This window comes from Podarcis pityusensis, assembly GCF_964106645.2.
Source record: "Podarcis pityusensis genome assembly, chromosome: 8".
NCBI classification, from domain to species: Eukaryota; Metazoa; Chordata; class Lepidosauria; order Squamata; family Lacertidae; genus Podarcis; species Podarcis pityusensis.
The window spans coordinates 81,356,383-81,480,143 of record NC_138033.1 but is presented as its reverse complement, the minus strand read 5'-3'; the positions used below and the strand labels follow the sequence as shown (position 1 = coordinate 81,480,143).

The 123,761-nt window shown below is 48.1% G+C and overlaps 3 protein-coding genes across 7 annotated transcripts; 2 read left to right on the top strand and 1 right to left on the bottom strand.

Annotated features, from left to right (window-relative positions):
- Positions 1-7,026: 7,026 nt before the first annotated feature.
- On the top strand, positions 7,027-27,832 carry LOC308483565 (uncharacterized protein). 2 transcript variants are annotated; one of them, XM_081017646.1, is made up of 8 exons: positions 7,027-7,194; positions 9,418-9,614; positions 12,713-12,780; positions 12,928-13,096; positions 13,451-13,592; positions 13,670-13,816; positions 13,906-14,075; positions 14,853-16,090. In XM_081017646.1, the coding sequence occupies exons 2-5, from the start codon at positions 9,591-9,593 to the stop codon at positions 13,502-13,504; spliced, it is 315 nt and encodes a 104-aa protein (XP_080873772.1). In that variant the 5' UTR covers positions 7,027-7,194; positions 9,418-9,590; the 3' UTR covers positions 13,505-13,592; positions 13,670-13,816; positions 13,906-14,075; positions 14,853-16,090. The 2 variants fall into 2 exon arrangements, 1 of the variants encoding a protein (XP_080873772.1); XR_013989672.1 differs by lacking the exons at positions 7,027-7,194; positions 9,418-9,614 and adding an exon at positions 27,182-27,832 and having other exon boundaries at positions 12,575-12,780; positions 14,853-16,286.
- Positions 27,833-63,021: 35,189 nt separating this feature from the next.
- On the top strand, positions 63,022-70,650 carry FICD (FIC domain protein adenylyltransferase). Of its 3 annotated transcripts, none has more exons than XM_081017446.1 (3): positions 63,022-63,122; positions 66,532-66,888; positions 68,402-70,650. In XM_081017446.1, the coding sequence occupies exons 2-3, from the start codon at positions 66,582-66,584 to the stop codon at positions 69,481-69,483; spliced, it is 1,389 nt and encodes a 462-aa protein (XP_080873572.1). In that variant the 5' UTR covers positions 63,022-63,122; positions 66,532-66,581; the 3' UTR covers positions 69,484-70,650. The 3 variants fall into 3 exon arrangements, with proteins under 3 accessions (XP_080873572.1, XP_080873574.1, XP_080873573.1); XM_081017448.1 differs by lacking the exon at positions 63,022-63,122 and adding an exon at positions 63,416-63,461; XM_081017447.1 differs by lacking the exon at positions 63,022-63,122 and having other exon boundaries at positions 66,328-66,888.
- Positions 70,651-74,698: 4,048 nt separating this feature from the next.
- On the bottom strand, positions 74,699-120,146 carry ATP13A2 (ATPase cation transporting 13A2). 2 transcript variants are annotated; one of them, XM_081017306.1, is made up of 29 exons: positions 120,011-120,146; positions 112,233-112,306; positions 110,623-110,790; positions 105,985-106,043; positions 103,931-104,033; positions 100,966-101,045; positions 100,135-100,212; positions 98,827-98,896; positions 97,664-97,798; positions 97,064-97,130; positions 95,532-95,663; positions 95,257-95,424; positions 93,424-93,534; positions 91,945-91,991; positions 90,289-90,477; positions 89,991-90,197; positions 88,926-89,039; positions 88,101-88,257; positions 86,995-87,115; positions 86,773-86,897; positions 86,137-86,294; positions 85,561-85,674; positions 83,650-83,729; positions 83,104-83,256; positions 81,601-81,697; positions 80,717-80,940; positions 80,358-80,509; positions 78,119-78,291; positions 74,699-76,168 (listed from the first exon to the last, which is right to left on the bottom strand). In XM_081017306.1, exons 1-29 carry the CDS (start codon positions 120,018-120,020, stop codon positions 75,989-75,991), a joined length of 3,546 nt encoding a protein of 1,181 aa, XP_080873432.1. In that variant the 5' UTR covers positions 120,021-120,146; the 3' UTR covers positions 74,699-75,988. The 2 variants fall into 2 exon arrangements, with proteins under 2 accessions (XP_080873432.1, XP_080873433.1); XM_081017307.1 differs by having other exon boundaries at positions 100,966-101,042.
- Between the last annotated feature and the right edge of the window lie 3,615 nt (positions 120,147-123,761).

Here is a 123,761-nt window from a genome sequence, read left to right as displayed (position 1 = left end):
ACAGCATATCCTGCTCGTCTGGCACCTTCATGCAGGTAACTGCTACCATCAGTATAATATACAACATCTGGATTTTTCAATGGTTCATCTTTCAGATCGGGTCTCCTGGAATAAACTTCATCCATTATTTGGAGACAATCATGTGATTCTTCATCATCTACCTCTGGTAGGGGCAGCAAAGTTGCTGGATTGAGCATATTCACTACTCGTAGATGAATCCTGGGATTTTCACACAATAGGCCTTGGTATCTAGCCATCCTTGGGTTCGTTAGCCAATAACTACCCTTATATTCCATGAGTGTCAGAACAGCATGAGGTACATTCACATACATCGTCTGGCCGAAGGTAAATTTATCAGCTTCTTTGACAAGGCTTGCAGTGGCCGCTACTGCCCTTAGGCATGGAGGCCATCCTTTTGCTACTGAGTCCAATTGTTTTGACAAATAAGCTACTGGACGATTCCAACTTCCTAATCTCTGGGTCAGGACTGCTGCTGCAATCCCATTCTGTTCATGTACATACAGCTGAAAGGGTTTTTCCGAATTAGGCAGTCCAAGGGCTGGGGCCTCCATAAGTCGTTGTTTGATAACTAAAAAGGCTTGTTGCTGCTCAGGTCCCCATACGAATGGGTCCTTTTCTGCACCTCGAGTGCTTTCATGTAAGGGCTTGGCCAGACTGCTGAAATCAGGTATCCATAGTCTACAAAACCCTGCTGTTCCCAGGAATCCTCTGAGTTGTTTCCTTGTGGTAGGTTCCTTGATAAGGCAAATAGCTTCTTTCCTCTCTGGTCTCAATGCTCGTTGTTGGTGTGAGATGTCAAAGCCCAAATATTTGACCTTTTCTAAACATAACTGTGCCTTTTTCTGGGAAACTCGGTAGCCAGCTTCCCAGAGCAAGTGGAGCAGTTCCTCTGTCCCTTCTTTACAAGTATCAAAATCCTTTGCTGCTAATATAAGGTCATCTACATATTGCAGAACCACCTTTTCTCCAGGTATTGAGGGGTAACTTGTTAGATCCTTCGCCAAGGCAGTGCCAAATAAAGTTGGGGAATTTTTGAATCCCTGGGGCAATCTCGTCCAGGTTAGCTGGCCTTTTGTTCCTGTTAAAGGGTCTTCCCACTGGAAGGCAAATATAGGTTGGCTCTGTGGTGCCAGCCGGCAACAGAAGAATGCATCTTTCAAGTCCAATACAGTAAAAAATGTTGCTTCTGGTGGGATCAAACTCAGCAGGGTATATGGGTTTGGTACATTTGGGTGCAAGGTCTCGATAGCCTGGTTTACGAGCCTCAAGTCCTGTACTGGCCTGTATTCATCTGTCCCAGGTTTCCGAACAGGCAAAAGGGGTGTGTTCCATTCTGATTGGCAGGGCTTAAGCAGACCATATTTTAATAGGCGGTCCAAATGTTTCTGGATGCCCTCTGCTGCTCGCCGGGGTAAAGGATATTGCTTTACAGATACAGGGGTAGCCATAGGTTTTAAGGTTACTACAATTGGAGCTATATTCTTAGCCATTCCTGGTGGGCTATTTTCGGCCCATACTCCTGGTGGCACCCGTAGGGTTCGGAGGAGCTTGTTTAACTCTGTATCCAATGTGGGTTGGACTTGCAGGGCTGACATTAGGCGCCATGATTGTTCCTTAGGTACTGAGAGGGAAATTATTCCTGCTGCCTTTGATGGCAGTTTCATTTCTGGACCTCGAGGAGTGAAGGTGATTTGGGCCTGCAATTTGGACAGCATATCTCTACCTAAGAGAGGTATTGGACACTCAGGTATATACAAAAACTGATGGGTTAAACGATGTCCCCCAATCTGGCATTCCAAAGGTTGGAGGAAAGACCTCTTAGCTGACTGACCAGTGGCACTTTTAATGACTACACTTTTGGATGCCTTTTTCTGCAATAGTTCTGGGAGTACTGAGTATTCAGCCCCAGTATCAATCATAAAGTCTATTAAATGGCTCCCTAATTGAATCGTGACCGTGGGCTCCTGGAAGCCTAACTTTATGGAGTCCGGTCGTTCCTAGTCTTGGGTAAAATCCTCCTCTGCCAGTCCAATGAAATTGTCCCTACTCCGTCCTTGTCCAGGTCTCTGATATCTTCCATCTCGGATCATTCCCCGTCCCCGTCCCTGGTTTCTTGGGCCGGAGCCTGGGCCTGGGCCTGGGCCTGGGCGTACTTCTTCCAACCTCAGGGGTTCAGGACACTCCCGCTTCCAATGACCCTCCTTCTTGCAATTTGCACATTGATTCCTTCCCAGTGGTGGATTCCTTCCCCGCCCTCTCCCTCCATTTAAGGGGTGGTAGTCTTGCTTCACTGCTGTGGCTAACATCACCATCTTTTCCTTCTGCCACTTCTTCTTCTCTTGCTTCTCAGCCTCATCCCTATTCCGATAAACTCGGCGTGCAATGGCCATAATTTGGCTCATCAGCATCCCTTCCCATCCTTCTGATTTCTGAATTTTCTTACGAATGTCAGAAGCGCACTGGGCCACAAAAGTAGCAGTAATCATTCTGCTGTTTTCAGGGGCTTCAGGGTCAAAAGGAGTCCATATACGATAGGCTTCCTGCAGCCTCTCTAAAAAGTCTCCTGGACTCTCATTTGGTTTCTGTTCTACTTCTGAGACTTTAGACATATTAGTGGGCTTCTGGCATGCCCTGCGGATACCTTGCACAAGCGTTTGGCGGTAGGTGGTAAGCCTGGCCAGGTGAATTACATTGTTTGGATCCCAATTAGGATCTTCCAAGGGAAAGTTGTCCCGGAGATGACGGTCAACATTTAAAATATTTCCCACTCTGGCCTGTTCACGCAAATATATCTGTGCCTTTTCAATTATGTCTCTCCTTTCCTCAGTGGTGAACAGAGTATTCAGGAGCTGGCGGCAATCTGTCCAAGTAGGACTATGAGTATTTATTATTGAAGTCACCAAGTCCATCATAGCCTGAGGTTTTTCTGCAAAAGATGGGGTGTGTGTTTTCCAATTCATCAGATCCGTAGTTGTGAATGGAATGTACTGGAGGGTTGAAGTTCGAGGTGGCCGTGGTCCGAGTTGCCCGTTAACCAGCACAGGCTCCTCAAGAGCATCAAATACTCTTCTGAGAGGGGCTACTACGTGATCTTTCTCTTCGCTTTGCTCTAGGGGCCTCAAATCATAGGGGATTGTATCTGTCCCAAGGCGTTCTTTTAGCAGCTTTATACGCCTGGCTGTATTGCTTGCTGACCGATTAAGGTCTCCCTGTAACTTCTGTAATAATTCTCTAGGACTTGGATGTACAGGGGTTTGGGGTAGGCAATCAGTTGCTCCACTAAAAGAGACTGTAGATGGAGTTCTACTGGGACTCACAGGTGGAATAACCACTTCTGCTTGGGCTTTATTATAGGCCTCCAATGCCTCCTGAAGATATTTATCATAATCTATCAAGGAATCAAGTTCTGTGACTCCAGCCCCATTATTCATTCCACTTTCTTGCCTTGGGGTTACAACTGGTGGAGTGTTTGGATTAGGCTCCCTTCGATGTGGAGCATAGGGTGGAGGTGGAAGCACCTCTTCCTCTGGTCCCTCAAAAATGGGTTTGAGTTTATTTGGCAATATTCCTTTCCTAGCTTCGGCTTTTACAGCCAATAATTTGCATCGTTTGACTTTGCATTCCCTTATCCATGGAGGATTTTTATTTAATGTGCTCAGCCAAGAATCTATATATGAAAATTGTTCTGGGCACCCTCCAGTTTCTTTGGCGATATTAGACCAAAGTTTGCTTACTAAATTTATATCAAAGGTTCCCTGAGATGGCCATTCAGTATTTTGTTTCGGCCACTCTAATTCACATAACGTTCTCAAGCGCTCTGGCGTCATTTTGACTCCATATGCCCCTGAGAAGGCTTTCTTAAAATTATTTAACATACATTCAAGAGGTGTATTTTCCCCCTTTGAACCCCCAACTCCCATTGTATGGCCCTGTGAAGTATCCACTCAGTCACTCACACACACGCTTCGTGAGATTCCTTGCCCGGGTGAAGTCGCCTTACCGGGAACCGAAGTACTACCCACTCCACACTCAGGTCAGCTACAAATTGTACTTTCTCACACATACAATGCGCTGGATACTTCACCATACTCTACCTCCCAACCTTTCCCTTTCCCTACACCAGATCACCATCTGATGTACCCAACCACCTAGCGTACTCAGTTCCCCTTTACTGAGACGCAGAAGTTTGATCAAGACTTCTCTTCCTCCCAATTAATTGGAGGGCCAAAAACCCCTTAGTGCACTTACCCTTAGTTGGTTGCCTGTTTATTTCTCTGGTTCCCCCCGGTCCGTCGCCGTCGGTGGGCAGGGTATCAGACAGACGAGACTTCTGCGTTCCCCTGGAAAAAAACTTTCCAGTGCGCGCTGGGTAAGCAGTGAGTGGTCCTCTCTCTTGTACCCTGCCCAGTAAGGCGAAGGGGCTGCGTTCCAGCAGACCACTTATCCGAGTCACAGGCACCATAAAATGTAGCACCCTGCTTGTGGTTAACGCTTAGCTGGAATGAAATATTCAACGCAGCAATAGAGAAATTAAAATAATAATTTATTTGTCAGACAAATAAATGAGAGGCACAGTGGTATATGGTTACCAAGCTCTGGCCTGGTCTCCTGCCATTATGGCCAGCACTTATATTCCCTCAGCCCAGCCCCCTTGCTCCTCCTTTGGCTGCCTCTGTCCAATCAGCCTGGTTGAATTTCCTATTGGCTGATTGCTAGAACCAATCATATAAGATACTCCCATTTCCTATTACCTTTTATGGGAGACAAAGAGCTATATTTCCTTCTATTTATAATTGGCAAACAAGTAGCCATTAACCTCTACAAGGCACCTTAATTAACGATCACCTTTGCCCCCTTACCATTAACCTCTACAAGGCACCTTAATTACCAGATAACCCTTTGCCCTAGACAAGGCGCCTTAACTAACATTTCACCTTTTGCCCTATTGCCCTATTCACTCCAGAACAGATGGTGGCTAATGGTTCTATTTTTATCTGAACAGAGATCTTGGGTTCACCAGCTATGAAAGATCGCCTTCTTTGGAGCCATATGTCAGGAGTGCTCTGATGGTTTCCTGCCTGGCAGGGGGCTGGGCTCAATGGCCCTTGTGGTCTATTCCAACTCTAGGATTCTATGATTCTATGAAATAAGAATCTAACATAAGAATCTAAATTTCTAAATCCTTTGCATAATTACATTTAAGCCAATATATTTAATACATAACATATATAGTTTTTTTATAAGCAAAGACGTTCACAATAAGAAAAAACTTAAAAACACTTTCTTCAGAGAGAAGCCCCCCTTTCCCTAGCCAGCTGCTGTTTCCATTAGCTCTTGCCGTTTGTCCTATTTGTGGCACAATATTCTTACTATTTACCAGCTTACCATTGTGTTTTTGCAACTTGATTATTTGTAAGGTCAGTGACCTCGCTTCCCAGCCTTTTTATGACCGCAATAAACCAATAAACCGAAGGGGCCCTCTGCCTAAGAGGATGAACATCTGCCAAAATCTTAGCCAGCCTAGTTCCTGCCTGGCATGAAACATTTGTGAATTTAAGCTCATTTTTAGAATTATAGGAACCTGATCAAAATATAAGCCTTGATTATAATGCAGGCTCAGATGCCTCACCACCACCACCTGCTATTCCCTGGGCATTAAAGCACCATAACCATAGCTGTCAACTTTCAGATTTGAAAATAAGGGATCAGCAGCCTCAAAAATAAGGGATCAGCAGCCTCACCTATCCTGGGGGCAGTCTACGGGATATCTAACAATCCGGGATAGCAGCGGGAAGCAGCAGGAAACGGCGCTGGAATAAGGGAATTTCCTGCCAAAAAAAGGGAAGGTTGACAGCTGCGACCATAACCTTCTTATATTGGAGCTCTCAGGGGGGTGAGATTTATGCCCCTTAGGATGTTGGAGGCAAAGCTCCATGAGGAAGAGAAGCAGAATTTCTTGTTATCTCTTCCCACTTACTTACTTACTTACTTACTTACTTACTTACTTACCGTATTTTTTGCTCTATAAGACTCACTTTTTCCCTCCTAAAAAGTAAGGGGAAATGTGTGTGCGTCTTACGGAGCGAGTGCAGGCTGCGCAGCTATCCCAGAAGCCAGAACAGCAAGAGGGATTGCTGCTTTCACTGCATAGTGATCCCTCTTGCTGTTCTGGCTTCTGAGAGTCAGAATATTATTTTTTTTCTTGTTTTCCTCCTCTAAAAACTAGGTGCATCTTGTGGTCTGGTGCGTCTTATAGAGCGAAAAATACGGTACTTACTTCCTTCCTTCCATTTTGGACTGGTTTCTAAATTTACTATCCTTCTGCCAGACAGAAATTCAGCAGGTGGGGAGCATTTTCTTTCAATCTTCTTTTTGGAATGTTTGCACTTACAGATCACTTCTATTTCATCATTGTAATGAAGTGCTTTGAAGCCATTTCTACACTGGGTAAAGTAATTTTTAGTCGTCCCCCCCCCCCATTCCCCCACACCCCCACCAATATAAGGGCCTTATATTGCCTAACCACAGAATACCCTCCAACATTTCTCCGATAAAAAGAGAGATGTCCCATTGCATAATGATGATTTTACTATTTAAACTCCAAACATCTTACTGGGTTTCCCCAGACACTCTAGGCAGCTTCCAACATATATAAAATCATAATAAAACACTGAACATATTCAGTATTATTTCTATTTCCTATCAGGGAGGCCCTTGACTGGGCCAGTCCAGCCGCCTTCCGACCTTGGCCCTTGTCTGTGGGGCAACGCAGAGGCCTTGCAGTCGGTTGCTCCCAGGAAAGGGGGTGTGCCAGGGGTTCTGTCTGCTCCTTGGGGTCTCCTGCTCTCAGCTGAGTCCGCATCACAAGGCAGGACAGGCCTCTGAAGCCTGCATTGGGATTGGCCGCCTAGTTTCAAAGCGGCCAATCGCGCCCTAGGTGGGTGTCGCCAGGGGGCGGGCGGAAGTGTATATAAGCCCTGTTTCGCCAGTCTGCTCTGGACGCCTCTACGAAGCCTGGAGGCTGGATGGCTGCCTTGGGTCTTGCTGAAACCCAGCTCTCTTCCCTTTGTGAGGGCGAGGGGCCCTTGGAGCCAGGCTACCAATTCTCCATAAACACCCACCCACCCCATCCTGGAACCTGTAGGATAAGGTGGTTGCATATGAGCCCCTCAAGTGAGCCTGTGTGTTTGCATAATTTCTTGTTATCTCTTCCCTTCCTTCCTTCCTTCCTTCCTTCCTTCCTTCCTTCCTTCTTTCTATTTTGGACTGGTTTCCACATTTATGATTATTCCGGCAGGCAGAAATTCAGCAGGTGGGGGCCATTTGCCAGGCACTGCCTGCTGCCTGTGGGGCCCATGTAAGCCCCCCAGGGGAATCTGTGTGACTGCAGTATAATGTTTATTGCTTTCATTTTATCGATCAGTGGTCTCATTAGATAGTAAAATTCATGTGAAATTGCTGTTTTAGGGGTTGTTTTTAAAAGTCTAGAACGGATTAATCCGTTTTGCATTACTTTCTATGGGAAAGCGCACCTTGGTTTGGAAACGCTTAGGTTTTGGAACGGACTTCCAGAACGGATTAAGTCTGAGAACCAAGGTACAGTGGTACCTCGAGTTAAGTACTTAATCCGTTCCAGAAGTCCGTTCTTAACCTGAAACTGTTCTTAACCTGAAGCACCACTTTAGCTAATGGGGCCTCCTGCTGCCGCCGCGCCACTGGAGCACGATTTCTGTTCTTATCCTGAAGCAAAGTTCTTAACCTGAAGCACTATTTCTGGGTTAGCGGAGTCTGTAACCTGAAGCGTCTGTAACCTGAAGTGCATGTAACCTGAGGTTCCACTGTACCATTATGACTACCAATGCTCCATAAACACCCACCCAGCCCATCCTGGAACCTAGTATAGGGCAAGGCAGTTGCAACTGAGCCCCGCAAGTGAGCCTGTGCATTTGCCAGGCACTGTCTGCTGCCGCCTTTGGGGCCAGATAAGCTCCCCAGGGAGCTGTACAGGTTAAAGTTATTGATAGATTAAGATTAAAGATTAGGATTAAAGATGTTTAAGGAAATGGAAATTTGGTACTTAAGAGGTAAAAATTTAATGTTATATTACATTAAGATTAAAGATTAGGATTAAAGAAGTCTAAGTGTTACATATTATATTAAGATTAAAGATTGGGATTAAAAAAGTGGAAAAGAAATTGCTGGACAAACCATTTGGATTGGAATACAAAAGAGGGAGGTACGAGGAAGTCCAGAAAATAAGTAAATTCAAATACGGAAATGGAAAAGAGATATTGTTTTTAATTGTTATGTTTCTTTTTTTATTGTTGATTCTTGCTTTCCGTGTTTTGTTTTTTTTCCTGGGATTTGCATTGTGTATTTGTGTATCTTTTTAATGTTTTTTTCTGTTTAATTTTTGATTGAAACCTTAATAAAAATTATTCAAAAAAAAAAAAAAAGATAAGCTCCCCAGGGGAATCGGAGAGGGGCTTGAGCCCCACAGCCCCCTTGGAGTTGGGCATGAAGGCCTACAAGGTCAGCAACTGCATCTCTGTCCAAGAAGAGCTGGGGGTGGGGAAGGGCAGCTTGGCCCCAGCAGGACAGGACTTGCCTGGGGACATCTCAGGCCTCTCCTTGGGCCTCTGCCTTGTTCCTCCACATCCCTTCCATTCGATTTCTTGTCTTTGGACTTTCCAAACCTGAGGACAGGACTTGTCTCACCTTCTTTTAAATCCATGTTAGCTGCTTTAGGAGACAGCAAGAGTCTGCAAAGCAGGATAAAAATAAGAGATAAAAGATTAAACTGTACATTTCCAAGAATATATACATTTCAGCCTTGAGTTGCATGGCATTAACATTGTGACCAGGGAGAAGAGTCGGTGGAGGAAGATTGGAAGAAATTCAAAGATTATCTACAGAAACACTGCAAAATTAAAGAATGTTAGAGTGATGTTGGATTGAATATAAGTGGTTTCCAGCTGTACAGGATTTAAAGTTATAGATAGACTAAGATTAAGGATTAGGATTAAAGAAGTTTAAGGAAATGGAAATTTGGTACTTAAGAGGTAAAATTTTAATGCTATATTACATTAAGATTAAAGATTGGGATTAAAAAAGTGGAAAAGAAATTGCTGGACAAACAATTTGGACTGGAATACAAAAGAGGGAGGTATGAGGAGGTCCAGAAAATAAGTAAATTTAAAAACGGAAATGAAAAGGTGATATTGTTTTTAATTGTTCTGTTTCTTTTTTTGTTTGTTTTCTGTTCTCTGTGGGTTTTTTTTTCTTTTTTGGATTATGTACTGTGTATTTGTGTATTTCTTTTTTATGTTTTTCTGTTTAACTTTTTACTGAAACCTTAATAAAAATCATTTTTAAAAAAATTGTTCTAACCACTAGGCCACACAGACTCTCCTAGAACCTTGGCACTGAGGCTGGGAATTCCATGTTCTCCAGGGCCGTTGCCTACAATGGAACTTGTGACCGTTTGAACTGAGATTCCAGTATCCTCAGCATCTCGAGGTTTGCAGAGGTGGCCTGCAGTGACCTTCGCTCAGTCACTGCATTAGAAGATGGCGTCCCAAAGACTCCTGGAGGTAAGTGGAGGTTGCCATGGCCAGGGGACTTAACTCTGGAACCTAGATTAATTGTATCACCAAGTTTGGCAAAGAGCTATCCAAAGTCAAAGAAAGGGTTGAGCTTTGCCCAGGTTTTTGGAAGGGGAGAAGGAATGCCGAAAAGGAAATTTTAGTGTTCTATGTTGCAGTCGATTGAATATTATTTTAAACAGAGCATTCCTTCTGATTTATGTACATGTGAATCTGGGAGAGGCTTCATTTCTATTTCTACATGCTGGATGTTATCTTTGTACTATAGTTTGGAAGGGAAAGGGGAAAACAGAAGGAGGAAAGAGAATGTGAGCAGCTGGCCCAGTGGAGGGGAAGGGGTGTCGGATGGTTCTGGTTTTTCTGCAGAGCTGAGGCAGGGAGCCCTGCTGCCCACCTGTCCACAGAGTCCATCACAGGAAAGCGCTGCTCCCAGGTGCAGGCGAGGGAGAGACAGGAGCTCTGGCGGAGCTCTGCTCCTGGAGGAAGGACGGATGAGAAACAGCGCCATGGGCTCTGCTGAGACAGGCCAGCTCCCTCAGGCTTCCTCTCCCCCAGCTGGCATCTGGCGGCAGCCATTTCATCAGGCTGCCTCAGTGGGAGAGATGAGAACAGCATTCTAGACCCTGGGGCCTGAGCTTGTGAGTTGTCTTTTCCTCTGCCCTCCTTGTCCCCTTTCCTTGTGTGTTCTGTTGGTCAGATTGTTTCTTACAACAGAAGTCTGTGGCTAGGGAGTTTCTTGCATTTGATTTCATGGAAGGCTCTCTTGGAGCCTTTTTGGCTTAAGAGAGGGGTACAAATGCTCTAAAGGAATGAATGGATGAATAAGATCTCTCTTTTTTTTATAAAAAAAAAAATTATTACTTTTCCAACAATTTAAACACACACACACACACAAAATAAAAAGAAAAAAGAACAATACAATACATTACAAAAACACTACATAACACCTTAAACTAACAAAACAAAACAAAAACAATTTAAAAGACATCAAACAATCTCAATATCTTATCTTTCATTCACTTATTTCAGTGACCTCCTCACACCTCCCTTTTTGTATTCCACTTCTGTTAATTGTTTCAGCAATTCCTTTCCATCTTCCTCTGCTTTCTATCCTTTAATTATCTAAACAGATTCTAACCTTATTTTTCCCTTTAATACTCTATTGATCTATTTATACTTAATTCCTTATAACATTTCTACTAAAGCCATATAACTTCATTCCAACATTTTTCTAACATTCATTAATTTTACAATATTTCTGTAAATAGTCTTTAAACTTTTTCCAATCTTCTTCCACCGAGTCTTCTCCCTGGTCTCGGATTCTGCCAGTCATTTCCGCCAATTCCATGTAGTCCATCAACTTCATCTGCCATTCTTCCCGGGTGGGTAAATCTTGTGTCTTCCAATACTTCGCGATGAGTATTCTTGCTGCTGTTGTAGCATACATAAAGAAAGTTCTATCCTTCTTTGGCACCAATTGGCCGACCATGCCCAGGAGAAAGGCCTCTGGTTTCTTCAGGAAGGTATATTTGAATACCTTTTTCATTTCATTATAAATCATCTCCCAGAATGTCTTAATCCTTGGGCATGTCCACCAAAGGTGAAAGAATGTACTTTCAGTCTCATTACATTTCCAACATTTATTTTCAGGCAAATGGTAAATTTTTGCAAGCTTGACTGGTGTCATGTACCACCTATAAATCATTTTCATTAAATTTTATCTTAAGGCATTACATGCCGTAAATTTCATACCTGTGGTCCATAACTGTTCCCAGTCAGCCATCATTATGTTATGTCCAACATCTTGTGCCCATTTAATCATAGCTGATTTCACCATTTCATCCTGAGTGTTCCATTTCAACAGCAAGTTATACATTCTCGACAAATTCTTGATTTTTGGATCTAGCAGTTCTGTTTCCAATTTTGATTTTTCCACCTGGAAACCAACTTTTTTGTCCAAATTGTATGCCTCCATTATTTGGTAATAATGGAGCCAATCTCATACTCTGTTTTTCAATTTTTCAAAGCTCTGCAATTTTAATCTGTCTCCATCTTGTTCCAGAATTTCCCAATATTTTGGCCATTTGGCCTCCATATTGAGTTATTTCTGTGCCTTCGCTTCCATTGGTGACAACCATCTTGGGTTTTTTTCCCCTAACAAATCCTTATATCTTATCCAGACATTAAACAATGCTTTTCTAACAATATGATTTTTAAACGCTTTATGTACTTTTACTTTATCATACCACAAGTATGCATGCCAACCGAATACATTATTAAAACCTTCTAGATCCAACACGTCAGTATTTTCAAGAAGCAGCCATTCTCTCAGCCAGCAAAAAGCAGCTGATTCATAATAAAGTTTAAGGTCTGGCAGGGCAAATCCACCTCTTTCTTTAGCATCAGTTAGTATCTTATATTTTATTCGAGGCTTCTTGCCCTGCCAAACAAATCTAGAAATATATTTCTGCCACTTCTTGAAACAGTCCATCTTATCCAAAATTTGCAATGTTTGAAACAAAAACAACATCCTTGGCAGCACATTCATTTTTATCACAGCAATTCGGCCTAACAATGATAACTTCAAATTTGTCCATATTTCTAGATCCTTTTTCACTTCAATCCAACATTTTTCATAATTATCCTTGAATAAATTCACATTTTTAGCAGTCATGTTAACCCCTAAATATTTCACTTTCTTAACCAATGTTAGTCCTGTCTCCTCCTGAAACTTCTCTTTCTCATTCACAGTTAAGTTTTTCTCTAACACCTTAGTTTTCATCTTGTTCGGTTTAAAACCTGCTACCTGTCCAAATTCTTGAATCAGTTCCAATACCCTTTTAGTACTAGATTCTGGCTCCTGTAAAGTCAATACTAAGTCATCAGCAAATGCTTTCAGTTTGTACTGTTTAGCTCCCACCTGTATACCTTGGATGAATAAGATCTCTAAGGAAATGGAGGACAGAGATTTTCAGTTTGTTTCCCAACCTATCTTGCCTACGTTTTCCTGATCAATACAAAAACATGAATGGGTCTGATCCACTCCTCACATTTGGACGTTCCTGTTTCTCTTTTCTCACGGACAGGGAATTGATTTCGACGAGGATCAAATATCGGAAATCAGCCTGGAAGATGGAGAGGATCTTCCTCCAAGGTAATCCTGTGCTAACTCCCCCTCCCCCATAATCAATTGCTTTCAAAAGCCCCCCGGTCCATTTCTACGGTGGTGGTGCTTGGGGTCTTTGAAGGATGGGAGGCAATAAACCCTTTTTACAAAAGTGCTACTCCTCTCTCCCCTCAGCATCCCATCCACAGCTTCTCTGGATACGGCTGATCTTCCTCCTGAAAGCGACAGCAGGGACCAGCTGAAGGACAGACTTACGGATGTCGTTGCAACGATGAAGAGTGGGAAGATCCGAAGGAAGGCGCTCCGAGATCTTTCCGCCTTCCTGCAGAAGATCCAGGAATCTGTGAGTTTCTGAAGGGAAGAATTGCAGTCATGCAGGGCTGTCAAGGCCTTCAGGCTGCTGCTTCTAGGCCCACCCTGCAAGGTGCCCAAGGGACAATCAGGCATCCCAGCACTTACCCAATTTGGAGAACAGAGCTGGGCCATAGCAGAATGAATCCCAGTGAGTAAAACAGCTGAGAAAAGAAGTAAAAAGTGAACATCAGGAAAAGAGGGGTGGGAAGCCAAAAAGAAATGGTTTTTTTCTGCATAGGATGCTAAATGTTTTGGAATGTTTGGAAGATTTAATAAAAATGTTATAGGAAAAATGGTGATGGGTTGCTTCGCTTATCAGTCCCTTCTCTGGGTTTCTTCTCAGCCATCGGTAGCGCTTTCTGCATCCTCCCTTGGCCAACTGGTGGCGATTTCCTGACTTTGTGCATTGGATCCGGACCCAGAGAGCAGGCAGTGGGCAGCAGAGGCCCTCTGCCATCTTTTGCCCATCCTGCAGCGCAACGAAGGTAAGACTGGAAGAATGCATCCCAGCATGAGGTGGGGTGGGCAAGACCGAAACTAACCTTTTGGCTTTCCTTTGCAGAGAAGCTGGCACGAACGTCAAGGTCACGAACCAAACACTCATCATCAGAGCTCAGAAGGTCCTCAATTTCACCGGAGCTGGTGAGGAGGCTGCTCCGCTGTGTTCACAGGGAACCTTACCCACAGGACTTCCTGAGCTGCATGCCAGGTGAGTGAGGCATCTGGTGGGCTATTGGGACATCTGGTGGGCTGTTTGGAGGTGACGTTTCTCAAGGAGCCCCTTTCTCCTCCTGACAGAACATCTGCAGTAGCGCCAGGCCAAGGCAACGTGGACACCAGAGTTGTGCTGCAGAGATATCATCTTCTGCTCTCTGTGGGATCCAGTCTGCACCAGCGCCAGGAACATCAACGCCATCAGGATGGACCAAGAGGAGTGGTGCTGCCCTCACGACCCTCCGTATACAGCAGTAGGAAACCTTTTTGTTGTTGTTGTTGTGTTTCTTGTTGATGTTGTTTTTGATTGTTGATTCGATTGATTGATTTTGAATCTCAGGGTGGTTCACAACACCAAGTTACAGTATACGAAGCACAAAATACATGATAAAAATAATCACTGCACAAAATTCGTAATAAAAATATCAGAACATAATATAAATTAAAATAAAAAACATATGCACACGAATAAACAATACAAAAGCCCCAAAACAACACTCCAGCCCACAAACACACAATCTCAATCAACATATCACATTTAGCAACCATTTGAAACAACCCCACCCTGCAAATCAAACAGCACCCACCCAAGATAAAACCCCATCCTTGTTAAAATAGTCATGTTAACACATGGGGGCTGGCCCACAATCTGGTCCCACCCCCTACGTGCCGTCCCCAGAGGGACAATCTTACCTTTGTTGTTTCCCCTTTCTTGGGGGTCCCGCCCCCAGGACACGCAGGCTTTATGGAGCTCCCCCAGTGGCTGGTGTCCGCCCAGGGTCCGGTTCCTTGCAGGACTCTCTGCCGTTCTCTTGGGTGGAGGGGGGGGCAAACAACCCCCCCAGCAGCAACTTTCGTCCTTTTCTTTATTAGAAAACACCTCCTTCTTTTTTAATTCTTTATTCACCAACAGCAGGGATTATTTTGGGGGCAACTAGAGGGTCTAACATTCATGAGATTTAGTACCCTTTCTAACAGAATCTCTTTTCTCTCTTTCCTGCATGGAACAAAACCACGATGGGAAACGGCAGCCTATCAGCTGGAGCCTGGGAGGAGACGTCCAGAGAAAAGAAGACCCCCGCAAGAATGTCATCAGCTGGGAAAGGAGCCCCCCTGAAGATGACACCTGCAACATCAACCCTCCACCTGGCAGTGTATTTGAGGATTGAACACTTTTTTTTTGACTCTTTCGGGACTTAAAACAGCAAGCAGGACTTTTTTTAGTAAGATAGATAGGTTAAAATGGATGTCTCGAATAGTATAGGCAAAATATTTAGCATTCAAGGGTAGATAACACTATACTAGATAGCATTTTGTATATTATTTTTTCCCCTTCTTTTTTATAAGCATCTTTGTTCTTTCCCCCCTCCCTTCCCCCCTTCCCATCACTTTATTTCTTTATAGTTGTAATTCTTTTATTAAAAATAATTTTTCAAGGGTAAATATGTAAACCATGGAAGGGGAGGACAGGTAATCAATGTATAAAGTAACTTACAGTTTATGTTAAAATTTGTAAAGGGCTTTTTTGTGTGAAATCAATAAATACATGTTTTTTAAACAATAAAAATAGTTGCTTGGCTTCTGTCTTCTTTGGGCCTAGGCTGTTGATGGGGCCTAGCAGTTATTTTGCAGCCTGTTTTGATCCATAAAACGTGGGTGGTGTCGCGTTTCAGGGTGGAGCCCCTTTGTGGAGGTAAATAGGACCTTTGTGGCAGGCTTTGCATTTTCAATCAAAACACACACCATCTTAGAACTTGCAGTTTAACACTGTTGCAGCCAAGCCTCCTACAAACGCACACTCTATTCCCCCTTGTGCATTCCCGTCTCTTCTGGCAAGTGGCTGAGGCAATAATTTTAGGTAATTTAATTAAGTTTTCTTCTGCTTTATGTCCCGTGACATAAAGATGTAATGAAATTTTAAAATGCAGTAATTTTACTCCCAAAGATTATTAATACTGCAACAGGGCTGCTAGCAACAGAATGTCAAATTACCTGGTTTGCAGACGCATTGAGGTTCCCCCACCCCCCCCCGTCCTATTTTTCCTTTCTCTTTCCAGACGTTTGTTATGTAGGATTTACACTCTCCTGCAGAGGGTTGCTATTATCATCATTAATAGGGGCTTGAGCGATGATTTCTCTTTGGCAGGAAAGCTGCCAAAGCTTTGTGGCTCCTGGTCGACTTCTGCATGCATCAGATTCCAAAAAACCCCCAGGCAAAGTCCATATTGGTGTGAGGCCACATCAACAAGCCTCTCAGGGCAAGGGGGATACAGAGAGACCAGGCACATTGAAATATACCGTACTTTTTGCACCATAACACTCACTTTTTTCCTCCTAGAAAGTAAGGAGAAATGTCTGTGCGTGTTATGGAGGAAATGCCTACGGGTGGCATGCCTACGGATTGTCCTCCTCTAAAAACTATGTGCGTGTTATGGTTGGGTGCGTGTTATAGAGGGAAAAATACGGTAAGCTTAATGGGGCAACGACATCCAAGTTCAGATCCCCAATCAGTCACAAAGCTCCCTAGGTCTGTAAATGTCTTGTAGCCTGAGGTACGTTGCACGATTGTTGTGAGGGTGAAAAATGGGAGAGGCAGGACCATCACACCAACATTTCTCTGATGAAAATAGGACATCCTATTCCATAATAAAAGGGACGCGGGTGGCGCTGTAGGTTAAACCACAGAGCCTAGGACTTGTCGATCAGAAGGTCAGTGGTTCGAATCCTGCCAACCTAGCAGTTCAAAAGCATGTCAAAGTGCAAGTAGATAAATAGGTACCGCTCTGGCGGGAAGGTAAACGGCGTTTCCATGCGCTGCTCTGGTTCGCCAGAAGCGGTTTAGTCATGCTGGCCACATGACCCAGAAGCTGTACGCCGGCTCCCTCGGCCAATAAAGCAAGATGAGCGCCACAACCCCAGAGTCGGCCACGACTGGACCTAATGGTCAGGGGTCCCTTTACCTTTATTCCATAATAATAAAAATAAACATAATTTTATTATTTATACTCCGCCCATCTGACTGGGTTGCCCCAGCCAATCTGTTTCCAACATACAGTGGTACCTCAGGTTAAGAACTTAATTCATTCTGTACTTAACCTGAAACTGTTCTTAACCTGAAGCACCACTTTAGCAAATGGGGCCTCCTGCTGCCGCTGCACGATTTCTGTTCTCATCCTGAAGCAAAGTTCTTAACCTGAAGCACTATTTTTGGGTTAGCGGAGTCTGTAACCTGAAGCGTATGTAACCCGAGGTACCACTGTATAAACATAAAAGCATAATAAAACATTAAGCGTTGCAGGGTTGCCTTCAGATGTTTTCTAAAGGTTGCATAGTTACTTAACTCCTTGGCTCAGGGGGGTCACATAACTCCTTGGCCTCCAATACTTCTAAGGCAGTGGTCCCCCCTGGTTGGTTTAATCCATCCCCTGTGGCGTTTTAAATCCTAAAAAAGCTCAACAACTTTGGTCGGCCCTAACGGCCCTTCACTTTATCAAATCTGGCCCTCTTTGAAAAAAGTTTGGACATCACTGCCCTAAGGAAAAGCGGGACATTCCGAGATCAAATGGGAAGCTGGGCTGGCTTCTATAAATCCAGGACTATCTCTGGAAAATAAGGACACTTGGAGAGTCTGGACCATGTGAGTTCTGTGGTTTTTTTTAAAAAAAGGCAGGACAGAAATGAAATTGATTGATTGGGTTGTTTCTTTTCCCCATGACACTAAATTCTGCACCACCCAAAATGCTAGACTATTAAAGGTGCAAAGGGATAAATGCTTAGCATTTATCTCATACTGTCATTTCAAAAATAGATTTTTACCCCTTAACGTAATTTTTTAAAAACTCACGATAGTAGTTTATGAAATTATGCATGGCGTAGTGTTGAGAAACGTTTTTCTCCCCCTCTCCTAACACTGGAACTCGTGGACACGCAAGGAGGCTGAATGTGGGAAGATTCAGGACAAAAAGAAAAGAAGGGCTTTTTCACAGAGCACATGGTTATACGGTGGAACTCCCTCCCACAGTGGCCCTCACTGCCTTGGATGGCTTTAAAAGAGGGTTAGCCAAATTCACGGAGCGGGAGGTACCGTATTTTCCGGCGTATAAGACGACTGGGCATATAAGACGACCCCCCAACTTTTCCAGTTAAAATATAGAGTTTGGGATATACTCACCGTATAAGACTACCCCTCTTCCAATGAACCCCAAATAATAATAATAATAATAATAATAATAATAATAATAATAAACAGTCTCCAGTCTGGCTCAGAAATCTGCTCCACTTCCCAATGGCCGGGGGCTTCTGGGGCCAATTTTCAAGCGTCATCTAGAGAGCTTGGTGTCCTCTGATTTAATTTGCTGTTGTTTTATCCTTTGGTGGGGAGTTGCTACAGAAGCTGCTGCTGAAGCCGGCGTATAAGACGACCCCCGACTTTTGAGAAGATTTTCTTGGGTTAAAAAGTAGTCTTATACGCCAGAAAATACAGTAGTTTTGCAAAAGAAAAAATAAAACTTGGATGAAAGGGAGCTGTTGGAACAAATCTGGCCTCAGAAATGTTTGGCATTCTAAGGCTGTAGCGCTGGGCTCCTGGAAGTTAAGCTAGAAGCAAGCAGTGAGCTGAATCAGCATCAATTATTTTCTTTTTTTTTTCACAGTAGAAGCCACGAGAAGCAGAAAATCCTGATGAGGCAGCAGAAAGGCAGGGCCTTTTCCTAAAAGAGTTAAAGGAACTATTAGCGGCCAAGGTAGAAACAGGCCGTATATTCTTTCACGAGGGGCAGGGGAGCGCTGGGGTTTTGTGAAACGGCATTCTTTCATTCCAAAAAAGTCACTGGCCTTTTGGATATAAAGAATGTGGGAAGAGCCTGCGGGATGAGGCCAATGGCCCGTTGAGTCCAGCATCCTGTTCTCACAGTGGCCAACCGGATGCCGGTGGGAAACCAGTGCAGGATGTAATCCATGGAGAGCAGTCAAGTACAACATTCCTTGTTTTGCTAGAGTGGACATGCAAGGGAATGTTTGGTGCAGCCAGTCGAAACTTCCTGTTCCTTCTAGCCTGGAGCATCCTTCCTTGCATGTGACTAATGCATAGCTGTCAACTTACAGATTTGAAAATAAGGGACCAGCAGCCAAAATAAGGGATTTTAGTCAACCAGTTAAAAGGGACCAGATAATTTTGGAGAGCAGCGCTGGTTTTTAGCCCTTCGTTTCCAGAGGTTGCTGCTCAAGACACCAGCCGATGAAATAACTACAAGCAGCAACCACTTTTCGCGCAAAACGAAGTCCAAGCTACGAAGATGCTGCTGCAGTTCTGTATCTTTTCTCTCGTGCTCCATCTGCAGCTCTCAGTTCCATCAGGCGGGGTGGGAGGAAGGGGGGGGAAATAGCGCCCAAAGTAAACCCGCAGATCAGACCATCTATGCTAGTCTACCACTACAAATCTATGGGAGAAGCGCTTGCGGTCCTTCCCTTGTAGCCCTTGGAACACCTGCCCGCGCCTCCGCCTCCTCCTCTTCCTCCTCTCTCTGAACTGCTTTCTCTATGGTTGCCCTCGCTCTCCTCTCAAGGCTCCTCATCAATTCATAGACCATGCCAGGCTGCCCATCTCATCTGGGTCCTTCGGCGGCACAGCCGCAGTATGGCCTAGTGGGAGCAGCGGCGACGGGCAGAGGGGAAGCCCCAGGCAGAGACGCTCGGTTCGGTGGCCGCGAGGAGGATGGCGGCAGAAGGACCCGAGGCTCCCACCAGTCCCGGCAGGGAGGGGCTCCCGGGGGCCGAGGCTGGTGAGAGGAGGCCGGAGGGGGGCGGGCCGGGCAGCCAAGCAACACAGTTGGAGCCTCCCTCCTCCCTAGCCGGCAGGGAGGGAGGGAGAGGAGCTGCTTCCTTTGAAACCCGGGAAATTTAAGGGACATCCATCAATAAGGGACAGCAGCGCGACATGGCGCTGGGATAAGGGACTGTCCCTCCAAATAAGGGATGCTTAACAGCTAGGGACTAATGGGTAGGCGTGACCTTTCCAGACCTGGTAAAAGGACAAGGCATGTTTGCACTCTTTTTCTTTTCCATCTTCTTTTCGTCCTGCGAACTTCCTGGAATGAACTGCTGCCTGCCAGGTAAGCAATCCGCCAGGTCATCTACCTTATGGGATAAACCTGTTAGTATAAGTTGGTAACATTAAGCCTAAAGCCTGCCTTCAGGGAACACACTGTGCTCTGCCTGATTGTGAGTAAACTTTCTTTCTATTGCTTATGAATAAGACTGTGGTGCCTTTATTCTTTTAGATTTAAAAGGGGATCTTACCAGGAACATACAATTCAGTCTGAGGGAGATTAAATTGCATAATAGTAAGAGGTTCTAACGAGCCTGCAACCAGATTTCTGCTGTGTGAGAGAAGGGGAATGTAAACTCTGCTAAGTAAAGGAACTTGCTAGCGCAAGTTAGGAAGGATATTAATAAATATAGAGACCTCACCTTGCCAACAAAGGTCCGTATAGTTAAAGCTATGGTTTTCCCAGTAGTGATGTATGGAAGTGAGAGCTGGACCATCAAGAAGGCTGATCGCCGAAGAATTGATGCTTTTGAATTCTGGTGCTGGAGGAGACTCTTGAGAGTCCCATGGACTGCAAGAAGATCAAACCTATCCATTCTTAAGGAAATCAGCCCTGAGTGCTCACTGGAAGGACAGATCCTGAAGCTGAGGCTCCAAGACTTTGGCCACCTCATGAGAAGAGAAGACTCCCTGGAAAAGACCCTGGTGTTGGGAAAGATGGAGGGCACAAGGAGAAGGGGACGACAGAGGACGAGATGGCTGGACAGTGTTCTTGAAGCTACCAGCATGAGCTTGACCGAACTGCAGGAGGCAGTGGAAGACAGGAGTGCCTGGCGTGCTCTGGTCCATGGGGTCACGAAGAGTCGGACATGACTAAACAACAACAACAAACAACAACATATCCTCTCCTGCCTGTTGGGATGCGCCCGGGGAGACGGGGGCACTTGGCCGGCCCCCAGCTGGCTCCAGCCACCGGCCGGCAGCCGGGCGATCTCTGGTTCTTGGAACAGCATCAATCAGTGACTCTAGCCTCAGAAGCCTTGAGAGACTGAGCACGCTCCTATCAGCAGAGTGAATAAATCTTCACAACGGAAGTGGCGGACAGAGACATGTGTAAGTATTATTTACAGGCGTTTATTCAGCATCAGGAACAAAGGAAAAACATGTCTGCTTCCCTTTGTGTCCAAGCAAACAGCGGCACAGCAAAAGCAATATACAGTCGTACCTCGGGTTAAGTACTTAATTCGTTCCGGACGTCTGTTCTTAACCTGAAACTGTTCTTAACCTGAAGCACCACTTTAGCTAATGGGGCCTCCTGCTGCCTCCGCGCCGCTGGAGCCCGATTCCTGTTCTTATCCTGAAGCCAAGTTCTTAACCCGAGGTACTATTTCTGGGTTAGCAGAGTCTGTAACCTGAAGTGTATGTAACCCGTATGTACAACAGAAGTTCCCAGCAGACTGTGCTGGAAGTAAACAGACATGTGACATACAACAACTCCACCTGCCTGTTCTAAAGGTGGAACGGAACTGTATCCTAACACTGCCACCCTGAACATTCCCACAACCAGCAAGCAGGATTTGAACTCAAGAGCTCTCTCTCTCTTCCTGTGCTTTCCAGCAGCTGGTATTCAGAAGCATTGCTGCCTGCAGCCGTGGAGACAGAGCATGACCCTCATACTGGGGCGTCTTACCCATAGAGGATAGTGGCGCGGGGTGCCAGGGCGCCACGTTCTGGAGGGCGCCAGGGAAGAGGCGGAGGCTGGATGAGGCGCCTCCCGGCATCAGCTCCCCGCCTTCGTCCGCCATGCCGCACCGAAGCAGCGCCGCGCCCGGAGCCTCCGTCTGCTGTGGCCACCATGGCATGAAGCAGCCAGCTGAGCCGGGAGGCACCACGTCCAGCCTCCGCCTCTTCCCCGCCCTCCAGCTGCCCTCCAGCCGCTGCCCGCTTCCTCCAGCCCCGCTGGCAGTGGCATCCTCCCTAAAAAGCTCTGGGAAACGGGGGGGGGGGCTGAGGGAGCTTTGCCCCACGGCACCGTATATGCTTAAGATGGTCTGCCCTCATAGGTAGATCGATAGCCTTCTTCAAAGCCATCCACATTGGAAGGCTCACAACGGCCTCATCTGGGTGAGATCTACTGGGAAGGGTTGCTGGTGAGGAGATTTCACCCCTCCCATATCCAAGAATCTGCTGATGTGCTCTGCTGATTCTCCAGAGAGGAGGGGGCGGTTTCTGCTCTCTACTTATTCCACTCCAGCCTCACATCAAAGTGTCGGAGGGAGAGAGACTGAGTGTTAGAGAGAGATCGTGTGTATAGATAAGGTTGCTGCTAAGAGCAGCTGCAGACACTCAGTGCAGTTCAGCATTTTCAGTTTAGACCTCATTTAGCTCTGTATATAGTTGTGTATTATAGTTGTAGATAGAATAAAGAAGATATTCTACAGAGCTGCTCTCCGAGTCGTTTATGCTCTGCTATACTCTGCTGTGCGACGACTATCTTCTTGTGGAAGTGAATCCGGTGCTCACACTCTAAGCTGTGAGTCCACAGCACTTTGACCTGTTCCTGTGCAGAAGGTGGTCTCTGGAAGTGCTACCCAGCTCGCCTAGCCCAGTCGGGGCTGAAGTATATGAGTCCAGTTAGTGGCACTGGCTCAAGGGTGATGCTGACAGCTGGGATCGCTAGGCTTGGCCTCCTGAGTGGTTTTCTTGCTTTGAATAAAGAGTTAACTTTGCGGACACCTTGTGAGTTAATACTGACTTGCTCCTGAGATACCTGCCCTGACACCTGGAGATGCCACAGAGGATTGAACCTGCGACTTTCTGCGTTCAAGGCAGATGCTCTTACCACTGAGCTATGGTCCCCTCAGGGCCAGGTTAAGACCTTTAGAGGCCCTAAACACTTAAAAGATGTTGGTGCCCCCATATATATCTAATTCAAGATAGAAACAATAATAAACCGTAAAATATTTTTTTTGAAACAAATGGAAAATAATGTATATTTTTATATACAGTGGTACCTTGGTTCTCAAACTTAATCCGTTCCGGAAGACCGTTCCAAAATCAAAGCGTTCCAAAACCAAGGTGCGCTTTCCCATAGAAAGTAATGCAAAAAGGATTAATCCGTTCCAGACTTTTAAAAACAAGCCCTAAAACAGCAATTTAGCATGAATTTTACTAATGAGACCATTGATCCATAAAATGAAAGCAATAATCAATGTACTGTACTATAAAATATATAACACAGTATTGTAGATGATAAAAATTAACATTAATTGTTTTTCATACCTGCACTGATGACAGTCATTGTTTGGATGGGCGGCTTTTATCCATTTCCGCAGTCACACAATCAATCAATCAATCAGTAACTGAAGTGAGTTCCACACAGTCACAAAAATAAACAAACCGAAAAAGCCTCAAAAACAAAAACGCAAAATAAATAGCAAAAACAAAAGCGTCAAACTTAATCCATTCTGGAAGTCCATTTGACTTCTGAAATGTTTAAAAACCAAGCTTCTGGTTGGTGCAGGCACCCAGGAAACAACAGCCAACAGCCACATTGGACGTCCAGTTTCTGAAAAATGTTCGAAAACCAGAACACTTACTTCCAGGTTTTCGGCGTTTGGGAACCTAGGCATTTGAATACCAAGGCATTTGAGAACCAAGGTACCACTGTACTTCTACTTTATTTATATTTGGGGGGGGGGCAAGTCCTGCTTTTTCCAATTGCAAAGTCTTTGATCAGTTCCTCCAAACTAATCTTATGTAACACAACTGCTTCTAAGCAGAGATCAAGGCATCCAGCTTGCCTTGTTGCATAGGTGTTCTTTAATATACTTCAACTGAGAAAATGAACACATGGCTGATCAATTTGTGACCATTGATGCTAAAAATCCGGCCATGGGAAATATCTGTCCTCAGCATGTGCTTATTTCACTTAATGGTTCGCCCACCCCTGGGCCCCCTCCTCGTACCTTGACAACTCCTGACTCTCATGTCGGCAGCAGCTGGCAATGTGATCTAGAATTGCAGCCCTGCGAGGCATCCTAAATCACGGAAGATCTCAAGGCACGGTTTCTCTTTCCAGTCTGCGGTGGTGTTTGCTTATTTATTTATTTTCCTGCTCAGAAATCATCCAAGCCGTACTTGCAAAACAAAAGGGAGAAGGAGAGGGAGAGAAAGGCAGAGAGAAGTCAATACAAGACCCCAAATTGCCTTCCTGTGAATTTAAAATTGCTCCATAAATTATTTTCATGGCAGTAACTGTATTCCCTCTCCCTCTTCCCACTGATCTTTCTCTCTCACACAAACACCCTGTTCCTCCCCCTGCCCTCATCTCCTTTCTTTATATCTGGTCCTTCCCGCTAATGAGTTTAAGGTTTCCTTTTTAATAAACCTTGCATAGGCATTCCTCACTATCTGGGGCCTTCATCAATCTAAGGATGCCTTCTTCACCTGAGCGAGACCCTTCCTGAAGTCTGCAGGAGTCCATAAAGCATGAGGCTCACGTACGACGACTCCACCAACTGCCAACGCCAAGGAGAATTCAGTAATGAAAAGGCTTTATAAATCAATAGAGCTGAATTGAAGAGCCCAGGCAGAACCCAGCGTCAGTTCAGCTAGGGTGGGGCTACGGGCTGCTTTTAGCGGCAGCGGGAGCTCGGGAAGAGGACAAAAGGGGACTTGAACCTTCCTGAATAGTTCACGAGTCCAGAAAATTGTAAGGGATTTGCAATCCTTGACTTCTCCCTGTGGGGCTGGGAATGTTCCCTACCTGAAATCATGGACAGCTGTTTCTAGCCATTGGAATGCTGAGCTAGAAAGGTCCATCATCTGACTCAGTATAAAACTGCTTCCTTAATTCTAAAGTTCGGAATAATAATAATAATAATAATAATAATAATAATAATTTATTATTTGTATCCCACCCATCTGGCTGGATTTCCCCAGCCACTCTGGGCAGCTTCCAACAAAGATTAAAAATACATTAAAATGTCACACATTAAAAACTTCCCTGAACAGGGCTGCCTTCAGATGTCTTCTAAATGTCAGGTAGCTGTTTATCTCTTTGACATCTGGTGGGAGGGCGTTCCACAGGGCGGGTGCCACTACCTAGAAGGTCCTCTCTCTGGTTCCCTGTAGCTTTGCTTCTTGCAGTGAGGGAACCGCCAGAAGGCCCTCGGCGCTGGACCTCAGTGTCCAGGCTGAATGATGGGAGTGGAAACGCTCCTTCAGGTATACAGGACCGAGGCCGTTTAGGGCTTTAAAGGTCAACACCAACACTTTGAATTGTGCTCTATTTTATTTTTGTCCTACACTTATTTAACACTGAACCACAACTTTTGTTGAATGCAACAGCAAAGGTGGGTCTGTTTTCAAGGAGACATTCATCACCAACAAAAACAATAATAATAATTAAAATTTATATCCTACCCTTCCTCTCAAAGGAGTCCAGGGTGGCATACGTCAACATGTTAAAACAAGGCAATTTAAAACAAAACAGAACCACAGTCTCCACTGACTTTCATTCCAAGGAAACTGAACCCTGGGAAAACACAAGACTCCCCAGAGTCTCTTGCCCTTGGAGATTCGGATGACAGCAGAGACAGTGAGAGCCTCCAGAGGTTCCAGTTGTTTACTTAGGTTCAGTTTCCTTGGAGTGAAAGTTGGCAGAGGGCTCTCAGCCTTAACACCCCAACAGATCTTGGTTCTCCATTAGCCACAACTTTGGATCCAGCACAGTGCAGTGGAGACTCTGTGTCTCCAGCTTCCAGCCTGCTCCCAGCTCAGTTCACACATACCCCAGTGGCTCTTGTTCTCCTACTAGGCGTGGGGGTAGAGGAAAGGCCCACTCCTTAGCCTGCAGGGTCCCATCTGTGGCGATCACACAGGGTCCCTGGACGTTTCACCGTCTCTTGATCCCTGTGCCACCACTTTATTTCTCGCTGCTTCCACCACCCAGGCCCTACCTGGGACAATGCTGAGTCCAGTCAGGGTTAACTTGGAACATAAACTTCTATTTATTTATTGCAGTTTAACAAGCGTGTGGTTTCATAAACGGTATCGGTCAATTACAATCATGGGGTGCCTATCCAGACCTATAACTTCCGCTACCTGCTCTCACTCACTAAACCACCTCTCAAATATTTACTTGTCTTCCTAACTCCTAACTGTTCCTGACTCAGCTTATTTCGCTACACTAACTCAACCTACCCACAGACTCTATCCCAATTCACTCCCACTCCAACCAACCTCCCAACGAACTCCTCCCTTCGCCCCTCCCAGAGCTGGTTTTATAGTCCCTCTGACTCCACCCCCCTGGGTTCTGATTGGGTAACCTGTTTAACTATTTCACCTCATATGTTAACGTCACACCATCTCTTAGTTTATGCTCTTGCAACCTGGCTCATTCTTTGGGGATGCTGATGAGGACACATAAGTGGCCAGCTAGGTTGCTAGGTTCCGTTGTCTCACAAAGAAACCTAGCAACCTCCTCCCTTAGATTCCAACCCTCCTTGGGCACAGGACCCCAAGATCTGGAAGGGACTCGGGACAACATCCAGACTGATGGCTCTCTAATACCTGCTGATAGATTTGTGTGCCATGATTTTCTTTAACCCTTTATGCTGCAGGAGACCAAAGGTCCCTCTGGAACCTGTGGGACTTGTTCCCCGCTGGAGCTGGGATGCGAGCGAAATAATTTAAGACACATCCCCACAGCGTCAACTGGGCGCCGGGATTAAAAGTGTCATTTTCTCTGCACAGTGCCCTTACCCAGGAAGGATGCTGAGCAAAGACAGCGTAAAGCCAGATCGAGATGGACTTATCAGCCAACAGCTGTTTGCCTGGTTTCAATTACACTGAGCCACACTAATCTCCTACTTAGAGGTCTGTGCTTTCTCAATCAACTCTCAAATTATAGAATGAGACCCAGGAGGCCAGAGGAGAGACACCCTTACACCCCCACCAAAGGTCACTGAATCCTTCCCAGCAACAGAATCAGCCGTACTGTAAGATTCCTAAGATGTTACTAATCCAGAGATCAGAAGGTTCTGTTATAAGAATTTTAAGGTCCCAAATATAAAATAAATGTTCATAAATGTACACGACAAACACATAAATAAGGATATAAACTACATGTCTGAAATAGTACAGGAGAGCAATCCTAAAGCCATTTTGACTCTCCCAAATTGACCTCAAATATTTCTCTGCAAGGAGGAAGGAAATGGGAAAGCCTCTCCATTGACTTTTGTTTACCTGTCTTAAGGGTGTATTTGTGTATGAATAGGGCGAGCCTGTGACCTGGATTCAGGAATTAAGGTATTTACCATCACAAAAGAATGGCCAGGATGCCCAGATAAAGCAGTCAGTGATCATTAACAGTTATCCTGGCCAACAGGATTTCTGTTGTAGATCACCTCCTGTGATGAATTTCTGCTATGGACCCGTCCCCTTCTGTGATGTATGTATGATTTTTTGAGGGGTGGTCTTGAGCTACAGGGTGGGCAATTTCAAATGTCTATATAAGGGCTTGCACACCATTGTTCTGGGTTCCTCCTCCCTCCTGCATGTGGTAAGTGAGGACCCTGTTGCAACAGTTGAATAAAGATCAGGCTTACTATCTGCTTTGCTTCTCAATAGTCTCTGGCTGGCCTCTGTTATTTTCTCCTACTGACAGGGAACCACTTAAGGACTCTATACGGGCCCTTGGGTACCCCATAAGGGAAAAGGAGCAGGTTTTTCTTATAACAGTTGCAGGTGAGGATTAGCCTCTTGAAGGATCCATTACATTTCGTCTAGAAGCAGGTCAAGGTGATTGTGGGTTTACGGCACAGCAGTCAACACACACAAGCCCTGTGGTGTGCTTTATCTAGCAACTCACAGAGGCCTGCTTATTGGGAGATTGCTTTGAACTTAATTCTTCAGTAGTTGATGAATAGGAGCTATAAAGTGTAGTGTAGTGGTTAAGAACGGTAGACTCGTAATCTGGGGAACCGGGTTCGCGTCCCCGCTCCTCCACATGCAGCTGCTGGGTGACCTTAGGCCAGTCACACTTCTCTGAAGTCTCTCAGCCCCACTCACCTCACAGAGTGTTTGTTGTGGGGGAGGAAGGGAAAAGGAGATTGCTAGCCGCTTTGAGACTCCTTAAAGGGAGTGAAAGGCAGGATATCAAATCCAAACTCTTCTTCTTCTTCTTAAAGTCACCCAAGGTGAAGGGGTGTTGCTAGGGGGTGGCTTCAGCCCTCCTTCCCCCTGATACCAGGTTTGTGTACTGCAATATCCGAAAAACTCACTCATTCTCTCAGAGTTTCCAGGGGTGAAGCAACACCTATGGACTCTGTGAAACGACAAATGTATGGCTGGCAGATATCTGCAAAGCATGGATTTGATTGTATTCCAGGACTTCTTATTGACCGCTCCATTGTGCTTCCGTGGAATCATGATCTTATTATTCATAGCATTGTTTTTAATCTCTCTGCAATAATCATTACTCCACTCTGCATTCTTTTTTTTCTTAAGTTATGGACCCAATGTCAAACAGGAAAACCATGGTTCGTTTCTGTATCTCTCAGACATTTGTGTTGTATTGTTATGTAACAAAATAAAATAATTTTTAAAAACCCACAATTACAGTGGTACCTCGGGTTACATACGCTTCAGGTTACATACGCTTCGGGTTACACACTCCACTAACCCAGAAATAGTGCTTCAGGTTAAGAACTTTGCTTCAGGATGAGAACAGAAATTGGGCTCCGGCGGCGCGGCAGCAGCAGGAGACCCCATTAGCTAAAGTGGTGCTTCAGGTTAAGAACAGTTCCAGGTTAAGAACGGACCTCCGGAACGAATTAAGTACTTAACCTGAGGTACCACTGTATTTGATTTAGATAGATTAGATAGATAGATAGATAGATAGATAGATAGATAGATAGATAGTGTTATGTATTAAGATTAGATGCAGTTCTCACTCAGGGCCACCAGTATGTAAATGAAGGATTGAAAACTGTCGCTCCTGATTGGTTAGCTAGTTGTGAGTTGTTACTGTTTCAAGTTACTTAGTATTATATAAAGCAGCCAGTTAGGCTGCAGTCAGTCTGATTCCAGGAGCAGTTCTAACTGCTTTAATAAAGAGCTGTGAATCCAACAGAGCTGTGTCCTTCATCCATCTTTTCCACTATTCAACAGATAGATAAGATAGACAGATAGACAGAACCACGGGTCCCCTTCCAGCAACTGGTATTCAGACGCTTTGCTGCCTCCAACTGTAGAGACAGTTTGGCCATCATGGCTAGTAGCCATCTCTCCTCTGAGAACTTATCCAATCCTCTTCTGAAGCCACTCAAGTTGGGGTGGCCATTCCTACCACCTGTGGCCAATGAGCTCCATAGTTTAACTTGCATGAAGAAGTAAGGTAAAGGTAAAGGGACCCCTGACCATTAGGTCCAGTTGTGGCCGGCTCTGGGGTTGCGGCGCTCATCTTGCTTTATTGGCCAAGGGAGCCGGTGTACAGCTTCCGGGTCATGTGGCCAGCATGACTGAGCCGCTTCTGGCGAACCAGAGCAGCGCACGGAAACGCCGTTTACCTTCCCGCTGGAGCGGTACCTATTTATCTACTTGCACTTGACGTGCTTTCGAACTGCTAGGTTGGCAGGAGCAGGGAACGAGCAACGGGAGCTCACCCTGTCGCAGGGATTCGAACTGCCGACCTTCTGATCGGCAAGTCCTAGGTTCTGTGGTTTAACCCACAGCGCCACCTGCATCCCGCATGAAGAAGTACTTCCTTTTATTTTATTTTGTGCCGTAAGCAAAACACCTAAGTTCCTGCTTAGGCCGAGATCAGAAATACAGGGAACTTTTGTTGATGCTCTCTTTATTGTAACCTTAAAAACTCACAGGGTTTCCTCACCCCCACCCCCACCCCAGCAGCAAATGTCTGTGTCTCGATTTAATGGCTACAGGATGTAAGCGAGCAAAACGCTTGGCTGGCTCCTTGAGCGAACCTCAGCAGTTGCTGACCAGGGCTGTGAAGCAAAATCAATTTTTGCTAGTGAATGAATTAGTTCTAGCTGAGCTTCAGGGGCCAAGGGGAGGGAAAAGCCCAGTTAGCGGATTGTGTGAGGTCAAGTACCACACAGCACAGACTGACCTCTCTGCACAATTCCAGAAATTTATCCTGGCAATGTTGGATGCCATCTGGCAGCCTGGATAAACGCCGTTTCTGGATCAGCCAGGTGCCAGCCATTCAGAAAGCTCCGAGTCCATATAGACCAGGGGTGCACAACCTTTTGATTTTGAGGGCCACATTCCCTTGGGAGAAAGAGGTTGGGAACCTTGTACTGCTGGTGATAGGTAGATACAAAGCAAAGCTTGGTGGGACACCCAAGGAAGTGCCACATTCACACCATACAAGTGATTTGTTGTTGTTGTTTAGTCGTTTAGTTGTGTCCGACTCTTCGTGACCCCATGGACCAGAGCACGCCAGGCACTTCTGTCTTTCACTGCCTCCCGCAGTTTGGTCAGACTCATGTTGGTAGCTTCAAGAACACTGTCCCACCATCTCGCCCTCTGTTGTCCCCTTCTCCTTGTGCCCTCCATCTTTCCCAACATCAGGGTCTTTTCCAGGGAGTCTTCTCTTCTCATGAGGTGGCCAAAGTATTGGAGCCTCAGCTTCAGGATCTGTCCTTCCAGTGAGCACTCAGGGCTGATTTCCTTCAGAATGGTCTCCTCCAGCACCATAATTCAAAAGCATCAATTCTTCGGCGATCAGCATTCTTTATGGTCCAGCTCTCACTTCCATACACCTCAAGGACTGCCTCTTTCCATATGAACCTACTCAGACCCTGAGATCATCTTCTGAGGCCCTCCTTTGTGTGCGGCCTCCTCAAGAGGTCCAGAGGGTGGCAACACGAGAACGGGGCCTTCTCTACAGTGGCTCCCCATCTGTGTAATGCTCTCCCCAGGGACCTTCATTATACACCTTTAGGTGCCAGGCAAAAACATTACTTTTTAACCAGGCCTTTGGTTGATTTGATTTACACCCTATGCCCTTTCAAACTCTGGGGTTTTTTGCGGGGGGGGAGCTATTGAGTTGTTGTTTTTATTTTTATTATGTAGTTTTATATCTTGATTTTATTCTGTGAACCGCCCTGAGACCCTCGGGTATAGGGCTGTATAATAATAATAATAATAATAATAATAATAATAATAATAATAGACATGGCTTCCCCCAGAGAACCTTGGCTGCTGCAATTTGTAAAGGGCGCTGAAGATTGTTAGCAGGCCCCTGTTCCCCTCACAGCGCTACAGTTCCCAGAGTTCCATGTGAAAAGAGATTGACGGTTACCGTATTTTTCGTTCTATAGGGCGGACCGGCCCATAGGACGCACCTCGTTTTTTTGGGGGGGGGGAAATGAATAAAAAAAATTATTCCCCCCCCCGCCACGGCTGCCGCCCCAAGCCTTGTGCACACCTGCAAGAAGCACGGGGCACCCTCCGGAGGGCTCCCCGTGCTTTGGGCGACAGGCTGCCGCCCCAAGCCTTGCGCGCTCGGCGGGACCTCCTGCCGGGCACGCAAGGCTTGCAGACACTCGCCCGAAGCACGGGGAGCCCTCCGGAGGGCTCCCCGTGCTTCAGGCGACAAGCTGCCGCCCCAAGCCTCGCGCGCTGGGCGGGACCTCCTGCCGGGCGCGCAAGGCTTGCGGACACTCGCCGGGGCTGCAGGCTGCTGCCTGCAAGCCTTGTGAGCCCGCGAGAACTCCCACCGGGCTTGCAAGGCTTGCGGATAGCTTCCTGAAGCCTGGAGAGCGAGAGGAGTCGGTGCGCACCGATGCCTCTCGCTCTCCAGGCTTCAGCGAAAGCCTGCATTCGCCCCATAGGACGCACACACATTTCCCCTTCATTTTTGGAGGGGAAAAAGTGCGTCGTATGGAGCGAAAAATACGGTAAATGAGATCCTGGTTTGAGCAGGAAGGAAATAGCCGCGATCTATTTCCTGCCCTGCTAGGTAAACTTCTGTTGCGCAAGGATGCTTCATAGTAATTCAAAATGATGGAAAACTCAATGTAGTGTTATGATTTTGGGGGAGGGGGGTATCGATCTGAATTATACCCTGGATCCTTTGCAGGCCTCCTTAGGATCTTGAAGAGGCTGCTGAACCAGTCAAGCCAGTTCCTTTGTTAAGGTAATGGCTCTCACTGGCCAGTTAAGTACTGCTGTTTACTATATCCAAAGAGGTTGCTTTGTTGCTATAGAAACAAATGGGTGGGCCTTTTCCCACCTCACCTGGCTGGATGCCACATCACCCAAGGAGAGAGAACCGAGAAAAGGGGGCTGTGTAAGAGAGTGAGTTTTGGCTGATTCTGGATCATGGGTACTCAAACTAAGGCCCGGGGGCCGGATCCGGCCCAATCGCCTTCTAAATCTGGCCTGCGGACGGTCCGGGAATCAGCATGTTTTTACATGAGTAGAATGTGACCTTTTATTTAAAATGTATCTTTGGGTTATTTGTGGGGCCTGCCTGGTGTTTTTACATGAGTAGAATGTGTGCTTTTATTTAAAAGGCATCTCTGGGTTATTTGTGGGGCATAGGAATTCGTTCATTCCCCCCCCCTCAAAAAAAAAATATAGTCCGGCCCCCCACAAGGTCTGTGGGACAGTGGACTGGCCCCCTGCTGAAAAAGTTTGCTGACCCCTGTTCTGGATGCTGCGGAAACAGAGGCATGTACAGTGGTACCTTGGGTTACATACGCTTCAGGTTACATACGCTTCAGGTTACAGACTCCGCTAACCCAGAAATAGTACCTCGGGTTAAGAACTTTGCTTCAGGATGAGAACAGAAATTGTGCGGGGGCAGCAGCAGGAGGCCCCATTAGCTAAAGTGGTGCTTCAGGTTAAGAACAGTTTCAGGTTAAGTACGGACCTCCAGGACGAATTAAGTTCTTAACCTGAGGTACCACTGTATTTCTGTGTGCTGGACTCAATGAGGCAAGATCTGCTGGGGAACCAGGGTATTAATGCCGTTAGCCTCTCCATCCTCTGCTCAGCTTGTATAGTTGCATAAATAAAACCATTTATCCTCAAGACACCACAGTCTCTCCACAGACCTTCATCCCAAGGAAACCCAGCCCTGCGAAAGCGCAGGCAGCCTTGCCACTTGGAGATCGGGGTACACGCAACAATAAGGTACCTAGTGCTCTCCTACATAAAAAGCAAAGCAATTAATGCGTGTTGAGAATGGGTGGGGAGGGGGGAATAATCCCCTTAAAATGCAGGTGTTATTTCCTTCTCATTTAGCAAAATAAACAGCACCGGCAGTTGCTGCTTCTTTCTATCCAGCCTGTTCGTCATCTTTGCCGAGTGCAACGCAGCTTCCCTGAACGCTCCCCTGGCTTGTTCATCAATGGATAAAAATGAGTTTCTGCCTGGCAGTTCCTCATCAGTGGCCGTCAGGAGTCAGGGCATGAATTTGGGAGTCTGATTATTGTGACAGATGAGGCTGGCAGGAGCTGGGATGGATGGATGCGGCTGGGCTGGCGTTCCAAAGGTTCCTGAAAGCAGATTCTTGCACAGGGGTCTTAGGAAGGCATGAAAGGAGTCCCCAAAAGCTGCTGGGAATTTGCACATGGAAAGGCTCTGCACTGACTCAGCCAGTTTGCGCAAAAGATTGCTCAAAGATTGAGTTTGGTGCACATTTTTAAGTGGCAGTCTTCTATAACGGTTACACTTTTGGACTAGGAGAGACCAGGGTTCAAATCCCCAGACAACCATACAGCTCACTGAGTGACCTTGAACTCTGGGAGACGTAGTTTGCTAAAGGTGCTGCGAGTTGTTCAGAGGCCTCCCCCACCCCCACAAGCTACAATCCCCAGAGTTCTCTTGGGAAAGAGATTGGCTGTTAAAACACGCCGGGAATTATAGCTCTGAGATCAGAAGATGGGATTTCCTAACAGCTCTCAGCAGCACCCTTAGCAAACTACAGTTCCCATAATAATTTTGGAAAATGCATGGCTGCTTAAAATGGTATCATAGTACAGTGGTACCTCGGGTTACAGACGCTTTAGGTTACAGACGCTTCAGGTTACAGACTCCGCTAACCCAGAAATAGTACCTCGGGTTAAGAATTTTGCTTCAGGGTGAGAACAGAAATCGTGCTCCGGCGGCGCAGCAGCAGCAGCAGCGGGAGGCCCCGTTAGCTTAAGTGGTGCTTCAGGTTAAGAACAGTTTCAGGTTAAGAACAGACCTCCAGAACGATTTTAGTTCTTAACCCGAGGTACCACTCTACTTCAAATATATGCTGTGAATTTAGCTTTAGCGAAAAGGTTGCTCAGATTCAGTAGGTGACTTACCAAATTTTTCGCTCCATAAGGCGCACTGGACCATAAGGCGCAGCTAGTTTTTAGAGGGGGAAATCAAGAAAAAAAATCTTATTCCCCCCCCCCCAGCCCCAAAGAGCAAAGAAGCCAAGACTGTCTTGGCTTCCTCTTTAGCTGCGCGCAACCTCTCCGGCCGGGAGAGGCTGCGCGCGGCTATGGCAATACCCCCACCTCCCGCAAAAGCCCACAGGAGCCGTGCACCCTTTAAGGAGCGCACAGCTCCTGCAGGCTTTTCTACGAGGAGGGAGACGGGACTGACTGGCCAGTCAGTCCCTTCTCCCTCCTAGGGAGAAGCTTGCAAGAGCCACGCGGAGCTTGTGTGCGGCTCTTGGGGGCTTTTCCTGCCTGCCTCCCCCCTGCATTTGCTCCATAAGATGCACACACATTTCCCCTTACTTTTTAGGAGGGGAAAAGTGCGTCTTATGGAGCGAAAAATACGGTAGTTGTGTGGGTTTTTGTAATGTCCAATGTGTCACTATTGACCTGTGGAGTCAGCTGACCATTCAGGCTGGAATTGCAGCCCGGATGTTTGCGTCTGTCCTTAATCCATACAGCCTAATCTATGGATCAAGCGCATCCCAGTGAAACAGACTATGTTTCGTTGTGATTCCTGCATTACAGGGGGTTAGACTAGATGACCCTTGGGATCCCTTCAAACTCTACAATTCTGTGGTTCTATTATTAATCTGTCTGGTTTGTGGAGGGAGTAAGAGGCTGAAAACTGGCTGGTGGAGGCTCCAATCTGAGACCCACATATCTCGTGGCTTGCGATTGGCAAGAGAACTAGAAACTTGATTTACTCTGTGTGTGTGTGTGACCTAAAAAAAGAGCATCTAAGATTCTCAGGGTGCCTGGGGCCACATCCTGCATTCTGGAAGCATTAATAATAAAATTTTATTTATATCCCGCCCTCCCCAGCCAAAGCCAGGCTCAGAATGGCTAACAGCAATAAAAGTAACACAGCATTCTAAAATCAGTATTCTAAAATCAATTCTATATTAAGCAATACTATATTCAAATGACAGGCAAGCAATACTGCCCTGCCTTGCAAATCCCACCTCTGTGAATTTGCATAAGAACCACCATTTCCGAGGGAATATGAAAAATAAAGAAATTCCTTGCGCAGAGAAGGTAACTGATTCACTAGCATCCAGGAGGTAGGTGGAGGGAATTCACAAAACCAAACCTGCCCCCAGCCTTTGAGGTTTGAGCTCAGAAGCAAAATTTGGAAATGGCACCCAATGCAAGATCACCGCTCTCCTGAAGATACTTCTTCTCTCCCCCACAGATGCCTCCTTAAGTGACAGAGCATCACTTCAGTTGCCATGGAAACAAGGACCTTTTTTATTTTAAAAATGTGTGGGATTTGCTCAATTTATTCATTCCTTCTCATACGGGTGAACTTTTTTTTTTGCGGTGTCAGTCTACAGGAAAAAGGAAGATTTCATAGAATCATAAGGACTGTAGAGTTGGAAGAGACCTACAAGGGTCATCTAGTCTAACCCCCTGCAATCATAGGTTAAAAAAAATAATCTCTGGCAGACAGCCATCCGATCACTGTTTCAAACCCTTCAGTGAAGGAGAGTCCACCACCTTCTAAAGGAATCCATTTCACTGTTGAACAGCAGCTCTTACAGTCAGAAACCTCTTCCTAATGTTTAGTCAGACTCTCCTTTCTTGAAAACATGCAAAATTCAGTGCTAAGCCCCCTCCCACTCAGTTTCCCAATTTTCCACAAGAAGAGGTTTCCTCCTTGCCACACGATGGTCACTGGCTCAGGTGGTTCTAATAAGGGATGGATGAAAGACGCCAGCTATTGGAGACAATAGCTATGACAATATCCCTCTGGGTACCAGTTGCTAGGGGCAACAGCAGGAGAGGGCCCTGCTTGTGGGCTTCTGATTGGCCCATGCGGATGCTGATCGAGATGGAGCCTCTGTCCAACCCAACACGGCTCTTATTATTACTTTTATTTTGTTATTACCATCTCAAGGCTGTTTACACGTAAGATAATTGAAAACACAAATGCACGGCAAGACTAAATTGCCATGCCTAACCTTAATTACATACCACTTGAAAAAAACAAAAAACCTTCAAAGCAGTCTACAAAAAGAATAAAACAATGATATAATCAACAAAAGCAGTTTTAGAAAACTATTTGAAACACAGAAAATAATTAGGATCCACAAGAAGCCCCGAACAGATTAAAACACACACCAACATCCCACATATCTGGACAGGCTTGTCTAAAAAAGAATGTTTTTAGGAGGGCCAAAAAGAGTACAGCGATGGCAACAGGCAGGGAGTTCCAAAGTGTGGGTGCTGTCAGACTAGAAGGCTGATTTCTTACAAAGGTAGTATTATGTGGCAGCTGTTAAGACTGCCAGTTCCACAGACTGAAGTGGCCGAGTGGGCATTTATGGGGTGAGGTCACCAGTGGTGTAGCGTGGGTTGTCAGCACCCGGGGCAAGGCAAGTAATTTGCGCCCCCTAACATGTGGATTTGCGCCCCCTAACCCGTGGATTTGCGCCCCCTAACCCTAACCCCCCAATGTTGCGCCCGGTGCGGCCGGCCCCCCCTGCACCCCCCACTCTACGCCACTGGAGGTCACAGCTAAACTGGTCCCAAGTTGTTAAGGGCCTTATATACTAGTGTTGCCATATTTCAAAAGGTGACAATCCGGACACAAAAGATGTTGTTTTTTTACTTTTCCCAAAAGTTGATCTGTTTATCAGCTACCTTTAAGGAAATTTGCCAAAATCAACATTACTGACATGGATTGCCGTACGTCCAGATTTTCCAGGACATTTCTGCGATTTCTGCCTGGACACAGTTTCGGATGGTCGGCTATGTCCGGATGTATGGAAGCCTTATAATATACAAACCGTAACACCTTGGGCTTGTCCCAGCAGCAAATCCGTAATCAGTGCAAATCTCTGAACACAGGTGTTATATGCGCAAGTGGTCTCACTCGTGTCAGCAATCAGGCCGCAGCATTCTGTACTAACGGCGGCTTCTGGATCAAGTGCAAGAGAAGCCCCACAGAATAATCTACTAAAACTCATGGCACCGAAGTGATGAAATTTTTTTTAACCAGGTTGCAGCCCTAGTAAGAACTTCAAGGTACTCGGGGTTCCAAAATACCCTCTGCCTGGGACACCCTGAGGGCAACCTCTCTCTCCCCCTGTCTGTCCTCCCGCCCCCATCCCAGTTCAACTTACAAGAACATAAGAAGAACCTACTGGATCAGGCCAGTGACACAACTCCTTTCTCCGCTGGGCTTCACCATTCAGTCTGCGGAGCAGCATAAAACAGAATCTGGGGAGATCGCGGCCCTCCCTGCCTCCCCGAGACCTGCCTGCAAGGCTAAATTGCATTCTGTATTCTCCATCTCCTGATACAGTGCTGGCACTAATGAGATTCCCCCGGCCCCCAGATAACACATTTTAGCAGCCAGCACTCTGAAAACTCATATTCTCATCTGGCACTGACTTAATACTCTCCAGGAAGAGAATGTGGGGGCAGAACCCCAGAGGATTCTGCTCCAGATTTCCCCTATCGCTGGTGCAGGGGAGGAGACAGGACCGGGAGATGTCCCTGATGCTTGCTGTGGATGCACCAGTCAATTCTGTTGTGCAAAAATGATAGTGGAGATGGGGACAGAGCCACAAGCCAAAGAACAACAGATGGCTCCCAAATGGGGAAGGAACAGGCCATTCCCCACCTCAATAAACTTTGTAGCTGTGAAGTTGCTTTTAATCCCACTGGAAGGACATCCTCAAGAGAGGAGCAACTAGGCAGGGTCTTGGTGGGTGGTTTTGATCAATACCCCAGAGAGAGAGAGCTCTTCTGTGAAAGAGCACAGTGCAGCAACAATAATTTGTGGGCATCAAATGAGGCTGAATGTTGGAAGATTTGGGACGGATAAAAGGAAGTGCTTCTTCATGCAGTACCTAGTTAATCTATGGAACTCTCTGCCACAGGAGGCAGTGATGGTCACCAGCTTGGATGGTTAAAAGAGGATTCATGGAGGGCAAGACTACTAGTGGCTATGCTGTGTCTCCATGGTTGGAGGAACCAATACTTCTGAATACCAGTTGCTGGAAACCACAGAAGGGGAGAGGGCTCCTGAAGGGATGGACACTAGCCCACATTTCAAGGTTGTTGTGAGGAGAAAATACCACTGAGAGGTCATATGAGAGACATCTTCAAACATCAAAAGTGCTGTCCCATGGAAGGTGAAGTGAGCTTCTTTTCTGCTGCTCCAAAGGCCAGAACTTATAACCCATGGATGTAAATTCCAAGAAATCAGATTCCAACACGGACTTTCTGACGGTAATAATAATAATAATAATAATAATAAATTTTATTTATATCCCGCCCTCCCCAGCCGAAGCCGGGCTCAGGGCGGCTAACAACAATCAAATAATCAAAAAATCAAATAATCACACAATCTAAAAATATTTCATTATAAAAATTAATTAAATCAAATTAATGGCAACCAATTAAGCAAAGTTCTGTGCAGGTTGCCAGAGGAGGGAGTCAGGCTGCGCCCTGATCAAAGGCCTGGCGGAACAACTATGTCCTGCAGGCCCTGCGGAAAGATGTCAAGTCCCGCAGGGCCCTAGTCTCTTGTGACAGAGCATTCCACCAGATTGGAGCCGCAGCCGAGAAGGCCCTGGCTCTAGTTGAGGCCAGCCTAACCTCTCTGAGGCCTGGGACCTTGAGGATGTTATTATTTGCAGACCGTAGGTTTCTCTGTGGGACATACCAGGAGAGGCGGTCCCGTAGGTACGAGGGTCCTAGGCCGTATAGGGCTTTAAAGGTTAAAACCAGCACCTTAAACCTGATCCTGTACTCCACCGGGAGCCAGTGCAGCTGGTATAGTACCGGATGAATGTGATCTCGCAGCGAAGACCCCATAAGGAGTCTCGCCGCGGCATTCTGCACCCGCTGGAGTTTCTGGGTCAGTCTCAAGGGCAGCCCCACGTAGAGCGAGTTACAATAATCCAGTCTGGAGGTGACCGTCGCATGGATCACAGTGGCTAGGTCAGGGCGAGAGAGATAAGGGGCCAACTGCTTAGCTTGGCGGAGATGAAAAAATGCCGCCTTTGTTATAGCTGTAATCTGCGCCTCCATAGAAAGGGAGGTATCGAAGATTACACCCAAACTCTTAACGGACGGTGCTGGCACTAATTGCACCCCCGCAAGAGATGGGAGTTGCCCCCTCAATCCCATATCGTCCCGCCCCAGCCAGAGGACCTCTGTCTTCGAAGGATTTAACTTCAACCGGCTCCCACGTAACCATCCAGCCACAGCTTCCAGACATCTGGTCAGTGTGTCTGGGGCCGAGTCAGGATGGCCATCCATCAACAGATAGAGTTGGGTGTCATCAGCATACTGATGGCAACCCAGCCCAAAACTCCGGACAAGCTGGGCGAGGGGGCGCATAAAGATGTTAAAAAGCATCGGGGAGAGAATCGCACCCTGAGGCACTCCACACACCAAGGAGTGGCGCGATGACAATTCCCCCCCAAGCGCCACCCTCTGTCCCCGACCAGAGAGGAACAAGCGCAGCCATTGAAGGACTGTGCCCTGGATCCCCACGTCGGCAAGGCGGTGGTCCAGGAGTTCGTGATCGACCATGTCAAAGGCTGCTGACAGATCTAGAAGAATCAGCAGCCCCGACCCGCCTCGATCCAGCTGCCTGCGGAGATCATCTGTTAGGGCGACCAGAGCCGTCTCGGTCCCATGACCAGCGCGGAAGCCGGACTGGAATGGATCCAAAGCAGATGTTTCATCCAGAAACCTACTGTGATGGCCTGGGATTCCGATTCGGAGGATGAAACAGAGGAATCCCAGCCTGCACAGGAGTCCCCGCCTCCAGGGCCGGCTGAACTGGGGCAAGGCCTAGATGCTGAAGAGCCTGCACCTGTGGCAGTGCATCAGGAGCTGGCCCCAGGTGAAGCCCTTCTGGCCCCAGAGAGGCTTGACGACTCAGTGGCCACAGGTGAGCCTCCTCCAGGGCCCAGTAACCCTTCGGCCTCTCCTGATCTGCAGAGGCTTAGAGCAGAGAGGCGAAGGGAACTGGTTGCCCCCAGGAGGAGTGCTCGCCTTAAGGCCAGAGGAGGCGGGGCTCCTGGGGGCCGGGACCGCCCCTGGCCTTAGAAGAGGATAAAAGCCCAGTCAGCCCGGCCCCAGGTTGCGGGAGCAACGTCGTTGTTGGCTTCGGACCTTCCTGTGTTCCTGATCCCTGCTCGGCCTCCTGTTCCTGACTATCCGGTACTCCTGTTCCCTGCTCGGCCTCCTGTTCCCGACCATCCGGTGTTCCTGTTCCCTGCACAGCCTCCTGTTCCAGCGTTCCTGTTCCCCGCCCGGCTCTCTGCCTCGGACCTTGCCCCTCTTCGTGTGGACTCTGCTACACCCAAGGTACCTTACCCCCGGGACCAGCACAGTTTGCTCCCGCCACACCCGCACTTCCCCTTCGTAGGGGTGCGTTCGGGAAGAGCCAGAGGCCATGGCTGAACAGGCGGCTGCACTGGTGGCTTTGGCCCAGGAGAACCAGGCCTTGACTCACACCGTGCAGCAGCTCAGCGACGCGGTTGTGGCACTTCAGCAACGCTTGGAAGCCCTACCGGCTCCTGGGGCCGACGCCCCGGCTCCGGGCAAGTACCCAGTGGCTTTGCCTGAGAAATTTGATGGAGCCCCGGCCAGCTTTCCCATGTTCCTGGCCCAGGCCAAGCTGTATATTCAGGGGCGAGCCCGGAACTTTCCTGACGACCGCACCAAGGTGCACTTTTTGATTAGTTTGTTAAAGGACCAGGCGGCCAAGTGGGCGTTGCCGCTACTCAGGCAAGACTCCCCCTTGCTGGCAGACTATACGGGGTTTTGCAATCGTTTGGAGGCCGCGTTCGGCAACCCCCAGAAAGAGAGTCAAGCCAACCGGGCGATTCGGCGTTTGAAACAGGGCAAGTCCACGGTGGCCACATATACCACGGAGTTTCGGCTGTTGGCACAGGACTTGACCTGGAATGACTCGGCACTGCGGGACCAGTATCTCGAAGGGCTTTCGGACGAGGTACTGGACCAGTTGGCCACAATGGAACGCCCCACCACACTGGACACTCTCATTCAACGGAGTCTACAAATAGACGACCGGTTGGAGGATCGTCGTCAGGCCCGGGGTCGCCGACACTTCCAGTTCACGGCACCAGCTTTTTCCGGCAGCCCCACGGTCACAACTGATTTAACGGAGGAGCCTATGCAGCTCGGGGCAGTGCGGCCACGCCTTTCCCCCGCAGAGAAGGCGCGGCGTCGGGAGGGAAATCTCTGTCTTTACTGTGGCGGAAGTGGACACTTCGCTCTGTCCTGCCCTGAGAAACGCCAGCCGCAGGGAAACCGCCAACCCCAGTAGCTGATGGCCCTAGCTACCGGGGGTCCCAAACCGTACAGAATGGGCCCGCACCAATGGACTTGCAACATCTTATGGTTTCGGTACGTTTATACCCTCCAGGTGGGCCCTGGATCCTCACCCATGCTTTGGTAGATTCAGGGGCAACCCGCTCCTATATGGACGCTGCTTTTGCCGCCCATCATCAGGTGCCACTTCGGAACAAGCCAGTACCGGTCCAGGTGGAAGCGATTGACGGACGACTTCTGCGTTCAGGTGCCGTTACTCAGGAGACCCAGCCCCTGGTCCTGTGTCTCCAGCAGCACCGAGAGTTGCGAACTTTGGACATTGCCTCTATGCCCCGCTTCCCCCTGGTGCTCGGGATGGACTGGCTGGAAGCCCACAACGTTCAGATTGACTGGGTCAAACGGACCGTGCACTTCCCAGACCCATGTTCCCATGCTCAATCCGGAACGCTGGCGGCCGCGCCCTCAGAGGAGGCAGCACCCACGCTCCCAGCCGTGTACCAGGACTACCAGGACGTGTTCGAGGAACGGGGGGCAGACCAGCTGCCGCCGCATCGGCCTTTTGACTGCGGCATAGACCTCCAACCCGGAGCGCCTTTACCAGTGAGTCGCTTATATTCCCTAACAGAGCCAGAGCGCGAGGCTTTGCAGGACTTCTTGCGCAAGAACCTGGAGCGTGGGTTCATTAGGCCTTCCACCTCGCCTACCGCGGCACCAGTGCTTTTCGTTAAGAAGAAATGTGGGGAACTCCGCCCTTGCCATGATTACCGAGCCCTGAACAAAATTACCGTCCCAGACCGGTACCCCTTGCCCCTTATCTCGGAGCTGCTGGAGCGGGTGCAAGGGGCACAGGTGTTCACCAAGCTGGACCTCCGGGGGGCCTACAACTTGATTCGGATCCGAGCCGGGGATGAGTGGAAGACAGCGTTTGGGACCCGGTACGGGCAGTTCGAATATTTGGTTATGCCTTTCGGTTTGTGCAACGCGCCTGCTGTGTTTCAACGCTACATCAACCACGTGTTTCAGGACTTGTTAGACAAGTACGTGGTGGTGTATTTGGATGACATACTGATTTACTCCCGTGACCCGGCTTGCCATGAGGGACATGTCCGGACCGTGCTGCAGCGCTTGCGTGAGCACCGTTTGTACGCAAAGCTCAGCAAGTGCGAGTTCCATCAGCGGACTGTGGACTTCCTTGGTCACCGGCTCTCTCCAGATGGGGTGCAAATGGACCCGGGGAAGGTGACAGCGGTTCAAGAATGGGCGGCACCCCGGAACCGCAAGGACCTGCAGCGTTTCCTGGGGTTCGCCAATTACTACCGGACCTTCATCGCTGATTATGCTCATCGCATCACCCCGTTGACCCGGCTACTGCGCCCAAAGACGCCGTTTTCCTGGGACAAGGAGGCAGAGGAGGCGTTTCAGGGGTTGAAGGCCTGTTTCCAGAGGGCACCAATCTTACAACATCCTGACCCCTCTCGACCCTTTGTGGTGGAGACCGACGCTTCCAGTACGGCTCTCGGTGCCGTCTTGTCTCAACAGATTGGTCCTGAAGCGCCACTCTTACCCTGTGCCTTCTATTCTCGCCAGCTCCTACCAGCGGAGCGTAACTATACTGTGTGGGAGCGGGAACTACTGGCCATCAAGGTAGCCTTTGAGGTCTGGCGCCACCATCTTGAGGGGGCACGACATCCGGTGGAGGTGAGAACCGACCACCGGAACCTGGAGTACCTCCAGACCACCCGCAAGCTGAACCAAAGACAGATCCGGTGGGCGTTGTTCTTTTCCCGGTTCCAGTTCCAGATCCGCTACATCCCTAGCTCTCAGAATCAGAAGGCGGATGCCCTGTCCCGGAAACCTGAAGACAACACAGACACGGTACAGCAAGCAGAACCCACCACGATCCTACCTCCGGCTGCATTCCTGGCCACCCAGGAGGCGCAGCCACTGCAGGTTCGGGTGCGGGAACAGCAGCGGGTCGACGCTTGGGCCCAGGAACGACGCCGGGAGCTGGCTGAAGGGTCCAGCCCACAGTATCCGGGGCTGGTCCTGCATCAGGGCCTTCTGCTGCACCACGGTCGTCTGTACATCCCGCCAGGGCCACTACGGCTGGAGGTTCTCCGGATGGCCCATGATGCCCCAGCAGCGGGGCACTTTGGACGGTATCGGACCACCCATCTGGTCAGTCGAGAGTTTTGGTGGCCCCGCCTGAAGGCTGACGTGGCTCGCTACGTTGCTGGTTGTGATGTCTGCCGGCGCGCCAAGGGACCTACCGGGCGACCCCCCGGCCTACTTCAGCCATTGCCAGTTCCACCGCGCCCTTGGCACACGGTTTCGTTGGACTTTGTAGTGGACTTACCCTCGTCTCGTGGCTGTACCTGCCTTCTGGTTTTCTCCGACCATTTCACCAAGATGGTGCACTGCGCTCCCTGTCCATCTGTACCCACAGCCAAGGAAACTGCTCAGCTGTACCTTCAGCATGTCTTCCGCCTGCATGGCCTACCTGAGCGCGTGGTGTCCGACCGGGGCGTTCAGTTCACATCCCGGTTCTGGCGAGCACTACACCAGACCCTCGGGACGGAGGTCTGCCTCTCGTCAGCCTACCACCCACAGACCGATGGCCAGACGGAACGGGCGAACGCGGTGCTGGAGCAGTACCTCCGGTGTTACTGCAGCTACCAGCAGGATGACTGGGTCGACCACCTGGCATTGGCGGAGTTCGCCTACAATAACGCGGTGAATGCGTCCACCCAGCAGACCCCGTTCCAGGCCAGTTATGGTTATCATCCACGGCTGTTTCCAGAGGTGCTGCCGACATCCACGGTCCTGGCGGTGACGGAGTGGCTTCAAGAGCTCCAGTCCCAGCAACAGCTTTTGGTGGAGCAACTGCACCAGGCCAAGGAAGCGTACAAGGCCCAGGCCGACCGCCACCGCCAGGTGGGGCCGGAACTTCGCGTTGGTGACCTGGTTTGGCTCTCCACTCGCCACCTCCACCCCTCTCGACCTTCGCGGAAGTTGGACGCCCGCTTCACCGGCCCGTTCCCTATCGTAGACCAAGTCTCTCCTGTGGCATTTCGTCTCCGGTTACCCGCAACCCTGAAGGTTCACCCGGTCTTCCACAGGTCCCTTTTGAGTCCGGTGGCCCCACCCGACGAGTTCCATCCGAACCGTCCCCGACCGCAGCCAGTGTTGGTTCGGGGAGAGCCTGAGTACGAGGTGGAACGCATCCTGGACTCCCGATACCGCAGGGGAAAGCTGCAGTATCTCATTGACTGGAAGGGGTACGGACCGGAGGACCGTTCCTGGGAACCAGCGGCCAACGTCCACGCACCTGCCTGCCTCCGAGAGTTCCATGCGACGTACCCCGGCAAGCCGGGTCCGGACCCTCGGTTGAGGGGGGGGCCTGGGAGGGGGGATGGTGTGATGGCCTGGGATTCCGATTCGGAGGATGAAACAGAGGAATCCCAGCCTGCACAGGAGTCCCCGCCTCCAGGGCCGGCTGAACTGGGGCAAGGCCTAGATGCTGAAGAGCCTGCACCTGTGGCAGTGCATCAGGAGCTGGCCCCAGGTGAAGCCCTTCTGGCCCCAGAGAGGCTTGACGACTCAGTGGCCACAGGTGAGCCTCCTCCAGGGCCCAGTAACCCTTCGGCCTCTCCTGATCTGCAGAGGCTTAGAGCAGAGAGGCGAAGGGAACTGGTTGCCCCCAGGAGGAGTGCTCGCCTTAAGGCCAGAGGAGGCGGGGCTCCTGGGGGCCGGGACCGCCCCTGGCCTTAGAAGAGGATAAAAGCCCAGTCAGCCCGGCCCCAGGTTGCGGGAGCAACGTCGTTGTTGGCTTCGGACCTTCCTGTGTTCCTGATCCCTGCTCGGCCTCCTGTTCCTGACTATCCGGTACTCCTGTTCCCTGCTCGGCCTCCTGTTCCCGACCATCCGGTGTTCCTGTTCCCTGCACAGCCTCCTGTTCCAGCGTTCCTGTTCCCCGCCCGGCTCTCTGCCTCGGACCTTGCCCCTCTTCGTGTGGACTCTGCTACACCCAAGGTACCTTACCCCCGGGACCAGCACACCTACCAAGCTGTTCAGCAACCGCTCTCTCAATCACCTTACCCAGGAATGGAAGATTCGAGACCGGGCGGTAATTGGATAGATCTGAGGGATCTAATGATGTTTTCTTTAAGAGCGGACGCACCACTGCGTCCTTCAGTTCCCCTGGGAATATCCCGGTGCCAAGGGACAAATTGATAATATCCCCCAGGGGGGCCCGCACCTCGTCTGGACACGCTCTAATCAGCCATGACGGGCACGGGTCAAGAGGACAGGTGGTGGGCTTTCCAGCTTGGAGGAATCTGTCCACATCGGCTGGAGATATCCGGTCAAAGTGGTCCAATACTGGACCCGAGGACAGTAAGAGCTGTTCAACAGTAGAATGGTTTCCCTTGGGAGGTTGTGGACTTTCCTTCCTTGGAGATTTTTAAGCAGAGGTTAGATGGATGCTTCAGTTGAGATTCCTTAATTGTAGGGGGTTGGATGAGATGATCATTGGGATCCCTTCAATGTACCGTATTTTTCGCCCTATAGGGTGCACTGGCCCATAGGACGCACCTCACATTTTTGGGGGGGAAATGAATAAAAAATATATATTTCCCCCCCCCAGCCCCTAGAACAGGCTGCCGCCCGCAAGCCTTGCGAGCCCGGCGGCAACTCCCGCCAGGCGCGCAAGGCTTGCAGACACCTGCGCGAAGCACGGGGCGTCCTCCGGAGGGCGCCCGTGCTCCGCGCTGCAGGCTGCCGCCCGCAAGCCTTGCGCGCCCGGGGGAACTCCCGCCGGGCATGCAAGGCTTGTGGATAGCTTCCTGAAGCCTGGAGAGCGAGAGGGGTCGGTGCACACCGACACCTCTCGCTCTCCAGGCTTCAGCGAAAGCCTGTATTTGCCCCATGGGACGCACACACATTTCCCCTTCATTTTTGGAGGGGGAAAAGTGCGTCCTATAGAGCGAAAAATACGGTAACAAAAGAATTTCAAAGGCTCCAGGGTTGGTCAGCAACTTTAAAAACTGCTTGCAGAAATTTGAGGCCTGGGTTCAGGTTTCCCTGGCTGCAGCTAACAGAGTCTCCACACAACAGCTGTCACACTTGAGACGGTCATAGATGCGGGCTACAAACACCTTGACCTGGTTCCAATAACCGGGATGCTGAGAACTTGCACTCAGTACCCTTTAGAAATCTATATCAATACACCTGCCTGAGATTCTCATATATCTATGGCAGTGACCCCCTGCAGATTTTAAAAAGACTGCAGGCATCGCCCATGGCTACAGACCTCCATAAACAACAGCCATCTCTACAAAGGTTTCTGCAGTAAGTATGGAACAGCATCCATAGGCAGGGCAGAAAATCTACCATCCGAAGAGAACTGTCACTTCTGATATTCACCTTCTCTGCTGAGGGTATCTTGTTTTCCTTGAGATCTGGGGGCTTCGCAGCCTGCTGCTTCATAATTCATCTGCAGGCTAATTTGATCTCCTGCTTTATTTGATCAGAACTGCACGAACCAAATCAATCCCACGCCTTGAGGATGCTCAGGAAGGAGTGATTGGATAATGTCTTGGCAGAAGCCTGTTGCTTCATTTCATTTCAGCTTTCCAAATACAAGGTGTGCGAAGGAGGGAGAGGGAATATAGCATCCACCAGGAAGATTTCTCAGTACAGTGGTACCTCGGGTTACAGACGCTTCAGGTTACAGACTCCGCTAACCCAGAAATAGTACCTCGGCTTAAGAACTTTGCTTCAGGAAGAGAACAGAAATTGTGGGGCAGTGGCGCGGTGGCAGCGGGAGGCCCCATTAGCTAAAGTGGTACCTCAGGTTAAGAATAGTTTCAGGTTAAGAACGGACCTCCAGAACGAATTAAGTTCTTAACCCAAGGTACCACTGTGTTTTACAACATTAACCCATTAGCTGTGATTCCTGTATTGCAGGGGGTTGGACTAGATGTCCCGTGGTCTCCCTTCTGATTCGATGGTTCTAGGTGCCTTGGTGGTCTTTCTGCTCCCCACCTCTAAAGGTAAAGGTAAAGGGACCCCTGATTGCTAGTTCCAGTCACGGACCACTCTGGGGTTGCGGCGCTCATCTCGCTTTATTGTCCGAGGGAGCTGGCGTACAGCTTCTGGGTCATGTGGCCAGCATGACTAAGCCGCTTCTGGCGAAACCAGAGGAGTGCACAGAAACGCTGTTTACCTTCCCACCGGAGCGGTACCTATTTATCTACTTGCACTTTGACGTGCTTTCGAACTGCTAGGTTGGCAGGAGCAGGGACCGAGGAACGGGAGCTCACCCCGTTGTGGGGATTCAAACCGCCGACCTTCTGATCGGCAAGCCCTAGGCTCAGTGGTTTAGACCACAGCGCCACCCGTGTCCCATGCTCCCCACCTCTAGTACCTACCAATTCAATCATGCCCTATGCACACATTCCTTTTGCATGACCCAGTTTCTTTGCTCTGACGGTTAAATGAGTTGGGGATGTTTAGTCTGGAGAAAGAGAAGACTGAGACGTGTTGTGATAGCTATCTTCAGATATCTGAAAGTGGTGTGTGTGTATGCATCCATTCAAGGAGCGATGGCACGTCCCCATCCAAGACAATAGTGCAGAGGACCCTTATCCGAGAGATGCTGTTTACAGATGACGCAGCCTTGTCAGCCCACTTCCAAGGAAGCTCTACAGAGACTCATCAACTGCACGTTGAGCACGCTGCTTTATGGAATCGAGTCGTGGGTGACTTACACCTGCCACGGGCGGCCCCTCAACACCTAAGCTTCGTCAGAAGGATTTGGGGCATCACACAGCAGAACAGAAATTCAAAGAAAGATGTGCTCTCCCAAGTCCACATTCCCAGCATGTTTGCACTCTGTCTCAGCGACATTTACACTGACTTGGTCACATCCACAGAATGGAAGATGGCAGGATCCCCAAAGACATGCTCTATGGCAGGGGTCAGCAAACATTTTCAGCAGGAGGCCGGTTCACTGTCCCTCAGTGTTGGGTTGAAATAACGACAGACGAGTAGCAAGTGTCATGTGAGAGGCATCTCTCGAGCAAGTCCCGAGGAGACTCTTTTATTGAATATTACAACATTGCCACAGGTGCGCTTGTTGCTGATTGGTTGACACAAGTACAAAGCAAAGGTTACATATAGGCATTAATCACCAATAGATTAAAGGTTGGGAAAGGGAGCACAGAACTAGACAGGCATGAAACCTCCTAATTAAATTATAACTAGTGATTGATTATCATGACTTGAAAGAACATAACAATCGCAGTCCGTAGATGTGGTCAACAATGCGTTAAGAACAGGTCAAGGTACACTGTTTCATGAACTCAATGGGAACTGATCAGAACATTCTCAGACTCATGTGCAGAGGCAAAAACTTCCCAGCTCCTCAGACCTTGTGGGGGGCCGGACTATATTTTTTGGGGGGGAAATGAACGAATTCCTATGGCCCACAAATAACCCAGAGATGCATTTTAAATAAAAGCACACATTCTACTCATGTAAAAACACGCTGATTCCTGGACCGTCCACGGGCCGGATTGAGAAGGCGATTGGGCCAGATCTGGTCCCCGGGCCTTAGTTTGCCTACCCATGCTGTATGAGGAGCCGGCTTCTAGCACCGGGCCAATTGGCAGACTAACTGGGTTACAAAAATGTATGTAAATGTGACATGGAGACTGTACTATGCATATAATGGGTGGTCTTTTTTGACACCTGGCTCACTACCCATATTATAGTATAGGCACATTTTAAAAGTGGGGGGGGGGGTTGGGGGTGTGTGATTTTTTTTAAAGTCAAGGCTTTCAAAATTCTTTACTGATCTCCTTTCAGTGCCTGAGAGGAGAAGGAGGTGGAGGAACAACAAATGTTTTCTGATTAAATGTCCAGCGCTTGGAGGTCATAAATACCAAAAGGCAATCAGCTCCCAGCTCTCCAAATCAACAGCTACACCGTTTTCCACATGGCAATAAATCAGGGATGGACAGTGAGGTTTAAGGGACCATCGGGACTGCAACAAAATGTTGCAGCATGCCATCTGCCCTCCCCAAGAGTGCTTCTGTTTAGGGCTCCAGGCACCCATTAGGCTACTCTAGTCCCCCTACTTTCCCAGTTGATAGACAACATTCCATTAACTGAGCATGCTCAGTCTTCTGACAGATGTTTCAGGGAGTTTACTGCCGGGATGTTTCCATTTATTCTATTTTTGTACTTCTACAAACCTTGGGTTCCCCACCAACACCACCCAAAAAAACCCCACCAGTGCACTCATTTTGGCTGCAGTCTCAGTGCCTGGAGACAGGCAGTCAAGTCGTGTATCCACAGCAGTGTCCAGAGGAGAAATGACGGCTGGGAGGAGCACAAAGAGAAGAAATTCCACTCCTCCATTGTCTCCTGAGACAGACGGATGCCAACCGATTATTTATTTATTAAATTTGCATACCACCCTCACCTGAAGATCTCAGGGCAGTTCACGACAAAAAAATGGACCCTCGTTGTGTTTTTTTTCCAAATAAAAGTTTTGTTCTTTTAAAGCAGTGTTGAGTTCTTGGTAAAGGTAAAGGGACCCCTGACCATTAGGTCCAGCCGTGACCGACTCTGGGGTTGCATCGCTCATCTCGCTTTATTGGCTGAGGAAGCTGGCGTACAGCTTCCGGGTTATGTTGCCAGCATGACTAAGCCACTTCTGGCGAACCAGAGCAGCACACGGAAATGCCATTTACCTTCCCGCTGGAGTAGTACCTATTTATCTACTTGCACTTTGACGTGCTTTCGAACTGCTAGGTTGGCAGGAGCAGGGACCGAGCAACGGGAGCTCACCCCGTCGTGGGGATTCAAACCACGGATCTTCCGATCGGCAAGCCCAAGCAGCGCAGTGGTTTAACCCACAGCGCCACCCGCGTCCCTTGAGTTCTTGGTAGGGAAGTCCAATTTCTAAGTCCAGTGCCCAGACTGTTGGCTGGGGTATAAGTTCTCTTTGTTCTGTGCTGGTTACCAGGAGGGTCTTTAATTTACTTAGACACCCTCCTTCCTGAGGTCGCTAGTGACAGGCAGGCTCTGTGTGTTGGTAGGCAAATCATGCCCCCCTGTTTTTTTTACTGAGTTAGATGGACCACAGTATGGCAGATTCCAGTTTTCCTAAGAGCACAAGAGGATTAAAATGAAGCATTCTTGGTGTTTTACTTTAAAAACTGGTACCTTTTGAAGTGAAGACTTTTAAAGTTATAGACTAAGGGAGGAGGCAGGGGTGTAGTTGAGAGGCTATTGCATTTCTCTAATTCTTATATGGCTGCCACCATGTGGGTAGGGGAATGTGTCTGTGTGTTTTACAGGCAGAATGGGGAAAAGCCAAGGACCAGAAGCCACATTTACTATCTCGAACAGGCATCTGGAGCAAAGCCACCAGCTGGGTTGGGAGGGGCCAGCAGAACAATTACCTTTGCTTTATATCTAACAGCACCTGCAGCCAAAACGTAATTTATGACAACGCATCAAATTTTACCAGGCATAAAGTCCTACACAACTCCGTCAAGGAATTGCCTGCTCCTTCCATAAATTGTGCTGTTTTAAGGCTTCCATTGTAACAGGATCCCAGAAGTGGTAGCGTGGGAGGTTTTAGAAGAAAGGTTACTTAAAAATGCAATCCTCACCATGGCAAAGGAATTTGAGTGGCTTCGGTTCTTCCTACAAGGCTTCCATCTTCCATTGGCCATGGTCACTATCCAAGGTGCTGAAACTCTTTGCACCAGTTCTCAGGCCTGAGAAGATTCAGCATAGCTTTTCTTATATAGCCTGTGGATAACTCCCAACAGGAGGGCTGCTTAACTGGTTAAGCAATTTAACAATGCCTTAGCTGGCTAAAAAGAAGCCCCTAATTAATTGGATGCTAGATTTTATGTCTATTTTTAAGCCAAGCACGCAAACATTAAGAGAAGCTGAAGAAAGCACAAGAAGAAATGGTTTGCTTTAAGACTTCAATAGCTCTGTTTTATTAGTCACTGCCATAAAGGTATGGTTTAGTGTTTAACTGCATCCTTCCAGGATGTCCAAAGCGCTGTTAATGCTTTAAAAAGAGAGATAATCTTAGACAAAGACCGAGAGCAAAACATAGATATAAAAATGGACAGCTCTGGTGGAAACTGGAGGCTTCTTCCAAAAACTGTTTTAGAAGCTGGGAAAGAATAATTAAGTTCAGCAGGCAGCCCAGGAAGCAGCAATGAAGATCTGAAATGTCACCAACAGTTAAGCCATGGGTGGCAAACCCTCAAGCCGTGACCCAGATCATTCTTGCAGAGCCATTTGAAGTGGGTCCCCAAGCCCCAATCTCCCCATCAAAGCTCTGGACTGGGAGAAGAGATTTCTTGCAAAAGGTTAGCCACCCTGGGTCTAAGTCAAACATTGAAAAGGATGGAGAATCACTGAAATAAATGAGAACAATGCTCTCACGTTTCAGGGTGGATCATGCCGCAAGCTGCTTTTGCTCTTCTCCAGATCTGAGCATCTAACACTATCCATACAAAAGAGGAAAATGTATTCATTGCTTTATTTTCTTCCATTATGAAACCCCAGGGGGCATCTTCCAGGCAGAACTTCTTCCAGGCAGTGACAAGACCCCCACCCCCTTTAGCAAGTTGGGCACCTCCTGTGCCTTCAAAGTCACTTGGGCTTCTCACATTCTGCTTGAACTGATCCCATTACACTGTGGGTCTGATCTTGAATCGATTAGTTCTCCAGGGATATCTAAGGGGAGAAGAGGGCTCCAAATATATACATTTGGCCACACTGACATCCAAAAACAGTTGTTGTCTTTTCATCTGACAAGTCAGCACCGTGATGCAAATGAAGCAAGTGAGAAGCGGGCAAGAGAATCCCATTTCAGTTTTTGAATTTCTCAGGCCTCAGAAGCACCCAAAACAATTATTTTCTACACGCCTCAGCCAAGCGGATCTATAATTCTTGAGTGACAAGGGACTAGTGCTCAGGAAATGAGCCGCTGGCCCTGATGGATGGATGGGTCAATGAAGAGTGCAATGATCAATTGGCTCAGAAAATTTCCAGCACCTGACAAACATTAAATCAGAGGCTGGCAGGAGCCGACCTCCCAAGCTGCTATCTGGGATGGCTCTGATATCGGGCAGCTTGGCGGTCAAGGGACCTGGCTGCCTTTCCCTTGGCGAGTAAGATTCAGGGAGGGGTTGTGTGCCAAGGCAGAGAGGCTCACTTCTGTATTTTCACACACAATTAAACATTCAAACCGGACACTTTCAGAAATTGCACAGCCACCGTGTAGCCAAACTAACTCTCGGTTACCTCTTATGAAACTGTGCTCCATCTAGGAACATAGGGATCTGTCTTAGGCCCAGTCAGCCCATCAGCGCATCAAGCCCTGCATTGTTTACACCAAACTTCCCCAAGCTGGTTGACTCCCTATCCCATCATCCTTGACCACTGGGCACCAGGTGATGAAAGGCAGCTTTACACTGACTGCTGGCAGTCATGGCCCTGCTCTGACCATGGTAGCAAGCAGTAAGCATAGATGGAAAGCTCTTACCAACTTGCTCCAACCAAGTCCAGGCATGTTACCTGTAGAGGGCAATGGACCGTCGGGGTATGTAAGCTTTCAGACTATGAACTCTGGAGGCAGGGGTGAAACTAGGCTTTCTTCCACCTGGGTCAACAACTCAGTATGGCATACACACACCCGTGTTTACATACATGTGTGTTTACATACACATGCATGTGTGTGTGCGAAAACACACACATACCTCAGCACATTTGTTCTTAAGTAAAGGTAAAGATAAAGGGGCCCCTGACCAATAGGTCCAGTCGAGACCGACTCTGGGGTTGCGGCGTTCATCTCGCTTTATTGGCCGAGGGAGCCGGCGTACAGCTTCCGGGTCATGTGGCCAGCATGACTAAGCCGCTTCTGGCGAACCAGAGCAGCGCATGGAAACGGCGTTTACCGTCCCACCGGAGCGGTACCTATTTATCTACTTGCACTTGATGTGCTTTCGAACTGCTAGGCTGGCAGGAGCAGGGACCAAGCAACGGAAGCTCACCCCGTTGAGGGATTCGAACCACCAACCTTCTGATCAGCAAGTCCTAGGCTCTGTGGTTTAACCCACAGCGCCACTCGCGCTGTGTTCTTAAAGGGCATTAAGAAACCCAAAATAACTTAGAATCCTAGAATTGTAGAGTTGCAAAGGACCCCAAGGGTCATCTAGTCCAATTCCCTGGAATGCACAAATCTCTTTTTTAAAAAAATATAATTTTTATTAACAGGCCAATCAAATCACATTAAGTCCAAATCACATTAGTTCCAAATTATACAGCCAGATTTTTAAAATTTTTGTTGGGGGTACCCATACTTCAAGCTCCGAAAGGGATCCAAACTTCACTCTTGCTGCTGCTGCTTTAATTAAACAGTTCTATCCAGTTCTGTCCAGATAGTCTCTTCGTTATTTTCCTCATCTTCTTGTTGTTATCATATATTCCTTTCTTTGTGATCTCTGATAATCTTCACAAGCGGGTTGAAAACAAACATATTCTGTGTGGGTTTTACACTCTCCAAGAGTCATATCATATAAAGGACAGACGCCATTTCCACACCTCCGTAAAGAACATTCCCACAGTCTGTCCGTTGATTTCCACAGGCTTGCCAATCTATATCTCAGGGGGGCCCTGCCAGGTCAAGATCACATTCCGATAACCATACATTCACATTCCGATGACCCTGGTCCTCCTCCCCCTCGTCCTCCTATGGGCAAGCCTGTCTTAACGAAAGTCCATTTGTAACTGCGTCATAAAACTTTCTTTCCATTCCCCGATGTTTCCACCAGTCCTCTCTTTGATCAGTAATTCATTTCCACACAGTTCTTAACTCCTGCTTGTGATTAGTAATTAGCAACGATTCTTCTCTCTGGAGGGGAGGGTTATTGGTACTCACATAAGACAAAATAAGAAAAGTTTTTTCCTCCCCCCCCTTTCCATTTCACTCCAACATACCAATCTTTTAATGATGATTCTTCACTTGATTTATTTGTCCAGCCCGTCACTCCGCTCACAGACATCCCATTAATCAGCAGTCTTTACTCCCGATCTTCACTTGATGTATGTGCATTAGCTTCTTTCCAATTATATATTTCCAATTATATATTTCGAGCTAATGCGAACCAGTGCGCGATTAGAGACAGCGTCAGGGAGAGCCGACCTCACCCGAGGGTTTCGTGCCAAGTGTCCTCACCCCCTTCTTTCAAATCCGGGGGTGAATTATGGACACAGCTGGCAAGGCAGTCCTCCCCATTCCCTTGGGGGGGCAAGGGAGGCTGCATACTCCCATATCAGCCTCTTAATTACCTTGTGTGGGTCGGAGAGATGTTATTGTCGGCCATCTTCCAATGCGCCCCCTGGTGGCCCCCCTGCAATGCACAAATCTCAACTAGATCATACACGACAGGTGGCCATCCAACCTCTCCTGAACAATCTCCAAGGAAGGAGAGTCCACAACCTCCCATGGGAGTCTGTTCCATGGCCAAACAGCTCTTACTGTCAGAAAGTTCCTCCTGATGTTTAGTCGGAATCTCCTTTCTCTTAACTTGAAGCCATTGGTTCGAGTCCTACCCTCCAGACCAGGAGAAAACAAGCTTGCTCCATCTTCCATGAGACAGCCCTTAAGATATTTGAAGATGGCTCTCCTATCTCCTCTCAGTCTCCTCTTTTCCATGCTAAACATACACAACTCTCTCATCCATTCCTCCTAAGGCTTGGATTCCAAACCCAATGATCATCTTGGTCACCCTCCTCTGCACACGTTCCAGCTTGTCAACAGCCTTCTTAAATTGTGGTGCCCAAAACTGGACACAGTATTCCAGGTGTGTTCTAACCAAGACAGAATAGAGTGGTACTATGACCTTCCTTGATCTGGACACTAGACTTCTGTTGATGCAGCTGCTGCATCACACGGTTGACTCATGTTAAGCTTGTGGCCCCAAGATGCTTTTCACATGTACTGTTTACTTGCTGCTACTGTTTTCTTGGTTTTATGTGGCTTTATGTTTGCCTGTATTTTATTTTTGTTTTTAAACTGAGCTGCCCTGAGAGCACTCATGTGCTAAAGTTGGAGGAAATACATAAAACAGGCTAATAATAATAATAATAATGGTAATTGAGCCCCCGCCCCAGCATCTGATACTCAGAGATAGACTGCACCTGCACATTCTGGCTCCATTTTACTATCATGACTAAAGCATCATGACTAATTCAGAAGGAGGGATTTGTCGCAATAAATACATCTGACAATAAATTCAAATTAGATTTAATTGTCCCTGAGATTACCCAGAGCAGCTGACTTGGAGGTCCCTTCCAGCTCTGATCGTGTACAGAAGGCACCTCTCTCTCAGAGTTCATTCTTCATTATTACTACAATGTCAGAATGCATAACTGACAAAGTCAAGAATAGATTTTTATGAACTAATTCAACATGAAACAAAATCACTTGCTGCCCTCTATTGGCAGGAGAAAGAAACAAATTTCCACATCGTGAGTTGAGTTTTTAATTTTCTTTGAATTTTCTTTGCTCTTTTAAGCATATTATTATTATTATTATTATTATTATTATTATTTCCAGAATCTCCATGCTTACTCTTTGGGATTACTCTTTGTGTCTGATCCAGCAAGACTCTCCTGGTGTTCTTACTTTGGAGTAGACCTGTACAGGATTGCACCGTCAGACCTCCGTCTCACCTTAGCTCATGGCACCAGCTTACTGAATTACTGTGGTTAATTGAATAGGTCACATAACAGAGATAGGTAGCCAGGGACCCTTATCTGCAGCACACCCAGGTGCCAACTCTGCCTCCGTGTCTGCCACAGCAACATCAATAAAGGACCTAACACAGTCATTTACAATATCAGGATGTTGTATTCACCTACTCACCCTCCAATGTTATAAGGTGCCAACATCTGCCAGCAATGCCCTTCTGCATTCTACGCAGGTCAAACATGATACCTGTTGTGCAAAAAAATCAAATGGCTATAAGTCTGACATCACATCAGAAATGGCAATACCCTGAAAATGGTGCCACAGGGTTCTGTCTTGGGCCCGGTCTTATTCAACATCTTTATCAACGACTTGGATGATGGACTCAAGGGCATCCTGATCAAATTTGCAGATGACACCAAACTGGGAGGGGTAGCTAACACCCCAGAGGACAAGATCACACTTCAAAACGACCTTGACAGATTAGAGAACTGGGCAAAAACAAACAAGATGAATTTTAACAGGGAGAAATGTAAAGTATTGCACTTGGGCAAAAAAAATGAGAGGCACAAATACAAGATGGGTGACACCTGGCTTGAGAGCAGTACATGTGAAAAGGATCTAGGAGTCTTGGTTGACCACAAACTTGACATGAGCCAACAGTGTGACGCGGCAGCTAAAAAAGCCAATGCAATTCTGGGCTGCATCAATAGGAGTATAGCATCTAGATCAAGGGAAGTAATAGTGCCACTGTATTCTGCTCTGGTCAGACCTCACCTGGAGTACTGTGTCCAGTTCTGGGCACCACAGTTCAAGAAGGACACTGACAAACTGGAACGTGTCCAGAGGAGGGCAACCAAAATGGTCAAAGGCCTGGAAACGATGCCTTATGAGGAACGGCTAAGGGAGCTGGGCATGTTTAGCCTGGAGAAGAGGAGGTTAAGGGGTGATATGATAGCCATGTTCAAATATATAAAAGGATGTCACATAGAGGAGGGAGAAAGGTTGTTCTCTGCTGCTCCAGAGAAGCGGACACGGAGCAATGGATCCAAACTACAAGAAAGAAGATTCCACCTAAACATTAGGAAGCACTTCCTGACAGTAAGAGCTGTTCGACAGTGGGATTTGCTGCCAAGGAGTGTGGTGGAGTCTCCTTCGTTGGAGGTCTTTAAGCAGAGGCTTGACAACCATATGTCAGGAGTGCTCTGATGGTGTTTCCTGCTTGGCAGGGGGTTGGACTCAATGGCCCTTGTGGTTTCTTCCAACTCTATGATTCTATGATTCAGGACAACACTTTTAATTTCCCAGACTACACCATAACTCTCCTTAGATATGACCATCCTGCAACAGAGATTGCACTATGAAACCAATGAATTACAGTTCCTCCAATGGTTCAATGCTATCATGTGTGGACTGAAGCAGGACAATGGGCTTTTAAATCACACTACATGTACTACGTAATTGGCATACTAGAAGTCTACATTATCAATAATTTTTTCTTTTTCTAAATGGCCAGTGTTCATAAACCTAATGATGGCCACCTGTAATTTCTGGCATTTCAATTCCTCGGACCTCACTGTTGACAACTCCCCCACCCCAGCCCCACAGATTAACATTCTACGCATCAAAGGAGGTATGCGGCAGTCTGGAAAATTAAGACCGCCATACATTTGCTAGGCTGCTTCCAGGCAAGAACTAAATACAGTGGTATCTCGGGTTAAGTACTTAATTCATTCCGGAGGTCTGTACTTAACCTGAAACTGTTCTTAACCTGAAGCACCACTTTAGCTAATGGGGCCTCCTGCTGCTGCCGCGCCGCCAGAGCACGATTTCTGTTCTCATCCTGAAGCAAAATTCTTAACCTGAAGCACTATTTCTGGGTTAGTGGAGTCTGTAACCTGAAGCGTATGTAACCTGAAGCGTGTGTAACCCGAGGTACCACTGTACTGAAAACTAGTCATGGAAATATCACAAATGGGCCATTGGTAAGTTTAAAAAACAAACAAAGATTTCCCCCAGAAAATATGGATTAAAGCACAGAGGTGGGGTAGGAGATAGGTTGTTATTTTGATGCCAATGACATGAATGGGCACTTTTTAAAATGTACCTGCTCAAGGGCACCAGTCCCAACACCTCTCTGGGTGCACCCTTGGACTCTTAAGGTCCCACAATACTGTTGCTTGTGCTACAACTTGACTAGCACAATGAGAGCAAAGGAAGCTGCCTTTTTACCATGTCAGACCATTTATCACCTAGCTCAGTAATGTCTACACTGACTGGCAGCAGCTCTCCGTGACTTCAGAAAGAGAGTCTCTCCCAGTCCTACCTAGTGAAATAAAAAAAATAAGGTTCATAAGCAAACACGTACATAAATATATAAACCACATGTCTGAAGCAGCACAGGGAAACAGCCATGAAGCCATTTTGACTTCCAAACTGACCAAATGTTTTCTCTGCATAGTCAAAGGAAAATGGAAAAGCCTCACCATTGCCTTTTCCTTCACAAATCCTGTCTTAAGGGAATGTCTGCGCATGAATAGGGTGGGCCTGTGACTTGGCTCAGGAACTAAGTATTTATCATTACAAAAGACTGGCCAGGCTCCCCAGGGTATCCAATCAAGTAAGCATTAACAGGTAACCTGCCAGACAGGAGATAAACAACAACAGGAAACAAAGCACTCAGATTACTAGACCGCCGTTTCTGTGATGTGGGTATGATGTGTCTGGGGGTGGTCTTGGACTCCAGGGCGGGCAATTTAAAATGTCTATATAAGGGCAGGCACACCTTTGTTCGGTGTCCTCCTCCTTTCCTGCATGTGAGGGGAGCACCCTGTTGCAACAGTTCAATAAAGATCAGGCTTACTAGCTGCTTTGCTTCTCAGTATTCTCTGGTTGGCCTCTGTTATTTTCTCCGACCAATGGAGAACCTACAAAGGACTCTATAATGGCTCTTGTGTCCCCCATAAGGGAATAAGGGCAGATTTTCGTTTATTACAATAGAGATGCTACTGGGGACTGAAAGTGGGACCTTCTGCAATCAAGGCAGATGCTCTGCCACTGAGTTATGCCCTGTCTCAAACTGTTCTTGTCATCTGTTTGTCTCAAGAGACAATGCACGTCCAGGGATTAAGTCAAACTGACGTGACCTCCCCCAGGGCACAAGCCTGAGCAGTGTGTATGGGGGTCCCAGGCTGCCCAGGCAACAACACCCTGCTCATGGCCTTGCTTGTGGTTGTTGTTTAGTCGTTTAGTCGTGTCCGACTCTTCGTGACCCCCTGGACCAGAGCACACAAGGCACTCCTGTCTTCCACTGCCTCCTGCAGTTTGGTCAGACTCATGTTTGTAGCTTCGAGAACACTGTCCAACCATCTCGCCCTCTGCCGTCCCCTTCTCCTTGTGCCCTCCAACTTTCCCAACATCAGGGTCTTTTCCAGGGAATCTTCTCTTCTCATGAGGTGGCCAAACTATTGGCCTTGCTAATAGTGGTCTAAAGGAAAGCAGAGCAATACATTTGGCACCAGCTTGGCTGCAGGAGTTGCTGGAAGGAGGCATACAGTGGTACCTCGGGGGGTTACATACGCTTCAGGTTACATACGCTTCAGGTTACATACGCTTCAGGTTACAGATTCCGCTAACCCATAAACAGTGCCTCAGGTTAAGAACTTTGCTTCAGGATGAGGAGAGAAATCGCACAGCATCAGCGGGAGGCCCCATTAGCTAAAGTGGTGCTTCAGGTTAAGAACAGTTTCAGGTTAAGAGCAGACCTCCGGAACGAATTAAGTACGTAACCAGAGGTACCACTGTACAAGGATTTGTGTAGGGTTTAAAGGTAAAGGTAAAGGGACTCCTGACCATTAGGTCCAGTCGTGGCCGACTCTGGGCTTGCGGCGCTCATCTCGCTTTATTGGCCGAGGGAGCCGGCGTACAGCTTCTGGGTCATGTGGCCAGCATAACTAAGCCGCTTCTGGCGAACCAGAGCAGCGCACGGAAACGCCCTTTACCTTCCCACCAGAGCGGTACCTATTTATCTACTTGCACTTTGAGGTGCTTTCGAACTGCTAGGTTGGCAGGAGCAGGGACCGAGCAACAGGAGCTCACCCCGTCGCGGGGATTCAAACTGCCGACCTTCTGATCAGCAAGACCTAGGCTCTGTGGGTTACGCCTTAGCTTTTTCTTCTCCTAAAGATATCCTGCAAGACAGCAGTGGTTTAGGAGTTTACCTTTTCCTAAACGGGCTACCTTCTCAGGGGAGCAAGCCCCATCTGCCCCAACTACCCCTCTAGAATTTGTATTTTTAATCTGCTTGGAGCCTTGTGTTTATTTTAAAGGATTTAAAATTAAAACAAGGATTTTATTACATATAGCATTTCCTGGTCTAGTGCCTGCTAACAATGAAAATCATTCCATTAAAAAAAATAAAAATCTGTCATGGATGCTTTAGCTGAGATTCCTGCATGGCAGGGGGTTGGACTAGATGACCCTCGGTGTCCCTTCCAACTGTAAAGGTAAAGGGACCCCTGACCATTAGGTCCAGTCGTGGCCGACTCTGGGGTTGCGGCGCTCATCTCGCTTTACTGGCCGAGGAAGCCGGCGTGCAGCTTCCGGGTCATGTGGCCAGCATGACTAAGCCGCTTCTGGCGAACCAGAGCAGCGCATGGAAACGCCGTTTACCTTCCCGCCAGAGTGGTACCTATTTATCTACTTACACTTTGACGTGCTTTTGAACTGCTAGGTTGGCAGGAGCTAGGACTGAGCAACAAGAGCTCACCCCGTCACGGGGATTCGAACCGCCGACCTTCTGATCAGCAAGTCCTAGGCTCTGTGGTTTAACCCACAGCGCCACCCGCATACAGTGGTACCCCGCAAGACGAATGCCTCGCAAGACGGAAAACCCGCAAGACGAAAGGGTTTTCTGTTTTGGAGGCGCTTCGCAAGACGAATTTCCCTATGGGCTTGCATCGCAAGACGAAAGCCCATAGGGAAATGCTGGCGGTCGGGAGCAAAGACTTTCGCCCACAGCCGGCCTTCAGAAGAGGACCTCTTCTGAAGGCCGGCGGGGGGCAAAAGTCTTTGCTCCCCCCCGCCTGCCTTCCCCCCCCGCCTGCCCCGGGCGATCTTAAAATGCTGGGGGTCGGGAGCGAAGCGTTCGCTGCCGCCCCCCAGCATTTTAAAATCTCCCCGGGACAGCAGAGAAGTCCCGGGGAGATTTTAAAATGCTGGGGGTCGGCAGCGAACGCTTCGCTCCCGACCCCCAGCATTTTAAAACGCTGCTCCGAAGCGGGGCGGGGGGCGGGAACACCTTCTGAAGGCGGGCGGGGGGCGAAAGTCTTTGTCCCCCCTGCCTGCCTTCCCAGGGGCTTTTAAATCGCCCCGGACAGCGGAGAAGTCCTCCGCTGTCCGGGGCGATTTTAAAATGCCGCCCGCCAGCATTTTAAGATCGCCCGGACAGCGGAGAAGTCCTCCGCTGTCCTGGGGTTTTTAAAAATGCTGGGGGTGGGAAGAAAAGCCCTTTCCCCCCCCCCCCCCAGCCTTCAGAAGAGGTCCGGGGACAGACTGTCCCCAGACCTGGCCTGAAGGCGGTTTCCCTAGGAACGCATTAATTGATTTTCAATGCATTCCTATGGGAAACCGTGCATCGCAAGACGAAAAACTCGCAAGACGAAGAGACTTGCGGAACGAATTAATTTCGTCTTGCGAGGCACCACTGTACCTTTACAGTCCAACTGTACAGTCTTATGATTCTATATGGTTTTATTTCTCAAGCAAATATTGAAGCACGTGCTCATTCAGTGCTGTAAGTACGTAGCTCATTTAAGACTATATTTATTCTTAATAAGGACGAAATTCGCAAGTGAAGAATACTGTGTGTTTTTAAAAAAATAAAATTGTAAATTGAATTTTGTATGAGTTAATACATTATTCTTATTTTGGAACTGCGCTGCAACTTTGCACGTGTCTTTCCAGGCTGTAACGCTTTATAGTTATTTCCCACCCACCCCCAGGTTTCCTTTCTTTTTGCCCTTTTTGTTAACAATAAAAAACATTAAAAGGGGGGAGGGGAAGCAAATGTGTGTAGCTTCAGAACACGTAATTTCAACTCCTTAAGTACTACAGCATATTTTTTTAATATTAAAAAATGCTTTCGTATTTGAAAAGGGCACCACTAAAATCGATCGGACAAAAATTAAAGGCTTTTGCTGCCGTCTGCTTTTCCAAACGCGAGATCCTTTAACCGGCCCGGGCCTGACGTCGCACTCACGCCCGTTGCCCAGGCAACCAGGCCGCCATCTTCCCCGATCGCTTCTTGTCCCCGCCCTCGAAATCTTTCCATTGGCCAAACCCGGCTTTCTGGACGGACGGAGACTTGGACCAATCGCAGCCGTCCACGAACACGGAGCTTCTCATCCCTCCTTGCCCGCCCTCTCCAGCGGAGGGAAGGTTGGCGGGGACTTACAAACAGATTGGCGGGGCGGGATAGCCAATGGAAGAAGAGCCGATGAACTGAAGGCCTTGTCCGCGGAGGCGGGACAGAGGGAGAGGGGCGTGCGCGGAGGCCAATAAGAGAGGAGGGAGGAGGGTAAGGGACGGCCTTGGCTTCCAATGGGCGGAGACGAAGTAGAGGAACTGGAGGTTGGATTGGAGGGAGAGGAAGTGATGCGCCAGAGGCGACAGGAGGGAGGTAGGAGGCGGGATGGGTGCGGGGGGGGGTTGGGGGGGAGAGGGGGGCTTTGGGGGGGAAGAGTATTTGGGGTTTTAGGGTGAAGGGGTCGAAATGTGGGAAGGGGATTTGGGGAAGGGGGTTAAAATAGTTATTTAAAAAAATATGGGGGTGAACAGTGGGGCTTCCCCTGTTTGTGTGTCGGGGAGGGGGGGAGAAAGTGGGGCAGGGTTGGGGGTCAGGAAAGGGAAGAGGGTGTTGTGTGGGGCGAATCGTCTCGTTTGAGGGGAAGAGGGAGGGGGCACAGAGGAGGGAGGGGGCCTCGCTGGTGGGGGGGGTCCCCCATTCGTTTGGGAGAAGGTAAAGTGGGGCGTGTTGGAGGGAAAGCTAGGGAGGGAGCAGAACTGGGAGAAGGAAATTTTTTTGGGGGGGGGACCAGGCTGGGTCTTGGTTGAGAAGGTCAGAAGAGGGAAGAGTACTGTATATTTTTGGGGGGGGGGGTGTCTCTAGTGGTGGATAAGTAGGTGGGTGAAGGTGGAGAAGGGGAAGGTTGGACGTGAAGAGAAGGGAGAGATCAGGCCATCTCTCATGGATGCTTCAGCTGCAGTTCCTGCACTGGAGAGGGTTGGGCTAGATGACCCTCGGGATCCCTCACAACTCTAATAATAATAATAATTTTTATTTATACCCCGCCCTCCCCAGCCAATGCCGGGCTCAGGGCGGCTAACAAGCAATAATAAAAACAAGTTGAATGAATACAACTTAAAAACTAGATTAAAATACAACATTAAAATATTGAAATATTAAAATGCAGCCTCATCACAGGAGGAGAAAGGAAAAAGAAACAGTCCTACGATTCGGTAGTGGCAGTAGGGAGATCGAGGGTTGTTCTTGGTGGCTCTGCCCTAGCTTGATGTTCACGGTTGGATGGATAAATGTGTTTGGTGGTGGTGTTTTTTTGAACTGAACATTATAAATTTGCTGCTGGGCTGGTTTGCATACTGAGCCTTCAGACTTCCTGCCTGCAAAGAAGCAGAATGGCTTCCAGGTGAGCAGGCTGTGAGCAGATGCTGTTCAGGCGGGCAAGTAAACTGTACAACTTCTGTGGGTTTGCTCGCCAAGCTGAGTTAAGGCTGACCTGTCACAAGAAGGGACAGCTGGCATTGGATGGCCTCTAGAGGCTGAGATCTGCTTTGCACGTTTAGGTATGAAAGTCCTGAAGTGGTAGACTGGACTGTACCACTTCGGTTGGTTCATTTTAAAATGCTCCCCTGTCTAAAGAGCTCTGTGCCAGATGGTCATAGTCGTCTAGTCCAACCCCCTGCAATGCAGGAATCTCATCTAAAGTATCCACGACAGATGGCCATCCACACTGTGCTTAAAAATCTCCAAATAAGGAGAGTTCACCATGTCTCGTGGGAGTCTATTTCCCTGTCAAACAGTTCTTATCATCATAAAGATGATAAGTCCAGTATATCTGAAGGAGCGTCTCCACCCCCATCGTTCTGCCCGGACACTGAGGTCCAGCGCCGAGGGCCTTCTGGCGGTTCCCTCTCTACGAGAAGCCATGTTACAGGGAACCAGGCAGAGGGCCTTCTCGGTAGTGGCGCCCGCCCTGTGGAACGCCCTCCCATCAGATGTCAAAGCGATAAACAACTACCTGACATTCAGAAGACATCTGAAGGCAGCCCTGTTCAGGGAAGTTTTTAATATGTGACATTTTAGTGTATTTTTCATCTTTGTTGGAAGCCACCCAGAGTGGCTGGGGAAACCCAGCCAGATGGGCGGGGTACAAATAATAAATTATTATTATTATTATTATTATTATTATTATTATTATAAAGTTCTTAGATGTTTGTAACTGAGAATTGCAGAGTTGGAAGGGGTCATCTAGTCCAACTTGAATCCATTGTTTTGGGTTTTACCCTCCAGAGCAGGAGAAAACAAGCTTGCCCCGTCTTCCATGTGACAGACCTTTAGATACCTGAAGATGGCTATCATATGTCCTTTCAGTCTCATCTTCTCCAGACTAAACATACCCAAGGCCGCGGGATCACATTCATCCAGTGCTTTACCAACTGCACTGGCTCCTGGTGGAGTGCAGGGTCAGGTTTAAGGTGCTGGTTTTGACCTTTAAAGCCCTATGCGGCCTAGGACCCACGTACCTATGGGACCGCCTCTCCTGGTATGCCCCGCGGAGGACCTTAAGGTCCGCAAATGACAACATTTTGGAAGTCCCAAGTCGCAAGGTAGTTAGATTGGTCTCAACTAGGGCCAGGGCCTTTTCAGTACTGGCTCCGACTTGGTGGAACGCTTTGTCACAAGAGACTATGTCCCTGTGGGACTTGACATCTTTCCGCAGGGCCTACAAGACAGAGCTGTTCCGCCTGGCCTTTGGTTTGGACTCAGTCTGACCCTTATCTTTCCCTCCCCATATGGTTTTGATTTATGGGCTACTTTTAAAATAAGGCTGCATTTTAAATTGCATTTTAACCTGTATTTTAAATTGGTTCTCTCCCCACCCCCCCACTATTATGTTTTTACTGTAATTTTACTGGTGTTAGCCGCCCTGAGCCCGGCTCTGGCCGGGGAGGGCAGAGTATAAATAAAAATTATTATTATTATTATTTTATTATTATCTGTTCCTCATAAGGCTTGGTTTCCAGACCCTTGACCATCTTGGTCACCCTCCTCTGCAGATTTTCCAGCTTGTCAATATACTTCCTATATTGTGGCGCCCAGAACAGGACACAGTACCCCAGATGTGGTACAATCCATTCTACCACCTCATTATTGTACATGGGTAGGCCTACTCTAAAAGTGCCATGATCATCGGACACTACAGCCTAGGAAAATGAGAAAAGGGGTATTCCAATGGCTGGACAAGACAGGTGGCGATTGCTTTTAATTTGTAATTTGCCTAGCAGGTTGCAGAATCATAGAATTGTAGAGTTGGAAGAAATCAGCCTAGCTGGTGTCGAAGTGACTTACAATCAGGTTTAAAAACATTAAAAAATGTTTTTTTAAAAAAACTAAAACAAATGGCAACAACCACAGTCTCTGCAGAAAACAGAGAAAAACAAGCAATCACTCAAAATAACGCTAATGAAGCTACGACACAATAGGATCATATTCGGTCAAATATCAGGGAGAGGAGAAATGTTTTAACCAGATCCATGTTGGTGTCAGGCAGGCTTCACTTTGGAGGGAGTTCCACAGGTGAGGACCCACAACCAAAAAGGTCCTCTTCCTTTATTATTTCCTCTGAGCCACTTTCTGAGGGAAAACTCAGGGAAGCGTCTCTGGGGGATGATCTTGGGGTATGAATAGAGTCATGCTGAAGGATGGTATTGGGTTCAGAGAGAAAGAGGGTAGCAAGAGGGCCACCCGCATGATGCTTCTTTGGCAACTTACCCATTTCCATTCCTAGGTGAGGCCCGCAAGAGAAGGAATGTGCCTCTTGCCCTTCCCTGAGGCCAGATGAACCTTGTATCGATGGCAGCTGTGGTGGCAGTGGCAGAGCCGGAGCTGAAATGGGTGTCCCTGTGGCTCCGTGTCCGCTGGGTGGCGGTGCTGGTGGTCCTGCTGGCTGCACTCCTCATGTTGCTACTCCCGTTGACGTCCGTGGAAGACCAGTACCATGCCTTGTACAAGAGTTTGTCCTTGCTGAAGAGCAAGCTGGGATTGGGCTACACAGGGATCACCACGTACACAGGGCAGACAACGGACCTCAGCGTCACCTCGGGTGGATTGCAGCTGCTGGTGTTGAAGCCGAAAGCCTCCCAAGGTATGGGAGGGGGAAGGGGAGTTTCTGGGCTCCAATAAATCTCTGTGTTGATAGCAGTTCAAGTCCACACACAACAGGGTGAGCTCCTGTTGCTCTATCCCGGCTCCTGCCAACCTAGCAGTTCGAAAGCATACCAGCACAAGTAGATAAATAGGTACCGCTGCGGCGGGAAGGTAAACGGTGTTTCTGTGCGCTTTGGTTTCCATCACGGTGTCCCATTGCGCTAGAAGCAGTTTAGTCCTGCTGGCCACGTGACCCAGGAAGCTGTCTGGACAAACGCCGACTCCCTTGGCCTGAAAGCAAAATGAGCACCACAACTCCATAGGCACCTTTGACTGGACCTAACCATCCAGGGGTCCTTTGCCTTTTTTAAAAAAACCTTACTACTTATTATTATTATTATTATTACGACAATTATTTTATTAATCACCTCCTAAACTGCTACAGTGGAACCTCAGTTGTCGAATGCCTCCATAGTTCAGCATTTCGGCTTTCAAACGCCGAAAACCCGGAAGTAACTGCTCCAGTTTTCGAATGATTTTCGGAAGCTGAACGTGCGGTGTCGCTTCCATTTTGAGTTGCCCTATTGTATTGAGGCTTCCATGTTGAGTTTTCGGTTTTCGAACGTTTCAGTAGTCGGTCTTCTGGAACAGATTACGTTCGAAAACAGAGGTTCCACTGTGTATCAAGGTGATTTATATATAAAATAATTAAGAACAGTTTAAAAACAATGCATTTAAAATAAGACTGAAGGTAACAAATGGACATTCATGGTAAAGACCCCTTTATCCAGCTGGAACAAAAATGCCTTTCAACTCTTTCTGGAGCAGGTGCCTGTTATATCTCAACAGGAATGCTGTTCTACAGATCAGGAGCCACTGCGCTAAAGGTCCTGTGAAGTGGGCTTCGGAGTTCTTAGGAACTTGCAGAAGAAACACTCTCACAGTGATCTACTGATTGTGTAAGGGATAAGTAACCTGGCCCCGTGCTATATAGGGACTTAAAACAGCACCTTGAACTTGGCCTATAAGCAAATTGACAGCCAGTGCAAATCCCACAAGCAAGATGGTTTATTTGTAATATTCTGTGGTATATTTCTATCCCTGCATTTGATATCTGAAAAGCAATAGCTCATGTGTTAATAGTATAGCGCAACTTCAAAATACAACTTCGCCCCACAGAGTTTAAGGAAGTTGGAGTGAGTTGAAAAGAGTACATCAGCTGCTAAGACAAGAGGGCTCTTGCATTAATCCAGGAATCAGACATCACATAAAGAACAGCAGTTCCAGCATCCATGCAAAAAGAGCTGAGGCTTTGAATAACCAGGTAGACAGGAGGGTAATATAGCAGGCTGGAATTCCTTTATCACAGCTCTCATCTTCCTTAACTGTTGGCCATTCTGGCTGGCACCAATAGGAGCTGGAGGAAAACAGCAGCTGCAAGAGCCATGGGTTCCCCACTCTGCTCCATAGCACACCTTTCTGCAATGTTAATCCTGGTTGCTTTTTTTCAGAGGTCAGGTTAGAAGCCAGAGCAGCCCTGAACCAGGCGCTGGAGATGAAGAGGCAAGGTAAAAGGGAGAAAGCCCACAAGCTTTTCTTGCACGCCCTCAAGATGGACCCTGATTACGTTGATGCCTTGACCGAGTTTGGCCTCTTCTCTGAAGAAGAGAAGGACATAATTCAGGCTGACTACTTGTATTCCAAAGCCCTGACCATCTCCCCCCGTAACGAGAAGGCTCTGATCAATCGCGACCGGACATTGCCCCTCGTTGAAGAGATTGACCAGAGGTACTTCAGCATCATCGACAGCAAAGTCCAAAAGGTCATGTCCATCCCAAAAGGCAGCTCTGCTCTCCGCAGGGTGATGGAAGAGTCTTACTACCACCACATCTACCACACGGTGGCCATCGAAGGGAACACCTTGACGCTTTCTGAAATACGGCACATAATCGAGACGCGCTACGCCGTTCCCGGCAAGAGTCTGGTGGAGCAGAACGAGGTCATCGGCATGCATGCCGCCATGAAGTACGTCAACACCACACTGGTGTCCAGAATTGGGTCCGTGACCCTCACGGACATCTTGGAGATTCACAGGAGAGTGCTTGGCTACGTGGACCCAGTAGAGGCTGGGAGGTTTCGGACTACCCAGGTCTTTGTAGGGCACCACATCCCCCCGCACCCTTGCGACGTCGAAAAGCAAGTGCTTGAGTTTGTACAGTGGATCAACTCCGAAGACGCCATGAGCCTGCACCCGGTTGAATTTGCCGCCTTGGCCCATTACAAACTGGTCTACATCCACCCCTTCGTGGATGGCAACGGCAGGACTTCACGCCTCTTGATGAACCTCATTCTCATGCAGGCGGGCTACCCACCCATCACCATCCGCAAGGAGCAGCGGGCAGAGTACTACCACGTCTTGGAAGTGGCCAACGAAGGTGACGTCAGGCCCTTCATCCGTTTCATTGCCAAATGCACCGAGACCACTTTGGACATGCTGCTCATAGCCACAACTGAGTATTCCGTTGGGTTGCCCGAAGCACATGGCAGCACCACGGTTTGCAAGCAGACCATCCCCGTCAAAACCCGAACATGAATGCCAGTGTCGGGGTCGGAACCTGCTTGGCATTATCAAACACACGACTACTGGCACTTTCTTTTAAGCATTTCATTTATTTAAATAAGTTTTAAGTTAAATCTGGGGGGGGGGGGGCAGAATATTTCAATATTTATTATTCCCGAGATATATATGTTTTTCAGTTTCACTGGCTTTATTATGGGAAGGGGAGCAAGGCAGCGCTCTGAGGTGGATTCAGCCAAGGACATCTTTGCAAATTGACATCACTGTGTTTAAGGGAAACTGTTCTGCAATGGACTTCTCAGCCAGCGCTCATTGGACAAGAAAAGCCTGTTGTTTGTTTGCCTAGGACATTCTGGCTGAGGGGTCCCTTCCAACAAAGCGGTTCAGTTTGGCTTGAAGGCATGGTGATGCCCAAATTCAGTTTGGGAGTGAGGGCTGTATTTGACTGAATCTACCCCAGGCTGTATTTCAGATCAGGGAGTGGCTAACCAGTGGTCTCCAGGTGTTGTTAGACTCCAACTCCCATCAGCTCCAGCCAGGACATCCCATGGCCAGGAACGATGGGAGCTGTAGTTGACCCAGTGCTGCAGAGCCACAGGTTAGCTACCTCTGCTTTTGACTGCATATTGCTTTACCCCATTTTTGTGTCAGTTTGTATTCCAAACCTGAAACCCAACATATTTCCCTTTTACCCCGTAACTGTGGGACCTAAGATGTTCCTTCTTCATAACACAGGCTTGCCTATTTACCCTCCCTGCCCCCGATTCAAAAATAGCGGGGGGGAATACAACACTCCTGTGAGACATTTTGATTGGGGCACTGAAAGGATACCACACATAATTCTGCTGGTGCTGGAGCCTGTTTGGAAAACACAACTTGATGATACAGCAGGGAAAACTTGGGATTTGTGGGGGATAAGGAAGGTTTGCTGTTCAAAAGTTGGACCCCCTGTGTACATACATGTACATGTATGTAAGAGCCCTGGTTTGGTACTGTTCACTTGTACAGAGTTGATTTCATGGCCTGGCATATATCCACTATTTTTTAAAAAAAGGTATCTAAAGAAAATTTGAACAGATAACAGATCTGTTATCACCCCTTTTTGATAGCACTTTACAAACTCACTTGACTTGCCAATAAAGAAATGGTGCTAAGCATTGCACCCGATTTGCGAAAGACAAATTTGTACATGCGTGATATTGCTAATATCCAGCACTTAGACATACGTGCAGTATTAAGCGGCAGAAGAGTGGAATCTGAAAGCGCTTGCCCTTTTCTCCATCTCACACCTCATTCTCTGCTCCTCTATCTACTGTCCTAGTCTTCCCACTGAAAAACGCGATCATACAAAGCACTACGAAAGAAATGTGTTAGAACTGAATGGATCAAATTTAAGAAATCAAGTACGCAGAGGTGCCAGAGGGAGAGTAACTTACAGGGGTCATCTGTGCCATTAAAGCACTGCCTAGCTGAGAATATGCTGATCAAACAGTATGTAGCAGGAGAAGCTCTGCCTTTGCCAGCCTGAGGTCGGCCAGATGTTTTAGGCTGCAACTTTAATTCCAGAACTCTTAAATGCAATAAGGTTGATAAAACTTTTAATAACAAATATGAACTATACTGGGGATGCGGGTGGCGCTGTGGGTTAAACCACAGAGCCGAGGACTTGCCGATCAGAAGGTCGGCGGTTCGAATCCCCGTGACGGGGTGAGCTCCTGTTGCTCAGTCCCTGCTCCTGCCAACCTAGCAGTTCAAAAGCACATCAAAGTGCAAGTAGATAAATAGGTACCGCTCCGGCGGGAAGGTAAATGGCGTTTCCGTGCGATGCTCTGGTTTGCCAGAAGCGGCTTAGTCATGCTGGCCACATGACCCAGAAGCTGTATGCCAGCTCCCTCAGCCAATAAAGCGAGATGAGTGCCGCAACCCCAGAGTCGGACACGACTGGACCTAATGGTCAGGAGTCCCTTTACCTTTTACCTTACCAGCCTGAGGTCTGCCAGATGTTTTAGGCTGCAACTTTAATTCCAGAACTCTTAAATGCAATAAGGTTGATAAAACTTTTAATAACAAATATGAACTATACTATGCCTGGATAGGCTTGCTGAAATAAGGTTTTCAGGAGACGCAGCTTCTGGCTGGCTGGGGCGGATGGAAGTTATAGTGCAGAACATCTGGAGGGCCCTACATTGGCAAGGGCTGCTATATGGCATTGTGAATTAAGCATTCTCTGTTGCACAACTCTTTTTGAATAGTACTGGAGTGCTATGCACTATGGCAAAGATGGGCAGAAGGAGGATTGAGATCTGCTGGTAGAGCTCTGGCTGTTTTGCAGATGGGCAAGGTCTCTGTCTTCCAATAATAGGGACAATGATTTTTGCACCAAAATAAGGCTTCTGAAATTAAGAAAACTAATAGTGAACTGTTCAGTTCAGTTCTTGTACTAAAAACGAATTCTTTATTTCAAAATGTGCTCAGTTGCATTGTTCTAACTGTATGACTTTTGCACCTGGTTTTGGTTGGATCTTGGAGCCCTAGTTTTAAAAAAATCAAATCTGACGTCTGCCCATGCCTGCACTATGGTATCTGGTTTTACACAAAGCACTGTGTGACTATAGCTGAGAGTACGATCCTAATCACATTTATGGAGTTTGCCTCATTGACTTCAGCGGGCTTATGCAACAGTTAAGCATGCAAAGATGCGAATTAGGGAGGAATCTTCAGTTGTGTAGAGTCTCCAAAAAAACCCAAGGCAGTTAAAGAATTGCAGTTCCATTTATAAGGAGGCCTGCCTTTTATAACCACACCTGAGCAGTGTTTTCTGTTGATGGTGGGGGCATGAGTACTACCAGAGAACAAGAGCAGGCGAATTTGAAAGACCTAGCACACACACACACAGTTGAATGGATGAAAATTCTACACTTTGGCTATCTGTTAAGATAAAGATGAGAGATAAGGAGATGCACTTCAATAATTCTTGACAGTGATTAAACCAGGCTGAGGTGCAGAAGTTGTCTTTTCTTTTATACTAATAGGTTGTGGTCGTCAGAACAGAACCTGGCCTTGAGAGACTTGCAGCCCGTTCTCACATATATTTCAGAGTCAATTCCACCGCTTTTAAGGGATTTTATGCTCAAGAGCTGAAGATCCCGGCCTTAAGAATCAAGTTGCCTTCCTTTACCTCCATAAGAGATTCCATTTAGGGGTAATTAGCCGCTGACATACGTAACATGGAAATTGTGACCCTCAAGTCAGGAGAAAGCAACATTCTGGAAAACACTTTGAACGTGAAATTGTGACCCACAGGTTTAGGAGGACGTGAAATTATGAAAAAACATGTGAAATCACTTCTGGGACTCTGTTTTCTTTTACAATTCTGTCTGTTGCATTTAGGGTGCTTCCCATTCTTTTTAAGTGGACAGGAGCGGGTGGCTGGTACTTAAATGAGGCAAGCCAGGGAAATACGGAGGAGGGTGGCCCCTGTTGCATTCACACACTTTCTCCTTTTTTTACCCCATACTTGTTTTGGGCATGACCAGCCCTCCCACGAGGCAGCAAATTCGGAGGGGCGGAAAGTGACTCAAAATGTGTGTCACCTGGCCTGCCCTGCAGCCCCTAAGCTCCCTTGCTGCCCCCAGGGTGTAATGTAGGACCCCATTTAGTCACGATTTTGTGCAGAACGGGGAATGCAACATCCCAGGGATGTCCAACAGGTCAATCGCGATCTACTGGTAGATCCCCACGATTTTGGTAGACCACGGTCAATCTCTGGCTCCCTTTCCTCTGCATTGGTAAATCGGACGCCTGTCCCACCCCCTCGTCCCACCCTCCATTGTTTGAACTCAGGAAGGGAAGATGGACCTCCCTCTGTGTGGCTGTTTTCATCCATAGCTATGTTTTTGTGAATGACTTAACCCCAACTTCCCTTGCCTTCCTTCCCCCTCAAAAATGGAATTCCCCTCCCCAGAAACCCTGCCCCTTAACCCCCCCCAAAAACAGGGCTTTCCTCCTCCCTAAAAAAGCTCAACAAATTAGAGTTGCTGAACCCCTAAAAATGGGGGTAGATCACTGCCAGATTTTAATTCTGAAAGTAGATCACAGTCTCTTGGGAGTTGGCCACCCCGTAACATCTTGTCCTTTGCCTCTGGCGGCAAAATGTCTTGGGCCGCTCTTGGTTGTGGGGGCACAGGGTGGAGTGGAGGGCTATCCTTGCCTCAGTTCACCGCTGCTCACCGTTCTGCCTGGACACTGAGGTCCAGCACCGAGGGCCTTCTGGCGGTTCCCTCGCTACGAGAAGTCAAGTTACAGAGAACCAAGCAGAGGGCCTTCTCGGTAGTGGCACCCGCCCTGTGGAGCGCCCTCCCACCAGATGTCAAAGAGAAAAATAACTACCAAACTTTTAGAAGACATCTGAAGGCAGCCCTGTTTAGGGAAGCTTTTAATGTTTAATAGGTTATTGTATTTTAGTGTTTTGTTGGAAGCCACCCAGAGTGGCTGGGGAAACCCAGCCAGATGGGCGGGGTATAAATAATAAATTATTACTATTATTATTATTATATAACCCTTTCTGGTACATGCCTGTCCTTGATTCACAGCTGCCTGAGACAGCACCACAGAACCTGAGCCAAACCCCCAATCCCCCAGTGCCTCTGTCCCTCGGCCACTTCCACACGGCAAGCAATTCTGCCATGCACCTTTCTTTCCAGGGCTCCGTTTTGAATACCGTGCTGTTACAACTTCACCCTGCCCTGACACCACCCCCTTCTCCTATCCTCTTGTTCCTTGGAGGAAGCGGAAATCATAAAACTCTGATTTTCAAAATGGGAGGCCCTCCGGTAAGGCCCAAGAGAGCCAGGATGAGAGCCCAAGGGCAGGTGGGTGTGATGGCAGCTTCTAATCAGCCTCCAGCTGCCGCCCCTCTCAGGTGCTTCCCTGAAGCAAACTGTTTCACCTTGCTTTTCCCACGTGATTCCCAGGAAAGCAGAGACCTGGCTGAGCCCAACAGAACAACTTTTTCCTTCCTCAATTCTTTGACTCCGGAGCTGGGGGTTTTTTTCGCCGTTTTATAGCCAAATTTAGCTTTCTTCCCCACTGTGCCACTGCTTTCAAGCATTGTGGGTGCAGCGCACGTCTATGTTTTTCCCAAGGGTGGCTCTAAGTTATTAGCTTCCCTCTGAAAGTCTGTGAACTAATGACAAAGCAGGATATGTATCTGTTAAAAGGAAGAACAGAATTGCCCAGAAAATATCATCTGTTTATTGTGAGACTCGTTCATAACCATACAGAACTGGGTTCTCTCACTCTCAGCGCATCCATCCTTTCACGTAACCTTTTACATTTTTCTTGCAGAGTGGGTGATCTTGGGGTAAGGATGGGGGAGATAGCCCTATTGCAAACCACACACACACACACACACACACACACACACACACCCTGATGAGCTTTCTCATTTTGAGGCTGGTGCAGATTTGCTACAATTTCCAGTAATTCTGGCATGGAGGAGGAACACACGACAGCGTCCAAATCACAGGGGGCTCCATTCTCCTTGCAAGTCTGTCCACAGGAAATACGGTCACTTGGGCAAGTACAGGCGGCACCATTGCTCTCTTTTCAACAGAGGAAATGGGACCAGCACATCTGGGCCAATCAAAGGGAAAGAGTTGCCTGATTCCTAACACCCCCCCACCCACCCCACAGGAAGACGCTCCAGGGCACTAGTGGGGGTCTCAGTGCTTCAAGATGGACCAGTGGCATAGCGTTTGGTTTCTGGCACCCGGGGCGGTCTGTGTTTGTGCACTGGATGGGGAGGGGGCACATGCGTGCCAGGCGAAGGGGCGACCCAGCCCTCACCACCAACGCCGCTGGAGTGACCCCACCTCTACTGGGGCAAATCAGAGCCACGCTGAGCTGTCTGCCCACCTGGCTGATGCAGGAGGGCTGGGCTGGCGTCACCTGCTTGGGTTGCCTGGTTTGCGCCCCCACAAAAATTGTACCAGCCAAGGCCACCTCCTCTGGAATTCTTCCAGAGCTGCAAGGAACCTCAGCTGGAATCCAGTTGCCGACCAGGCTCAAAAACAAAGCCCAGAATGGCTGGCAGGAAACACGTCGGTCCCCTCATGGCTATGTGGGCATAGCCTGCCCCCATCTCGCGCCAGGAGACGGACCAAGCCAAATCTAGCCTGTCTGCAAGCTTTCAACTCAGGTGAGGTACAACTCTTCCCACTCCCAGACAGGTCTCAGATTTTAGAGCTGACGGCTGGCATGGGGGGGGGGTCTTCTCTTGCTATGAAAGGGCACCTGACAGCCTCCTGCCTCCACCTTGGCAAGTGGGGCAGCAGGTAACACAAGGACTTTAAATGGAGGAGTGTCGTTTCCGGGGTCTTTTGCCAAGCGGGCAGCAGCGGAATGAAGGACAGTGTAGCGACCAGTGGAAATAAATAAAATGGTCCCGTACCAAGGGAAGGCGCAGAAGAGGCACCTCCGTCTTTCATGTCCACACAGGGATGTGTGTCTGCGCCCAGCGTCACCTCAGGACAGGGGTGATTTGGGTGGCAGTGGCGGTGGCAAAGATGGGTTCGTGGAGCGGAGGCCACAAGGGCTGCTGCTGGCTCAGCTCCTTCTCCAGCCTTTTGAAGAGCTTCTTCGACGACTTTTTCCCACACAGGTTCCGGAGGCCGTTGAGAAGCCCGTAGTCCAGGCAGGTCTGGAGAGGGCGGAAGAGAGAGAAAGAGAGAGAGAGAGAGAGAGACCCTGAGAGGCTGGCCGCCCTGCCATGCCCACTGCACCCAACAGCAGGTCCCACAACAGAGGCTTCTCTGGCGAGGCTGGAAGGCACCAGCTCCCTCTCTGTGGCCTGCTCCCAACCTGGCACACGGGGGTAGACTGCGCCTTAACATGCAGGTTTCACTCAAGGGCCATGGTTATTAGCTGTAGATGGGCCCTTCCTCTCACACCCCCACAACCTCAGATTTGCCTAACCCTTTTTAGAACACCAACTTTCATCAGGAGCCGTCGCTTGTCATCTGAAGGACCAGGTGCGCAGCCTGGGAGTCATTCTGGACTCACAGCTGTCCATGGAGGCACAGGTCAATTCTGTGTCCAGGGCAGCTGTTTATCAGCTCTATCTTGTACGCAGGCTGAGACCCTACCTGCCTGCAGACTGTCTTGCCAGAGTGATGCATGCTCTAGTTATCTCCCGCTTGGACTACTGCAATGCGCTCTATGTTGGGCTACCTTTGAAGGTGACCCAGAAACTACAACTAATCCAGAATGCAGCAGCTAGACTGGTGACTGGGAGCGGCTGCCGAGACCGTATAACGCCGGTCTTGAAAGACCTACACTGGCTCCCAGTACGTTTCCGAGCACAATTCAAAGTGTTGGTGCTGATCTTTAAAGCCCTAAAAGGCCTCGGTCCAGTATACCTGAAGGAGCGTCTCCACCTCCATCGTTCCGCTCGGACACTGAGGTCCAGCGCCGAGGGCCTTCTGGCGGTTCCCTCTCTACGAGAAGCCACGTTACAGGGAACCAGGCAGAGGGCCTTCTCGGTAGTGGCACCCGCCCTGTGGAACACCCTCCCACCAGATGTCAAAGAGAAAAATAACTACCAAACTTTTAGAAGACATCTGAAGGCAGCCCTGTTTAGGGAAGCTTTTAATGTTTAATAGGTTATTGTATTTTAGTGTTTTGTTGGAAGCCACCCAGAGTGGCCGGGGAAACCCAGCCAGATGGGCGGGGTATAAATAATAAATTGTTGTTGTTGTTGTTGTTATTGTTGTCTGAGCCGCTTCTCTCCCATCCCAGAGAGGTTCGGAGGGTGGCAACAAGAGAACGGGCCTTTTCTGTGGTGGCTCCCTGACTGGAATTCTCTCCCCAGAGAGGCCCGCCTGGCACCATCACTACACGTCTTCAGGTGCCAGGCAAAAACATTCCTCTTCACCCAGGCCTATGGCTATTAAATAATCTATGGCCTGTGAAAGTGTGCGGGAGAAGACAGTTATTATGGTGATTATTTTACTATTAGGCTGTCTGTCATTATGGTGTTTTTTAACGTTTTTATCCCTGTAATGTGATAGTAATGTGTTTTTTAAATGTTAACCCTGATAAAGGGCGGTATATCAATTGAATAAATTAACAACAACAGCATCCTGTGGCCATTGCTTCCAGAAAGACATGGCTCCTCTGACTTACTGTTCCCTGACTGCCAGCGGTTAAACTCACTCTGGCAGTTCCCTCACTGCAATAAGCCAAGTTACAGGGAACCAGGCAGAGGGCCTTCTCGGTAGTGGCGCCCGCCCTGTGGAACGCCCTCCCACCAGATGTCAAGGAAATAAACAACTATCTGATGTTTAGAAGACATCTGAAGGCAGCCCTGTTTAGGGAAGCTTTTAATGACTGATGTTTTAATAGATTTTAAATGTTTGTTGGAAGCCACTCAGAGTGGCTGGGGAAACCCAACCAGATGGGTGGGGTATAAATAATAATTTGTAGTTGTTGTTACTCGTGTGTTTAGGGAAGGGGAGCAGGAGGAGGAAAGGGAAGAGGAGCAAGCTCCCTTCTCCCTGTTCCTCCCCCCTCCATCCTTTTCTCAGACACCATGTCCCCGGCCTCCCTCTTGGCCACGACTTGTAACTCTTTCCCCCTGCCCACCCAATACCTCCAGCATGAAGGCTGTGAAGAAGTGGAGAGCAGCCATCCCCAGGAGAGCGAGCTTGAAGTTCAGGTCGTCGATGGCCTTCAGTTTCAAGAGGTATCTCATGAAGCCCAGCGGGTAAAGGGTTAACCAGATCATGAGGCCGAAAAGGATGATTAAGGCTATCAAGAACACCACTGTGGGGCGGAGGGGAACAAGGAGAAAGTATTGAGAGGCAAGGAAAAGGATGAGCACTTACAACATGCTGGGAGGCAGGCAGGCAGGCAGACACATACGCCACAAGTCTAACTGGATGGCTCAGTTGGTAAAAGCACAAGACTCTTACATCTCAGGCTCAGGGTTCGAGTCCCATGTTAGGGAAAAGATTCCTGCATTGCAGAGGGTTGGACTAGATGTGTCTCGTGGTGCCTCCCGACTCTACAATTCTATGATTCTTAAGGCAGAGCGTTCCAAACTGACTCGCTTTTCAGACATTTTGCAAGACAGTAATTCCCTTTTGCTAGCCAACTGGAGGTTAAGCTACCACCTTCCCAACCCTGGGGAGCGTTCGTGTGACACACCTACACACTAACGTGTCACGATGCTCCGTTCTAAGGCTTACGATGTAAAAAGGGGCACTTTCAAGAGCATGAGCCCCTTGTGGGTCTCCCCCTTCCACAAGCCACAGACAGCCCATAGGTGTATTCCAGCCCCTCCAGTTCAGACTATCAGGGCCAAGAAGATGCCCCCGCTTCATCCATGGCCTCTGGCAGGGAAATGGCTCATGTTTGGTGCTCTCTTCTGCTTGGAATGGTTTTTACCTGTGTGTGGTTTTTTTAAAACTGGTTACTTTGGTTTTATAAAGGGTAAAGGGACCCCTGACCATTAGGTCGTGGCCAACTCTGGGGTTGCGGCGCTCATCTCGCTTTATTGGCTGAGGGAGCCGGCGTACAGCTTCCGGGTCATGTAGCCAGCATGACTAAGCCACTTCTGGCAAACCAGAGCAGTGCACGGAAACGCCGTTTACCTTCCCGCCGGAGTGGTACCTATTTATCTACTTGCACTTTGACGTGCTTTCGAACTGCTATGTGGGCAGGAGCTGGGACTGAGCAACAGGAACTCCCCCGTCACGGGGATTCAAACCACCGACCTTCTGATCGCTGCACATTTTGTCTTGTTCTAACTGCGACCTTAGAGTGAAGGCTAGGTAACAGATTTTGTGAAGGAAGGCCTCTCCTCCTCCCAGAGGGGAGGGGTTGTGAGCGGGAGCAGCCTCCCGCTGGGGCAGGGAGGCGTTTTCGGCTCCCTGCTCCTGATTGCTTCTGCCGCCGCGGCCAAGCCTCCCAGCCGACCAATAGGGCCAGCTGGTGGGCGGGGCTAGCTGCATTTAAACGGCCGCGGCAGCGCTCTGCTCCCAGTCTGTTCCTGTTTTCTTCAGATCTCCTGCCCTCCCTCCCTCTTAGGTCAGCGTCTTTTGCATATTGACCTTGCTATGGACTTCGGTTGGTTGCCTTAGTTGCCCAAGGGCCTGGTAGGACTTTTTTATCCATTTGGCAAATTGGCACCAGCCTCTTGGTTTTTTCGCCTACCTCGTAGCAATTCGTCACAACTTTCTGACATTGGCATTTAGGCATTGGAATATGTGTGCTGTGTTGGAGGATTGGGTATGCGCCATCATCTACCCCTCCTCTTTTGCGTATTCCATTAAAGGAATCCAGCGGTCGTGGATCCTGTCCGATGCCCTGCTGGTGGCTAGGGCCATGGCACAACCCCCGGTGACGTCATGGGGGAGCTTCCAGTTGTATTTGCATCAACAAGCTCCTCCCATTCGTTGTTAACCCTAATATGACTCCTGGCTGTGCGGGGTGGAGTCTGGTATTGCTGTTTCATCCAATGCCTAAGCCAATACTACTTACATGCTGTAACCAATAAAAGTTGTGACCGAATTTTGCCCATTAACCTAAAATAATGTGTCTTTGTGTCTTATTATACTCCTATGTGGGTGGCGGGTCCTCGACTCACAAATAATAAAAATAAATAAAAGTACCAGCATCAGAATGGGCATGAGCTGGGCAGCTTCTGCAAATAGAAGCGAAGATCAGTGGGAAGCTCACAAGAGTCAATGGCTACTTGGGGAAGAGGGAGAAGCCCAAACAGGAAGAGAAAGAGAGTGGGGGACGGACTGAGATTCACTTCTCCCTAAGGTTTGGCAGTGAAGATGGAGACGGTGTCAAGGAAACTCTTGGGGAGCAGGCAGACTCACCGTTCGTGTAGAGAGGCTTGCGGAAGGGCTGCCCTTTGGACATGGCTACTGCCAGGATGAGGTACTGGAACCCGGAAATGCAGAAGACGACGGTGTTTTCGTAATTCGGGAGGTTCTGAGGGGCTGCCACCGTACTGTTCAAGGGAACGTACCTGGGGCAGAGGTAGGAGACACAACAAGACTCAACCACCTGGGCCTTGATGGCCGGAGAATAGGGGTCCTCTTTGTCCAGCAGGTTGGAACTGGCAGGGCAGCCAAATCAAATTGGAAAATGCCAGCCTGAGAGCTTGCCATGGCCGACACCTCCTCCTCCTCAACTTCCCATCATGCTGATTTCACCCCCTGCGCCCATTGCTTACCACAGCTGAGAGACAGTGATGTAGTAGCTGGTGACCTGGATGGCGATGAAGAGGCTGGTCTGGAGGGCAAGGCTGCTCAGGACAATGATGTTGATGAGGGCTCCTTGCGGGCGCCTGGGGCCCAGATCCTTTGCCGGCGCCGTCCTGCCCATCAGAGCAGCCACCGTGGTGGTGATGATCAGGTCAAAGAACAAAAACTGCAGATCGCTCAGATTGGTGTTGATCTGGGTTGGGGTGGAAAGACGATCAATGTGCCCACTTTCAAGAAACAGAGCCTCCACGGTTCAGGAGCAGTCTACCTTTAATTCTGCCACCTACACACCCCTCCCATTTGAGATTACAGCGGCACAGTACCAGCCTCTCCTGGAGACAGGAAAACGGGCTGGATGGGTCAGAGCTTTTGCGCTGCAATTGCTATGCACATCCTAACCTGTGGGACTCATTGCCACGGGATGCTGTAGTGGCCTAATAGCATGCACAGGTTTATGCAAAAGATTAGAAGCAGTTGGAGAGGAGGACGGGCCTCCCCACCACAAAAGGGAGAAGAACTTGAGGAAATAATCAACTGTGATCATATGGGCAAGTATTTAGTATTCTGAATCCAGAGGGACCTATCAAATACAGGATCCCATCTGTCTTGAAGTCCACCGTGCTGTCTTTGGCATATGGGTCTATAAGTGTGCAAACATCTCTCACTGGTGGCTGCAAAATACAACCAGAAAGTGCTCTGGAGCTCACTCAAACTTGCAAATGCACAATAGTGGAACTTCAACAGAACCACCAGCATCTATGTCTTGGCCCTCAAGGTCCTGACAGAAGCATGGAAACACGAGAGCAGGAAGGAAACTCAAGGCAAAAGCTTTTCTTTTTCACGCAATCCTTACCGTGTAGAGCAGGAGCACAGAGACAAACTGCACGAGGCTGTAGAGTGCCATGTATTTGAAGACCGCAAAGGAGGTGACCAGAGAACATCTCCCTTCCCTAAAGGACCAAGATTGCCAGGAAAAATTAACATCGGGGAATGTGTCAGGGTGGGGAAGACCCAGTGAAACTTAAGAAACGTTGCTCATCCACAGTCTACACTGGGATCACTCCAAAGTAAGCACAACTAGGCACCGGAAACAGTTTGGTGTTTTTTTCCCCCCTAAAAGAAAAGAACATTTTAACGTGCCCTGTTGTGGCTTCAGCTTCTTCCCCTGCCTGCATTTCCTTAAAGGTAAAGGGACCGGACCCCTGACCATTAGGTCCAGTCGTGGCCGACTCTGGTGTTGCGGCGCTCATCTTGCTTTATTGGCCGAGGGAGCTTCCAGGTCATGTGGCCAGCATGACTAAGCCACTTCTGGTGAACCAGAGCAGCATACTGAAACGCCGGTTACCTTCCCGCCGGAGTGGTACCTATTTATCTACTTGCACTTTGATGTGCTTTTGAACTGCTAGGTTGGCAGGAGCAGGGACCGAGCAACGGGAGCTCACACCGTCACGGGGATTTGAACTGCCAACCTTCTGACTGACAAGCCCTAGGCTCTGTGGTTTAACCCACAGCGCCACCTTACTTAGATATAAAGGGTGCCCCCCCAATACTGCATGCACATAAATTCTAATGAGATCCCACACAAATCAGGGGCCCAAAACTTGGGACACCCACCCTGAGGTTTCTTTTGTGTTTTAAGGAGGTAGCGATGCACGTGGGCAGGAAGACTCAGAAGGGTTTGCTTCTGTAAGGGACAAACTTTTCCCTTTCTGCCAACTGCTGTTCTTACAAGGTATTTTCATCAAAATTTACCATAGTGGCCAGCATGTGTGAAGTCCATGCCACTCAGTTCACAACTTTTTTTTTTTAAGGGAAATAACTGATTTTCCAAAAGCACCTCTCTTGCTCTTTAAGATAAAGGTAAAGGACCCCTGACAGTTAAGTGCAGTCGCGAACCACTCTGGGGTTGCGGCGCTCATCTGGCTTTATTGGCCAAGGGAATCGACGTTTGTCCACAGACAGTTTTTCCATGTGGCCAACATGACTAAGCCGCTTCTGGCAAAACCAGAGCAGTGCACGGAAAAGCCATTTACCTTCCCGCCAGAGCGGTACCTATTTATCTACTTGCACTATGAGGTGCTTTCGAACTGCTAGGTTGGCAGGAGCTGGGACCGAGCAATGGGAGCTCACCCCGTTGCAGGGATTCGAACCGCTGATCTTCTGATCGGCAAGCCCTAGGCTCAGTGGTTTAGACCACAGCGGCACCCGCGTTCCCTGCTCTTTTAGAGGAGCCCCCCCAAAATATTTCTAGTTCCAATTAAAGAGGAGGAGCTACATTTTTTGAGACGATGGTGGGAAAGAGGATCATCTACTACAAGCTCAGTGTCCCAGAAAGGTCGATTCTCCCCAGACCTACCGGATGGCGATGGGGACACACTCGATGTTGGCTATCTTGGAAGTGAATGGCGATGCCACAGAGGCTTCTGCTTCGGAGAGCGAGATGCCCACATCGGCCGCCTTCAGAGCTCCACAGTCGTTGGCACCATCCCCACACATCCCCACGCAGTAGCTGTGAACCGACACATGGGAGAGGAGAGTTGGAGCCTCATTTCCCCGCTTCCACCAGGGGCCAACACGCTGGAAGGCCCTGATGTCAATTCTGCCCAACACCCCCTACCCCCCACCCCCCACCAAACCCGCCCCCTTCTCTCCAACTTTATCAACGAGGAAAGCCAAAGTGTCTGGAGCAATGGCAGCCCCACAGCCATAGTTCAAGGTTCTTCCCTCTGTCCGTAAGGATTTCCATTGCTTTCGCCCACAGAAGTGAGAAAGCCATCTCTTCCTGCGGTTCTGGAACAAATCCCTCGCCCATCACACACCTTTGCGACTCCCCCCACAATATCCCGGCAGTGGGGTGGGGGTGGGCGGTGGAGCGTCCCCCCTAAAAATGCCACAGACTTACTTCAGGTCTCGCAAGTTCTGGACCAGGAGAGTTTTCTGGTCGGGCGACATCCGGGCAAAAATGGTGGCCCGGACCAGTATCTGCAGAAGGCAGAGAAAGAAGAAGAAGAATTTGGATTTGGTATCCCGCTTTATCACCTCCCGAAGGAGTCTCAAAGCGGCTAACAATCTCCTTTCCCTTCCTCCCCCACAACAAACACTCTGTGAGGTGAGTGGGGCTGTGAGACTTCAGAGAAGTGTGACTAGCCCAAGGTCACCCAGCAGCTGCATGTGGAGGAGCAGGGAAGCGAACCCGGTTCACCAGATTACGAGTCCACCGGTCTTAACCACTACACCACACTGGCTCTCTAGAATCCGTTTCAGAGCTGCCACTGCCTCGAGAATCACAATACATCCAAGGCAGCTCACACAAGGAGGGGGGATCACTTAGTGGGATGGCGGCCGCAGCGGAGGTCTGCAGCTCTTGGGCTTTGTGTGCAAAAGTTCCTTGGCAACACCTGCTGGTGAGGCTGGGAAATTCCCCTCCCTACTGGGGAGATGCTGAACCAGGATTGGGGAACTTGAAACCCTCCACAAGATGCTGACTACAGTTTCCATCATTCTTGGCCACTGGATGGGCTGGCAGAGGCTGATGGGAGCCGGAGGCTGGATAGACGTGGAATAAGGCACCTTCCTTGTTTCCTGGGCTAGGGGGCGCTTGCGGCGCAAAGAATCGGCCATCTTTAATTGACACGTGTGGATTTCTGGCCAATTTTGTTTAACGCCCCTCTCCTCCTCCCCAGCCAAGGGAAAGTTCTGGGGCATCTGACTTTGGGGAGCAATGCTACTCCCCGCAGCAGCATTGCACGTGATGCCACATAAGAGTCTGGTGAATGTAGCACCCTTTAACGTCCCTGCGAACATTCATCAGCTCTAAGAGGTGGCACAAGAAGCCAATCAATCACCTTACTGATGAATAATCATCAATAATAGCAAGCAATCGTGCCAGCTTTGAAGAGACGCCCCCATGAGGTGCACAGCAGGGTCAGGACTTTTGAACCGGGTCCCGCTGTCGTGGCTCTTGGTGGGTGCATTGGGGCAGAGGAGGGGTCTTCGCCTCCTCCTGCTACCGGACCCTTTTCCCCTGGAGATTGTCCCTGAGGGCTTCTGATCTTTGAGGACTTACACAGGAACAAAGAAAGCTGCCTTATACCACATCAGACCACTGGGTCCATCTGGCTCAATACTGCCTACACTGACTGGCAGTTGCTCCCTCCAGGGTTTTAGGCAAGGGTCCCTCCCAGCCAGTGGTGTGTGGGCATTGGACTAGGGGGACTAAGCTAGCCCCCTTAATGTTGCCAATAAATGAGAGTATTAAAGCAGTAAAGCCTGGTGCCTCCTTCCCGAAGCCTGGGAAGCTTCTGCCCGGCTTAGGGAGGGAGCAGCAAGGCTTTGACAGGGTCCAAAAGCCCTCCTTCCCCCTCCCCAAAGCCTGCCCAACTTTGGGGAGGATTCAGCAGGGCTCTAGCATCCTGTCAGAGGCCTAGCCACTCCTTCCAAAACCCTGGGAAGCTTCTGCCTGGGTTAGTGAGGGAGGCCTGATGCTAGCATGCAGGATATAACCCCAGTTGCCCTCGCAAGCTGTTCCCCTACAAAAATTTCACTGCACCCCACTGATCCCAGCCCTACATGGAGACGCTAGTTGGAGATTGAACCTGAGGCCTTCTGCATGCAAAGCAGGTGCTCTAACCACTGAGCTATGCAGTCTTTCTCCTACAGACTTGCATTTATTCAGCGCATCTAGGAACTGTAAGCAGAGAAAACCCTTTGCCAGAGGATGGGGTGAGGTTTGGGGGGATGGACAGCTGGGCAGAAGCAGCAACAGCAGTAAGCTCTGCCTCTCATCCTGCAGGGCTCCTGCATCCAGCATTACCTTCGGCAGGAGGTCCGGAAAGTGATCGCAAAGCACTGCGAAGGATTGCCCATTGACGGCCAAGTGGTACGGGTGCTGCTGCTCCAGGAAGTAGCTCTCCCGTTGGTACGAACCCTGCAAAAACCCAGCAGTTGATATTCAGGCCTCTTCCCAATGCCCCTACCTTCCCAAGCCTTGCCCCAGTGCCTGGGCTGGTCTCAAGGCCAGGCAGGAATGTGACGGAAAGGTTGCAGCTGGCACAGAGAGGGAGGAGGTGGGCACTGCAACCCCACTGACTGCAAGATGCACAGCAGGCCAGCAACCAGGAAGGGAGCAAAGTGGAGCGAGGTCTCTCTAAGGAAAACTGGCATCAGGTGCCCCATAGCTGGTCAAGCTCAGCTCTTTTCATGGACGGGCAGAGCTGGCCTGGGTGACCACATTGGGCAAGATGCCCCAGGAGCTTTTAAGGTGGCATTCCCCGCCTCTCCCCCTCCCAAATCCTAGAAGCAGCCTGGGCGTGCCACCTCCCTGGAAGCCATGAGGGCACTTGCTGTGCCAGGGTGCCCACAGAGGAAGTTTGGGTAGGGAAGGACTTGCATCGGGCTGCTCCAGGTGATGCTCAGAAGGGACGAATCTGAGGGCAGCCGGCTCATCCCGCCCGCGAGGAGGGGCGGCGTGGACGAAGAGAACCTGCTCCTTAGCATTCACCATCCGGCAGCTCCTGGCCACATTCACAGCAGTCAGCATGTTGTCTCCTGGTGGGGAGAAGAGGGAGAGGAACAGAGGTGCTGGACTTCACCACACCTAAGGTAAAGGTAAAGGGACCCCTGAACATTAGGTCCAGTCATGACCAACTCTGGGGTTGTGGCGCTCATCTCGCTTTATTGGCCAAGGGAGCCGGCATACAGCTTCCGGGTCATGTGGCCAGCATGAGTAAACCGCTTCTGGTGAACCAGAGCAGCGCACAGAAACGCCGTTTACCTTCCCGCCAGAGTGGTACCTATTTATCTACTTGCACTTGATGTGCTTTCGAACTGCTAGGTTGGCAGGAGCAGGGACCAAGCAACGGGAGCTCACCCCATCGCGGGGAATTGAACTGCCGACCTGCTGATCGGCAAGTCCTAGGCTCTGTGGTTTAACCCACAGCGCCACCCGCGTCACCACACCTAGATGGCAACAAATGTGAAACACAGAGAGAAATGGGCATCCCCCGCCCTCCTCCCCATCTGATACCTGTGACCATCACAGTTCGGATGTCTGCATTGTGCAATAGGTGGATCACTGGAGCAGTCTCAGGCTTAAGAACGTTCTTCATCACCAGGAACCCCAGGAAGACCATCCCGCTCTCCACATCGTCCCTGCCGGCCCAAGGAGAAACCCCCGTTATCAGTGGACCTCTGGGCAGAGCAGGGGAGCCCAGGCTGGAGAGGAAGCCGCTGCCAGGTTCCCAGGCACCTTGTCATGTCCTGGGCCTCTTCGAATGTCCCAATGGCAGCGAGGGGCTTGAAAGCCAGCCCAAGGACCCGGAACCCGTCGCTGGTGAAATGGCGCAAAGTCTGGGTGAAATCCGCAGGGACTGCAATGCCAAGAGAGGGGGTTGGTTGGTTTAGCAATGCAATGCTGCAAAAGGAAGACCTCTCCCAACAGCCCCACATGCCGAAGATGGCTGCTGAGGGTTCCTTTCCCCACCCCTTGGAGGATCCCGCCTCCTTCTGCAGGACCCTAGGCAATTTCAGTGTAAATTAAACACTTTGTTGTTTTCAATTAACCATCTGGCTTCTAATTCAGATCAACTTGCACCAGCAGACAGGCACATCTGCCAATCCAAGGACTTTGACCTTAACAACCTATTTTGTCAACAGCTACCGGATCTGGAGTGACGTGGCTCTGTGGCCCTGATCGCCTGGGGGCAGGGCTAGGCTATTATTTTAACCCCACAGGTCCGTTGTGAGTTCCAGTTCCGTGTGTGCGGTCAGCAGTCCAATCCGCTGTCCAGCATGGCCTGGCATCAGGACCTGACCAATCCAACTCCAAACTTCCAACTAACCCCACAGGAGATGCCAGTAAAGCACCACCCGAGGGAGACATAGTGCCGCCAAGTGCAGACCAGGAAAGAACCACGTCTAGTCACTTGGGGTGACACCAAAGCCCTTGTTGCCGCCAGACAACATCAGCCCTCTCGAGTCTGAACAACCAGGGACATTAGACTCATTATTTGCTGCCATATCTTTGCCCAACTTACTGCAAACTATACAATGTGTTTCCTCATTTTTTCAACCTCCTGTCATCCTCCGTTATTCCTACACCTTCCTCCATCATCAAAGTGATGCTAAGCACCCCATCACTGCTCAGCTACTCAGGAGATGCTCGTGGGTGTTCCTGGGCCCAACACGCCCCTCCCTGGACCCCCAATGGCTCCAGCAAAAATAGAAGTGGCACAACACCCAGGAAGAAGAGAAACCAAGTACTGTATGCGGGTTAGTAGAGAGCAGATAGGTAGTTACACCAGGTGAGAAGGAAGAGCCAAGTTAGCCAATACCAGAAAGGACGTGTAGACTGACCCGATTCCTTATCACAGAGGCTGGCCACCATCTCTGGAGACCCCTTCATATACGCCTGCGAAGGCCCCCTGCCGGTGGCCTTCACCAGAACACTCATTCGCTGCAGGGCTGAGGAAAACGGGAAGCGGCGGAGAATAGCCACAGGCGCCGGGTGTTCCTGAGTCGGACACAGAATAGCAGAATGGTCTCTTGGCAAGGGGGAGGGTAGAGAAGCCGGAGTCTTCCACCCTGCAAGCTCACTTTTTAGTGTTGCCATCACAGCATACATTGGGAAGGGAGGGCTGATGAGGGAAAGGGGCCCAGGTCCTGTTCTCCCATGGGACCAAAAACCCTCCAGCACTGCAAGGGGGTGATGTGAGCTGTTCCACAACACTCTACAGCTATTTGCAGGCAAATGCACCACAGCCTCACTGTCAGGTGTGCGTGCAGGAGCCAGGCCCTGTGACCAGGACTGGGGCCTTCCTAAGTTTGTTCTGAAGGGGCAAGGTGCAGCCTCACAGGTGAGGCCGATTGGTAACTCACAGCACCTGGTGGCAAGAGCTGGGAAGGGATATAAGGTCAGCATTTCCCTTCAGCTCTTTGCCACAGCAACACGTTCCCTGCCTTGCTGCATTTGGTTCCTTGATCCTCGGACCCTCGACTTCTTGCTTCCTGACCCTCGGACCCTTGGCTTCTTGACTCCCAGCTCTCTGACCCTCGGACTCTTGGCTTCCTGACTCCTGGCTTTTGGACTCCCGTTCCTGCTCCCACCCCACCATCTTGCCCCCGATCCCGATGTCCCCAGCCGGGACTTCGATCGCCCGTGAACCAGACCGTGACACTCACCTTGCCATGAAGCTGCTCTCCCACTGGTGGAGGCCTCATCACCGCCAGGGCTCTGGTCCCAAAAAGCTGGGTAGCTTGTGCCTCTGCTGCGTCCCCTTCAGTTTCCTCCTGGCTCTGGAAGGAAGGAAGGCATTAGAGGAAGCAGAGGCTCCCCCTCCGTTGCCCCCAGCCTGGGGTGCCCACCTTGCATTGTCAGATCACTGGGCACATCTAGACCCTTGTTATCACCACCGCCATTATAACAGGGCCGCTGCCCCCCAGGGAGATGACCCTCTAAATTTCAACCAAGGGAGGCAGCCACAAAGGAAAGCAGCCTAACAGGAGGAAGGAGACTAAGAAGGTCCCAACTCCTGACATCAGCTCTGGTTCCCCACGGTCTGAATGGACAGAGAGGTCTTCCTCCACCTCTACAATCCAGGTAAAGGTAAAGGGACCCCTGCCCATTAGGTTCAGTTGTGACCGACTCTGGGGTTGCGGCGCTCATCTCACTTTACTGGCCAAGGGAGCCGGCATACAGCTTCCGAGTCAAGTAGCCAGCATAACTAAGCCGCTTCTGGCGAACCAGAGCAGCGCACGGAAACGCCGTTTACCTTCCCGCCAGAGCAGTACCTATTTATCTACTTGCACTTTGACGTGCTTTCGAACTGCTATGTGAGCAGGAGCTGGGACCGAGCAACGGGAGCTCACCCCGTTGCAGGGATTCGAACTGCCGACCTTCTGATCGGCAAGTCCTAGGCTCAGAGCGCCTAACACAGAGCGCCACCCGCGTCCCTTCTGCAATCCACGTTTCCTTTAAAACAGCAACCATGAAAGACGCCAGACTGGAAACGGGCCTAGAATCATCATCGTTCGCCACAATGGCTGCGTATCCCAGCGTTGGGGCTGGCCTCCCTTCTGTCTCCTCCAGCTGAGCTGCGGCCTCCCGTTCCTCAGCTGGGGTGACAAGATCCAGCCCCTCCTTTTGCTCTTGCAAACATGGCTCGCTGTAGTCAGAAACTCAGTGCCGTTTCCTCAGCAGAGCAGAGCTCAGATCGGTTCCCCTTCCCACCTCTGCCTCTCTCTCACCCATCCAGTGGATTCCAGCAGCTTGAGGTCCACAGGGTCTCCAATGAGCTGCTCCCCAAGCCAAGAGAGGGTGTGGCAAGTGGCCAAGCAGCAGAGCAGCGGACCGCTGTCCAAGCAGCGCAGCTCATGGACGAGGGGCAAGAAAGAGCCGTTCTCCAGGGGAACCACACCCCAAATGTCCAGGCCGTCCTCCGTGAGGGTCCCTGTCTAGGGGAGACACAGGCTGAGTCAGAGCATGGGCAAGGCAACAGGCAGGTGAGGTTAGCAGCCCACTCCCCCACCGCCCTAGGACCCTCACCTTATCAAAGCAGACCAGGCGCACCTTCCCACAGAGGTTGATCCGTGGGGGGCTGATGCAGAAGATCCCTTGCTGCTTCAGCCTGTTCTGGGCATAAATGGTGCCCACCGTCATCGCAGCCGGCAAGGCTGGGGGCACAATCACCGTCACGACATCCAGGGCACGCAGAATGATCTGCCGGAGTGTTTCCTGTTGGGGTGAAGGATGCAGGGAGTCATGGGGGAGCTGCCTTGCCCTGGGTCAGCCCCTTGGCCACGTAGCTCAATACTTCCTACACTGGCTGGCAGCAGTGGCCCTACTTGGAGATGCTGCTGGGAATTGAACCGGCGACCTTCTGCAGGCAACGCCTTCTGCAGCCGCAGCATATCCTCAAGAAGCCCCCATGGTTCACCAGCAGCCAGGTTCTCCACACCTGAAGGGTTCCCTGCAATATCCGAAATGCGACGTCAGCTGCACGGATGAGGCCTGACCCCGCTCCACAAAAGGGTGCTGCCTGGTTCTGAGACATCCAAGGAGACTATTCTTCTCTTTTTGAAGTGTGTGTGTGTTATTGGCCAGACAAGATGGAAGGACTCCTGGGAACACCTTCACAGGAACCATCCCATGCCCAAGCATTCTTCCCATGGGGAATATCATTCTCAACCAGCAACAATTCAGAGTGTTGGGCACGATACTGGCAGCCCTATTAACACTCTAGGAATGGGATTCTTCCCATTTGAGCCCTCCCAGGGTCTCCCCTTGGGGAGCCTTTGTGACCCCCCCCCAGTGATGTCACTTCCTCTTGCTAGGAGAGCCCTCCCTGGTGTGCCGTTTCTTCATTTCCTTCCTGGTTCTCTCCCCAGGTTTGCAAAGTTTCATTACGCCAGGCTCCTTCACCTGGTGCCCTGGAATTTTTAAATTTCACTGCCTTGCTGCTGGCCTCGGTCCAGTATACCTGAAGGAGCGTCTCCACCCCCATCGTTCTACCCGGACTCTGAGGTCCAGCGCCGAGGGCCTTCTGGCAGTTCCCTCACTGCAAGAAGCGACGTTACAGAGAGCCAGGCAGAGGGCCTTCTCGGTAGTGGCACCCACCCTGTGGAACGCCCTCCCACCAGAGAACAACAACTACCAGACATCTGAAGGCCGCCCTGTTTAGGGAAGCTTTTAATGTCTGATGTATTACGGTATTTTAATATTTTGTTGGAAGCCGCCCAGAGTGGCTGGTGAGGCCCAGCCAGATGGGCAGGGTATAAATAATAAATTATTATTATTATTATTATTACATGAGTCAAAATGAGCCAACGACTTGCTTGTTTGTGCTCGGCTGGTATTCCCCGTGGCTCCTTCTCCCCATGCTTTGGTGAGGTTTTCCTGAGTTCCTGGGAACTGCCTTAAACCCCTCGTTGGGCTAAGGTCCACAGCAAAAGTGCAGCTAAAACAAGCAAAACAAAACACCCAAAGGGTGCCTTTCCTGGCAGGCTGGCCAGAAAAGCCGGGTTCAAAGTGCAAAGGGTTGTGGCGTCCAGTAGGCCTCCATGGGCGGTGGCTTGCTCTGACACAATTGTCAGGCACAACTCTCTTAAATTGTGAGAAGCACCTCTCAATTTGGGGAATAGGGGTGCTGGATGGGGGGCTCAGAAGAACCCTCACACACACACCCCGTGGAACTTCACTGACCTTGTTTCGATACAAGATGTAGATGCTGTAGCCGGTACCAATAGCCGCTGGAGGACAAAGGAGCGAGAAAGGAGATTTGACTGTCACAATCCCACAATAGGGAATAATCCCACAGTAACCCTGAATTCTAGCATTATGGGAGAGAGGGAAACTTTTTCCTATCCACATTTCTGCATGCTGTGCATAATTTTATCATTCATTCATTTAATTCTTATTAGATTTTCTGTTATACAATTTAAAGTACTCATTTTTACATCCTTAAGATATCAATGACCTCCCTTCTTCTCTTTCCATGGTTCATTTTGCATATCATAAATCCCTGCATATTTTACAAAAACCGTACCATTCAGTATTCCGTTATTGCATCCATCAAAACTTATCCACACTGTTGAATTTATCTTAATGCTGCCAGCGTTTTCAGCTGTACACAGCTATTTCCCGTACATTCAATAAATGTTTTCCAGTCTTCTCTAAATGTACGTTCTTCTTGTTCTCTTATTCTATATGTTAAGTCTGCAAGCTGCACATATTCTGTCAACTTAAGTTGCCATTCTTCTTTGGTTGGGACCTTGCTCATTTTCCATTTTGGAGCTAAGAAAACACAGGTCGCAGTAGTGGCATACATAAATAACCTTTTCTGACACCTGGGAATTTCAGTCTGGATTATTCCCAACAGAAAGGACTCTGGGTGGTGTGTTGTTGTTGATTTTTGAGAAAGTACTTTTGAACATTTTTTTCAATTCATTATGTATCATTTCCCAATACTATGCTGTGCATAATTGCATAAATTTCTATCACAACACCTCTTACTCACCTTTCCCCTAAAGTCCCCAAACATCGCAACATTCCTCATAGGGTAGCCACTCCATCCCCTTGATTGCTTTAGTTGCCCTTTTGCGGAACCTTTCCCAACAGTGAAGTATCAACTAAGGCCAGGGCCTTTTCAGTACTGGCCCCTGACTTGGTAGAACGCTCTGTCACAAGAGACTAGGGCCCTGCGGGACTTGACATCTTTCCGCAGGGCCTGCAAGACAGAGCAGTTCCGCCTGGCCTGGCCTTTGGTTTGGACTCAGTCTGACCCTTATGTTTCCCTCCCCTTATGGTTTTGCTCTATGGGCTACTATTAAAATGAGGCTGCATTTTAAATTGTATTTTAACCTGTATTTTAAATTGGTTCCCCCCCCCCTTTATGTTTTTATTGTAATTTTACTGGTGTTAGCTGCCCTGAGCCCATCTCTGGCCAGGATATAAATAAAATATTATTATTATTATTATTATTATTATTATTATTATATCCTTTGTGAGGTGCGGTGACCATAACTGCACACAGGACTCCTAAGGCGACCACACCATAGATTTGTGGCATTATGACACTAGCAGTTTTGTTTTCAATTTTTTCCTCCCTCACGATCCCGGGGGGCATGAAGTTTGCCTTTTCCATGGCTGCCGAACCGCGGGCTGACATCTTCACAAACTTACCCAAGACTGTGAGAAAACCAACAAACTTCCATGCGTCTTTATAAAACCGAAAGCTGAGTGGCTTGGGGTGAAGGATGGAGCTGATGAGGTCTCCTTTGGCTGTGTAGAAGCCTGGCGAGAGAGGAGGGGAAGGGGGTGAGGCGGGCAGAACCCCAAAATGTGCCGAGGGAAAAGTTCAAAGTGCCGCAGCAGCAGCAGCAAACCTCGAGGGATCAAAGCAGCAGCCACAGTCCCAGGTCTCTGGCAGGCAGCAGAGCCAACCCATGGGCAGGAGGCCCTCACTGCAGGCTCAGAATCACTTTGCCCTGGGGGCCTTCCCCCCCTTGTGAGTGTGCAGGGGGCAGAGACCATGAGGCTGCAGTTTCAGAAAATGCCATCTCAGCCGCAGGAGAGTAAGGGCGCTCCAGGGACACAGGGGGGTGCTGAGCAGATTGCTGTCCAAAAGATGCTCAGCACCTTCAGCCAAGGGACTAAAACCTGGGGGTGGGACGGGACGCACATCCTGCTTCATGAGGGTGGATAAAAATCAATGTTTTTTTAAAAAAACAACAACAGGGTTTTTTTAATTAAAAAAATGATTTTTTAAAATTTAAATCAGATTTTTTTTTATTTAGATTGGATTTTTAAAATAAAATGCTTTATTATGATGCTATAACTGATATTCTTTTCTTATTATTAACTCTTTTTTGTTCTTTTTATTTTTATTTTCTTCATTCTTTGCTGTAACCTTTTGTAATGTATTTGTAAGATGATATGTTAAATCAATAAAGTTTATATCTTAAAATAAATAAAAATAAAATGCTTTTGGAGGAAAAATCTTTCTAAATATAGTTTTCTATTTAAGTTACAGTACAGTCCAAAGGCTATTCATCAGGAAATAAGCATTTGCTTTAAGTTTAAGTCTAAGGGTGTGGTTTTTTAAAAAAATTGTTTAACCACATCAGTTAACAAACATGGATACGTATGCTATAATGTTATTGTTATTAAGGAAATTATGATTTTTCTCCTTCCAATAAAGTACAGCAGAAAAGTTGTCCAAATGTTAACTTATTAAACCTCACAATAATTTCATAATTTTCTGTCTATGTACTTCTAACAGTATACCCAAATCAGAAATTTTGATAGAACTGTAAAAACTACTCTAAAAATTGTTTATTATTCGAATAATGAAACCTTCATCTGGTTGTAAATGCAGTGGTACATGATCTAGTTGCGGACATGATCCATTTCGGGGTGCCGTTTGCACTCCGAAACGTCTGCAACTAGAGCGGCGCTTCTGTGCAAGCACGGAGCATGATAGAGCGCCTCTGCGCATGTGCAAAACGCTTCTGCGCATGTGCTGAAACCTGGAAGTATACACTTCTGGGTTTGCCGCGTTTGCAAGCTGAAAAGACGCAACATGAACCTAACGCAACACGAGGTATGACTGTATTAAGATTATACCAGCAAGAACGAGTCTTTCTGTAAAAAAAATATTTAAATCAAGTCTTACTGACTAGTGATTTAAATCGTGTTTGTTATGTACTGAAGTTCTCACCCTGGGCCAGCAGGGGGATACTGTAGATAGTTATGCAAATAAGGGATCGAAAGTGACGTTCAGTGATTGGATAGTTTTAGAAAATTGTTACAGTTACGTTGTACTGGAGCTCTATATAAGCAGACTGACTGAACCCTTCAGTTCAGTTCTGTTCTGGTCTGTGAATAAACAAGAGCTGTTTGAAGAATTGCTGCGTCATCCGATATGTTCACCCACAACCTAACAGTGTTTTAAATCAATTTGATTTAATTCGATTTGATTTAAATCAAATCCGCTCTGCGCTTCATTAAGCTGACCTGTGCGAGTGACCACTGCCAGAACCTCAGGGCCCACGTAGGGTCTTGCCTGGATGACCTGCGTTCCGCAGAACAGCGTGTGACGCTTGTGTTCCTCAGGGGAATACACAGTGCTGGTCGCTTGGGGGCCTTCGGGCAAAGAGGTCTTCATCACTGGGATGCTCTCGCCTGGAGGGAAAGAGGCCCACTGAGGATGAATGGCCAACACCCAGCCAAGCCCAGTGGCAGGCCCTAAAGCAGCTCATCCCCCAGCCAGCCCCCTGCTCTGTCCTCACCGGTCAACATGCTCTCGTTCACCAGGCACTCGCCCGTCAGCAAGGCGGCATCGCACGGGACCTGAAGTCCATCCATGGGCACGACAATGCAGTCGCCTGGCACCAGGTCCATGGAGCTCACTGTCACTATCTCTGTTCAACACCACCAGCCACCAAAAGAGAAAACGGGTCACACCTCTCCGGGAAGGAAGAAGGCAAGAGTTCTCAGAAGTTTTAAAAAGGAAAAAAAAGCAGGCGGGGAGGCTGCAACTAGAGCTAAAGGGATACCGTATTTTTCGCTCTATAAGACGCACTTTTCCCCCTCCAAAAATTAAGGGGAAATGTGTGTGCATCTTATGGAGCGAATGCAGGCTCCATGGCTTCAGAGGTAGCCGCCTGAAACCTGGAGAGTGAGAGGGGTCGGTGTGCACCGATCCCTCTTGCTCTCCTGGCTTTGCCTCATTGGAGAGGCGCTACACAGCTTTCCCTCTCTGCACAGCGCCTCTTCAGCGAAGCGGGAGGAGAAACGGAGCCCCTTCTGTTTCTCCTCCCGCTTTGCTGGAGAGGCACTGCGCAGAGAGGGAGAGAATTTTTTTTCTTGTTCTCCCCCTCTAAAACTGGGTGCGTCTTATGGTCGGGTGCATTCTATAGAGCGAAAAATACGGTAATTTCTAGAAAGGTCAGGTGCTCTCCTGTTTTTTCACCATTGGCATTATTATTATTATTATTTATATCCCACCCATCTGGCTGGGTTTCCTCTGCCACTCTGGGCGGCTCCCAACAGAAATAATAATAATAATAATAATAATAATAATAATAATGTGATAAAGCATCAAACATTAAAAACTTCCTTAAACAGGGCTGACATCAGATGTCTTCTAAAAGTCAGATAGTTGTTTATTTCCTTGACATCTGATGGGAGGGCGTTCCACAGGGCGGGCACCACCACCAAGAAGGCTCTCTGCCTGGTTCCCTGTAATCTCACTTCTCGCAGGGAGGGAACCACCAGAAGTCATCCCAAGAGATGGAAAAGGTTGCTGAGGAATGAAATGATTCTGTGATGAGACACAGAGGAACTCAACCAAATATACAACAGAGGAAACCAAGGAAAGCAGAACAAATGGCCAAACTCGTTACGGGCAGAGATGAGCAAAGGAAGTGGGTGGTCAAGGCTAAGGAGAGAAAATAATAATAATAGTAATAGTAATAATAATAATAATAATAATAATAATTATTATTATTTATTATTTATACCCTGCCCATCTGGCTGGGTTTCTCCAGCCCCTCTGGGCAGCCTTTTAGGGCTTTAAAGGTCAACACCAACACTTTGAATTGTGCTCAGAAATGTACTGGGTGCCAGTGTAGGTCTTTTAAGAGTTATATGATCTCGGCAGCCGCTCCCAGTCACCAGTCTAGCTGCCGCATTCTGGATTAGTTGATTAGCATTCTGGATTAGAGAGAGCTGAACATGGGAGAATTCCCTTCCCAAGGGCTCATCGCCAAGAGGGAACAGCCTCAAGGATGGGGGAAGCTGTCGGCGGCTGCTTGCTTACCTCCTGAGTCTCTGCGGATTTGCAGGTTGACTGCCATCTTCACCATCTTCTGCAAGGTGATGCTTTGCTGCAGGGACCAAGCGTGACAGTAAAAGTATCAGGAGAGGGAGGACTAGTGCCAGCCACCAGACCTCACTCTGGAGCTCAACGGGAGTCCCCTCCCCTGCTCTGCCCATGTGCCCAAGAAGTGCCCAGCCTATTGTAATGCCAAGGGAATTAGTAGCCAAGGAAGCACGGCTGCTGCCCAGCTCTGGAACACCACACCTGAGAGGCACTGGTGGGTGAGGCTCCATTCAAAAGTGCCTGACAGCCCCCTCCCCCTCACTGCAGGGGGCTGTGCTTCAGGGTTAAGGCTGCCTGTAGGGTTGCCATACAACCAGAATTTCCCAGACAGTGCCTGGGCAGAAAATCGCAAGACGTCTGGGAAAATCTGGACGTACGGGAACGGTTTCCCTTAAAAACAGCTCAAAAAACATCAATTTTGCCAACAACTTTGTCCAAAAAGAAGCTCAACGATGCTTTGTGTCCGGATTTGAAATATGGCAACCCTACTCAAGGCCACCAGCCCCCCTGCCTTTGTGCAACCGAGGCTGAGCCCACCTTCCTCGTCTCGTAGAGAGAGATCCCGATGGAGACCGCAGAAATGAGGAAGATGCAGGCAGCATAATAATAGTACTCGTCGAAGCTCCACAAGACAATGCTGAAAATCTGGAAGATGTAAAACGGGTTCAAGACCTGGAGTGGGGAGGACAGCAGAAGGGGAGGGCAGAGTTAATAAAACGTTTATCAGAAGATGCAAGGCCACTCGCAGGAAGCTGGGGGGGGGGCGGTCTGTGAGCTGGTGGCTGTCAGCACAGGGGGGAAACCCTCCCAGATGGTTCCCAGCTAAAAGCATTTTGTGGACCACACTGAAGAAGAAGAAGAAGAGTTTGGATTTGATATCCCGCCTTTCACTCCCTTTAAGGAGTCTCAAAGCAGCTAACATTCTCCTTTCCCTTCCTCCCCCACAACAAACACTCTGTGAGGTGAGTGGGGCTGAGAGACTTCAAGGAAGTGTGACTGGCCCAAGGTCACCCAGCAGCTGCATGTGGAGGAGCGGAGACACGAACCCGGTTCCCCAGATTACAAGACTACCGCTCTCAACCACTACACCACACTGGAGCTCAGCTTCCTCAAAACCTAAGCTTCTGCCCCACTGAAGTTTATTCTGTGAGGGCAGGGGAGGCCGTTCTCTATCAAATGACCCCCCAGACCAGAAATGTATATCCAAATGGGCACTGCCAGCTTGTCTCGTCTAGGGACCCATTTTCCCAGGGAAGGAAAAGGTCTTCCCCTCCCCACGCCCAGCAAACCAGGGTGAAACGGCCTCAGTCCAGTATATCTGAAGGAGTGTCTCCACCTCCATCGTTCTGCCCGGACACTGAGGTCCAGCTCCGAGGGCCTTTTGGCGGTTCCCTCACTGCGAGAAGCCATGTTACAGGGAACCAGGCAGAGGGCCTTCTCGGTAGTGGCATCCGCGCTGTGGAACGCCCTCCCACCAGATGTCAAAGAGAAAAACAACTACCAAACTTTTAGAAGACATCTGAAGGCAGCCCTGTTTAGGGAAGCTTTTAATGTTTAATAGGTTATTGTATTTTAGTGTTTTGTTGGAAGCCGCCCAGAGTGGCTGGGGAAACCCAGCCAGATGGGCGGGGTATAAATAATATATTATTATTATTATTATTATTATTATTATTATTATTATTATTTCCATAAAGGCAAACCTCATCTCTCAGCAGCCTGAAGTAAGAATTTACAGGTACATCGATCAGGTTCCGCCCGTAAATCTTTCTCCTGTCCAAGCAGAGGGTGAGGAGAGAAGAGAATGCACAGGTCAGTTTTGGCACAGGATCCATAATGTCACCAGATGTTCCGTGACTGGGCTGACGGTTGCATCCGTTTGCATTTCTAACCAACCCAACCTGGCTGGGGGAGCTGAGAGGCTACTAGAAAACATCAACATCAAAGAGATATAAAGCGCTGCTTTTTAAAAAACATGGAAGAGCAAAACAAAAGAAACTAATCTACACCCCTTCCTAGCTCAGGCCTTGCCACAGAGAACCAGATCAAATAGATTTTGCAGCCCTTCTGACGGAGGTAGCAGCTTGGGTTGGCGCTCATGGAGAACACACATACATTGCATCGCATCTTATGAAGGCTGGAAAACCCAAAGCGAGATTTAATCCAACAGTTTTGGGCAACAGCCCCTCAAATGCAGAAATCCATCACAGCACCCATTCTGAACATTCTGAAAACACCTGAATTTAGAAAGCCTGTTTTTCTGCCGAGTTTTATTGCATGTGCCAACAAATATTCAGTTAGTTGCGTCAGATTTAGACATTTTGTAGGCCATTTTTATAAGAGTCAACAACACACACACCCCGCCCACCCCATGGTGGAATCTATAAAGCAAAATAAAGCCCCTCTGTTTAAATTACTGTGGTACCTCGGGTTAAGTACTTAATTCGTTCCGGAGGTCCGTTCTTAACCTGAAACTGTTCTTAACCTGAAGCACCACTTTAGCTAACGGGGCCTCCTGCTGCCGCCACGCCAAAAGACATGATTTCTGTTCTTATCCTGAAGCAAAGTTCTTAACCCGAGGTACAATTTCTGGGTTAGCAGAGTCTGTAACCTGAAGCATATGTAACCTGAAGTGTATGTAACCCGAGGTACCACTGTAGAGCATTAAGTGTGAATTGCTTATTTCATAGATTTAAGGAGGGATTTCAAAGAAATAATTAGTGTTACTCAAGCCTAGATAAATCAGCCTTTATTAATTGATCCCTCTAACCATCCCTTTCATTTCATTGCTGGTGGGGGAGCAAAAAGAGAATGCGGGCATTTGAACCAACAGCCTCTGAACCTTTTGGCAGAATCTGCTGTTTTCACACGATCCTCAGTTGTGCAAAATTAAGAGTAAAATCTAGATTTCTGTGGTGCAAAAATCAGAGAAGCTTGGCAAACGAAAGACAGGTGGCAGCCTAGGGCAGCTTTATGACCTTTTGATAGGCATCAGTGCTGTTCATGCTCACCTGACAGCTTGTTCTTCAGCGCTTAGTCCACAGAGGGAGAGGTGGATATCAGAGAAAGTCCAGCTTTCATCCAACACACTGCAAAATACACAGAAGAGAGAGACAAAGAGATAGCCTGTATCTGCCACCAACAGGTTAAAAACAGGCATTTCCTTATTTCGGAGCCCTGAGCTTCCATTGGCTAAGTTGCTGTGATGTCACAGAGGGTTGCATTCAATGCTTGGCTCTCTCAGATCAGACTCACTGAAGACACAACTAATTTAGGTTCTATAATTCCAATGGGTCTAATCAAAGTACAGTGGTAAAGGGAAAGGGAAAGGGACCCCTGACCATTAAGTCCAGGCGTGACCGACTCTGGAGTTGTGGCGTTCATCTCGCTTTATTGGCCGAGGGAGCCAGCGTACAGCTTCTGGGTCATGTGGCCAGCATGACTAAGCCGCTTCTGGCTAGCCAGAGCAGCACACGGAGCCGTGGTGGCGCCGGAGCACGATTTCTGTTCTCATTCTGAATTAAAGTTCTTAACCAGAGGTACTATTTCTGGGTTAGCGGGGTCTGTAACCTGAAGCGTCTGTAACCCGAGGTATCACTGTATTGCTTAGCTGGATACATTCCAGAGCATTCTGGCAACCGACGGCAAACAACCAGTCATGGGACAGAACATGCTAGAAGCAAAATGAAAAGCTAGAACAAACTACTACATACAAATTGCAGGAATCAAATTTGGGGCGAGGAAAATTTGCACAGACCCATGCAAACTGTACAATTTCGGCTGCTGGCAACAGAAGGGGGAGCAAAGTCCCAGCCTAGTGCACCCCGAAGGCAGAGGCTTACCTGGCCTTGCAGAAGGCACCCCACTTCTCAATCCAGATATAGCGCAAACCTTCAAACTGGTAGTAGCGAAGGACGTTCTTCTGAAAAGATTTTTTTTAATGTTTTACTACTACCGTTAAAAACTTCAAGAAATATCAAGTAAAGGTATCGGAGAGGAGATCCGTGTAAATGAAAACATGAGACTTATGGTTTTGTTACATATGATTGTAGCCTTTTTAGGCCTTTCTCACGGATGGAAAGAGCATTGCACCCGGGGAGAGAAGAAGGAGTCAAACAGACACCGAAGGGTTAATCCAGAGAAAGAGCTATTTATTCTGCCTTCCGGGTAGCAGAAGGAGCTAGCGTGATAATTCACAAGAAAGCACAACTTTTTACAGCCATTGCACGCAGCATATATTCCCTCCAGGCTCCCCCCCTTTCTCCCCCTCCTCAGGAGCCCTGCCTCATGAGTTTTCCTGAGCATGAACAGAAACTCCTGTCTTGGGACTCCTGGCGCTCTTCCCAGGAAAAAGGGGGTTGAGAAGCCTGTGTGTCATCGTGTCCAAGATTTGTTGCAACTGGGTAAGATAAGACTCAGTTCTCAGGCCTGCTTCTGCTTGGCATTGACAGAGCCATTCATTATCTTTTGAAGCTTTCTTGCACTGATAAAAAGAACGCTTTGCTTATGCAGCAGCATCTGTGAGAAAAGCTAAATGAGAAAGTACCGTATTTTTCGCTCTATAACACGCACCCGATCATAACACGCACGTAGTTTTTAGAGGAGGAAAATCCGTAGGCATGCCACCCGTAGGCATTCCCTCCATAACACGCACAGACATTTCCCCTTACTTTCTAGGAGGAAAAAAGTGAGTGTTATGGTGCAAAAAATACGGTAATTTGAAAAGTCTTGAGGCCTGGTGAGGGGCGGGGTGACTACAGAGACCTAGGTGGGGTAACCTGTCCCCTTCATGATTTTATTTTGGAATTGTCTGCTTATTTTGGAGTTGCTTGTTGTAAAGAATGTATATTATGTGAATAAAATAAAATAAAATAAAATAAAATAAAATAAAAACTTCACTTTATGCTCTTCTGGTCTCCTTAGCAATGTACAAGTGGGATGTCATAGTTCCCCTTTCTCTGAATGGAACCCGGAAGAGAGAGATGGATGCAAAGGGGGTGGATTGGGCAAAGGGGGCACATACACTGGCACAGAGGAGAAAGCAGGTCAAGAGTCAGGGGCTGCCAGCTGCCGGGAGCTCTGAGCAGCGTTTGAAATGAGCCGGGCACCTGTTGCATTTTGCAACTGGCAACCAGCCTTTTGCGATTGAATGAAGATGTCCAGGCACGACCCTTGGCGCAAAGCATCTCCACCTGCCTGGCTGCAGTCAGCTGATCTGACACGTCTTTTTTGCTACCATGCTGATGTATGAATCAGCTGTTGAGACTCCCTGATTCACCCGTCAGCAAAAAAGTTATATATATTTTAAAGAGGCGACTAGACATTCTGATTTGGCACCCAAAAGCCACTTGGCTCCTAGCTTTTCTATCCCAGTTTCTAACACTGGGGTTGTCTTGAGAGAGCTTTGGCATCTCAGATGGCAGCCTTGGGCAAGTCTCTCTTGTTCCCCACTGCCGCTCTCAGACTAGACTACCTTGCAGGGTTCAAGCTGAGATAAGGGCACATTTAATGATGTATAGATGGTATATTACACCAGTGAAATTACCGTATTTTTCACCCTATAGGACGCACCTAGATTTGGGGGGGGGGGGAAATAAAGGGGGGAAATTATTTCTCCCCCCCCCCAGGCGCGGGGCTGGGGCGGGGGAAGCCCGAGCTTCCCCCAACCCCAACCCCCAGAACGGGTCCCAGAGCGATGCCGAAGCTGCGGGCAGCTTCAGCATCGCTCTGGGAGCTTGCGGCTGGGGGAGGGGGAAGCTCTCCGCCAGCCTCCAAACCACGTTGGGAGACAGCGGGATGGCGCACTGCGCCTCCCGGCTGTCCCCCGAGCTTGTGGGGCTGGCGGTAAGGCTCTCCAGGCTTCAGCGAAAGCCTGCATTCGCCCCACAGGACGCACACACATTTCCCCTTCATTTTTGGAGGGGAAAAAGTGCGTCCTATAGGGCGAAAAATACGGTAGCTAAAATGTATAAGACAAATAATAAATGTTGGAAATGTAAAGAAAAAGAAGGAACATTTTATCATATGTGGTGGGAATGTAAAAAAGTAAAGAACCTCTGGGAAATGATATATAATGAGATGAAAAAGATGTTGAAATAGACATTTTTTAAAAAACCAGAAGCATTTTTACTTGGTATTATAGGTCAGGACATTAATAGGCAAGATGTTAAATTGTTTTTATATGCAACAACTGCGGCAAAGTATTGTTAGTCCAGAAATGCAAACAAGAAGAAATTCCGACAAAAGAAGAATGGCAGACAAAATTAATGGACTATGCAGAACTGGACAAAATGACAGGAAGGATTCGAAACCTGCGGGACCAGAGATTTACAGAAGATTGGAAGAAGTATATGAATTATTTGAAGAGCAACTGTAATCAACAAATTACGCTAGTAGGACTACAATAAGTTTTGTAAGGAGAAATACACAAAGTGTTACAAAGTAGAAAAAGATAGAGATATTGGTTATGAGTTTGAAATGTAATAGGGAAGATAAGAAACGCATACTGAGAGATTAGATTGGAAAATTTTCAGACAGGATTGATGGAAGTCAAAAATTTGAATAAGATGTAAAAGTATGTTTAATTACTGTTGAAAATGATATGTTAAAAAAACTAATAAAAATTATATATATATATAAAAAAGGGGGCATATTTAAATATAGAACCTAGAGGCACTTGAAAGCCCATCTGAGTTCTCTGGCTCACATGCCAGGAAAACGGGGGAGGATACTTGGAGGTTTTCCAGGGACCTATGCAGCTGGGTCAGGCAGACCAAGAGGTTCTGGGGTGCAAGGGGCTGAACTGACCTCCTCCTTCCGATGGAGCCCAATCGTGTCTCGACTTTCATCTTCATCCTCAAACACACCCACAGCGATGTTGTCTCCTCCACCGTCTCTTCCGTACTCGAGGCTTTGCAGGAAGAGGGAGGGAAAGAGGCAAAGGAGACAGCACAGAGCTGGAGAGAGCCAGTGTGGTGTAGTGGTTAAGAGCGGTAGTCTCGTAATCTGGGGAACCGGGTTCGATTCCCCGCTCCTCCACGTGCAGCTGCTGGGTGACCTTGGGCCAGTCACACTTCTCTGAAGTCTCTCAGCCCCACTCACCTCACAGAGTGTTTGTTGTGGGGGAGGAAGGGAAAGGAGAATGTTAGCCGCTTTGAGACTCCTTAAAGGGAGTGAAAGGCGGGATATCAAATCCAAACTCTTCTTCTTCTTCTTCTTAGGCCTCAGTTTGAATCTCATCCTCTTCAAAGAGGAGGGTTTAGCCTCCAAATGCATTTTCTCCTGAGTAAGTCCCAGTCATGCTGAAGCATGCAAAGTCGTAACAAAAGGGAGTGTGCCTCTCTCAGTATGGGCTGAATGACTTCAACCTGGATCTGGACTCCGTGTTGTCAATGTAAACAAGGCATTGGGGGCGGGCTTCAATGGGGAGGCAGTGCTAGAAATTAGCTAGGCTCCAGGCACGTTTTGCAACTGGCACGGGTCCAACTGCAACCACGTGGAGATCTCTGGATGCTGTGGGAATTTTCAGGGATGCAGGAGAGGATATATTGTCTGATTGTATCCTTATCCAACTTGTGTTAACAAGTTCCACAACTTCAGCAGAGTAAAATTCCCCTTAATTTTAAGTTTGCAACGGATGCGTTTTGCTCAGGCTCGGTAAAGCCTCTATAATAACTGTTCTAGTATTTTCCCCTTATTCCCTCATAAAATAAAAGAGACAACACAGTCTTCTACAAAAGTATAAAAAGAGTTTACTGACATTCTGTTCACAATCAGATCCCAGAAGGCAGACTTAGCTTAATGAAGTAGCATACACTTGGAATCTATCTCTTAAGAAGACAGTCCCTTTGTCCTCTCTTGGCTGGAAGACAAGAGGGCATCTTTGGCTCAGTAGATGTTGTTTCTTTGATGCATGTGGTGAAAGAGTGAGAGACGGCTGCCCTGCCCTGTGCTTTTGTCATTACCTGCACAGGTGAGGCCACACCCACCTCTAGTCACATGCAGAGGAAGTCTGTCCCAGCCCAGAAGGAAACAGGAAATTTACCTGCTGGCTGGACAAACATCCCTCCCCATGTGTAAACATGTTCACTCTAGGAATGTTGTACTTGACTGCTCTTGTGTTTCACATCCTACAGATGCCAGGTTGCCAACTGGGGAAAGCAAAACGTCACTTAATCAAGGATCTGAAATATTTTCCTTGACGCGTGAATTTGTTTTATCCTTGCTTGTTTTAAACCACTTTGAGATTAGTTCTTTAAAATAGAAAGTGGTATAGAAATGATGATGATGTTATCCCGGGGGGTGGGGGGGAGAACTAGGCAAACTAAGGCCCAATCGCCTTCTAAATCCAGCCCGCGGATGGTCCAGGAATCAGCGTGTTTTTACATGAGTAGAATGTGTCCTTTTTAAAAAAAATGCATCTCTGGGTTATTTGTGGGGCATAGGAATTCATTCATTCCCCCCCCCCATATAGTCCAGCCCCCCACAAGGTCTAAGGGACAGTGGACCGGCCCCCTGCTGAAAAAGTTTGCTGACCCCTGAACTAGACATTCCATTGTGGCAACCATAACCTAGGTTAAAGGTGCCATTTGGCGATTAAGATTATTTATCTGAGTTTCTAACACTATGGAGAGGGTCTTTTACAGGGTGGGGTGAACCCACTGGAAGTTGGAACTGCTGCAATGCCATTTATACGTTTCAGGTCTGCATTTGCAAGGCCAAAGGCCCAGAGTTTGGACACTTATTGTGGGGCACACCTCTGACCCACAAACAGTTTGCATGTCCCCCAGCCCCTTTCTGATTCATTCATGTCTTCTGCAAATTCAAGACCTGGCGAGAGTGGACCCCAACGCCTCACTCACCTGCCTTCTACCATCTGCTCTGTTCGGACACAGGCTGTGAAATACTGGCCAAATTGGTCCTGGAAGAGAAGCACAGAGGGCACTTGGCTCAGCTGTGGGGAAAGGGTTTGGCTCACAGAATCAAAGAAAGGAGAACAGGATTGAAGTGCTGGCCCTAATCCTGATCAAACAGCTAGCCAGTTCTTTCCTGGGGGGCTTGACACCTGCAGCTTTAAACCTCCCAGACACCTGAAATCATAGAATGGCAGAGTTGGAAGGGACCTCAAAGGTCATTTAGTCCAACCCCACATTGGAGGGCATCAATCTGCAACTCAACAAACCAAACACAGCTCACAGGACACGTACAGAGTGTTCATACCCCCTCCCCACAAAAAAATTCTTCAATTTCCAGACAGGCAGCAAAGAATTGCTTGTAATGTGTGGTTTTTTACATGGGTTTTAGTACCTTTTTGAATATTTTTGAATTGCATGGATTAAATCTGCTTTATTATGCTTTTTAAATTTGGGGTTTTTTATTGAAAGGCAGGGTACAACTCCCTCAAACAAAGGAAGCCCCTCAAGGGCCACATTCCGCATGGAGAGGGGTCAAGATTTGGACAAGCCTGATTGAACTGCCTTGAGGCTTCGGGGTTTGTTTCCAAATGTGGCCCTCAAAGGAGGTTACCATCTCGCCATGGAACAAAAGGCTCAATCTGGAGCATGCCATCAGTGTGGGAAATTGGAGTCAAGCATAACTAGCAAGTATAGGGCTAGTTAGTACATGAAGCCCCTTCATGGATCACTGCCTTGCCGTGGCAAAGGGGCTTGAATAACTTAGAGAAGCTATGAGCTATGCCGTGCAAGGCCACCCAAGATGGACAGGTCATAGTGGAGAGTTTTGACCAAACGTGATCCACCTGGAGCAGGAACCGGCAAGCCACTCCAGTATCCCTGCCAAGAAAACTCCATGGACAAAGACAAAAGGCATATAAAAGTTATGACGCTGGAAGATGAGCCCCTCAGGTCGGAAGGCATCCAACATGCTACTGAGGAAGAGCGGAGGACAAGTACAAGTAGATCCAGAGCTGATGAAGCGGCTGGGCCAAAGCCGAAAGGACGCTCAGTTGCGGATATGCCTGGAAGCGAAAGGAAAGTCCAATGCTGTAAAGAAAAATATTGCATAGGAACCTGGAATGTAAGAACCATGAACCTTGGTAAGTTGGATGTGGTCAAAAATGTGATGGCAAGAATAAATATTGACATCCTGGGCATCAGTGAACTAAAATGGACGGGAATGGACGAATTCAATTCGGATGACCATCATATCTACTACTGTGGGCAAGAATCCTGTAAAAGAAATGGAGTGGCCCTCATAGTCAACAAAAGAGTGGCAAAAGCTGTAATGGGATGCAATCTCAAAAATGATAGAATGATCTCGATACGAATCCAAGGCAGACCTTTTAACATCACAGTAATCCAAGTTTATGCACCAACCACTGGTGCTGAAGAAACTGAAATTGACCAGTTCTATGAAGACTTACAACACCTTATAGAATTGACACCAAAGAAGGATGTTCTTCTTATTATAGGGGATTGGAATGCTAAAGTAGGGAGTCAAGAGATAAAAGGAACAACTGGCAAGTTTGGCCTTGGAGTTCAAAACGAAGCAGGGCAAAGGCTAATAGAGTTCTGCCAAGAGAACAAGCTGGTCATCACAAACATGCTTTTCCAACAACACAAGAGACGACTCTACACATGGACATCACCAGATGGGCAGCATTGAAATCAGATTGATTATATTCTCTGCAGCCAAAGATGGAGAAGCTCTATACAGCCAGCAAAAACAAGACCTGGAGCTTACTGTGGCTCAGATCATCAGCTTCTTATAGCAAAATTCAAGCTTAAACTGAAGAAAGTAGGAAAAACCACTGGGCCGGTAAGATACAATCTAAGTCAAATCCCTTATGAATACACAGTGGAAGTGAGGAACAGGTTTAAGGATTTAGATTTGGTGGACAGAGTGCCTGAAGAACTACGGATGGAGGCTCGTAACATTATACAGGAGGCAACAACTAAAACCATCCCAATGAAAAGGAAATGCAAGAAAGCAAAGTGGCTGTCCAACGAGGCCTTACAAATAGCGGGGGAGAGAAGGCAAGCAAAATGCGAGGGAGATAGTGAAAGATACAGGAAATTGAATGCTGATTTCCAAAAAATAGCAAGGAGAGACAAGAAGGCCTTCTTAAACGAGCAATGCAAAGAAATAGAGGAAAACAACAGAATGGGAAGAACCAGAGATCTGTTCAAGAAAATTGGAGATATGAAAGGAACATTTCGTACAAAGATTACCATAATAAAAGCAAAAGTGGAAAGGACCTAACAGAAGCAGAAGACATCAAAAAGAGGTGGCAAGAAAACACAGAGGAATTATACTAGAAAGATAAGGATGGCTCCTACACCCCAGGTAGTGTGGTTGCTGACCTTGAGCCAGACATCCTGGAGAGTGAAGTCAAATGGACCTTAGAAAGCACTGCAAATAACAAGGCCAGTGGAAGTGATGGTATTCCAGCTGAACTATTTAAAATTTTAAAAGATGGTGCTGTTAAAGTGCTACACTCAAAATGCCAGCAAATTTGGAAAACTCAGCAGTGGCCAGAGGATTGGAGAAGATCAGTCTACATCCCAATCCCAAAGAAGGGCAGTGCCAAAGAATGCTCCAACTACCGCACAATTGCACTCATTTCACACGCTAGCAAGGTTATGCTTAAAATTCTACAAGGCAGGCTTAAGCAGTATGTGGACCGAGAACTCCCAGAAGTGCAAGCTGGATTTAGAAGAGGCAGAGGAACCAGAGACCAAATTGCAAACATGTGCTGGATTATGGAGAAAGCTAGAGAGTTCCAGAAAGACTTCTGCTTCATTGACTATGCAAAAGCCTTTGACTATGTCGACCACAGCAAACTATGGCAAGTTCTTAAAGAAATGGGAGTGCCTGATCACCTCATCTGTCTCCTGAGAAATCTCTATGTGGGACAAGAAGCTACAGTTAGAACTGGATATGGAACAACTGATTGGTTCAAAATTGGGAAAGGAGAACGACAAGGCTGTATATTGTTTCCCTGCTTATTTAACTTATATGCAGAATTCATCATGCAAAAGGCTGGGCTGGATGAATCCCAAGCCGGAATTAAGATCGCCGGAAGAAATATCAAAAACCTCAGATATGCAGATGACACAACCTTGATGGCAGAAAGTGAGGAGGAATTAAAGAACCTTTTAATGAGGGTGAAAGAGGAGAGCGCAAAATATGGTCTGAAGCTCAAAATCAAAAAAACGAAGATCATGGCCACTGGGCCCATCACCTCCTGGCAAATAGAAGGGGAAGAAATGGAGGCAGTGAGAGATTTTACTTTCTTGGGCTCCATGATCACTGCAGATGGTGACAGCAGTCATGAAATTAAAAGACGCCTGCTCCTTGGGAGAAAGGCAATGGTAAACCTAGATAGCATCTTAAAAAGCAGAGACATCACCTTGCCAACAAAGGTCCGTATAGTTAAAGCCATGGTTTTCCCAGTAGTGATGTATGGAAGTGAGAGCTGGACCATAAAGAAGGCTGATCGCCAAAGAATTGATGCTTTTGAATTATGGTGCTGGAGGAGACTCTTGAGAGTCCCATGGACTGCAAGAAGATCAAACGCATCCATTCTTAAGGAAATTAGCCCTGAGTGCTCACTGGAAGGACAGATCCTGAAGCTGAGGCTCCAATACTTTGGCCACCTCATGAGAAGAGAAGACTCCCTGGAAAAGACCCTGATGTTGGGAAAGATGGAGGGCACAAGGAGAAGGGGACGACAGAGGAAGAGATGGTTGGACTGTGTCCTCGAAGCTACAAACATGAGTCTGACCAAACTGCGGGAGGCAGTGGAAGACAGAAGTGCCTGGCGTGCTCTGGTCCATGGGGTCACGAAGAGTCGGACACGACTAAACGACTAAACAACAACAAGTACATGAAGGGGTTAAGACAATAGAGCTGTGTTCCTAGACTCAACTAGGTCACGCACCCTCAGAAATGAAGCTTTCTACTTCCTTTCTCTCTCTTTCTGCACCATGTAACCAATGAAGGAGAACATGTGTAAGTTTGCTCCCAAGCTTAGAGCACATGTTTGGAACCATATTCTGTATTTTCTACTCGAGAGTATTTTGCTGGTGTTCTCCTTGAAGTTGCATGGAACAACACATGTATCAGACCTTTGAATCTGTAAGTAAGACATTTTAAACTTACTTAGTGTGGTCTGTTCCTTGAAAAGGGGGTAGAAAGAGGGGAGGATCATGAATGGGATAAAAGGGTCCAACAACCTATACTCCTGACACTGTATTGCTGTACAAGTTGTGACTTGATTTAAAACTCTGTTGGGGCTTTCTGTGTGCTAGCCCCATGTTTTGAATCTAGGCACCCAGCCAATTCTTTTGTTATTCACCCACACACTTGAGTCCACAGGGATTCATATATTTAATTCCCCTATAACCAGGACCCTTGGTCATTTCTGAAAATGTGACATTAGGGGTACAAATGGCAAAAGTGTGCCTGCACACCTGCTTCATTGCACCACCCCTTCTTTCCCCAGCCTTCTCCCCTCGCCACCCGCCAATTCCACTCACACGGATGACCACCCAGTCAGCTTGGTGGAGAGGGCAGCGGCTGCATTTGGCCCGGACTTTGAAGTGTGGCTTCCAGTGGAAAACTATCAGTGGGATTCCCACCATCAGCAGAGAGGAAAAGTGGCAGAGGATGATCTTCCATGTTTTGCTTTGGTAGCCTGTGACTTCCTGGGGGTGGAACAAAAACAGGCGTTTTAGGCCCATGCCAATTATGACCTCCACAAACACACACACAGGAGGGGAGGTGGAACCCTTGCAATTTGGAAAGGTACATTTGAGAGAGACCCCAGCATCCTCCTCCTGAGATGGGGAATGACTTCTCTCGCCCAATTAAATGGTATCTTGGTTAAATTGCAGTGATGATAGCAGCTCACAAAGAATTCTACTGCAACCTAGCACAAGGGTTGGCAGCTGGAGGCCCTCAGGCCAAATCTGGCCAGCTGAAGGGATGTGAATTGACTGTCCAGGTTGCTAGCCTGATGGCAAAAGAGCAAAGTGGTTCCCATGGCAACAAAACCTCCTTTGGGGAAGGACCAGGTATACTGCACTTGTCCCTGCCCCATCTCCTTCCCTCACTTATCCACGTGGCTTTCCAGGAAACTTTGTTGTTGATGATAATTATTAATTATTATTATTATTATTATTATTATTTATTTATACCCCACCCATCTGGCTGGGCCTCCCCAGCCACTCTGGGCGGCTTCCAACAAAATACTAAAATACCATAATACGTCAAACATTAAAAGCTTCCCTAAACAGGGCTGCCTTCAGATGTCTTCTGAAAGTTTGGTAGTTATTTTTCTCTGTGACATCTGGTGGGAGGGCGTTCCACAGGGCGGGTGCCACTACCGAGAAGGCCCTCTGCCTGGTTCCCTGTAACTTGGCTTCTTGTAGAGGGAACCGCCAGAAGGCCCTCGGCGCTGGACCTCAGTGTCCGGGCAGAACGATGGAGGTGGAGACGCTCCTTCAGGTATACTGGACCGAGGCCATTTAGGGCTTTAAAGGTTAGCACCAACACTTTGAATTGTGCTCGGAAACGTACTGGGAGCCAGTGTAGGTCTTTCAAGACCAGTGTTATATGGTCTCGGTGGTCGCTCCCGGTCACCAATCTAGCGGCCGCATTCTGGATTAGTTGTAGTTTCCAGGTCCCCTTCAATGTAGAGCGCATTGCAGTAGTCCAAGTGGGAGATAACTAGAGCATGCACCACTCTGGCAAGACAGTCTTCAGGTAGGTAGAGTCTCAGCCTGCGTACCAGATGGAGCTGATAAACAGCTGCCCTGGACACAGAATTGACCTGTGCCTCCATGGACAGCTGTGAGTCCAGAATGACTCCCAGGCTGCGCACCTGGTCCTTCAGGGGCACAGTTACCCCATTCAGGACCAGGGAGTTCTCCACACCCGCCTGCCTCCTGTCTCCCAAAAACACTACTTCTGTCATGTCAGGATTCAACCTCAATCTGTTAGCCACCAGCCATCCTCCAACCGCCTCCAGACAGGGTTTAAGGACCTTTAAGAATGACGCAGCAGAGGCATATGAGCTGTGCCCTTGATTCTCTCTCCCACACCCCACACCCCATAGGCCTCACCCCCCCACACCCCCTGTACTTACCATGCAGGTATTAGGGGGGCTCTGGTTGAGGGTACAGTAGCCGAGTCGCCGGCCTCCCAGCAGCCTCCTGGTGTCTGCAATAAGAAAGAGAATGAGATCAGTACAAAATTATGTTCCTAAACGCGGGACAAAGGCATAAAGGTACTTAATCCTGCTGTGGCTATGGACCAAAGAGTAGGTTGAAATCCCAGCCAGAACTGCTCTGGGGTCTTTCATTCTGGGAAAGGTAAAGGGTAAAGGGACCCCTGACCATTAGGTCCAGTCATGATCGACTCCGGGGTTGCGGCGCTCATCTCGCTTTATTGGCCGAGGGAGCCGGCGTACAGCTTCCGGGTCATGTGGCCAGCATGACTAAACCGCTTCTGGCGAACCAGAGCAGCACACGGAAACGCCGTTTACCATCCCGCTGGAGTGGTACCTATTTATCTACTTTCACTTTGACGTGCTTTCAAACTGCTAGGTTGGCAGGAGCAGGGACTGAGAAACAGGAGCTCACCCAGTCACGGGGATTCGAACCGCCGACCTTCTGATCAGCAAGTCCTAGGCTCTGTGGTTTAACCCACAGCGCCATCCGCATCCCTCTCATTCTGGTAAGTGGTATGTAATTTTTGCCTGCCTGCTTGCTTGCTTGTTTATTGAAAGCTGCCCCTGCTCCCTCTCCCTGGTAAAGGAACCAAGGTCTCGGGAGAGCTGTAAAATAATTGAGTTATGAAGGAGAATGAGTGGGTCTGATTGAACAGGGAGAAGAGCAAAGATCTTGAAAGCCCCGTTTCAATCAGCATGGAGAGTAGCCAAGGTCTTGCAAAGCCCTTGCAGCCAATCACATATACTCTGCTCTTGCAAAGACACTCTGTTACTCAGAGAACTTGCAGCAAAGCCAATGCTAGTTCACATTTTCTTCTCTTTTCTTCAAAAATTTTTTTATTGATTTTCCAAATTTATAACCAACCAAACAAACAAACATACAGTGGTGCCTCGCAAGACGAAATTAATCCGTTCCGCGAGTCTCGTCTTGCGGTTTTTTCATCTTGCGAAGCACGGCTATTAGCGGCTTAGCGGCTATTAGCGGCTTAGCGGCTATTAACGGCTTAGCGGCTTTAAGAAAAAGGAAACAAACTCGCAAGAACTCGCAAGACGTTTCATCTTGCGAAGCAAGCCCATAGGGAAATTCGTCTTGCGGAACGACTCAAAAAACGGAAAACTCTTTCGTCTTGCGCGTTTTTCGTCTTGCGAGGCATTCGTCTTGCGAGGCACCACTGTAAATCCTAACTATATTTATTCCGCTATTATTAACATTGTTAAGTGACTTCCTCGAATCCCCCTGACTGAATTTCAATGTATATCATTGTAACAGTCTTCCAAAACTAATTTCTCATAAAATTTACTTAATCAATTAACATCTTTCTTACTTTTCATATTAACTTTAAACATGTTATTCTATAACATCACATATTTAAATCCTAAGCCAATCTGGTATTTGCAAGTATTTCTATTTAAATTACCCTAACATATTTAACTAAATATTCTTTAAATTTCATCCATTCCTCCTGGTACTCCTCCTCCTTTTGGTCACGGACTCTTCCGGTCAGGTCGGCTAGCTCCGAAAAGTCCATCATCTTCATCTGCCATAGTCCACATTTTCTCTAATTCCTTCATTGACTATTACTCCTTATTTCAGAAGGTGGGGTCTTGGGACAAAGGCGGAACAGCTTGAGTGAAGCTGCCTGGCCTTCCAGCTAGTCTTGACCCAGCAGACCTCCGCCTTTCACCAGCTCTCATCCTCTTGCAAAAAGGCCGCTGGGATACAGGGAAGCAGTTTGATGCTCTTACCTTCTTTGGGGGCTGACCTGCTCCCACCCCAAATCCCTGCTTACCTGTTTCTCCTGGGGTTCTGTCCTATTATTCCAAGGGAAGACGTGGCCAAGCTGCAGCTGAGGCTGCCAGCCCCACCCCTTTCCCAAACACAGTTGCAGGAAGCAGCAGGCTGGCACCAGGCCAGGGGAGCTCCAAGTTGCTCTGCAGATTATCTGTGCCATTTGCTGTCGACAGCCGGCTGGCTTGCTTGACCCTGCCCAGGGAGCTTGCACACCTGACGCACCCACAGAGCAGGAAGCTCAGGGCAAAAGCCACACGGTTGACCGGGCACGACGCCTCCAGCCAGCCCCATAAATGCTACAGCAGTGACCAAACTGGTTTCATCAGGTGGAATTTTCCAAATGAGCAAAATGGGCAGACAGTGTTATGTGCAAAGCAGGGGTGTGTACCCGGGGGGAGAGAGGAAAGAGCAGGCAGGAGGGGTTTGGAAGAGAGTCTTTGGCAGGGGCAGGGGCACCTCCAGAATTTGCTGGTGTGGGAACACAACAGGGGACTGAAGTGGCCCAATGCTTGTCACAGTCTTTTTCTTCTTCAGCACTAAAAAACCCCTTCAGAGCAGTGTAACGTGGGTCTCCAGCTGTTTTGGGACTACAACTCCCATCATCCCCTAGCTAACAGGTCCAGCAGTCAGGGATTATGGGAACTGTAGCCCCAAAACAGCTGGTGACCCAAAGTTTGGGAGACACTGCTCTAGAACAAGAGGAGGCAACCAGCCGTAGGGGCAGGGGCAGAACTGCAAAGGCAAGCGGAGCCGGGAAGATTCTCTGCACACATGTGCCTGTTTACCAGCCAATTAATCTTATTAAAACATTATGAATCCCTGCTGAGCTGCAGCAGGCGTCCACTATTTGTACTTTCAGGAAACAATTGAAGACGTCGTTGGTTCAACAAGCTTTTCCAGCTAAGTGAAAAAGTCTCTGGTGTAGGTGCGCGCGCTCTCTCTCTTTTGCTATTGTTTTAAAACCTACATTTGGTTGTCTTTTGTACTGAGTTTTAAATTACTTTGGGTTGCTGTTACATTTTAGGAGATTCCTAAATTAATAAATCATTATTATCCGGAAGCTTGGCTCCAGTCTTTATACTTTTTGTTAACATTTGTTATCTTTTAGGTGGAAGCAAAGTCTCGCTGCAGATTCACATTCACAGGGATGTCCACAATATAGATTTGGGTGGAAGTCATTTTTAAAAAGCAACGTTCTCCCCTGAAACACGGTCAGAGGACATCTCTCCCTCCAATTCCTCCCCTCTCCTGAATCCTTTAAACTATTATTCAGGGTTTTTTTGTTGCTGTTGTTGATATTAATTTTTAGTTCTTATGATTTAATGTAGAGACTGTTCAATTTGGTTGTGTACCTTTTGGTCTGTTTTATTTGTTGTTTATGACTACTTCTTTTATGTTTGTGATTATGTAAATCTTTTTATGTTGTAAGCCACCTTGAGCATAGCATCCAAAAAAAAATGATGACGATGAAGGTGGGTGAAAGTCCGCTGAGCAGTAAATAGATTACCCGGGTTTTCAGTTTCCCCATGATTTCTTGCCAAAGAACTATGAACGTGTCAAGTTTTTTTGCTGGCAAATTGGTCAAAGTTAGGAATCAGCCTAAGCAGATAAAGAGGCTTATAAGTCTTCCCTTCACCCAACTCCTCTTCAAAAGGTAAGTAAGTATTCCAACAGATGGGGAGACAGGTATCCGTTTCACAAGAGGCTCATAAACCATTAAAAAAAACAGCAGATTTTCTGTGACTGTGTGTGCTGTGGTCCCGCACACCAACCACCCAAAGGTCTGTCCCATCCTCAAAATGCCCCTTGCCTGCTTGCAGCCCCAGGATACACAACTGCCACCACCTCTTCTTCTAAATCCCTTTTTTTTCTACGTGGCTCATCCCCAGCTTCAGGCAAGCTCTGAGATGCCTAACAGGGCACAGCATCTGACACAACACAGAAATGGACTCAGTTCGACTGCTAGATCAGACTTGAAAAAGGATAACAACCACCAGGCTCCTCCTCATCTGGCACTACAGCTCAGTGGAAAAATAATTCTCCGTCAGCTTTCTAGAACATAGGTAAAGGTAAAGGGACCCCTGACCATTAGGTCCAGTTGTGACCGACTATGGGGTTGCGGCGCTCATCTCGCTTTATTGGCCGAGGGAGCCGGCATACAGCTTCTGGCTAAACCGCTTCTGGTGAACCAGAGCAGCACACGGAAACGCCGTTTACCTTCCCACTGGAGTGGTACCTATTTATCTACTTGCACTTTGAGGTGCTTTCGAACTGCTAGGTTGGCAGGAGCTGGGACCGAGCAACGGGAGCTCACCCCGTCGCGGGATTCGAACCGCCGACCTTCTGATCGGCAAGTCCTAGGCTCTGTGGTTTAACCCACAGCACCACCAATGTCCCTAGAACACAGAGGCCAATTTATATATATATTTTAAAAACCTCCCTACCCCCATCCCAAATGATGTTCTGAAACTAGCTGACAAATCCTTGCCACGTTCTGCAGCCTCCATCATGCAGATCTGGCTTCCTAAACTTATCAGAGGCAACCTGGTCCTTGCACCTACAATTGTTGCATGAAATTGCTGCACTTCAAGGCACCTCCAAACCTTGCCAGAGGACAACAGGGTTGAATCAGACCAGGAAATGCCCCACCCGGGAAGAATGGCAGATGAAGTTGATGGACTATATGGAACTGGCGGAAATGACTGGCAGAATCCGAGACCAGGGAGAAGAGTTGGTGGAAGAAGATTGGAAAAAGTTTAAAGACTATTTACAGAAATACTGTAAAATTAATGAATGTTAGAAAAATGTTGGAATGAAGTTATATGGCTTTAGTAGAAATGTTACAAGGAATTAAGTATAAATAGATTAATAGAGTATTAAAGGAAAAAATAAGGTTGGAATGTGTTAAGATAATTATAGGATAGAAAACAGAGGAAGATGGAAAGGAATTGCTGAAACAATTAACAGAAGTGGAATACAAAAAGGGAGGTGTGAGGAGGTTGTGGAAATAAGTGAATGAAAGATGGGATATTGAAATTGTTTGATTTATTTTACTGTTTTTGTTTTGTTTTGTTAGTTTAATGTGTTTAATGTGTCTATGTTATGTAGTGTTTTTGTATTGTATTGTATTGTTTTTGTAGTGTTTAAATTGTTGGAAAAGTAATAAATATTATTTTTTTTTTTTTAAAAAGAATCAGACCAGGAAATGCATGGCTCAGCTTCAAAAGGGAGGTGAGCTGGAGAGCCACCATGGTGTTGTCTGCCTGCTCGGTCCCCAGCCCCTCTCCCCTCTCCTACAAAAGCTGTGACACGGTGCACAAAAGGGGTCTGGAAGCCCCCTGCAGGATTCCACCAACACACGGGGGCTGGGGACTTGTTTGCTGGAGATGTCTTGCCAGGAAGCTCTACCCTTTTGCTAGTAGACTGCTCAGGCCTATCTCAAACTACAGTACTTCGGATACCTGAAGGTATCTCTGTCTTGGATATTTAGGCATTCATTCAAAACAGAGTTCCCACATTTGATGCCAGTCAAACTGTTTCAGAGGCACAGAGTCTAAAACACTGAGAATGTGAGATTCTTAGTTTTGAAATGCCACATCAAAATTTGAATTCCCATTGGAAATCTGGGTGTTCTGCATGTTGTTCAGTGAGGACCATGTGCTGCTTTAATAGCTATGAATATTATTGATGGGGAAAAGGTACCAAACGAAGACAGTGCCGCCTGCAGAGTGTGATCAAAGCCACAACTGAAGGAGAAACCGGTTTGCTCACTGAGGCAGAGATTTTGCTTGTGCATTGCTGGTGGCAGATTCCAGAGACCCTGGAAGGTGGGCTGAATGAAGTTAGCTCCTTCTTTCATTACTGTCACCATGCCTGTTAGGGAGGAGGAGGGTAGGGAGGCACTGACAGCCCACTGAATATGGCTTCCTGCAAAAAGCAGCTGCCCCTTTTGAAAGAGCATGTTTCTAGCCCTCGTGATTTGCTTGAAAGGGCAGAATCAATCCTTGCCGGAATCTCAGGAGCTGGTGCAAAGGGCCTTTATGGGGTCTCCAGCAGTTTTAGAGGCGACAGAAAGTTCTTAGTGAGGAGCAGTGTTTGGGCAAGTGAAGGTGCCAGGGAGCCAGGATGGCACCTGATATCTCCACCATCTGGGGATCATTGGATCTGGACTGTTTTCACACACCAATACCCCATCCTGTAGAATTCTATCAGTTATATTTTATTTGCACGATTGGAATGATTTTCTGGAACCAAAATGCTTTTTCTGTGCAGCCTGAGCAGGAGCAGTCACCATTAAGAAAAAGAGTTTAGAACAGGCCAATAGATATGTGGCCTGTCCCTGGATCAAGTGACTTTTCTTCTTTCAAACTTCAAAGCTCTTAACCTAGCTTAAGGATCTCATCTGAATTAGCCAGACATTTAATTGAGAATCATTCACAGTCAGCCCATCATTTGAAAAACAAGACTTTAGAGCCGTCTTGGTCAAAAATGGCAACTAGACATCCAGTTTTGGCAACGGCATTTGCTCAACGCATTTTCTTTTCCAGGACAGAGTTTGTAACACACAGCTGGGCCCAACACAAGTAACTTTCTTTCTCCTTTCTCCCACAAGCCAAGATGGTCCGTCACATTCTCTGCTATGCAGCCTTATACAATCCCAGTCACAAGACCCACTTTCCACCCCCCTCAAGGCATAAGATGGCCCAGAACCTTCCACAAATCAGTCTCTCTCATGTCTATCCTGCAGAGACTGTCCCAGAGGCCCTTCCGGGTGGGAATTGGAGGGGCCAAAGCCCCAAACTCCAACTTGCCATTGCCTCAGCAAGACTCTCTGTGGTGTCCACTTCTACCTTCAGAATGGCAGCTGGGGCCTCCCCATTAAAGAAGACTGATTTGGGAGCCTGTGTGTGTGTGAGAGAGAGAGAGAGGAGGACAGGGAGCAGTTGCTGCCAGTCTGCGTTTTACAGGATGTAAAAAAAGAACCAAAAAGAAGACAGACCACTCTGGTACTCAGATGAAGCAACTCATAGAGAAGGATAGCAATCACAATAGGCAGGATAGATGCATTAACCTCCGGAATCAGAAGCAGCAGCCTTTACAGCTGCTGCAAAGTGAGGGTGGGGAGATGATGCTCAGGCCCTGCCACTCGCCACTGGGGCATCTGAATGGCCACAGCGGGAACACAATTACTGAATTATTATTTATTAAATTTATATACCACCGTTGGTCCAAAGATCACAGGCGTCATCTAGTCCAACCCCCAGGAATGCAGGAATCTTTTACCCAACGTGGGGCATAAAACACAAAATGCATATAACCACCACCAGATTAGAGGGGGGCCTTTGGGCCTGATCCAGCAGCTCTTTATGCTCCCAACTGTAAACCTCCTCCCCCCCCAAAGAAAAACTATAGATTATTTTTTAAACCTTCATCCTTTATTAACTCGGCCCCCCACCCCCCCACCCCGCCGTTCAGTCCTTGGCTCCCTGGAAGCCCCACTTTGCCTAACTTCAAAAACTTTCCCTTTCTCCCCCTCCCCCTCCAAAAAATAAAATCGCTCACTGAGGCGAAAGAAAATGAAAGAAAGAGGAAAAGTCAGCAGTTTCGGGGAACGTGGGAGGACGTGGGGTAGCCCAGGCTGCTCCGGGGGTGGGGGGCACGTCTGTGTCTGCCTCACCATGTGCCCCCCTTCTCGGCTGGGGCGGCCCTCTCCGCTGAGCCCCCCGACCCCGTCAACAGCAGCAGCAGCAGCAGCTGTCCCTTCCTGGGCCGACCTTGCAAGCAGCGCCCCGCACCTGCTCCCTTCCGCGGCGCCCCCCCCCCGGGAGCCCCCCTCAATCCCAGGAAAAGGGTGAGACCCCCCTTCCTTCCCCCCCCTTCCCTGCCTCGCCGGGAGGCTCACCTGAGCTCATGGCCCCCCTCCACGAGGAGGAAGTGGAAGTGGAGCAGCGCCGCAGCGGCAGCCGCCTCCTTCCCGCGCGCTGCCCGCCAGCGCGAAGCAGCTGCAGCTGACGGTCCGGGGCCGGCCAAGTGGAGGGGCGGGGCCTAGCGCAAAGGCTGCCGGGAGTCGTAGTTCCTCCCCTCAGGGGCTCAAGTGGCGCCCCTTCCCCAGGTTTCCCCCTGGTATCGGGGACCAGGAGGGCCCAAGAACCCACCAGTCGCGTATTCCACATTCCTTGCATCGTTTTTATTTTATTTTTTTATAAGATATTTATTAGGTTTTTTGAAATATTACAGTAAAAATGAAAAGAGAAAAATACAAAATAAAAACAGTTAAAAACACACATATTTCCAGTTACTTATTTTCCTTTAGCTTGTTTCCGGGACCTCCTCGTACCTCCCTTTTTTGTATTCCACTTCAATTTATTGGTTCAGCAAATCCTTACCATTGGATTTTAACCCGTTTATAACCCTTTTTTTTCATATTCTCTTAGAGCATTACAGCTAGAAACCACTTAGTTACTATCCAACATCATTCTATCATTCATTAATTTTACAATATTTCTGTAAGTAGTCTTTAAATTTCTTCCAATCTTCTTCCACCGACTCTTCTCCCTGGTCTCGGATTCTGCCAGTCATTTCCGCCAATTCCATGTAGTCCATCACTTTCATCTGCCATTCTTCCAGAGTGGGTAGATCTTGTGTCTTCCAATACTTTGCAATGAGTATTCTTGCTGCTGTTGTGGCATACATAGAAAAAGTTCTGTCCTTCTTTGGCACCAATTGGCCGACCATGCCCAGGAGAAAGGCCTCTGGTTTCTTCAAGAAGGCATATTTATATATATCGTTTTTAAATAAATCCCACCCCCCCCCCAACACACACATATTTATTAAAAGAGAGGGTAATTTAAGCTGCAGTTTTTTCCAGGTCCAGAGGCGCCAAGCCATGGCAGAGAGTAAAAAAGTGCTATAAATAAAAAGGGCAGCACGGCTTGTTTGTAGAGGGGCAGGTTGTTGGGTCAGGGTAACCCATCTTGATTCGCATGCCGTCAACTGAACACAACGAACCTTCCCATCTCTCACAGGGCCAATACAAACAAATTATAAATAAAGGACTGCCCCAGAGGACGCTGATGCAAAGACACTATGCAACAGAATGAAAGGATCAATAATCCTCCCTAAACAACCTCTCTCCCCCCCTCCTTCAATGTCTAGGACAATAGCGTCTGTGAAAAACGGACTGTGAAAAAGACTATGAATTGAAAGTGGATACTATATGTACCTTTCCTTGCTCATTTATTTTATTTTATTTTATGTAGCACAAAAAATCTTGGATAAAAACTAATTCCTAGAGAAAAAACAATCCTTCACCATTCAAAAATTATAAAATATTCCCTGAAAAAAAGACACTTTCTTTGAGTTCACAGAGCAATCCTGAAGCCATCTTGACCCTCTTAATGACCCCAGATATTTACTCTGCAGTTGAAGGAAAAACCTTTCCCAATAGTTCTTTTCACTTACAAATCCTTCAAATGCTATAAACATCTCACATAAATAGGGGTAGATCTGTGACAATAGATTCAAGAACTATTGAATCTTTACCATTTCAAGGGAAAGGTTCAGACTGGTCAGGAAAGGGCAACCAGCAAACTGTTGAGGCATCAGATCAAGTCCTACATTTTAAAATGAGCTTAAAAATATATTTGCAAATGTTGTATGTTTTATGCCAGGCATAAAGCAGCTGGCTGGGTGCTTTGGCAGATGTTTATCTTCCTAAACAGGGCTCCTCTGATCTATAGCAGTGCCTCAGGGTTGTAAAAGGAAATTACAGGCTGGGGGCAAAGGTTACAGTGACCCTACATATTACAGAATACAATCAAGCTGCAAAAACACTAATTAAGAGTTGGTAAATAGTAAGTTTTATTGTTTAACATCAGACTCGAGCCACATCTTCCTAAGGTTAAAGGGCAAGAGCTAATGGGAACAGCAGCTGGCTTGAAAGGGATTGCTTTTGGAAACTGTTTTTACTAAGTTCTTTTTACTTTGAAAAGGCCTTTTCTTCTAAAAATCTATATATGTTATGTATGAAATATATTGGCTTAAATGTAATTATGCAAAGGATCTAGAAAGTAAGACATGTTAGATTCTTATGTTAGATTCTTATTTCATTGATGGTGTGTGAGAAGGTGAACCCAAGATCTCTGTTTAAGATAAAAATTAAAACCATTAGCCATCTGTTTTGGAGTGAATAGGGCAATAGGGCAATAGGGCAAAGATGATCTGATAATTAAGGTGCCTGGTCGAGGCAAATGTAAGATATATGGCTACTTGTCTGCCATTTATGGATAGAAGGAAATATAGCTCTTTGTCTCCCATAAAAGGTAATAGGAAATGGGTGTATCTTTTATGATTGGTTCTAGCAAACACCCAATAGGAATTTCAACCAGGCTGATTGGACAGAGGCAGCCAAAGGAGGAGCAAGGGGGCTGGGCTGAGGAAATATAAGTGCTGGCCATCAGGGCTGGAGTGGGCAGAGCTTTGGTATCCATATACCACTGTGTCTCTCATTTATTTGTCTGACAAATAAATTATTATTTTAATTTCTCTATTGCTGCGTTGAATATTTCATTCCAGCTAAGCGTTAACCACAAGCAGGGTGCTACACTGTCAGGTATCATGACAAGAGACAAGCCAGGAGAGAAGACTGCCTCTTTCTGTGATGTATGTATGATGCTTTTTGGGTGGGCAGGGGTTTTCAACCAGGGTGCTGTGGCACCCTTTGGTGCCTTGAATGATGGTCAAGGGTGCCGTGAGCAGCACTGGCCTCTGTTCCTCTTTCTCTCCCCCCCCCCATGCCTTCTTGCATCTCTGCCTCCCAAAGGCTTGTGCAGCTGTTTGTTGCAGCACCCCTGGCTACAAGCTCCCCAGGTGAACGATGCCTCTGGAGCTGGCCAGGGGGTGCTTCCCAGGCCCCTGTGGGGCAGCATGAGGAGGCACCTCTCTTTAGGGAAGGGGCGGCAGCTGTGGCTGTCCAGAGGACTCCGAAGGAGAGGGGAGAGGAGAAGAGGGGACACTCCACAAGGGAAGGAGTCAGAAAAAGAACGAGAGGCTGCCAGCTCTGCTGGCAAGGGGTGACGTAGCTGGGCTCCTGAGCCTCACAGGGCTGCCACAGAAAGAATGTAGTTGGTCAAGGGAGCCGTGGACTCAAAAAAGTCCAAAACCTCTGGGCTAAGGGAAACCCAGCCAGATGGGTGGGGTATAAAAATATATTATTATTATTATTATTATTATTATTATTATTATTAGCAATTTCTCAAGTCTTTAAAAGTTACACACACTTGTCTTGGCTCCTCACCTCCATGTAACATGTAAGGTGAGAAACTCCGTCGCAACAGGAAAATTAAGATCTGCCTTGTTTTGGCTGGTTCCTGCCTACACACATTTTTCTCTGACTCATAATGGACTTAGCCCCAACCCCAAGTAACTAGTAACTGAAGAAGGTGGGTCATGGGGATTTAAGGGGAGGCTTTCTGCATACGACACACCCACTGCCAAGCTGCTCCATCTCATCTGCCCCCAACCCCATAACACCCTCTCTCCAAAAATAGAGATCTAGGTGTTATAAGAATTCTAAGGTGCCAAATATAAAATAAACGTTCAAGCCAAACACATACATAAGTACAGGGGAGCAATTAAAGTATAACATATCACAA

Bases quoted from the DNA above. Each gene is read 5' to 3' on its own strand.
- ATP13A2 (XM_081017306.1), bottom strand. The intron at 85,675-86,136 runs GCAAGTCCTTCC...GGGTTTTTGCAG, and splicing joins ATCACCTGGAGCAGCCCGAT to GGTTCGTACCAACGGGAGAG. The intron at 80,510-80,716 runs GTAAGCAATGGG...CCTCTGCCCCAG, and splicing joins ATCACTGTCTCTCAGCTGTG to GTACGTTCCCTTGAACAGTA.
- FICD (XM_081017446.1), top strand. From the start codon at position 66,582: ATGAACCTTGTATCGATGGCAGCTGTGGTGGCAGTGGCAGAGCCGGAG. The intron at 66,889-68,401 runs GTATGGGAGGGG...GCTTTTTTTCAG, and splicing joins GAAGCCGAAAGCCTCCCAAG to AGGTCAGGTTAGAAGCCAGA.
- LOC308483565 (XM_081017646.1), top strand. From the start codon at position 9,591: ATGGCGTCCCAAAGACTCCTGGAG. The intron at 9,615-12,712 runs GTAAGTGGAGGT...TCTCACGGACAG, and splicing joins CGTCCCAAAGACTCCTGGAG to GGAATTGATTTCGACGAGGA. The intron at 12,781-12,927 runs GTAATCCTGTGC...CTCTCCCCTCAG, and splicing joins GGAGAGGATCTTCCTCCAAG to CATCCCATCCACAGCTTCTC.